This window comes from Saccopteryx leptura, chromosome 7 (assembly GCF_036850995.1).
Source record: "Saccopteryx leptura isolate mSacLep1 chromosome 7, mSacLep1_pri_phased_curated, whole genome shotgun sequence".
NCBI lineage: Eukaryota > Metazoa > Chordata > Mammalia > Chiroptera > Emballonuridae > Saccopteryx > Saccopteryx leptura.
In genome coordinates, this window is record NC_089509.1 from 94,165,090 (window position 1) to 94,284,794 (window position 119,705).

At 42.0% G+C, this 119,705-nt stretch overlaps 7 protein-coding genes, 1 long non-coding RNA gene, 2 other non-coding genes and 3 pseudogenes across 11 annotated transcripts; 2 read left to right on the plus strand and 11 right to left on the minus strand.

Moving 5' to 3' along the window:
* Positions 1-5,158: 5,158 nt before the first annotated feature.
* On the minus strand, positions 5,159-8,055 carry LOC136378374 (gamma-crystallin E). Its single transcript, XM_066345217.1, has 3 exons — positions 7,967-8,055; positions 7,639-7,881; positions 5,159-5,497 (listed from the first exon to the last, which is right to left on the minus strand). Exons 1-3 carry the CDS (start codon positions 7,973-7,975, stop codon positions 5,225-5,227), a joined length of 525 nt encoding a protein of 174 aa, XP_066201314.1. The 5' UTR covers positions 7,976-8,055; the 3' UTR covers positions 5,159-5,224.
* Positions 8,056-14,881: 6,826 nt separating this feature from the next.
* Positions 14,882-17,206, minus strand: LOC136378373 (gamma-crystallin D). The gene is made up of 3 exons (XM_066345216.1): positions 17,121-17,206; positions 16,793-17,035; positions 14,882-15,220 (listed from the first exon to the last, which is right to left on the minus strand). Exons 1-3 carry the CDS (start codon positions 17,127-17,129, stop codon positions 14,948-14,950), a joined length of 525 nt encoding a protein of 174 aa, XP_066201313.1. The 5' UTR covers positions 17,130-17,206; the 3' UTR covers positions 14,882-14,947.
* Positions 17,207-24,501: 7,295 nt separating this feature from the next.
* Positions 24,502-26,146, minus strand: LOC136378767 (gamma-crystallin C). Of its 2 annotated transcripts, none has more exons than XM_066345954.1 (3): positions 26,070-26,146; positions 25,728-25,970; positions 24,502-24,841 (listed from the first exon to the last, which is right to left on the minus strand). In XM_066345954.1, the coding sequence occupies exons 1-3, from the start codon at positions 26,076-26,078 to the stop codon at positions 24,569-24,571; spliced, it is 525 nt and encodes a 174-aa protein (XP_066202051.1). In that variant the 5' UTR covers positions 26,079-26,146; the 3' UTR covers positions 24,502-24,568. The 2 variants fall into 2 exon arrangements, with proteins under 2 accessions (XP_066202051.1, XP_066202050.1); XM_066345953.1 differs by having other exon boundaries at positions 24,502-24,844.
* Positions 26,147-26,993: 847 nt separating this feature from the next.
* Positions 26,994-30,297, minus strand: LOC136379032 (eukaryotic translation initiation factor 2 subunit 2 pseudogene; annotated as a pseudogene).
* A 3,216-nt stretch (positions 30,298-33,513) lies between these two features.
* LOC136378766 (gamma-crystallin B) lies at positions 33,514-35,510 on the minus strand. Its single transcript, XM_066345952.1, has 3 exons — positions 35,429-35,510; positions 35,093-35,335; positions 33,514-33,853 (listed from the first exon to the last, which is right to left on the minus strand). Exons 1-3 carry the CDS (start codon positions 35,435-35,437, stop codon positions 33,578-33,580), a joined length of 528 nt encoding a protein of 175 aa, XP_066202049.1. The 5' UTR covers positions 35,438-35,510; the 3' UTR covers positions 33,514-33,577.
* A 10,609-nt stretch (positions 35,511-46,119) lies between these two features.
* Positions 46,120-48,424, minus strand: LOC136378416 (gamma-crystallin A). Its single transcript, XM_066345343.1, has 3 exons — positions 48,376-48,424; positions 48,032-48,274; positions 46,120-46,456 (listed from the first exon to the last, which is right to left on the minus strand). The coding sequence occupies exons 1-3, from the start codon at positions 48,382-48,384 to the stop codon at positions 46,184-46,186; spliced, it is 525 nt and encodes a 174-aa protein (XP_066201440.1). The 5' UTR covers positions 48,385-48,424; the 3' UTR covers positions 46,120-46,183.
* Positions 48,425-50,501: 2,077 nt separating this feature from the next.
* Positions 50,502-73,779, minus strand: C7H2orf80 (chromosome 7 C2orf80 homolog). Its single transcript, XM_066345566.1, has 10 exons — positions 73,662-73,779; positions 73,343-73,493; positions 68,803-68,932; positions 66,490-66,589; positions 64,688-64,770; positions 63,039-63,126; positions 62,566-62,637; positions 54,191-54,278; positions 53,800-53,921; positions 50,502-50,880 (listed from the first exon to the last, which is right to left on the minus strand). The coding sequence occupies exons 3-10, from the start codon at positions 68,841-68,843 to the stop codon at positions 50,872-50,874; spliced, it is 603 nt and encodes a 200-aa protein (XP_066201663.1). The 5' UTR covers positions 68,844-68,932; positions 73,343-73,493; positions 73,662-73,779; the 3' UTR covers positions 50,502-50,871.
* Positions 56,703-57,685, plus strand: LOC136378245 (uncharacterized). The gene is made up of 3 exons (XR_010746591.1): positions 56,703-56,835; positions 56,976-57,138; positions 57,490-57,685. It is a non-coding gene; the product is annotated as an uncharacterized lncRNA (long non-coding RNA).
* Positions 61,872-61,947, plus strand: TRNAA-UGC (transfer RNA alanine (anticodon UGC)). The gene has a single exon. It is a non-coding gene; the product is annotated as a tRNA-Ala (tRNA).
* On the minus strand, positions 64,215-64,346 carry LOC136379284 (small nucleolar RNA SNORA76). The gene has a single exon (XR_010746759.1). It is a non-coding gene; the product is annotated as a small nucleolar RNA SNORA76 (small nucleolar RNA).
* LOC136379033 (COX assembly mitochondrial protein homolog pseudogene) lies at positions 73,666-84,208 on the minus strand (annotated as a pseudogene).
* On the minus strand, positions 81,604-81,673 carry LOC136379230 (U6 spliceosomal RNA; annotated as a pseudogene).
* A 12,368-nt stretch (positions 84,209-96,576) lies between the features above and the next one.
* On the minus strand, positions 96,577-118,335 carry IDH1 (isocitrate dehydrogenase (NADP(+)) 1). The gene is made up of 10 exons (XM_066345240.1): positions 118,179-118,335; positions 117,114-117,188; positions 112,655-112,792; positions 108,441-108,732; positions 105,577-105,682; positions 104,294-104,471; positions 102,829-102,980; positions 100,498-100,638; positions 99,224-99,386; positions 96,577-97,507 (listed from the first exon to the last, which is right to left on the minus strand). Exons 3-10 carry the CDS (start codon positions 112,774-112,776, stop codon positions 97,417-97,419), a joined length of 1,245 nt encoding a protein of 414 aa, XP_066201337.1. The 5' UTR covers positions 112,777-112,792; positions 117,114-117,188; positions 118,179-118,335; the 3' UTR covers positions 96,577-97,416.
* Between the last annotated feature and the right edge of the window lie 1,370 nt (positions 118,336-119,705).

The window sequence follows — 119,705 nt, forward strand, 5'->3', positions numbered from 1 at the left end:
TGTTCAGCTTTCATGGTGGGCCAATCGCAGCGCCGTTTTGTTGCTCCGCTATTGCCCACCATGAAAGCTGGAATGCCTACTAATATGTGGTAGAAACCAGGTTGACCAGCATTGCAAAAGTGGGCGGTTTTTATAAAAAGGTTCGCCATCACGGGTCTAGAGTATATGTCACTCTCAGGACTCCAGGAGGGGAGGAAGAGTTAAAATCAGTGTAGGATATGTAAACATTGTCTCCTAAAGGATCTTATTGAAGGGGAAGAGGAAGTTTTCAGATACTAACTTTTGCCCCTTTAATCTCTTTCTCTGTTTTTTTTTTTTTTCTTTTCAGAAAGGAGGGGTAAAGGGGCCTGACTTTTCCTTTTAAAATACTAATGTTAATTTTTGCAATTCTTCAGCACCTCATCATAATCCGCTGGGGGGAGAATCTGTTAAATGGGAATGGCCCAATGCTTTCTGGCTTTGCAGTTTCTGTACCATCTGCCCGAATCCAGTGTGGACTTGCCTGGCCTTGGCTACCGGCATTACAGGGGCATGCCCACAAATGAGTTCAAATTTAAGTACTTATTGATATTTTAAGCAAGTGTTTCTGTGGAGTGGTGTTCTTTGGATACAAAACTTTCCTATTTAAAAGGCATTTTTGAAAAATCTTGAAAAGCTATGTATTTTACTTAAGACACAGATATCCTATAGGGAGAGCGTGGCCGACTTCTAGGTCCTCTACGAATTAATTAAGCCTATGGAATTAACCCTCACATTTGTGGTTCATTTGTACCAGATTGAACCTAACTGGCTCCTCCTTTTATATAATTATTATTTCTATAAAGAAATCACATCTAGACCCGTGGTGGCACAGTGGATAAAGTGTCGACCTGGAATGCTGAGGTTGCCGGTTCGGAACCCTGGGCTTGCCTGGTCAAGGCACATATGGGAGTTGATGCTTCCTGCTCCTCCCCTTTTCTCTCTCTCTCCCTCCCTCTCTCACTCACTCTCTCTCTCCTCTCTAAAATAAATAAATAAATAAATAAATAAATAAATAAATAATAAAAAAGAAAATGATTAAAAAAAAAGAAATCACATCTAGATTACTTTGGTAATTATAGTCATCCATCCTCATAAACCTCTCATAGAAGGACTATGTGGACCTATGATGGAAAATATCTACAGAAGGGAAAGTAAGGTTTTGTCCATAATTTACGTCTGTAAATAATGAACAGTCGGAAGAGCTTTCTTGGGGTCATGCAGAGAATGTGGAAGCATAGTTGGTTTTACCTGCCTATTCGGGACCAGATCTGTTACTTTTTGTCAACTCAACATCTCTCTGAGAACTATTTCCCTACAGGTGGAGCTAGCTTTCCAAAGATCTCATCTCAGGTGCTGAGAGATGGACAAAGAAAATAAGAGGCTCTGTTAAAGGCACTGGCTGGGTGGCTCAGTGGATAAAGTGTTGACCTGGCATGCTAAGGTCAATCTCCAGTCAGGGCGTGTGAGAGAAGCAATGAATGAGTACACAATTAAAATATGGAATAACTAAGTGTAACAATGAGTTGATGCTTCTCTCTCTCTCTCATCCTTCCACCCTTATTCCCCCCTCCCTCTCCCTCTCAAGTCAATGGGGGGGGGGGGAAGGCACAGTGCAAATGCTGGATTGCTCACTCAAAAGAGCCACACCTGCCGGTGAACACAGATCAATTGTCCTGCCTTTCGTCAGCTTCTTTTATATAACACTCACAGTGTGTCACAAAGCTCTCAAACTAATATTTATACTTGCTTAATAAGTGCTTTGACTAAATTATAAGTATACTCTAGAGCACACTGCATAACAGTATATTTAAAAGGTGCAAAATAATCACTTAACTTTCATGATTTTGGAAAAGCCTTTAAAACCATACTTGCCTACCTTCCTTCTGGTAAGCCCTGGGTGGAGCTCTTATCTAGAGTAAGGAAAAGTGTAGTTTAAGAAGAAAAAGAACATGTAGTCTAAGAAGAAAAGGAAGCTACTTGAAAGAGTTTGCATTTATGGACTTTATCCATTTAGTCTCTGTCTGGCACAAAAGTCTTCCAAACTTTCATTAAAAAAAAAAAAAAAAGAATTACAGAATCCAAAATCAGTTTTAAGGAAAGATGTGAGAAGCAGAGTACAAAGAGCAAAAGTGAGGACGTGTGAATAACAAGCTGACTTGTTTGTAATCAGTTCAGCAGATGCATTAGCTGGGTTCTGAAGCCTCCTTCAGACAATCTTCTTCCTAAGCAAGGTAAGTGTCTCTTTGGCCCTCGTGTGGCACATCTGGCCTAATCCACAAGAAATCGGAATTGGAAAGGGCCCTTGTTACCAGGTCACAAGGTCTCTCCCTGCTGTGCTGGACTCTGCCACCAGGGCAGGCCTGTCCTGGGAAGGGCCCCTGAGGTCCCTAGCTGCCCTGCCTGTGCCTGGTGATTAGTTTGATTTCAAGAGAAGTTGGGAGTTCCATCTTGACTCTCGATTCAGTTTTCTCATCATTAGCATATTAGGGATATTCAAATATCTAGAACAAAAAGTAAGTTGATAAATTTTAAATTAGAAGACGGAAATTATTTTAAAATAATCTAATTAGTTCAGAAACTTCGGGAGTGTGGCCCAGGCATTAATATTTTTTATTTATTTATTTATTTTTGTATATGTGCCACATATTCTTTATCTAGTCTTCTATTTTTTTTTTTTTTTACAGTGATTAAAGCCTTTAAGCAAACTCTTGGCCAATACAACAAGAATCCATAGAAGAGTAGTGTCCTTAACATGTTCACCAAGTCCAAGTTGGCCCCAACACCATGCCAAATCCCTGAAAAATGCAACCCAACCCCAGTTCAGTCTGTTAGAAGCTGTCACAAGGAGCAGGAGTCCAGGAAAAGTCCACATCCAGGAAAAGTCCGCATGGCACTGGAATTGTTGTCACAATTCTATACTTTGCAGCTCACATCCAAGTCCCAATGACCACTGCTTCTAGCTGGTAATGATTCAGGTAGACTGGAAAAGCCATCTGCAGCATGTGTGGAGATGGAGCTTCTGTTCTCCTCTGCCTGGAAAGATGAGACCAGGTTGCTTTTCCCTGGAGCTCTGCAACTGTGGTGTGGTAAAGAGAACCTTGGGATACACTAAGCTGGGTGGCAAAGCTAAATTCATAATAGAAGTTGGCAAAAGGGGGAAAGAGAGTTCTAAATTAGGAGTAGGTCCCAGCCTGAAATATGTGTGGGGCATTGAGGTAGGAGGAATAGAGGAAACACTATATATTAAACAAAGCAGCAGAAAATAGCACTATCAATACCCACAACAGAGATCTTCAAGGGAAGAATAAAAAACCTGACTATTCAGGCAAGACATAGTTAAGTGGCCCTTATGAAAATGAGATCAGTTTACCAGCTTCTTGGAAGAAATACCCTAGGCTCATCCACAGTGTCGTAGATAGGGCCGATGGCCCTGGGCACCTTCAGGCTTCCGTGGCAAACCCCAGCATTCTGGGTAAGGTTAGATCATAGGTGGCTGGAGCAGGGCTGGAAGAGACTGAACCCTCCCTTAGAGGAGTGAGGTGGAAGCCTACCTTCCAGTGTCCCTGTTTCCTCACAGTAGAGGCATGTAAGTCTGGCAGGCTTTAGCTCAATGACCTTCCTTTCCGCTATTGAAGCAGGACCCAGATGGCATTCTATGAGACCCCTTTGGGGCGTTGGAGTCTTTAAGGGCGTATCCTAAAAGCTGGTAGTTCCTCTGATCTCTATTGGGCTTTTTCTGCTTGATCTCGATTCAGCTTTCTCATCATTAGTATATTAGGGATATTCAAATATCTAGAACAAAAAGTAAGTTGATAAATTTTAAATAATCTAATTAGTTCAGAAACTTCGGGAGTGTGGCCCAGGCATTGATATTTTTTAAAGCTGCATGTGTGTTTCTAAGATACATGGAGAAGTGAGAACCAGCGATGGATTTAGGGATGCTGGTGCTCTTTGGCCAGGCCTTCTAGAACACACATGTACATAAGAACCCTGTGGGTCTTCCCTGAATGACAGCAGCAGCCTCATGGCGGATGTCTCTCTATTTTCTTCCTCACCTCTTCCTCCTCCTTTTTATTTTAAAGTTTCTTTGAATAATCTTAGCAGTTATTAGTAACACAAACAACCCAAATACCAAAATAAAGTATTCAATATTCTAATTTAGTTTTTAAAGAAAATACTTGGTTTTTTAAAGAAAGCTAGGAGGACCTAGTAAAAGTAACTAAGTCAGCCCTGGCTGGTTTGCTCAGTGGTAGAGCATCGGCCTGGCATGCAGGAGTCCTGGGTTCGATTCCAGGCCAGGGCACACAGGAGAAGCGCCCGTCTGCTTCTCCACCCCTCCCCCTCTCCTTCCTCTCTGTCTCTCTCTTCCCCTCCCGCAGCCAAGGCTCCATTGGAGCAAAGTTTGCCCGGGCGCTGAGGATGGCTCCATGGCCTCTGCCTCAGGTGCTAGAATGGTTCTGGTTGCAACAGAGCAACGCCCCAGATGGGCAGAGCATTTCCTCCTGGTGGGCATGTCGGGTGAATCCCAGTCGGGCGCATGCGGGAGTCTGTCTGACTGCCTCCCCGTTTCCAACTTTGGAAAAATACAAAAAATAAAAAATAAAATAAAATAAATAAAAGTAACTAAGTCATTTCCATAAAACTCATCTGGGGGTGGTATGTCGAAATCTGCATTTTAACAGGTGTCCTAGGGGATTCTGATGCAAGTAACCCTCAACCCATTATTAATACTCTGACAAAACACTAATTTTTAAGGCCCAAAGACTCAATAATAACTAAGGAATATTTATGTTATAAATATTTATTATACAGCATTTACTTTGTGCCTTGTAAGATAAATAAAAATAAAAACTAGTAAAAATTAATAACAATCGCCATTACAAACTTACAAAATAAAAAGTGTTGTTACCCTAGATTTTACAAATTGGGAAACTGAGGCACAGAAATGCTAAGTAACTAACCCCACTGCCTGTAGTAGGAAATGGATTTGCACCGGGCACTCTGCCCCAGAAGCTGTGCTCTTAACTGCTCCCTCTCCACCCTTTCCGCTGGTGTGTGTAAGAAAGCGCACATTATTCCTAGCTGGATTTTGCTGAGCCCTCCCACAGAGCCTGAAAGGAAAACAGGACGACATGGCTGCATGAAACACACAGGAAATATTTTATTAGCTTCCAGATGGAGAAAAGGGTAGAGTAAAAATATCTCAGTAGAAATCCATGGCCCTCCTCAAAGAGCCCACCCTGGCATCCATGGCCCCCCAGTCGTGGTAGCGCCTGTAGTCCCCCGGCCTCAGCAGGTACTGCCGCCCCCGGTAGCTGGGCATCTCATAGAGGACCCAGTAGCCCTCCAGCACGTGGAGGGAGTGGATCTCACTGAAGTGGAAGCGCTCGTGAAGTGAGGAGCAGTCCTCAGCAAGCTCCATCACCTGGCCTCTGTAATCTTCCCTCTCGTAGAGTCTGATCCTGTGGGAGCTGGTCTGTGGAGTCAACCATTGGCATACGAGGAGAAGTCAGAAAACCTAGCCTTTAGCAACCAATCACACACAGCCCTGGGGGATGGACATTTCTTTGTCCTTTCTATATCAAAGGTGACCAATTTAAAGAAAAAGGCTGTCTACATCAGGACTGCTATGTTCATTTGGATAGACAATGTATTCTAAAGCTCAAAAAAAAAAAACCATTATTCATATAAAACATGATATGAATGGTGTTCCTTAGAGTTCTTTGGGTCACAACTTGTATCAACCATACACAATTGAGCACCATTCTTAAGTAACAATTTTATATATTTGTTTTGCTCTCTCCTTCATAGACTTATGGTGGTCTAGGGCTCTCCATATTGAATGATAGAAAATAATACTGGATAATATAAAATAGGTTATTAAAATAAAAGGACAAATATATCACTGCCAAAAGGCATTGTTTTGATTTGACTGCGCTAGAAGAGGCTAGGAAGAAAGTCAAACTGCTTTCCCCAAAATGAGGCACAGACTGGTGGCAATTAAGCATAGGTAATTCCTTATATTCTCCTTTCTGCTGCTTTAAGTCCTTTTACTCTACAATTCTGAAAAATGGGTGCCATCATAAAGATTAGATTCTAGTTCTCAGCTCTAATATATGGTTCACCCAAACAGTTTTACGTAATTAATAAAAATGGAAGCTTAAGATCAGGAAAGAGGCCTTAACAGATCAATAGAGTATAAACCTTTTAGAAAAATGGAAAGGTAAGCTGTCAGTTCTGGACAAATCCTGTCTGTCTTTCCTTGAGCACTTGTTCTATCTGCTTGTTTCTTCCCAGCAGGTACCATTCAATGTCTTCTGTCTTCTGCCCTTAAATCCCCTTTAGGGAAGGTTCTCATAAGCAATTCATGCTGCAGTATAGGAGACTGCTGATAACGTGTCTTCTACTGTTTGTAAAGGACTCATAGGTATGTTTTTTAATTTGACCTTCAGGACCCAACACATGTGGAACACCATTATTATTAGCCTTTTCCTTTTTTTATGAGAAACTAAGGACAGAGCTTGCGGTCTCTAATTAGAAGAGTGAGAACTGGAAAGCGGAAGCCCAGACTTTCAGGCTCCTAACACCAGTCTGGGTCCTATCAAGGCATTAAACCCTCTGAGGAGTTTCCAACCTTCATGAAAGTGGTACATTTTCCCCTAGACCAGGGGTCCCCAAACTTTTTACACAGGGGCCAGTTCACTGTCCCTCAGACTGTTGGAGGGCCGGACTATAAAAAAAACAAACAAACTATGAACAAATCTCTATGCACACTGCACATATCTTATTTTAAAGTAAAAAAACAAAACAGGAACAAATACAATATTTAAAATAAAGAACAAGTAAATTTAAATCAACAAACTGACCAGTATTTCAATGGGAACTATGCTCCTCTCACTGACCACCAATGAAAGAGGTGCCCCTTCCGGAAGTGCAGCGGGGGCGGATAAATGGCCTCAGGGGGCCGCATGCGGCCCGCGGGGGGGGGGCATAGTTTGGGGACCCCTGCCTAGACTCTGTCATAGTCAAACTAGAGAATCCCTAATGGGGGAGTCTCGGAGTGCTGGGGGGAGATTCCCATAAGAGCAGGCTTTACAGGAGCTATCGGAATCACATTGTTGGGTACTTACTTGTTTTGCCTAGTCAAAAGGCAGGACTTGAGAGACCCTGGATGTGCATAATAATAGTTTATATTTGGGGGAAGGGTAGCTTGTCATGTGCCAGATAATTTCCTTTCATCCTCATCACAGCTGTAGGAATTAGCTACTCCTATTAGCCCCATTTTACAGATGAGGAAAGAAACAGTTTCTAACTGCCTTAAGGCCACCCAATAGTAAAGGGTTGCTTTGTCATCGCCAGTGGCACTGACATTGGGAACAACAGTACCATGCACTACATTTTCCCAACAGAGGTGAGTATAATTTTAACAAAGTGAAATAAAACGTCCAATTAAAAGCATTCTATTACGTGCTTTTTCAGTAGAAGAAACCCTAAAGATAGTAACACAGGGAATCAGAACAATTAGAGCCAGAAAAAGGCCAGCATCCTATAGGGTGAGCGAGCCCCAGTGTCACTGGGGGGCGCAGGGGGACCCAGGGCCAGGGGGAGCGGACTCACGTGGGGGATGAGGCGGCAGGAGCGGACCGAGTCGCTGAGGCCCATCCACTGCTGGTAGTCGGGGTAGTCCCCGCGCCGCAGGAAGTACTGGCAGCCCGAGTAGTTGGGCTGCTCGTACAGCATCCAGCAGCCGCTGTCCACGCGCACCGAGTTGCAGCGGCTGAAGTAGGGCTGCAGGTTGGAGTGGTCGCTGCTGCACTCGTAGTGGCGGCCCTGGAAGCCGCGGTCCTCGTAGAAGGTGATCTGCAAGGGAGACAACGAGAGGCTCAGAGGCCTGGGCCCCGCCCGCGTCTGCCGGGGCCCCCGCGGGCCGGGGCGCTGGGCTCACCTTCCCCATGGCCGGTGACAGGACGGGCGGGCGAGTTCAGTGGCGGGCGGGCCGCGCGCGGGTCTATATAGCAGGCCGGCTGCTGCGTTGGCAGGAACCACACAAAAGGGGCCCGGGGTGAGGGGATTTTCTCTCTTTTCTATATGACGACCGGTGTGGGGGGGGTGCTTATTGTATGTTTCCTCTTAGACTCTCCAGAGCTTTCGAATTGATGACCCCGCTTTAAAGTCACTTTGGTGGCCCTGGGACCTTTCAATGGAGCCTATTCAGGAAGTTGGAAATAAGCAAAGGCGCTTAACCCAGTTAATCATTGTGATCAAATATTTTGTCTTCTCACATTTCAAAATGATCTCTTTCTGAGCTGACAGCGCGGGCTGGTGACAGGTCTGAGGTCAGAGGGCTGCACGTGTGAGATGTGGGACACGGATGGACTCGCCTCCCCGCCGGGCATCTGAAGTGGGATGGAGTCTTCTCGCAGGAAAGGTCCCTGCGCTCCCACCTGCCGCTAAGGGGGCGTGGCAGACAGACAAAGGCCTGAGGGAAGACGACAGGTCAGCCCCGTGGGGGGCGGGGGAGGGATCAGCCTTCGAGGGCCTGGCCTCAGCCCTGCTCCCTGGAGCCCGGGCGGGACCAGGGACGTCCCCAGAGAGCGCACACAGCCTCAGCTTGGAGTCTCCCACGCCGCAGGCAGGACACCCTCAGCCCCGGAATTCATGAGGTGACTCACTGGTGGGTATTATTCACACTGTAACTATCTATTTAACTAATAAATTTGCAAACTAAGGATTAAGCTGAGTTCTAGCTGCTAACAGCAGCAAGTTAACATGCAAATATAACAGATTTAAAATCCTACAATCCTGCCTTCTCTACCTTTCCTGGCCCTGGCTGCTCTCTGGTTAAGGCTCTGGCTCCAGGGACTGGAGTCTTCCTTCCTCTGCCCCTCCCCTAATACTGCCCCTTAACCCCCACCCCCAGTGGATCCTACTGCCCCACTCTCTTTAGAGCAGGATTTCTCAATCTCCAACTATTTTGACATTTTGGGTCAGAAAATTCTATGTTGTGAGTTGTCCATTTTAGAATGGTTAGCAGCTTCCTTGGACTCAACCCACCAGCTCCTAATAGCATTACTCTCAAGGTTGTGACAACTGAAATGTCTTCAGACATTGCCAAATGATCCCTGGGGGAGCTAAGTCAACTCTGGTTGAAAACCACTGTTTTAGAAGGGGCTAGTCCTTAACTAGATACACCCATCTCATTCCTTAGTTTGAATTCTTGCTACCAAATCAAATGCTAAAAAATAATTTCCCCTGAACAAATTTCATTTGATATACACAAATTTAATAAGCTTTATTCAACCTGATGAGGCAATGGTGCAGTGGCTAGAGCTTCAGCCTGGGACGCTGAGGACCCAGGTTCGAAACCCCAAGGTTGCTGGCTTGAGCATTGGCTCATCAGCTTCAGTGGGGAGTCGCTGGTTTTAGTGTGGGATCATAGACATGACCCCATGGTTTCTGGCTTGAAGCTCAATGTCGCTGGCTTGAACCCAAGGACTCTGGCTTGAGCAAACACTCGATGGCTCGGCTGGAGGACTGCCGACGCCCCCCCCCCCCATCAAGGCACATATGAGAAAACAATCAATGAACATCTAAGGTGCCGCAACTATGTATGAGGTGATACTTCTCATCTCTCTCTTCTGTCCCTGTCTGTCCTCTTGCTTAAAAAAAAAGCCTTAATTGCTTTCTTTTACAAATTTTAAATTTATAGAAAATTTGGAAACTATACAGAAGTATAAAAAAGAAAAAATTAAAATCATAGTACTTCATAAAAATAAGCACTGTTGATCTGTAAAAACTTTTGAGTTCTGCAGTATGAAAAGTTCTAGAGATCTGTTGCACAACAATGTACATATAGTTAACACCACTGTACTGTGTGGTTTAAAATGGTTAAGATGGTAAATTTAATGTTATGTATTTTCACCACATTTAAAAGACACCTATGGTCAAAAAATCCTCTTTCAACTTTCATTTTTTTGATCTAATACTATCATCTCTAGATATTTGTGTACAGGAAATAATTAGAGGTACATGCGAATATGATGCCCAATGGTATTTTAACAGAACATTGTTTATAACATAAAAAATTAGCTACAAATTAAATATACTAAATAGGCATTAATTAGACAAATCATAAAATATTTCTTTTATAAGATGCTATGTAGCTACTATATACAATATAAAAATATTCTCAAATAATTTATTTAAGGATATGGTAAATGCTCACCATAAGCTTTTTAAAAAACAAGTATGTTATATGCTGAATACGACAAAATATTGCTTAAAGAAAGAAGCTATAGGCCCTGGCCGGTTGGCTCAGTGGTAGAGCATCAGCCTGGCGTGCAGGAGTCCTGAGTTCGATTCCCGGCAAGGGCACACAGGAGAAGCGCCCATCTGCTTCTCCACCCCTCCCCCTCTCTGTCTCTCTCTTCCCCTCCTGCAGCTGAGGCTCCATTGGAGCAAAGTTTGCCCAGGTGCTGAGGATGGCTCTGTGGCCTCTGCCTCAGGTGCTAGAATGGCTCTGATTGTGGCAGAGCATCGCCCCCTGGTGGGCATGCCGGGTGGATCCCAGTCCCGCACCTGCGGGAGTCTGTCTGACTGCCTCCCCATTTCCAACTTGGGAAAGATACAAAAAAAATAAAATAAAAAAAAATAAAGCTATATATAAATGGAAATACATCTTATGTTCATGGATTAAAAGGTTTAATATTACTCAGATAACAGTATTACCCAAGGTGCATCTATAAATTTAATACAATCCCTATCAAAATCAAATGATTTATGCAAGAATAGAAAAATACCATCCTAAAATTCATATAGAATCTCAAGGGATACTAAATATCTGAAACAATCTTGTTTCAAAACATACTTCAAAGTCACAGTAATCAAAATGGTGTTGTACTGGCATAAAGATAGACATATAGATCAATGGAATAAAATAAAAAACCTAGAAACAAATCCTCACATATATGGTCAAATGATTTTGACAGTTGTTAAAACCATTCAATGGAGAAAAAACAGTCTTTTCAACAAATGGTACTCAGAAAATTGATAATCCATGTGCAAAAGAATAAAATGTTGGATGCTTACCTTGTACCATGTACAAAATTAACTCAAAAGGCATTAAATACCTAAATTTAAGAGTGAAAACTATAACACCCTTGGAAGAAAACATAAGGGAAAACATTCATGACATTAGATTTGGCAATGGTTTCTTGAAAGTAAAAAAAAATAGGTATAAGCAACAGATAAATTAGACTTCATCAAAATATGTAAAACCTTTTGTGCATCAAAGGATACTATCAACAGAGTAAAAATGCAAACTGTGGAATGGGGTAAAATATTTGCAAATCATATATGTGATAAGAGGTTGATATCCAAATATATAAAGAAATACAGCTCAGCAACAACAAAAAAAAAACAACAAATTTAAAACCCAATTAAAAAAAAAACTTGAATAGACAATTTCTCAAATGGCCAATGAGCACATGAAAAAATGCTCAATATCACTAGAAATACAATCAAAACTGTAATGAGATGCTACTTCACACCACTAGGATGGCTATTATTTTTTTTAAAGAACAGAAAATAACAACTGTTAGTGAGGATGTGGAGGAATTGGAAAACTTGCACGTCACTGGTGGAAATGTAAAATGGTACAGTCACTGTGTAAGACTGTATAGTAGTCTTTCAAAAAATTAAAGAAGAACTTAGCATATGAGCCAGCAATTCCACTTCTAGGCATATACCCAAGAGAATTGGAAGCAAGGACTTGAACAGATTTGTACACCAGTGTTTATGGCAGCATCATTTACAATAGCCAAAAGGTGGAAACAACCCAAATACCAACTGAAGGAGGAATGTGATATATGCATGGAATAGATTATTCAGTCTTATAAAGAAAGGAAATTCTGATAAATGTCACAACATGAACAAACCTTGAAAACATTATGCTAAGTGAAATAAGTCAGACACAGAGGGATAAATTTTGCATGATCCTATTTATTGGAGTTGTTTAGAGTAGTCAGATTCATGATCACAGAAAGTAGAATGGTGGCTACCAGGGAATGGAGGGAGTGAGATCAGGGAGTTATTATTTAATGGATACAGAGTCTGGGACAATGAAAAAGTTCTGAAGATGGACAGTGATGATGGTTGTACAACAAGGTGAATATTCTTTATGCTACTGAATTGTACACTTAATCATTGTTATATACCATAAAACAATGGTATATTTTGTTGTGTATTTTTCCACACTTTAAAATATTTTTCATAAGTAACAAGAAAAACATTGATACTAATTTTATCAATATTACTACTTGATTATGATATGTATACTAAGGTTGTAAAAAAACATTGAAATGAGATGAATCTGGCCCTGGCTGGCTAGCTCAGCGGTAGAGTGTCGGCCTGGCATGTGGAAGTCCAGGTTCAACTCCTGGCCAGGGCACACAGGAGAAGTGCCCATTTGCTTCTCCACCCTTCCCCCTCTCCTTTCTCTCTGTCTCTCTCTTCCCCTCCTGCCGCCAAGGATCCACTGGAGCAAAGTTGACCCTGGTGCTGAAGATGGCTCCATGGCCTCTGCCTCAGGCACTAGAATGGTTCCTGTTGCAATGGAGCAACACCCCAGATGGGCAGAGCATCGCCCCCTGGTGGGCATGCTGGGTGGATTCCAGTCAAGCGCATGCGGAGTCTGTCTCTCTGCCTCCCCACTTCTCACTTCAAAAAAAAAACTAAAATAAAAAATAAAAATAAAGATAAATGAGATGAATTCTAGGGAATAAAAAAGAATTAAAAAGCATTTAAAACTGTTTAATTTAAACTTTTTCTAGTCCTCTTTATAATGAGAGTTAAAAATAATATAACATTAAAGTTTTTTTTTTCTCTTTGTACCTCTTCCTTCTTGGGCATCTTCACTCTTTCTCCCTTTATTTATTTCCTTCTAGCTTCAAAGCTTACACTCAAGAGCCTGATAATATTTCAAGGTCCTCTTTAATCCTGAGTACTTGGGATCTGGGCACAATTGTACATTCTTCTAGTTGCAGCGAGTAGCTCTCCTATGGTTACCAGGAATACCAGCTTCTGGACAATGCAGATGCTAAATATGGTGGGAGACAGACAAAACCTGGGGCCCTAATGATGTTGAGCTGCTCAGTCAACCATCCCTAAATCCTGTGCCATCCTAGGACTTCCTGTTGATGAGCTAACAGGTTTCCATACTGTTTGTCTATTTGATAAGGGTTTTCTGAACCGTTCAGTCTAATGTCCGCTAATTGATTCAGACCCATTTTAGTGAAGGGTTGGGTGAATTTTGATCAAGCTTTGGAAGATGAGCAGCTCACCAGGGAGAAAGTGGGGAAGAGTAGCCCAGGTGAGGAAAAGGTGTGAGCAAAGGCACACATATGTAATGTGTGCATGGTGTGAGACTAAAAACAATTGGGGTTAGGTAACTGGTGATGATGTGAACAGGCTAGGACCTGGTTCCTGAAGGAAGTAGAATTTCTCTGTAAGTAGTGAAGAAAGGTGTAATCAGGGACGTGACATGACTGGATCAGTCTCTGAGCACATACATAGTCATCAACCTTTCTTTGTAGAACTCTAGCAATGGGAGCATAAGTAAGACAGGGCAAAAATACAGTGCCCTACTTTCCTTTAACCTTACACAGACAGGTATACTAACATACATGTAGACACACACCATCTAGAAAGTGTGTGTTGAACTACACATATCAGTGGCATAAACACATGTGGGTGGATTTTACTCCTCTTACAAGAAGTTTAAAGATAAAAGATTGCTGCCATTGTGTGTTGGTAAATTCTATGTGTCAAGCTGACTGAGCGCCCAGATAGCTTGGTCAAATAGTATTTTGGGGTGTGTCTGTGTGGATGAAAAGAAGATTGCCCTTACCAATGCACCATTCAATCTGTATCTGTTGAGGGCCTGAATAGGACAAAAAGGTGGAAGGAGGAGGAATTCGTTCTCCACTTGAGCTGAAACATCCTGCCTTCAGACATGGAGTTCTTGGTTTTCAGACCTTTGGACTCAGCCTAAATAATACTACCAGCTTTCCTAGTTGTAGGTCATGAGACATCATAATCACATGAGCCAATTCCTATAATAAATATCCTTAGATATGTCTACCTATAGCCCATTGGTTCTGTTTCTCTGAAAAGCTCGATATTGATTGGTTCAGGAGCTTAACTACATCACAGCCAGCATTCCTGTGGCATTGCCGTCATCCTTGTCACCTCTTAGGTATAAAATGTCTGATAAAAGAGGGAATTTTGGCACCAGGGGCAGCTACTTTCTTTCATCAGAAAGGCAAAAGTTTTTCCAAAGCCAGCTCTTCTTCCTCCACGCCAACATTCCTCCACTTACATTCCAGTGTCCACAGTTTCACGTGACCACCTCAGCATCAAGGGAGTCTGCCAGAGATTGTGAACTTGACTTTGCATACAGTTTAGAGGAGTCAAACATCTTTTAAAACCTATTATGGTGCTTCAAAATCTGTGATTTAAAAAGTGGTTCACACTATCTCTGAACCTCAGCTTTCTGATTCTCACTCCTCAAAGAAAAACTGAAATCTGAACATTCTGCTAATAATCTGGTTTGAAGCCACAACTTGTTGAAAGGCCAGAGAATCAAATGAGATAATGTATTATGAAAATATTTTGCAAACTAAAGTTTTGCTTCATAGGAAGGCATATTTCTAGTGTGAAGATTTTCTTTGTGACCTATGCATGGATTATGAATCTTGGTTTCCACTTGCATCTTGTGTGTGTGTGTGTGTGTGTGTGTATGTATGTGTGTGTAAATAAAAAATAAAATAAAAGTAACACAAAGGGAAAAACACAAGTAAACTCATGCCAGAAACACACAGAAAATATTTTATTAGTTTCCATATTGAGAAATAATGATGAACTTATTTCAGTAGAAATCCATGACTCTCCTCAAAGAGCCCACCCTGGCATTCATGGCCCCCCAGTCGTGGTAGCGCCTGTAGTCCCCCGGCCTCAGCAGGTACTGCCGCCCCCGGTAGTTGGGCATCTCATAGAGGACCCAGGAGCCCTCCAGCACGTTGAGGGAGTAAATTTCATTGGAGTGGAAGCGGTCCTGGAGAGAGGGGCAGTCCTCAGTGAACTCCATCATCTGGCCTCTGTAATCTTCCCTCTCGTAGAGTCTGATCCTGTGGGAGCCAGCCTGGCTCATCCGGAAATGGAAAGAGAAGAAAAGCAAACCATGAAATGATTCCAACACATTTGTGCAGTCCAATTTGAACTATATGGTGAAAGTTAATTCAAATTTTCAAATTTTGTATACTTCCCATTTTGGGGGTTGTTCATTTGTTTATTCTCTACTTGAAAAATTTTTAATTGGGGTTACATTGGTTAATAAAATTACATAGGTTTCAGATGCATCATTTTATAATACGTCATCTGTACACGACACCGTGCATTCACCACCTCAAGTCAACTCCCCATTTTCAAAGGTGGAGAGTCAGCACTGTTTCAATATCATAAAATGTGACTTAAGGAATTGAAAGAAATCTCACCCTGTAACATATTCAAATATTTCCCAGGTCACCACATCAGAGAAACCCAAATCTTTTAAGAGCTTATGGCTATTTTTACTGCTTTCAAGCACAAGTGTTTGAACAGTAAAGTCAGTTTATGAAATGAATGACCTCACATTTAGTTTAAAATACAAAAATCTTGGAAAGGTCACCAAGGGCTTAGATAATGTTGAAAGCAGCATTAAATTGTCTACGGCCATACCACCCTGAACATGCCCGATCTCGTCTGAAAGCAGCATTAAATACCTTAGCTCCCTTAGACAGTAATTGATCCTCATTTAAGAATTTATGAATAGAATGAAGAAAAATGGGAAAGAAAAATCAGTTTTCCCAAAGACTAATTTTCAAACAGTTTACTATTTTTAAAAAGTAATAAAACACATGGAGCACATGTATAAAATCTCTGTGTTGCTTACCATTGTGAGAAACTCCTTGCATTTCTTTTGGGTGGGGAAAACAAAAATGCAAGTGGGAGCAAAAAACGGAAAGTCTTTTGAAAATGACCCTTGTAGAAGTTTCATTTTCCACTCCTGTATGCTCAGTAATTCCTATATATTCTAGCACTTACTCTTCTATTAGATATAAGTGGTTTTTCTACAACTCCATATTAATGGTGCCAGGACAGGACCTTTATCTTATACATGCCCAGGGCAACCAACACATTCTCTTTTTTTCTTTTTCTTTTTTTTCAGAGACAGAGAGAGAGTCAGAGAGAGGGATAGACAGGGACGGAGAGATGAGAAGCATCAATCATTAGTTTTTCCTTGCGACACCTTAATTGTTCATTGATTGCTTTCTCATATGTGCCTTGACCGCGGGCCTTCAGCAGACCGAGTAACCCCTTGCTCGAGCCAGCGACCTTGGGCCCAAGCTGGTGAGCTTTTGCTCAAACCAGATGAGCCTGCGCTCAAGCTGGCAACCCCAGGGTCTCGAACCTGGGTCTTCCGCATCCCAGTCCAACGCTCTATCCACTGCGCCACCGCCTGGTCGGGCAGCCAACACATTCTTGCTCAATAAATATTTGCTGATTAATTGGTACCTGGGTAACAGGCAAATCGATATTGCACGAATCTATCATAGATTATTTTTTGTCCAAACTCTCAGTTATTCTGAATGATCACTACTCCAAACGTTTAACCTTTGCCTTGAAACTATCCCTGTGCGCATACGGCCCATTCCAGATACGGTGCGGGACTCACGTGGGGGATGAGGCGGCAGGAGCGGACCGAGTCGCTGAGGCCCATCCACTGCTGGTAGTCGGGGTAGTCCCCGCGCCGCAGGAAGTACTGGCAGCCCGAGTAGTTGGGCTGCTCGTACAGCATCCAGCAGCCGCTGTCCACGCGCACCGAGTTGCAGCGGCTGAAGTAGGGCTGCAGGTTGGAGTGGTCGCTGCTGCACTCGTAGTGGCGGCCCTGGAAGCCGCGGTCCTCGTAGAAGGTGATCTGCAAGGGAGACAACGAGAGGCTCAGAGGCCTGGGCCCCGCCCGCGTCTGCCGGGGCCCCCGCGGGCCGGGGCGCTGGGCTCACCTTCCCCATGGCCGGTGACAGGACGGGCGGGCGAGTTCAGTGGCGGGCGGGCCGCGCGCGGGTCTATATAGCAGGCCGGCTGCTGCGTTGGCAGGAACCACACAAAAGGGGCCCTGGGATGAGGAGGGGATTTTCGTGTTCTCTTTTTTCTCTTTGCTGTCATAGAACACGAGGCTTTGGTCCCATTCTCTCTGGAGTATTCGGGTTGCTATCTCTGGTTGATGCTATTGAGACTGTTTTAAAAAAAAGTCGTTTGGGACATTGTGTGTTTAATAATAGAAGCAGAGCTTCAGCCATTTCATACATAGTGTACACTGTTATTTGTATAGGTTGAGGGGAAAACAAAAAAGTATAAATGGGGGAGCAAAATAGGCAGGATCTCAATATGGTAAACATAAAAAAATCTGTGAGAGTGATCGTATTGCTTATGTGCCATAACATTGAATACTCACTGTTACAAGGAAGAAAATGACCTTACTTGAATGTTGAAATGTTCAAATTAGCTCTTTAAGAGAACTTCCCCATTAAAAGGGTGTAAGAAAATGGAATGTTTACCAGGGAAGTTCACAGAATTTCAAACGTTCAGTATGGTAAATCAAACAAGCAAACACAAAGCCACAAGAACACAGCAAGCACCAATCTTCAGTATTTAGTCTGGTTCTGATTTTGTTGCTTAGAAGTAGATTGAGGCTTACACGTTTGATTTTGGCTAGCTATGATTCAAAGTGGAGACTAAATGGCTCTAAAATGCTTAATCTCAGCCCTGGCTGGGTTGTTCAGTGGATAGAGCATCAACTTTCTACCCCTCATCAGGGCACATATGAGAAGCAATCAATGAGCGCACAACTAAATGGAACAACTAAATGAAACTATGAGTTGATGATTCTTTTTCTCTCTCTTTCCCTCCCTCTCTCTTTCATCAATGGAAGACTTTTATTTAAAAAAAAAAAAGCTTAATCTCAGAAAAACTGAAAGAGAAATTTTAAGTTTTAGAAATAAGAAAAAATAATATATTTAAAACAAACAAAAACATAACTTCTTAGGTTATCATAAAACAAAACCAAATTATTAAGAAATGCTTTTTGGGAGGATGTAGATACACCTTTGTTCTTTGGAGAACAAGAGGACACAAAGCTTTTGACTCAGGCAATTAACTACGTAAAGACAAAGAGGAGCTCTGGCTGGAAGGGTGCAGGAGAGGGAGGAGTGAGCATCTGGAAGCTGGGGCTCCAGGAAGACTTAGAGTATTTACTGGCCTGGAAGTGAATGGTCTGATGGACTGGAAAGAGCGCTGGAGTGGAGGAGGGACTAGGCCTTTAGCCTCTTTCATGCTCAAAGAATTATTCATAATCCGATGTTATCTCTTGGAAATACTTTGTCTTGACCTTGGAAATACTTTGTCATAAATCTTTGGAAGTCAAGATTCATGAATTAAACACTAAACATGGGCAGTATGATGTGTTCAGTTCTTGTTATTTACTATGTAAAGGCGTGTGTTTCCAAAATTACTTATGTTTACATAGTGAAAAAAAAATAAGCAACCAGAATCTAAACAATAAAAACCATCATTTTAATTAAAAAATTTTAATAGAATAATTTTAAAAAATCATTATTTTGTTCAGAGCTGTTGTTTCTGTAGGAAGAGTGCTGATGAATGAAAACAGTAAAATATGAGAGTGAACCAAATGCAGAGTCCCCGAGAGTTGAGAGAAGAACATGGTGGGAGAGTCCGTGCGGACTGCCAGCTCCACTGACAGGTGGTGACAACTGAGATTTAGAATACGTCTGGGGGACTGAAACAAGGGCCTTTGACTTGGTTTTTACATTACTAGGAAGAGAGAAAGCTTTATTTCAGCCTGGGGGAAGAAACAGAGAAAAATGCTTACACTTCTCCTAGAACTAAAAAATGAATGGCTTGGGCAAGATATGACTTGATTTCAATGCTCTATAGAAAATTCTGGGAGTGACAGTGTGAGTTTAGACCTAAGTCTCAAGTTGTACTGAGGGTGCTAAGTGAACATAAGTTAAGACCTGAGAATCCTTACACCTGTAGCACAGAAGCAGAACTCTGTAAAAGTTGCCAAGAATGGTAGATGGAGACTGTTTGGAGGGAAAACAAGAAAAAAGGAACAGGAACGCATTGTCCTGGAAATAACCCAGATGGTTTCAAACAAAAGGGAAGGAAAAAGAGACTAGTTCAGGTTAGGGTTTTGCTATATGCAGAGTCAGTGGTTTGTATGGCTGGAATAAATGTCCGTCTGTAATATGAAGTCTATAAGAAATAACGCTTTCTTATGCATCCCCGTCCGACGCTCTATCCACTGCACCACCGCCTGGTCACGCTTTCTTATTTCCTGTAACTCAAAATATTCTGTGACTATTCCACTGGGAATCTCATTCCCCTGGGATGGAGGGAAAATGTAACATTAGTCCTTGTTGGGTTTCCTCTCCTCACTCCCCCAGGCTTCATGGTTGGGCTCTGTGGGCTTAATGTGAAACCAGGGAATTTTATGGACTTAGACTGTTAGAGGATCCGTTGAGGACTATGGTGAGTTTCATTGTTGGTGGCTCTCTCCAGTTTTCACACTAGCATAGTAGTGAGAACTGGCAACCTTGAGGATCTGGATCTGTGTTATTTGGTTGGCACAGTGTTCAGATTTTTTTTAAATAATATTTTAGAGTAGTGGTGAACTCTCCACGGTTCACCACACTCCCCATCGCTCCATGTCTTATAGGGGGTTGTGTCACTTATTTACATCATCTCCCTGACCCTGAAGGCATTGAGTGGTAACCTCAAACACAAATTTTCTAACTCTACTCAGTTTCTATCAGTTTTTACCAAACGAAAAAAAAAAAACAAAAAAAAAACTATACATCAAAATTCTCAAGCATTCTTTCTTGGTCTGAACCATACTTGTGTATGTTGGGATTAAAATGTTTTTCTTTATATAAAATGATATATAAATAAATGGTGCTTAGTTTTACATTTTTGTTGTTTTGTTTTTAATTTTAAGTGTTCTTGGCATAATTAAAAGTGATGATCTTCTGTTGGTCCCTATTTAAAGAAAATTGGTCTGGAAAATCTAGAATATTGGGAATCATTTGATTTAAAAAAATAGGATAAATATAGTGACTATTTTAATAGGGGATTTGTTTATTATAATGCCTCAAAATCCTATCCTAGGGTTATTTCAGAAATGATTCCTCCATCAAACTCCCCACATCAGGGCCAGCATAGCAGTTAAGAACATTAAAAAAAAAAACAACCTGAGCTACAATCTCATCCTTGCCTTTTCTGTGGGACCCTGGGTATGTTATTATTTATTTATTTATTTATTTATTTTAGAGAAAGAAGAGAGAGGGAAAGAGAGAAACATCAATTTGTTGTTCTACTTATCTATGTGTTCATTGGTTGATCCTAGTAGGTGTGCTGATGGAAGATCAAACCCACAACCTTGGTGTACTGGAATGATGCTCTAGCCAACTGAACTAGCCAGCTAGGGCTGGGCATATTATTTAATTTAACTTAATCTCAGCTTTTTCTTCACAGGTATTGTAAATAATAAGCTTAATTTGTCTAGTATTAAGCTACTTGGATCAAGCTAATTTTCTTCACCTACGTGGTAATTCTTCTTATATATAAGCCAAGTCATTATGCTGTACATTTAAAACTTTTACAGTGCTATAGGTCAGTTGTATCTCGATAAAACTGTAAAACATATAATGTTCTTCATTAAATACACTTTTTTTTAAAATTTTTTTTTTTTTTTTTTTGCATTTTTCTGAAGCTGGAAACAGGGAGAGACAGTCAGACAGACTCCCGCATGCGCCCGACTGGGATCCACCCGGCACGCCCACCATGGGGCGACGCTCTGCCCGCCGTGTTGTGACCAGAGCCACTCTAGTGCCTGAGGCAGAGGCCACAAGAGCCATCCCCAGCGCCTGGGCCATCTTTGCTCCAATGGAGCCTTGGCTGTGGGAGGGGAAGAGAGAGACAGAGAGGAAGGCGCGGCGGAGGGGTGGAGAAGCAAATGGGCGCTTCTCCTGTGTGCCCTGGCGGGAATCGAACCCGGGTCCTCCGCACGCTAGGCCGATGCTCTACCGCTGAGCCAACCGGCGCTCTACCGCTGAGCCAACTGGCCAGGGCTAAATACACTTTTACTATAAAACTGACATCTCTTCTTTGTCACATGACGTTTCATTTTCACTGAAGTAGTATTGCTCAAGCGTCTTCATCCTTGTCTACCTCCACTACCATCAACTCTCCTCCATCTTTGTTAGTCTCAGAATCCTTTACTAAAGCCACAAGCTGACTGTAAAAAGGCATCTGGAAGCTGGTTTCTCACATTTCTATTTTGGAATTCTAAAGGTGAAAAAGGCCATTTCATGTTGGGTTGCAAGCTCATTGTAATTTTGCATGAGAGAAAGAGAGAAAATAAGTGATTTACAAAATGTTCAGATTATTAGAATTTCTCTTCCTTAGAAAATTTATATGTGAGTCCCAAGCACTTTTCAAACAAGAACCAGGGAGCTTTTGTAGCTCTGGGTCATTGTTAAACTGTCTCCCAAAGCATGAGAAGGACATTGGAGAATTCATTTTTCTTGTACCCTCAGACCAGGGGACTAACTAGACAAAGGAGTAAAGAGGCAGAAAGGTAGGAGACGGAGAGGGGTGATGGAAGGAGGGATGAGAATAAAGGAAGACAGCTACAGGAAGAAGTGTAGAGAATTGGTGGCCAGCTTCTTTCTGGCCTCCAGTTCCCCAGTTCCTCAGCCAAAGAGACAAAGGCAGACGTGGCTGCTTCTGTGCAACCCTTTGCTTGTTGTGATAAGGGCAGGTTTTTTTCTATTCACAGGAAACTATTCTCATTGGAGATATTTTCCCAAAGCAAGAAAAAAAACTGTCACAAAAAAGTCAAGTGTGTAAGGAAATGTTAAGTGTGTATGTCCTACCAAGAAAACACTTGTCCCTCCCCAAATGTTAAGGAATAAAAAGAAACACACCTCATGAGAAAGAAGTAAATAACTATTACTCTATTTATATCCCTTAGTGGTTTGTTACAGGATGACTTTAAAGTACTAAGTAAAAGTACTTGATAAACAAAAGTGATTGCATATGTATTATTTAGTACTTGACTCTAAAAAGTGATTACTTATTATTTAGTGTTAACATTTTAGTATTATTTTTGTATAGGACTCTGTGACGGTAGTCTTAATGCCTTTTATTTGTTTGTTTTGGTTGTTTATTCTTCCCCGGTGCTACATTTGGCAGATCTCTGGCAGGTGCTCAATAAATGGTGCACATATTAACTCAGAGAAGTTATGATCTCTAATGGCTAATAACTGGGCAGAATCTGTTAAAAATAAAACAATATCTTGTGCTATGACCAGGCAATCTCACTTCTAGGTGTCTGTCCTCCAATAATTATGACATGTGTAGATAAAGCTATATGTACAGTATTCTTTGCAGCCTTGTTTGTAAAAGCAACATTTGAAAAGCCCCATCACCAACAGATAAATGGGAAATAATCTAGGGGCCCTCTGAATGATGGGATACAATGTCACTGTTTAAGAGGAAAAGGTACTACTAGATCTGTATTCATATTATATCACATGTTAACCTGACCAAGCGGTGGCACAATGGATAGAGCATTGGCCTGGGATGCTGAGGACCCAGGTTCAAAACCCCGAGATCGCCAGCTTGAACGTGGGCTCATCTGGCTTGAGCATGAGCTAACCAATTTGAGCATGGGGTCATCAGCTTGAATGTGGGATCATAAACATGACCCCATGGTCATTGGCTTGAGCCCAGGGTTACTGGCTTGAGCAAGGGGTCACTGGTCTAGCTGGAGCCCCCTGGTCAAGGCACATATGAGAAAACAATGAACTAAAGGGCCATGGCTATGAGTTGATGCTTCTCATCTCTCCTTTCTGGTCTGTCTGTCCCTGTCTGTATGTCCCTCTCTCTCACACACACAAGAAGAGAAAACAAGTTGCAGACTAATATATACAACATAATTTCATTTGTGTGTATGCGGAGGGGAAAGCATGTGTTTTATGAGATATCTACAATATAAGGGAAAACTTTGAGAAGAGTGTCCAAGTGTAAAAAAGGTTAACAATGAAGAAGAGGTCGGAAGGACTCCACTTCTTGACATATAGAATTTGTAAAGTACTAAGATTATGAAAGGTTTTTACCTTGGAGGAAAAATGTCAAATTAAAAATAAATTAATTCTCCAAGGATTAAAATATTTTTAAAATTTTTTATTAATAAGCAAGACTTTGCTGGTGGGCAAGCAGATTTTACTTCAATCAAAAGGTTCCAGAAATTATGGCCTTTTCCAATGTGCTTTAAATTTGAGACTGCTTTATTGTAGTAAAATAATTTTTACGTTTATGGCTACACTATATCATGCAAATCTATTTGAAATATTAATATGTATCTCATTAATTCATTTGTATCAGCTGCCTGGCATGTGGAGCGGGCAGTCTTTGCCTTTTGCGCAGGGCTTGGCCCAGCGGTGGTACTGGCCAGGAGGTGCACCCCCTCAGCAGCTGTTTTAGAATAGGAAGTGGGTACAAAAGTTTGACAATGGCCAACGACAACCCTGGCATTAGTTACAGAATACTGCGCTTACAAGTGAACAAAACTGCAATTCCTCATCTAGTATAATCGGGCTTCTTGCCAAGCGGGCTTTTCTTCACCATTCATTTGTGTCCCTCTGTGGCAGGGGTCTCAAACTCGCGGCCTGCAGACTAATCCACGAAGTTCAAAATATTTTGGATAAAATTAAGTAAGCCTAGGGGCCTACTTGTATTTTTCATTTCTCTAGCATCCTAGCTAGATATTAGCTTAGTTAACAGCAGTTGTGATGCAAACTACAGTTTCTGGTCGTTTTGTGACACTGAGTAAACTGCATGTACGATTGTGCTTGTTGTACTGATTTTTTTTTTGTTTTCAACTGCAGTGAGAAAAGTGTTGCGTAACAGTTGCCTTTTGTAGACCTAGTGCGGCCCGCCGAACGGCTGTGATCTTGCTCTGCGGCCCACATGCTGAGTTGAGTTTGAGACCCCTGTTCTATGGCCTCCAGTCACCTCCTCTTGGGTCCAAAGGAGTGTTGTTCCTCAAAGCTCAGTCTGAATGCCTCCATTCTGACTACTCACCCTCCTCCATTCCTTACATTCTCAGACAGGCTACTACTGTCTTGCTCCACCCCACTGCCGCATCTGTTCAAGACTTATCCTACCTTGAAACCCTTCTGGGACAGCCCTCTTCCTACTTATTCACTCCTCAGAGGATTCTAGGACTTCTTCCTTCACCAGGGAGCATCTACCAGTGAATGAATTGGCACACAATGAAAGAAAAACAGAAGCCAGCAATTGCCAACAATACAGACTAAATATTTTATTAGGTCCCAAACTGAGAAAATGGTAGTGTGAACCTATTTTAGTATAAATCCACCACCCTTCGCAGAGAGCCGGCCTTTGCATCCAAGGCCCCCCAGTCGTGGTAGCGCCTGTACTCTTGGGGCCTCAGCAGGTACTGCCGCCCCCGGTAGTTGGGCATCTCATAGAGGACCCAGCAGCCCTCCAGCACGTGGAGGGAGCGGACCTCACTCAGGTGGAAGCGGTCCTGGACGCAGGAGCAGTCCTCACTCAGCTCCATCATGAGGCCTTTGTGGTCCTCCCGCTCATACAGCCGCAGCTTGTGGGAGCCGGTCTGCTCGGTGCACCGGCAGGAGGAGCAAAGGAAGCAACCAAACAACAGATGAGCTGGATGGGTTGGGGCCTGGCATTGTCTGTGAATGCTGGGTATGCAACTGTGTCCTACTTACATTTAACACATTTGCATGTTTGTTTTCTATTTTCTTATCTAGAAGACGTAATTTTTAAGTGATTCAAAATCTGGGTTAGAATCCATTGAGAGCTCAAATATCTTGTTTTCCTAACTCTCCATTACCTAAATCCTTGAATCCTAGGTGTTAGAACAATATTTGGGGAAACAAAGTATTTGGACTAGTATTCTTTTAATATCAGTATTATTTCCCAAATTTATATACATATAAATTTACCACTAAAGTAGGATTTAAAAAATCACATACATGTTTCTGTGAAAATTGGTTTAGTCACTTGAAATCATAATTCAACTGATTTTCCAAATTTAAGAGCAATTACTTTTTTTGTGGTTAGACATTATCTTTGAATAGCTTACTTTTTCCTTTTCACTAGTCTACAGTGGAATCTATTTCATTCATTACCTTTACTATAAGTAGAAATTAGTTTGTTAAATCTACTTGCCTTCTTCTCTCCAACCAATTTCCCATCTGCAAGTTTTCTTTTATATCCCACTCTATGTTATTACATTCTTTACAGACAACTTTTGATTGACCTATTGGTAGCAAAAGTTAAAAACCAAGTGGCCTCTTTCCCTAAGTGAATTCTTCCCTATATTCTGAGCTGTTTTTCTGTAGGTATCTTATCTGAGCATAGGCAAGTATCTAAAGCCCATTTAATCCTTGGGCGCTTTTAAAGGACAATCTCCTTTATCCTAACCCTCTCGCTAATACTGTGACCAGCCAGCGTGATCACCATCAAGCCGAACTCACTTGGGGAATGAGACAGCAGGAGCGGACGGAGTCGCTGAAGCCCATCCACTGCTGGTAGTCGGGGTAGTCCCCGCGCCGCAGGAAGTACTGGTGGCCCTGGTAGTTGGGGCGCTCATACAGCATCCAGCAGCCGCTGTCCACGCGGATGGAGTTGCAGCGGCTGAAGTAGGGCTGCAGGTTGGGGCAGTCGCTGCTGCACTCGTAGCAGCGGCCCTGGAAGCCGCGGTCCTCGTAGAAGGTGATCTGCAAAGAAAGAATAATTCTAAATTAAATCATTTGCTCCCAGTAGATCTTGTATAGAAGCTTTTAAAAAAATGTTTATCTATCTGGTGTTCGGCTCACCTTCCCCATGGCTGGTTGACTCGGATGAAGCCAGATCAGTGGGCCGGCCGCTTGCGCGTGGGTCTATATAGCAGCCCGGCTGCTGCGTTGGCAGGAACCACACAAAAGAGGCCCGGGGTGAGGGGGTGGATTTCATGGATCCCTTTTACGCTGCATCCAGTGGAAATGCCTGTGGAGTCTGCCCTCATTCTCTGGTACATTCTAACGCTGTCCTGTGCGCAGCCTGAATGAGTCCCCACAGTTGCCTGTCTTTGGATTCTTATCGTTTTCTACATCAGCCTGAACTTTTGACCTGAAATTCATGTGTCTGCACATATGATTCAGTTAGGCCGCATGTATTTTCTGGGGGAAATCTATGCCTTTAGAGAACGAAGTGCCTCACAATCCGAGAGGCCCTGTCCTGAAGCGGACTCGTCCCGATGCTGATTTTCCTTGATGACAGACTGCTCCCACTTAAAATTCCTTTACCTCCGCACTTTGCCCGTCTGGTATAGGATACAAATCTGGGTTCTGATCTTTGCTAGTTTTGACAGACCCGACGCTAAAGCGGAGCTACTATGTTCCCCTTTGATGTACTTTATGTAACTAGAAATCAGCGACTTTCAGTCATTTTTTTTTTAAGAATCACTGTTATAATAACTTTAATTTATCTTGCATTTTACTGAAGTCTATGAACGATTTCAAAAAAAGCACCACCTTACCCCAACATGTTTCCCTGACAATTGTTAAAGTAGATGATGGATATGTATGTCAACACCTTGAGCACTGGCATCTTGCAAAGATTTCAGACCAAACAGCCAGATGCCAAAGAGCTTGGCAACTTTTCTGTCTTGCTTTTAATACAATGGTGTATCTACTCTGATGGTGGACCTGTACAGCCAAATTACCACAATGCACTTTGCAAAATCAGTGGTGATTAGCAAATTAGTTAGCTTTGGCACGGCTCTGTGCTTGCTTGTCCATGGCGACCTGGAAGCAAGTTCTGATGCTGGCCACAGAGCATTGGGAAGGAGAGGTCTCACACTCTGAGAAATAGAGTCAGGTGTCCTTTTGCAGAATTGTGTCAGCCGATCAGCACATGTGACAGGTGACATATTCCTTGATATGTCTTCTCAAAACATTTTCTATTTCTATTGGAACCTTCCTTTGTTTATAAGTTAGTTATTACCATCTGTGGAACCAGTTGTACTCGATTCAGCTAACAAGAATGCCAGATGTTTGGGCTGATGATGTAATAGTTGACAAATATCTTGTGAAGTTGACAAAAGAAGTTTTCTTGGTTCTTACTTGGATGACCAGTAGAGGTTTCTTGGCAAATTTCCTCTTCTCTCCAGCAACCATGCCTGGATTCTTTTCCTTCACGATGCTGAACACTTGATTCAATAGCTCCTCATACGTGTGTTCTCCTTCTGAGGCTGCCCCAGCGGGGCCTGTCTGGTTATTGAATGAGCTACCATCATTTTTTATGCTCTCTTCATCTTCTAAAGCTTTGTCATTTTCTAGAATTTCATCTTCATCTGAGAACTTGACAGTCTTCTTTTTTATTGTCAAGCATAATGTCTAGGTCATCTTCTAGTTCAAATGGTTCTTGACCATCACTTTCATTCTTATGATCCTTTATATCTTCCTCAGCCTCATCATTATCAAATATCATTTTTGGTATTTTTCTTCTTTTTCTTTTGATTAGAGAAATTCAAGTCATCTACATCGTCAGAAGCATTGGCTTGCTTATCTATCTCCCTACTAGATACGAAGAGGCTATGCCTTGTAATCAACTTGAGATAGGAACCAAGGGAAAGGCTTTTATAGCCATTGGGTGCAAGACTGAGAAGTTTATTGCTTTATGGATTGCTTCTCCTTTCCAGGGTAGGAGAGACAGCAAAGCTTTATGGACTGAGGCTGTCTATTTAGTAACCTTGTAACCTCTCAAAGCATGAGTTATTTCATAGTACTTATCTCATGGTATATGGTACATTGGATGAGAAAGAAATAAAGGGAAAAAAAGAGAAAGAAAGAAAGAAAGAAAGACCTCTGACATTCAGAAGCCAGTCTGGCACTCACTGCTAGGCTATGTTATTCCTCTATTAGACGTAAACAATCTCACAGAATATCAACTGCAGGCAAGATTGCTCCGAGATCATGATGAAATGAGGCAAAATAAGACCACGTCACAATTTTGTCTAAGCACAGTCAAAAACAAAGTCAGTATGCCCCCTACAAAATACCAAACACACTATCTGTCAGCGAACCTAACTAACTGCTACTACTCTATCAATTGCAGCTTTATTCTTGTTCTATGCCATGAGTAAATTGATTGAGATATCATAAAATTAGCCCTGCTTTTTGACAACAGCCAATCTAGAATGAACCCCTGATTTTCTAGACCCTTCCCCAAATTACCCAACCAAAATAGAAATCCTATAATATGCTCCTTCCAACACCCTCTTATGGAGACAGTTCATGTTTCCCCACAGTGTGTGTTTGCCCTCGAACTAAAAGGCAATAAACCCGCTTATTTCCTGACAAGGGTTCCTGGTGGTCTTTGGTGAAAGGATATTGACATGAATAAATGAGATTATGTGTGTGTATCATATGTTTGGCACCTACTTGGCCCAAATGAGCACTGAATAAATATTTTATATATGTGGCATTGTTAAGAATGACTTCAACCTATTTATATCTCTCAGAGATGTTCAATCCTCTCAAAGATGGTTGAAAAAATCTCTCTGTTATGAAGCCATTTTGTGGTTAAAAAACAGTAGATTTGGAAAGGACTTTAGAAATCACCTATTGGTTTTCTAATGTTCATAAGAATCACCTGTGTTCATTAAAGTACAAATTACCAGGCCCTATGCTTCTGGAGGTTTCTGCACTACTAGATCTACAAAAAGACTCCAAAATCTGTATTTTTTTTAACCAGCACCAGATTGTTCTTGGACCAAATGTTAAAAAACATTACTTTGGTTTTAAGTTCATTTTTCTTAAATGAGGAAAACATATGTTTTAGATGGCTAAAACACATCCCCATGTAAGATATTATTAGCAATTATACAAAAATCCCTCTTAATCATATAGGCAGAAACACTGTCTGTTTGTTCTGTAGTTTCATATGCACATAGAAGAAGAACCAAAGCATTTTAAATAACAGAGCTAATAGACAGGAAAAGAGATAATGGAGAAAATGCATATTGCTAAACTTTAGTCTTGTCTCAGAATGGCATAGTCTTGACATTTCTCTCATCTCTTTTCAAATCTTTGTCCTTCTCTTCCCCAGCCCCTACCTCCCTCTCTTCCACACTCTCCCAGGCTTCCTTCAACTGCAGCTGCCTTTATTCCAGTTTAATCATATCTCAGTTGGACGTTCAGTAGCCTCTTGACTCTGTCCAGTCTTGCCTTTCTGCAGACTGAACTCCGCTAAGGTACCAGGGTGACCAGAATCAAAATGCATCAAGTCATACTGCAGCTACGTACTGAATATTTGTACCCCCCCCCCGATTCATATGTTGAAACCTTAATCCTCAATGTAATCTTGAAACCCTAATTCTCAATGTAATGTTGAATCTCTAGCCCTCAAAAGAGATAAGGCCTTTGTGAGGTAACTAGGTCACTAGGGTGGAGTTCTCAAGAGGGATCAGTGTCCTTATAAAAAGTGACATGAGAGAGCTTCCTTCCTCTCTCTCTGTTTGCCAGATGAGGATACAAAAAAGGAGACATCAGCAAACCAGGAAGTGGGCTGTTGGGCAAATGAATTTGTAAAATTTGTATTTTTTAAGTTTGCTCACTTTTAGTGTTAAAAATGGCACTGGGAAGCTCCAGGTATATGATCTGTGAAATTGCAAATTACCTTCCTGCTTGGGAAGGGCCATTGTCTCGCTAATGTTTGCTGGAGGAGAAGTTTTTGTGCCAGAAAGTATTGAAAAGAGAAGGGAAAAAGCCATGTTTTTGCAAAGTTTGTGCAGAGAGAAGGGGGAAAATATGCAGATGGGGAACAGAGGAGAGGGGTTTTTGTGAGTTCCACTGAGACTGGTGAGGCCTTTGATTCTAGGAAAACTGGAGAAGATTCTCCTGGTTGTAGAACCAGAGAATGTGTCAGTAGTTTTGGGAGCCCTGTGTGTTTGCTCATTGGCCGGTGTGAGTCTTGAATAAAGGAATGGCCCACCATTTTTTGGCTCCACTGTTTCTTTACCATATGCCTGAATCCAATGGGAACCTGCATGTGCATGACCATGAAGGCGGCAAGTACTGGCCATACATGGGCTCTCACTGGGCACTGGGTCTGCTGATGCCCTGACCTTGGGCTTCCCAACCTTCAGAACTGTGAGAAATAAACGCTTGCTATTTAAGCCATCCAGTCTATGGTATTTTTGTGATAGCAGACAGAAATAAGCCAGCTTCTCATCTGCTTGAAATACTTCACTGATTCCCTTGCCTCCAGAACCAACTACTAGCGCCTTAGCATGGCACACCAGCCCTGACATTCTCTGTCTGTCCCTGACTTTCTGTCTGATCACACTGAACCACTTGTAGTTCCCAAATGCACAAAGTTATTTTCCACTTCTCTTGTTTTTGAATGTATTAATCCTTTGCCTTGAGACACCAGTTTCATATTTTTACCCAGAGAAATTTAACCCTTTTCTCAAAGCTCAGCTCAAGTGCCAATTCTTCTGTACAGATTTTCTTGAACCTTTCTTTCTCTTGCAGGCTGAATTTAATATGCCTATTTGGTTCTCAAGTACCTTGTTCCATACCACTTTCATGATAATTATTATTTATCTAATTTTTTTTTTATATCAGTGCCTTGAAATGAATGAGGAGAGCCCCATAAGGGCAGCAACTACTCTATCTTTAGTTTTATGTTCTCACTAGGTAGCAAAATGGACTGGTATATTCAAGTTATTCAATATGTGTTTGGGGGATATAAATGTTACTCCCTTGTCTGAAGTTTGTTGTAATAATCCACGGGACCTATTTCAGATACTCAGCCCACACTGGCGTATACTCTCATATCAAAGTTCAGCTTTGGCAACTTTCAATGTGTAGGATGACAGAAGTACATTGTATTTGATTTTTTTTTTTGTTTGTATTTTTCTGAAGCTGGAAACGGGGAGGCAGTCAGACAGACTCCCGCATGCGCCCAACCGGGATCCACCGGGCACGCCCACCAGGGGGCGATGCTCTGCCGGTTTGGGGCATCACTCTGTTGTGACCAGAGCCAGTCTAGCGCCTGAGGCAGAGGCCATGGAGCCATCCCCAGCGCCTGGGCCAACTTTGCTCCAATGGAGCCTTGGCTGCGGGAGGGGAAGAGAGGGCAGAGAGGAAGGAGAGGGGGAGGGGTGGAGAAGCAGATGGGCACTTCTCCTGTGTGCCCTGGCCGGGAATTGAACCCGGGACTCCTGCACGCCAGGCCAACACTCTACCACTGAGCCAACCAGCCAGGGCCTGTATTTGACTATTAATGGACCTTTATAACTGGGGAGATAACTAAACAAAAGAGCAAAAACAGGAATGATGTGTTGTCCCCCAGACCCTTTGTTCCTCATTAGTTCTAACTGTTATGTTTTCTGAGACATCAAATGAATGTTGCAACAGCAGCAGTCAATTCCAGAGTTTTGCCCATGTTGGAAGTTCAGCCAGCAGTTGACCTGACCACCCATATTCCCGCTTCCTAGTAACTCATAGAACATTTACATCATATATGTACTTGGTTAAACGAGAACAGATATTTGAGTGACAGCCATGTAGACCAAACTATGCCAAAGAGCCTGAGTAAAGGACTGAAGGCCACCATCATAGAAGTAGCCTTGGGTTCCTTTTCTCTGTTTGTCTTAGTTCAAAGTGAATTTTGTGTTAAAAACATTACATTTCTTTTTGTTTAAGCAACAGGTGATTATGATCGTCACTTTTGCTTTGACAAACCCACAAAGAAGAAAACTGGAACTCCTGAAGTGTTGAGGAGAACAATCAGACACGAACCGACGTCAGGACCTAACCCCATGGCAGCCGATGGAGAGGAACCCATAAGGAGGAGGACCATTTGAGGGTGAAACTCAACTCAACAGTTCTTGGCACTTGTTTATGGAATAGCCACTTCTTTGGTTTCTTTGCTTGGCGGGCCTTTTATAAAGATAGTCCAAAACCATTGTAGATTCAAGGGGGGGAAAGAGGAAAGAAAGGGGAAAAAATATTTAAATCTGAACTTTGTGCTACAAATTAGGATGTGCAGGAAACACGGCTGTGAGTTGGGTATGTAGTTTGACAGTAGAGTTATCTCAAATTGTTGGTTCATCTTAGTGGGGAAAAGGTTAGTGGGATCCTGTGGGCTGTCCTTTCTTCCATTCCACTCTTTTTGACTGCCTTCTCCTCAGACCCTTTCACTTCTTTGAGATCCCAATGTTTACTAAAGTTTTCTAAAGAGAGAACAGGGAGAGAAGGAGAAAGGGTAGAATTAGGAGTTAGTTTGGGCATAATGTCTTCCCCTGGTCACTCCCTACAGTTAAATTTTCTTTATGTTGGATTAGAAGGACTATACCTTTCTCTGCTGGTGCCCTGGTGATGGAAACAACTGATTTTCAAGAAAAAAAAACTTGATCAATAAGATCCAAGGACTCTAATATTATGAGATTCCAATACAGGTGTTTCAGGATAATTTCCATATCTGAAACCTATGCTATAACTATTTGATAAATAATGTAAAATTCAGCACTCCAAGAAACTTTGGGTTTCTAATCCATGTTTGATATATTATTATTGGCAAACAGAAGACTGCCCAGGAAGCAGGCATTAGTGTTGGAAGTTTCTGTTTGTTTGTTTGTTTGTTTGTTTTAGGGTTGAGAGTTTAACATTTGAAGAACTGAGATTTAGGAACAATGAATGCCAAATAATTCAAGAATCTGACTATTTTCCAAGGAAGAAAACTTTATAAGTAGCCAAACTGTGTGTTCCAGTGTCTCTGGAACAGTCTTGATTCATGCCTCTTGTCCCAATATGATCCTTAATAGTACACTTTGAGGGCATAGAATGGATAAAAACTCTATAACAGCCATGCAGATAGAGCTAAGAACAGAGAAAAGAAGAGCAAGGAAGAGAAAGAAGATCAGATCACCCAATAGCAGTTTGAAGCTTGCAGACTGGCTAGAGCCAGTCTGTACTGTAATGACCTAAACTTGCATCTCTCCCCTAGGACCTCTATAATAAAGCTGCACACATTCATGCTTTATGCGAGAGATGGTTCATGACTTAAAGGAACTATGTTTTCCATCTGGGTCAGTGTGACATGTGGAAGGCGTGAGGGAGACACATGAGGGAGACACATGAGGGAAGGCAAGATGATCCGCCCAATGACAAGGTAGGAGTTCAGAAGGGATGGTGCCTGGGAAAAGCACAGACCATTCATTCTCTCTCTAGCATTACAAGAGACATTGAAAGAAAGGCAGGACTCGATTAGTGCCAGAAACAAGCTAAAATACTTTATTAGATTCTAAAGAAGAAAAGTAGAGAAAGTGAATTCTTCAGTAAAAATCCATGACACGTCTAAAAGAGCCAACTTTGGCGTTCATAGCACCCCAGTCAAGATATCGCCTGTACTCCCCCGGCCTCAGCAGGTACTGCCGTCCCCGGTAGCTGGGCATCTCATAAAGAACCCAGCAGCCCTCCAGCACATTGAGGGAGTGGATTTCATTGAGGTGGAAGCGGTCCTGAAGGGAGAGGCAGTCGTCTGTGATCTCTGACATTTGTCCTCTGAAGTCATCTCTCTCGTAGATCCTCATTCTATAAGTGCCAGAGTGCTGGGGCGGCAGACAGAAGAGGAAAAGGAAATGAACACAAAGAAAGGGAAATGAAAGTTTTCCCTGGCCACACCCTCCCAGAAGTCCTGAGTTCAAGTTTGCTTTCACAACAGCCACACTGCAGAGTTCGAGAGTCTTCCTGGCACCCTACCTCCCATCACCCACTGGAAGGGAGTCTAATAATTTATGAGTAAAGCAAGAAACAGAACTCAGCAACCCTTCAAATGCTTCCCACCAGCCTCTGGTCTTGGGAATTAAGATTTGGTTACAATAAAATGGATTTAGTTCTTGCTATTAGAGAAATTTCTTCTCAACGGTAAAAAATGACAGTCGCTAAAAAGCACAGTCTCATTTGATAAATTACTCTTGTTAAAAAAAGAGTCAACATTTAGCTATTTTCTGTAAAACTGATGTTTTAGTGATCATGTACACAGTGAAACATAGGATTATGAAGCTCTTGTAAAGAATTAGGAAGACACATTTTCATAATTTCAGTTTCAGTTCAGATTTTCACCTATTTGACTCTTTGGCTTCCTTTTTGGCCTCCTACCCTCAATTTAGCCATTTCCCTTGGCTCCAAGAATCATTTTCATTCAACTCTGTTTGGAGGACACTCTATTCCCTGCCTTCCGCACTCCATTCTTCGAAGAACTCTGCAGTCACTCTTTAGGAAATTCTGAATCTCAAACTAAAGTTTTGGATTTGGCTTTTCCATTAATTTATAACCCGTAAGTGAAGTGTAAGATTCTGACCATGAAATTAGTACAGAAACTACAAGACAGGGGCCTCTTTTCTCCAGAAAAAATAATCAAATAGAAAAGCCAGCCAAAGCAAGCAAAAGACATTTTTATCAATTATAAAGAGCCAGAGTGTACTTCTAAATTTTGCTATATTGAATTTCTGCCTTGATAATGCTTGGAATCACCACTTTAAGAAATTGTATCTTGAACAGATATGGTAACTTCAGTCTCCTCTACGTTCTGCTTTTTCTTAGTCTTCAGTCTTTTAATTTTAGATTGCATTTAAAAGTTAAAATCTGAGAGCATGTGGTTTAAAAAGAGAAACAGATTTCCTGAAGAATGACTTCTCATCTGAGATCCCCTTCCAGAATGAACTGCAGGCTCTAGGCTCCCTTCTTGCTTTCTGCTCCTAAATTGGAACAATTCGATTGAAGAGGGTTCTTTTTCAGTGTTTTTTTATTTCCAAAGAAACGGAAGACAAAGACAGAGCCATACGCACTTGGGGGATGAGGCGGCAGGAGCGGACCGAGTCGCTGAGGCCCATCCACTGCTGGTAGTCGGGGTAGTCCCCGCGCCGCAGGAAGTACTGGTGGCCCTGGTAGTTGGGCCGCTCATACAGCATCCAGCAGCCGCTGTCCACGCGGATGGAGTTGCAGCGGCTGAAGTAAGGCTGCAGATTGGGGCAGTCGCTGCTGCACTCGTAGCAGTGTCCCTGGAAGCCCCGGTCCTCGTAGAAGGTGATCTGGAAAATGGAAGACGTGGGAACATGAAGCTGTTTGCCCCGCTGAGGATGCTGAGCTAGAGCCAAGGTGAAGCTCAGGTAGCCAGCACTTACCTTTCCCATTTTGGGGAGAGTGAGCAGGCGGTGTTCGCTCAGAGTCGTGTGGGACCAGGGGGACCTCCGCTCTCTCTATATAGCAGCCCTGACTGCTGCGTCCGCAGGAAATCACACAAAAGGGGCCCATTTCGGTGAGTAGGGGATTTGCAAGCTCCCCGCTCCCCCCTCCTCCCCCCTGGCCGTTGGGGCGCTGAATGGTTTACTCTCATTCTTTCTGGTAGGTTCGCGTTGCTCTAATTCACTAAAACTGTTGTTGCCACCAAAATGAAAAGAGCAAAAAGGATGAAATGAGCAAAAAGGATGAGCGAAATTCTATCCTTGTGCTTTTATTTTAGAGCCTTCTCTGCTTAATTGACCCCTCAAAAGTAACTAAACTAAGCAATGCATTCTGCTCAGGGACTGGGGGGTTTTTTGGGGGGAGAGAGTTTAAAAAACAGAATTAAAAATTTAAGGAATCTAAGGAAGAGGGAATCAAGTGAAGTAATCCTTGAAAGTGCTTTGAAAAGCATCAAGCTTAGTTCAAAGTCAAGCCTGTACCATTATCATTGTTATTTGAGGCTTATCTTGAGTAAAACTGACACTTGACCGGAAATTCATAGGCTCCTGAAGGCCAGGAATTCTTTCTTGTTCCTTCCTGCCACTGGGCCCAACAGCAGAGGCCTGGCACACAGCGGGCACTCGGTACATAGCTCTGACCTACAAGAAAGCAGAGAGCTGTGGGCTTTCTCCCCTCACACGTCATCCTGGGAGCATGGATTTTTTTCTTCTGCTGGTGGCTGCTCAGAGCCTTGCCTGCTGGTTGGTGTCCCTGTCCTTTTTCAAACATCCTATGATCATTTTTCCTCTTCACCATTATAAATTCTTACTCACTTGATAAAGATGATTTGAACTAGTGGAAAGAGTAACGTAGACACCCTCAAAGTACCATACTGCCTACTTTCTCAGAATTTTGAGATGCTGGACAGCACCCTGGCCAGCTGATGGAGCCACTTGAGAGGATGGATGTCACAATGTGGTATGGAGACCCCCTTAAGTCCTCAAGACACCTTCAAGGGGCTTGTAAGGTAGAAAGAATTTTCAAAACAATATCAAGATATGAGTTGCCTTTTTCACTCTTACCCTTTTACAAGTGTATTGTAAAGTCATTCCCAGAAGCTATATGATATATAAGAAATTTGTAAAAATCTAAAACAATGTCAGTCTTTTCATTAATTGTTTTTGCTTTAGAAAATATAGTTATTATCCATATATCTTATTTATGTTAGCATGTAATAGGTTTACTGTCCAAGACCCTTCCTATAAAGAAGGAAGTCGCCTGACCTGTGGTGGCGCAGAGGATAAAGCGTTGACCTGGAATGCTGAGGTTGCCGGTTCAAAACCCTGGGCTTGCCTAGTCAAGGCACATATGGGAATTGAAGCTTCCTGCTCCTCCTCCCTTCTCTCTCTCTCTCTCTCTCTCTTTCTCAATCTCTCTCTCTCTCCTCTAAAATGAATAAATAAATAAAAATAATAAAAAAATAAAGAAGGAAACCAAGAGTGAGTAGAGTCCAATAAAGGTCCCTCTATTGGAGTAGAAGCAACACAGTATCCAGCAGATACTTAGGCCCCGGTATGATTCTCCACATGGACTGATAGAGAATAAGGGGTGGTTACAGGCTGGCTCTGGTCTACTTCTTAGTCCATGCCATGTGACATGGCAGAATTCATCACAACCTCTTTCAAAACTATTGACAACACTAAAGGAGCCCTGAGGCAATCTATTATATTAAGACATATCCAGGATCAAGTAAAATAACCTAGAAATAAAAGAGGTTGGTTAGAGAGTTAGCCTGGATTTTAAAGTCATGGGGAAGTCTGGGCCTTGAATTAGAGGCCTACAATCAAGCCCATTCAATTGTATAGTTAGCTGCTAATGTTAGGGCATCAGGGATCTGGGCTGGGTCAGGCGGGGAAGTGAGTGGTATCTTTGGGGTCTGCACCATCACTTGGGGGAGGAACAAATGCTTGCAAATGACACTACCCATGACCACCTACCCTACCTGTCCATGACGTTGTTTTCACAGTGTTTCCTCTAAAGTATTTTTCTTCACAAAACTAACAAACACCATGAAATTGTCAAATAGGCACTACCTATGGAGAACATATTCAGGGGCAATAGCTACACATATACACACACTTCTGTAGTTTCTCTTACTGCTTTTGTAATCTTTGGAAAGTCACTGAACTTCCTCAAGCCTCAGTTTTCCCATTTATAAAATAAGAATGGCAATGAAAATCAGATGAAATAATGAGCTTGAAAGCACATGATAAATTGTAAAGTTATAGCAGTAGTAAAAAATCATACTACTTATATGTTAATAAATGTTAAAGGTGGTAACATTGGTAGAATTCATTGCTACATCGATAGAGACTAAATATGTATGTGTTTTTAGGCTTTAGTATTATAATGTCTACACTTTTGCTGATGGTCTGAAGAATAAATACTAAATGGGATCAATGGATAACTGCATGTATTGGGACTATTTGATCTAATTTAGTAAAGATTTTTTTGTTCGGTATTTTTGATTTCACAATCAAATGATGATCACCATTTGTGTGTAGTCTAGAGTAAAATACCAAGAAGAGAAATAACATGTGAAGACTGTGCAATCACAAAGAATGGAGTCATTGCAGTTCGCCCATTGCTAGTGGTGGATCTACCTGCTCCAGCCAAGGGCAACCAGCTCTTGCTATCCACCTGCGTGTACCAAGTTGCCCAGGCTGAGGAAGGACTGAACGTTGGAGTGGTCGCTGCTACATCTCAGCAGGTAATCTGCAATGGAACGTGCCAACAATGAGGATTGCCTCCCAAGACCATGATACCATGAGTTCATTGACAAGACCCTGTTCTCAATCCACCTCACTGTGGTTAGTGGACCGTGGATGCAGAAACCAGGGCATCATCAGCTGTAACAGAGGTTCGGGGTGTGCAATACTGTGTATGAATATGTGTGCCCATACCAGCTCTGTTAGATGAATTAGGACTGGTTTGGCTAGCAGCAGAATTTCTCCCTTGTTTTCATTTCCGTTATCACTTTTTTTTTTTTTTTTTGTATTTCTCTGAAGCTGGAAATGAGGAGGCAGTCAGACAGACTCCCGCATGCGCCCGACCGGGATCCACCTGGCACACCCACCAGGGAGCGATGCTCTGCCCATCTGGGGTATCGTTCTGTTGCGACCAGAGCCACTCTAGTGCCTGAGGCAGAGGCCATGGAGCCATCCCCAGCGCCCTGGCCATCTTTTGCTCCAATGGAGCCTCAGCTGCAGGAGGGGAAGAGAGAGACAGAGAGGAAGGAGAGGGGGAGGGGTGGAGAAGCAGATGGGCGCCTCTCCTGTGTGCCCTGGCCGGGAATCGAACCAGGGACTTCCGCACGCCAGGCGACGTTCTACCACTGAGCCAACCGGCCAAGGCCCCATTATCACTTTTATTCTTCATTATGTTATAACTGTGTATCTTGCCCTTGCCCTATTTTATCAAATCTTTTTATGGTTAAGTAAAGATATAGTAAGAGTAGACACAATTCACACTGAAAATAAATGGTACCTTTGTTTTTAATCTTGGCAGCCTAGAGGACTAACTAGGGAGATTTTTTTTTCTTATTTTGCCTTCTAAATTCCAGATGTCTGTGGTATTCTGGGCCTGTGGCAGGAGCTGTTCCCTAATACTGGAACACTATTCCAGCCCTTCCTGGAAGCTTATGAAATCCCAGCCATTACATGGGGGAACAATTCTTTTTTCATTTTCTGTTGCATGAGGTTTTAGAACTGTTTTTATCTATTTCTGTATCGCTGATTCCAAATCTGAAATCTGTTTTTTGGTGCATGCTCAAGTTTTTATGCAATTTTAATTTCTTTTTGTTACAGTTAATGACATGCATTGGTTTTTAAATTGGAGTTAAAGGGCAATGACTCTTGGATTGAACATAACCACAAGGTAATTAATGTTTTACAAACATTACTTTTACATAATTGTAGTTGTTTTTAAATGTAAAAAATTATTATCTGATAAAAACCTGCTCTTATTTTGTTTTAAGATTAAATCATGGCTTCTTCGAGTAGGGGTAAATGTAAGAATAGTCCTGACACCTTCTGTTATATATGTGGCTGTTACACACTTCAACATCAAAGGTGCAATATTTCATCATTTGTGACATGTGCATATGTTGCCTATTTTCAACTTCCCCTTGGCAATCAAGACAAGAATCTGGCTCCTCATACTGTGTTTCATAATTGTGAGGAAATGCTTCATGACTGGACAAAAGGAAAACGCAAAGGAATGCCTTTTCATATTCCCATGGTTTGGCGTGAATCTAAGGACCACAGCAGTGACTGTTATTTCTGTCTGATCCATACAAAGGATATCGGCAAGAAAAAAACGGCATAGGATCGCATATCCGAATATTCCTTCAGCAATACGACCTATCCCACACTCTGAGACACTCCCGGTTCCAGTTTTCAATGGTTTTATTTCTTCTAAGGATGAAGAAAGTGAACATAGTGATCAAGTGTATTTTGATAAGATGCATGAGGAATTGGTTGTAGAATCTGAAGGGTCTTCTTCTGATGCCAAGCAGTCATTAACCCCTCAGCAGTTTAGCTAACCTGAATTGAATGACTTAGTAAGAATGACATAAAAATTGTCCTCAACTTTCTGAAATATGAGGAGCATAACTGGATCATTTGTGTGGATCTTAAAATGGTAAATTTCCTGCTAGGACAACAGAGAGATTTCATGAAGTGTCCTTGCTTTCTGTGTTTGTGGGACAGCCGAGCTCGGGAGAAACACTGGACACAGAAGGAGTGACAGAAACATGAGGTAGGGATGCAAAATATTGTGAATGAACCTGTAGTTAATTGAGACAATCATTTTTCCCCCACTTTACATCAAACTTGGCTTAATGAAGCAGTTTGTTCAGGCTTTGAATAGAGAAAGTGAATGCTTTCAACATATTATTTCTGCTTTTCCTGCCTTGTCTTTCGAGAAGATAAAAGCAGGTGTATTCGATGGACCTCAAATTCGAACCCTCATACGTGATGAAGAATTTTCCAGGAAGATGGATAAGAAGGAAAAAGCAGCATGATAGTCTTTTGTGGTGGTTACAAAGAACTTCCTTGGCAACAAAAAAGCAGAAAACCATGAACTTTTGGTTCAAAGGATGCTGTTGACTTTCCGTGACATTGGATGTAACATGAGCGTTAAGATTCACTTCCTGAACAGTCACCTTGATAAGATTCCTGAAAATCTTGGAGCTGTTAGTGATGAGCAGACTACTGCTGGAGCATCAAACGAGATTGTCCTCAACAAGTACACAAACACAAGAGCTACAAACGCAAATTTTTGCCTGAATAGAATTTAAATAAGTTTTGCACAAATTTCATGATTAAAATAAGTGTTTCAATATGTTCTATTTCAAAATTGTAGACAAATTCTGATGCAATCATATCTTTTAGTGTATTAGTGTATTTACTGCATTATATAAATTATTATATTTTCACAAAGATGATGCCCAAGAAGACATTCTACTTCATTATGTTAAACTAAATGTTGAAAATTTTACAATAAGATGATCTAAAATCTTGAATTGCAAAAAGTGTAGCTTACAGAGAAAAACTAATGTAAGAGTTGAGATCAGCACACTCAAATTAGGTAAGAACAAGTGTTTTTGTGGATGCAACAAAAATTTTGTTCCCCAATGTTATTCATGGCAGTCTAGCCCCTCTTCTATGGATGTCTCTCAGAACCAGCGTTTATTTGTTTTTCCCTTCTCTGAGTGTCTACATCTACTTCAGTAGCACCCAGTTTAGCACTTAAGCATTGCCTTTCTCACAGTTTCTTCTTTTCCTGGTTTACCACAAGGTTATAAGTTCAAGGATAAAGACCAAGTTATACTCTTCTACCCTCTGTAATTATTTATTAATTATTTTGGTGGATAAATAGAACCCTGGAAACAAAAAAAAATCAGTTAAACCATTAATGATTCCAATTCTATTTATAACTCTCTCACATGAGGTCACCCACACAGATGATCAGGGACACAGATGCCACTTTCTCCCACTCACTCCTTGACCACATTCCCTGGATCTGACACCTCCAGTTTTCTTCTTTGCCTGGTGACCCCAGCAGACTTGAAGGGAGGTAAAAATGGCCCAGAAACATGGCAGGCTGGTACAGGTTCACAGCATGGAAGCCTTGCTGAAGGGGGTGCTAGAGCACCACCAGGGCTATGCTGTTAAGGTCTCAGAACTTATCTCTAACAGCTAAAGAAGACCCTGGAAAAGAGAAAAAATGAAAGAAAAGGTGATCACTTTTTTGTGGAGGAAAATCATGAAAGAGATTCCCAACAGCGTTCTTGCATTCAAGCAGATGCAGCCATCAATGGGATGAGAGATTATCTTGGTCGTGGATGTTGCAAGACATGCTTTGTTATGTCCTACTGTAATATCAGCAAACACCTCAGTCTAGAATATGAGAAAGACTAAGGATGATTCTTGTCCGGGGCTGGACGAAGCAAGACAGAGTTAGATTTTATCATGGTACTTAGAATGGCACACACTTGAAAACTTGTGAATTGTTTTTTGTTTGTTTGTTTGTTTGTTTGTATTCAGTGAGAGGAGGGGAGGCAGAGACAGACTCCTGCATGCGCCTCGATCTGGATCCACCTGGCAAGTCCCCTAGGGGGTGATGCTATGCCCATCTGGGGTGTTGCTCTGTTGCTCAGCAACCGAGCTCTTCTTAGCACCTGAAATGGAGACCATGGAAACATCTTCAGTGCCCTGGGCCAACTGGTTCCAATGGAGCCATGGCTCAGGAGGGGAAGAGAGAGAAAGAGAGAGAGAAGCAAGAGGGAAAGGGGTAGAGAAACAGATGGGTTCTTCTCTTGTGTGCCCTGACTGGGAATCGAACCTGGGACATGTACATGCTGGGCTGATGCTCTACCACTGAGCCAACCAACCAGGACCAAACTTGTGAATTGTTTATTCCTGGAATATTCCATTTAATATTTTTGGACCACTGTTGACCACTGGTAATTGAAACCTCAAAGTGGAACCACAGATAAAGGGGCACTACTGTATATGTGTCTTCATATTTATAATTTATGCCATCTGTTCCTTCACCAAAAAGGAGTCTTAATTTAAAGACCCTCATTATTGAAAGTTCTGTGCAGGGCATTACTTTTTTAGAATAGCTTTATTGAGATATAATTCACATATCACACAGTTTATAAATTTCAAGTGTATAATTCTATAGTTTTAGTATATCCATAGATATATGCAGTTATCACCACAGTTCGTTTCAGAGCATGTTCACCCTGAACTGTTGAGCTATCATTTTCTTATCCACCCATCCTTCCAGTATTAAACAACCACTAACTTGCTTACTGCCTCTTCAGATTTGCCTAGCCTGGTATTTCCTATAAATGAAATCATACAATATGAGGTCTTATGTGACTGTCTTCTTGCACTTAGCATAATGTTTTCAAGGTTTATCCATTTTGCAACATGTATTAGTAGTTATTTCCTTTTTTATGGCAAATAACATTCCATTGAATGGATAGATCATGTTTCATTTATCCAATCATCTATTGATGAACATTTGGATTGTTTCCACCATTTAGCTATTGTGAATAGTGTTGTTATGAACATTCACATATAAGTTTTTGTTTGAACACTCTGTTTCAATTCTTTTCAGTATATGCCAAAGAGTAGAATTGCTCAGTCATGTGATAACTCTATGTTTAGCTATTTGAGGGACTACCAAACTTTTTTTTTTTTTGTATTTTTCTGAAGCTGGAAACAGGGAGAGACAGTCAGACAGACTCCCGCATGCGCCCGACCGGGATCCACCCGGCTCTGCCCACCAGGGGGCGATGCTCTGCCCCTCCAGGGGGTCACTCTGTTGCGACCAGAGCCACTCTAGCGCCTGGGGCAGAGGCCAAGGAGCTATCCCCAGCGCCCGGGCCATCTTTGCTCCAATGGAGCCTCGCTGCAGGAGGGGAAGAGAGAGACAGAGAGGAAGGAGGGGGAGGGATGGAGAAGCAGATGGGAGCCTCTTCTGTGTGCCCTGGCCGGGAATTGAACCTGGGACTTCTGCACACCAGGCCAACGCTCTACCACTGAGCCAACCAGCCAGGGCCTAAACTTTTTCACAGTGGCTGCACCATTTTACACTCCCATCAATAATTTATGAGATCCAATTTCTCCACATCCTGACCAAGTCCTGTTATATTCTTGTTGTTTTGGGGGGGTTTTGCCCTAGAATTACTATAACCATTGCATTGTAGTGAGAATCAAGTGGTATTCCATTGTGGTTTTGATTTGAATTTTCCTAATGACTAAGGATGTTGAGCATCTTTTGATTTGGAAAATGTATATTTAAGTACTTTGCCTATTTTTTAATTGCATTGTTTGTGTTGTTTAATTGTAAGAGCTCTTTATGTATTCTGGATTCTATACCTTTATCAGATATATGATGTACAAATATTTTCTTCCATTCTGTGGGCTGTCTTTTTATTTTATGGATAGTGTGCTTTGATGCATAGAAGGTTTTGATTTTGATGAAGCCCAACTTAATTTTTTGTTGCTTATGCTTTTGGTGTCATATTTAAGAAATATTTCTTTTTTTTCTTTTTTTTTTTTCTTTCTTTCTTTCTGAAGCTGGAAATGGGGAGAGACAGACAGACTCCCGCATGCACCTGACCTGGATCCACCCGGCATGCCCACCAGGGGCGATGCTCTACCCACCAGGGGGTGATGCTCTATCCCTCCAGGGCGTCGCTCTGCCGTGACCAGAGCCACTCTAGTGCCTGGGGCAGAGGCCAAGGAGCCATCCCCAGCGCCTGGGCCATCTTTGCTCCAATGGAGCCTTGGCTGCGGGAGGGGAAGAGAGAGACAGAGAGGAAGGAGGGGGGGTGGGGATGGAGAAGCAAATGGGCGCTTCTCTTATGTGCCCTGGCCGGGAATCGAACCTGGGTCCCCCGCACACCAGGCCGACGCTCTACCGCTGAGCCAACCGGCCAGGGCAAGAAATATTTCTTAATAAAAGGTCACAAAGATGAATGTCTATATTTTCTTCTAAACTTTTAATAGTTTGGGTTTTTATATTTAGATGTTTGATTTATTTTGAGTTAGTTTTTAAAATTTATTTATTTATGCATTCATTTTTAGAGAGAAAGGAGAGAGAGAGAGAGAGAGAAGGGGTGAGGAGCAGGAAGAATCAACTCCTATATATGCCTTGACCAGGCAAGCCTGGGGTTTTGAACCAGCAACCTCAGCATTCCAGGTTGATGCTTTATCCATTGTGCCACCATAGGTCAGGCTTGAGTTAGTTTTTATATATGTATGAGATAGGGATCCAACTTCATTGTTCTGCATGTAGATATTCAGTAGTCCTAGTACCATTGTTGAAAAGTTATTCTTTCCCCCACTGAATAGTCTTAGCACCCTTATCAAAAATAAGTTGAACATAGACACATGGGTTTATTTATGGACTCTCAACTCCATTACGTTTACCTATTTGTTTATCCTATGCCAGTTCCTCACTGTCTTGACTGCTGTTGCTTTGTGGTAAGTTTTAAAATTGTGAAGTGTGCATACTATACTACTATTACTTCAACTTTCTCAAGATGGTTTTGGTTATTTTGTGGCCCTTGCAATTCCAGGAATTTTTAAATCAGATTATCAATTTCTACAAATAAGTTAACTGGAACAGAACAATATTTTTGCTTAAATCAATTTGGAAAGAAATCCTACAGGTATGTAGGATAGCAAACATTAGTACTTCAGTTTGCATAATTGAGTCTCGATAAAAATTTATATTAGAGTTCAAAATAAAGTTGACTATTTTATACTATTGATTTTGAGGGGACACTGAAGATACATTCATTTTTTATATTTATCCAATAATTTAAAAATAACAATCTTTCTTCATCTTTCCATCATAATTATTCTGGGATTTATTTAGTGAAGCAGGAATTTATTATCACTTGTAGTTTTCAATAAGTTAATTTAGGCACAGAGACTATAAGAAATGACTTGTTCAAAGAGGTAAGATAGAAAGTAGAGTAACCAACCATTTCTGCTTACTTGTGACTGAGGGCCTTTCGGGGAGATAGGACTCTTAGTGATAAATTGGGGAAGTCCCTGGAAAACTAGCCTGAGTTGGTCACTCTACTAGTCAGTTGCAGAGGCAGGATGACCACTAAGGCCCTTTACCTCTTGCTTTAACCTTTTTTCTACCAGATGACCTCACCAAGAAGGCTTGACCTTCTCTGCTTTGGGAATTCTGCTTAAAATCCCTCTCTTTATTTAGCTTTTCTTAACTAATATCAGAGACTTCAGCTGTCTTCACCTCTCTAGCAATTTCTTGTCTTTGGTGTTCCAGCCACAACTGGTTCTATATTTTCTCCTGTATAAGAGTTCTAATCATTTTCATTATGTTTGTCTTTCCTCTCTCTCTCAGACAGGACCTCTAGGGCACAAGCAAGTCTTCTCTCTCCTTCCCATGACAGGAATGGGGGCTCCATAAATACTGCTGCCTAGCCAACAGAAAGTAAGCAGACGTTCAAAACACCTGAGCTTCAGGTAAGTGCTGGGGAGTCACCATTTATTAGAATTCGGTTAGTATTTAAAGACAAGCGAGAGCCACATAATGCCAGGAACAAAACTAGTCTATTTATTGCATTTTTATGTGAATCATAACAAGAAAAACATAGCCTAGTGCAAATCAATGACCCGTCTCAGGGAGCCCACCCTGGCATCCATGGCCCCCCAGTCGTGGTAGCGCCTGTAGTCCCCTGGCCTCAGCAGGTACTGCCGCCCCCGGTAGTTGGGCATCTCATAGAGGACCCAGCAGCCCTCCAGCACGTGGAGGGAGTACAGCTCATGGAGCCGGAAGCGATCGTGGATGCAGGAGCAGTCCTCAGTGAGCTCAGACACAAGGCCCCGGTAGTCATCTCTCTCGTACAGTCTTATCTTGTGAGAGCTGGTCTGTTGTGATAACAAACAAAAGAAGAAACACATAAATTGTGAGCATCCTTAATATCCATGAAAATGACTCAGCTTGCATCTTCATGAAGCATGGTTTTTAAACCAACCTGACATATATTTCCTCCCTAGCCCCGCCCCTTACATTGTTGGTCTAACAAATTAGGAAGAGTCATAGCATAAAACTCATCTCTGCCCAGTCGATTAGTTTGTGGAAGAAACTTTGAAATAAACAGAATGAAAGGGGTTCCTCTGTAAGAAACTAGCTGTCACAACCGTATTTGATGAGTCTGCGCACAGAATTTTAACTCCCTTTTCCGTAAGGACTGTATTGAACTGAGTCCCGGCAAGCTTGTTTTGAAGTTGCTTTTGCACTCAGAATGGGCAACCATTCCTACTCTGAGTCCACGTCTGTGTGACACTGTGCCAAGTCACTTGTAACATTTGAGTTTCCTGCCTCAAAAATATTCCCATTTTATTTATTAGTTCTCCTTTGCCTTCTGCAAATTTCTCCAGTCTAATTTTGATTTCAATTCTTAAATCTGCTTGTCACACCATGTCATTGAATATCACCGGAAAGCAGAAATGCTTACTCCATATGATTAAAAAACATTAAGGAACACTTTGGTGAGGACCATGTCGCATGAAATCCTAACTAGAGTTGTCTCTGACATTATAAGAAACTAGTTGATAATGACTCCTGGAAAACAAAGATCCACCTACAAGATATAACAAATTGTTAGTTTCTAGAACAGTATAATAACATACTGATGAGTATAGAATATATTGAAAAACAATCACCAATCCAGTCAGAAAATTTTATACCTACATTGTTTTCCTATCATCCATTCATGTTTTTATCATTAAAAAAAGAATTAGCTAGACAGATTTTTTTTCTTTTTGTATTTTTCTGAAGCTAGAAACAGGGAGAGACAGTCAGACAGACTCCCGCATGCGCCCCACCGGGATCCACCCGGCATGCCCACCAGGGGGTTGACGCTCTGCCCCTCCAGGGCGTTGTTCTGCCGCGACCAGAGCCACTCTAGCACCTGGGGCAGTGGCCAAGGAGCCATCCCCAGTGCCCGGGCCATCTTTGCTCCAATGGAGCCTCAGCTGCGAGAGGGGAAGAGAGAGACAGAGAGGAAGGAGAGGGGGAGGGGTGGAGAAGCAGATGGGCGCTTCTCCTGTGTGCCCTGGCCGGGAATCAAACCCGGGACTTCTGCACGCCAGGCCGACGCTCTACCACTGAACCAACCGGCCAGGGCCTTTTTTTTCTTTTTGAACAAGGTGATTCTTACTTAGAAATTAATCAACCAGAAGATACCAAATTTAATTTTAGAGGCTACGTTGTTATGATTTCTTGTGCCCTAAAAACAATTTGTTATTCTTAAGTAGGAAAAAAGTAGAGATTAAGGTTATTCATAATCCTGCTCACATTTTTTTTTAAGTGCTTGAGAGTCGGGCATTGCTACCCTTACTGTGAGGACTAGGCCTGAGTTGGAACAAACTGTTACAAACAGGAGTTCATGGCCACAGATCAATGATGATTTCACATCGCTAGATTGAAGCAAGACTCACATAAGGAATTACACGGCAGGAGCGGATGGAGTCGCTGAGGCCCATCCACTGCTGGTAGTCGGGGTAGTCCCCGCGCCGCAGGAAGTACTGGTGGCCCTGGTAGTTGGGGCGCTCATACAGCATCCAGCAGCCGCTGTCCACGCGGATGGAGTTGCAGCGGCTGAAATAGGTCTGCAGGTTGGGGCAGTCGCTGCTGCACTCGTAGCAGCGGCCCTGGAAGCCGCGGTCCTCGTAGAAGGTGATCTGTAATGGCAAACAAGATGACAGCAGGCCGTCAGCTGGGACGACATCCTCAGACACAGAACACACTAAATAGACATGGAATGGCACCTGGGTTGGCTCACCTTTCCCATGGTCGTTGACAGCAGATGACGAGCGTCCAGTGTGATGGGGACCAGAGTGGTAGCTAGTATATATAACAGGACGGCTGCTGTGTTGGCAAGAACAACACAAAAGGGGCCTGGGGGTAGTGTGTGAGGGGATTTCTATGTTCTCTCTGCTTTTTTCATTTGGGATCATGGGTCAGGGGGCTCTCATTCTCTCTGGCATTTTCGCCTTGTCCTGACTAGCTCCAGTGAAAGGAATTGAAGTCAGCAGAGCCATTATGACCTTGGAGACAAAGGGCGCCCTTCTCATCCTATGCAGTTCTCTAGAAATACATTACACGCCCAGCATTTTGTAATGTTTGCCTATGGAAACTGCTGAGGTGGGGCTGGTGGTTCCTCGTGACATCTGGGGTGACTCGTGACAGTCCTATGAATTCCAGAAGGACTTGAAGTGCTAAGGGCAAGAAAAAAAACCTCTAATTGAAAAACAATTACATTTCTTAAATTATTAGGATAATATAACTTTGATTAAAAATATTTTGAATGTGTTTATATAGGAATAAAAAAGATTAGAATAGTATATGTCAGGGGTCCCCAAACTTTTTACACAGGGGCTCAGTTCACTGTCCCTCAGACTGTTGGAGGGCCGGACTATAAAAAAAACTATGAACAAATCCCTATGCACACTGCACATATCTTATTTTAAAGTAAAAAAACAAAACGGGAACAAATACAATATTTAAAATAAAAAACAAGTAAATTTAAATCAAGAAACTGACCAGTATTTCAATGGGAACTATGGGCCTGCTTTTGGCTAATGAGATGGTCAATGTGCTCCTTTCATTGACCACCAATGAAAGAGGTGCCTCTTCTGGAAGTGCAGCGGGGGCCAGATAAATGGCCTCAGGGGGCCGCATGTGGCCCACGGGCCGTAGTTTGGGGACCCCTGGTATATGTTATACCAAACTGTCAGTCATGGTTATTATGAATCAATGGCAAGAGCATAGGTTCTAGTTTTGTGTTTATTTCTCCTTTTTGTTGTATTCTGTTGCCTTAACATTCTATTATAAATATTTATCATTTTCATGCATTGAAAAATAAAATCAACTTTTAAAAAATATAACTTTGAGTTAATGGTAAAAAAGCAGAAACTTTTGAAAATAGGCATATTTTGTCATGTGCTTAAACACTTCTCTTTGGGCTCATGTAAAGAGATCTCCTGAAATTAGCATCATGATTTGCCTGAGTTTCCTGTCCCTGAAGTGTCCCTGTTTCACAGAACCCGGGTGACTGCCTGCAGAGCCTTCTCCATAGCAGCCAACCTGTTGATTTCGAAGCACCCTCAGCTATGCAGGGGAAGAGGGTGCCTCTAACCCTCAGCTCATTTGTGTCACCCCGTGTGTATGTAGAAAGCGGATATGAAACACCACTGTGCTTCACGACCAGCGAAGGAGCTCTAAAAGGAAAGCCAAACACAGCTAGCGATGTCCGCATTGCTATTTGCGGAAGTCTTCCAGCAGCATGGAAAGCAAACGTGCTGATGTTAAAGGGAGAGACGGCGATAGCCACGGAATTACAATGTACCCTCACAACTACCAGAACTAGCCAAAAAAAAATAATAATAATAAAATCGACAAAGTCCTATGAAGACTCCTAGCAGCGAACCCAGAGACCATAGGTAACTGATATACTTCTCTGTCTCCCACCTAATGCTGCAGGTCTACTGGTAAACCTTAGTTACAGTTTCAATAGCTGTAACCTCAGCTACAGATAGCAAAACCAGGCTGCACTGGTCTTCCCAGACACAAACGCACATCAGAGTACATCACTATGTTCAGCAGAAGTCAACAAACCATACCTGTTTTTGCACACGTTAAAAAATTTTTTTTTTTTTGCAAGCGCATAAACCTTAAGAAAAGTGTCATCTGTACTCACATTTATTTGGTCAAATTGTTACTACAGATATTTACAAACTAAGCCATATGCCTAATCAGCATTTTGAAAACGCACTGAAAGAGCAGAATATTTTCTTTTCCTCTTAGACATGATGTTGTAGTAAATGAAAGCCTACACCCATTTTTCTTATAATGCTTTATTGAAATGATTTTAAATGTTTCCATATGACAATGTAATAAAGGCAATGACAGATTAATTTAGTTTGGATTGAAACTTTGGAAAACCGTCTCCTACTTCACCACTCTGCAATATTCAGTGCTACACACTTGTAAAATGTGCTCCAAAGCCAGCCTGCTCTGACATAGAAATTCTATATGTTCTTAGAACTCTCCAGCCAACAGTCTTCCACTCACAATGAAGTAGCATAAGAGAGAAACATTTTTTAAATCCAAATGTAGTCATACAATAAGATTTTCAGAGAAGAAAGCTCAACATCCAAAGATAACACTCAGTGTCGTTTGTATCAGTGATAACTGGCAAGAGTGTAGTTGTAAGTTGATATTTCTTTTCCTCTCCCAGAGACTTCATCATGAAGTCCCATGATGCAATTCTAAGTTTCTAAGTGACCTGCAGAATAAAAAGATGATTTCTGTATTAAGCATATCAATTCAACGTGGACACAGACATTAGGTTTCAATCTACAGGGAGTTAAGGTCAAATATGAGATACTAAATTTTTGACACAAAATGGGTTAAAATGAGTTTAGGCACAAAAGAATTTCCATGGCATTTGGAAATTGAGTTATATTTTTCAATTAAATACAAGATATGTTTCCACACACGATCCTGAGCAGAAGCAAAAAAATGTTTAAAAAACATTATTGGGTCAATTGACAAAATTTGTATAAAGACAGTAGATTGGATCAAAGTATTGATGTTAGATTTTCTGAAGTTGATAACTATACAGTACTCTGGTTATTTAAGAGAATGAAATGATTTTGTTCTTTGGAAGTACACACTGAAGAATATATGATAGATGATATGATAATATAACTTTAAATGGATCAGAAAAAATTATATGTCTATATCTATGTACAGAGAGAAAAAGAGAGGGACAGAAGAAGAGAGAGAAGCAGAGAGAAAAGGTGATATGGCTAATGGAGCAAAACATGAACAATTGGTGAATCTGAGTAAAATGTATATGAAGGTTCTTTGTATCAATAGTAGTCCTGCAACTTTTCTCTAAACTCAAAATTATTTCCAAAGAAAAGAAAATAATAAAAGTAATACTTTATTTGCCTATCTGTACCCAAAGTAAATCTTTGCCCTTTAGTGGTTATGTATTATTCTTGCGACATATTATTTTGAACTTCTTGTATATTGCTTCGAATTTAAACTTAGACTGTGCTCTCACCATTTCTGTAGAGGGGTGCTGAAGTCTCCAACTAGAATAGTGAAGTCATTTGTTTCTCCTCATGGGTCTGAGTTCTTACCTCACGTAGTTTGATGCTCGTGTTCAGTGCATACATGCTAAGTGATGTTATGTCTCCTTATAAACCTTAATCATCATGCAATTCTTTTTTTTTTTTTTATTCATTTTTTTATTTTTATTTTTTTAGAGAGGAGAGGGAGAGACAGAGAGAGGGAGAGAGAGAGAGAGAGAGAGAGAGAGAGAGAGAGAGAGAGAGAGAGAGGAGAGACAGAGAGAGAGAAGGGGGAGGAGCAGGAAGCATCCACTCCCATATGTGCCTTGACCAGGCAAGCCCAGGGTTTTGAACCGGCGACCTCAGCATTTCCAGGTCGACGCTTTATCCACTGCGCCACCATAGGTCAGGCTTCTTTTTTTTATCCTTGATAACTTTCTTTGTTTTGAAGTCAGCTTTGGCTGAAATTAATATAGCTACTTTTGCTTTCTTTTGATTAGTGTTAGCATGGCATATACATACTTTTCAACTATGGGTGTCTTTATATTTCAAGTGGGTGTCTTGTCTTTTGATCCACTCTGACAATCTGTCTTTTTTGTTCCTATTCATAATCTCAGTATGAAATTTTTCATACCAAAAGTTGAAAAAGTTCTGCAATGAGGTACACAGGGCTATCACCTGCCAATTCTGTAGCTCACAGTTTGCTGTGTTTGCTTTAACATACATCAGTGCGTCTCTGTATCCTTCCACCCATCCTTCAGTCTATCTTGTTCTTGGGGGTAGCAGTTTACCAGGTGTCCTTGCCTTTCTTACACTTCAAGAAGAGTTGTGTGTTTTTCAGTCTGTTCAGCCTCTTACTTGTTAAGGTGGGGTATTGATACCCAATCTCCTTCTGTGTGGAAATGTTCAAACAGATCCTCAAACGGCCCTCTCACCACGTCTTCCTCCTTCCGTGATATTGTCACTTTCTCAGGAGCAGTAGGTAGTCTGGGCACTATTCTAAGCCCCTCCACATACATTAACACACAGAGTCCTTGTAACAGCCTTATGAGGTAGGTTTTATCATGCTCTTTTTATAGATGAAACACAGCGAGATTTCACTTAATAATTCACTCAAGTTATTAAATGGAGAAACCAGTTTTTAAATCTCCAGAGTCCACAGCTTAATCATTCTAGCTTGCCATTTTCTGGCCCTTTGGTATGATCCTGTCCATTCCAACTTCATTTCCTAGTACTCTGCCCAATATTGACACTTTCTTACGATATCGTGTTACACTCATTTTGATTAATAAATGAGCTACTAATACCAATACAGTATAAAAATATTTAAAACTGTTTGCTAGAATACCTACTTTCCTATATGAAAAAATTCAGTGGCTGGAAATGCATAGAAAAGTTTGAATAAGGCATTGTTTCATCATGAGGCTAAAAAGTTGTTTATCAGCTAAAAAAAAATGATATAATATCCATAAGCTATAAAGGAAAAGACTAAGAAGCTCAAATATATAAAATGAAAAACTTCTTCAAACAAACTGTAAAAGCATATTTTTATACATCTATAAACTAATTATTTCCTTAATAAAATATTTGTCTCTTAATTTATTTCTTGGTTATTTATAACAAATCAGTAGCAATATTCAAATATCCAAAAATATGAACAGTGGTTATTTCTAAGAGGCAGGAAGAGGGGTTCTTTTACTTTTACTTATGATTTTTGTATTATTTGAAATTTTTACTATGAGCATGTAAACTCTTATTTGAACTCACAGAATAACAGCTGATTAACTTGTGAGTAACACTGCTCCAAAGCTAAAAGATAATAATGGTTAATGTTTATTTAGGGTTTACTCTGAGCAAGCACTGCTCTAACCTCTTAACATTCATAGTGTCAGGTAATCATCCCAACAACCTTAAGAGGGATGTTTCATTATTCTTCTCATTTTGCAGAAGAGAAGACTAAGGAACAAAGAGGTTAAGTCACTTGCCTGAAGTCACACAGATGTCAATTGGCTTTAGATTCAAACCCAGAGCATTAATTCTAAAGGCTAGACTATAAACTACAATATAAGTACTCCCCAAACATCTGGTATCATTTTGGTCCAATTTGTGTTTTATAGACCTACTTTGTTCTTTGGCCGTGTGTCCAAAGATAAATTTTTTGATGATTTCAGTCCCGTGGCATTTGTTTCCTTTGTAGAGCTGCTGGTGGCATTTTTATTCGTTGTGCCCTTTCTTAACTTGACACCTAGAGACACAGGTAATAACCATATCTGTACAAAAAAAAAAGCTATTAAAATATGAGTCCACCCACAGTTTCAGATCTTTCCCTTCATGAGTGCTTTGCTCCCATTACCAAAGGGTGTAAGAAATAAGACTTCCCTGATTTCGATAACAGAGAGAAATCAAGCCATACATGCTCCTGGTTCTTTTTAATTCAACAGAGAGATGTTATTACCATAACAACTTTAACCTTACTTTGTGAGTCCTCTAAGCAGATGGACGTAAATGACTTACTCTGTTTGCGGGCATATTCTGCTGCTTTGGGTGCTGTCAACATGGCAAAAGGGTGCAAGGAGCGGCGGAAAGGTGGAGCTCGGGGAACCTGAAAGGAAAACAGCTAATTTGGAAAGCTGCACCCACTTCGTGCTGTGAACACCTGCTCTTTACAGCCCAGCCTGTTTGCATAGTCCTTAGACCAGGAGTCCCCAAACTACGCATGCGGCCCCCTGAGGCCATTTATCCGGCCCCCGCCGCACTTCTGGAAGAAGCACCTCTTTCATTGGTGGTCATTGAGAGGAGCACATTGACCATCTCATTAGCCAAAAGCAAACCCATAGTTCCCATTGAAATACTGGTCAGTTTGTTGATTTAAATTTACTTGTTCTTTATTTTAAATATTGTATTTGTTCCCGTTTTGTTTTTTTACTTTAAAATAAGATATGTGCAGTGTGCATAGGGATTTGTTCATAGTTTTTTTTATAGTCCGGCCCTCCAACGGTCTGAGGGACAGTGAACTGGCCCCCTGTGTAAAAAGTTTGGGGACCCCTGCCATAGACCTTACTAACAGCCCACCGATGAGGTCATGTTTCACGGTCACTCACGTCCACACACTGTCTCCCATTCCTATGCTTGCTTCCTTTCTCCTAGAATGTCTTTTCACACACTTGATGCTCTTCAAATAGTTCCCTTTACCTAGAACAGCTATTTTCTTCTCTTCTGCCTAGAACTTTTTCCTTCTTTTCCTAAAGGCTCCCACTTTTCCTTTGAGAGGTAGCTCAAGTATCCCCTTTTCTGAGAAACTTGCCCAATATCCCATCTTCATGCTCCCGTACTGGCCTCCTGCCCCCACTCCACCTCAAGGCAGAATTATTGACTTTCATCTGGGAACTCAAAGCATGCTGTCGCAGAGCAAACTCAGTATGTTATAGTTATAATCCGCTGACTGCTGCACTACTCCGCAAACTTTTTCAAGGCTAGAACTGTCCATGCATTCATTTATTCCACAGATTTTCAGTGAGCACCTACTATGGGCTAGGCTCTGTTTTAGGAGCTGTGGTTAGTAAGACAGACATGGTTCCTGCCTTTCTAGGGCTGAGGGATGAGAGACAAATGATAATTAGACAACCAGGGATGATTATACATCATGACAAGTTTAATAAACTAGTCAAGATAACGTCCTAAGGAGTGACTAGAACCACTTCAGAGAGACTGGACAGAGAAAGCCTCTAGAAAGAAGCGGTGTGTCAGCTGAGACTCACAGGATGAGTCTCAGGAAAGGGCTGGAGAGTAGTGTTCCAGGCAAAGGGAAACGAGGTCTTCTTGGAATAAGCTTGTGCTTTCCACACGCAAAGGAAGCCAGTGTGTGGCTAGAGCAGAGTGAGAATGGGGAGACTCGTAGATGAGGCTGCAGAGGGAGGCAGGACCCAGATCGTGTAGGTCCTTATTGGTCATGGTACGGAAGTATTCTCTGAAATGGATTCCAGGGTGCAGTAGAAGCTATTAAAATATCTTTAAGATGTAGTGTTATAAGGTCTGATTCAGGATTTTAAAAAGATCGCTCTGTCTGCTAAGTGGAGAATGAGAATGAGGTGGAATGTGGAAAGAGAGAGGCTGGTTAACTAATCTAATCATTCACCTCTAGTGCCTTACAGAGTGCCTAGCACATAGTAAGCATCACGTGTTATTGGTTCTAGTCAAAGCCACAGTAGTTAAAAGCGTGGACTTTGATATCAAACTGGCTGATTCGGAATGAAGGCTGCATCATCTACAAGACGTGTGATCTTGAGTGTGTCATTTAACTTTTCTGTGCCTGTTTCTTCACGTGAGAATAGTAATACTAGTGTCTACCTTATAGAATTGTGGTAAGGATTAAAGAGTTAACATATCTAAAGTATTTAAAATAGTATTTGGCACATAATACAATACAGAAGCTTTAAAATTAAAAATAATATGTTTTTAAAGATTTTATTTATTGATTTTACAGAGAGAGAAGGGAATAAGAAGTATCAATTCATAGTTGTTTCATTTTAATTGTTCATTGGTCGCTTATCTTATGTGCCTTGACTGGGCAAGCCTAGGGTTTTGAACCAGCGACTTCAGCATTCCAGGTAGACGCTTTATCCACTGCACCACAAGCCGGGCAATAATAATTATTTTTATATCATCATCATCATTTCTCTTCCTAACTCAGTTTTCTCTCTTGTATGGAATTACTCATGGCAACAACGTGGCCACTAATTCCTTTAGGGAATCCTGCTTGGTCTACCAGAAAAAGGCTGAGTAATTGCTGACAAATAACTAATCAGAGCCAGTAAGCCTGAAATAATTAACATCCCACTGCAAGATCAACAATGACCTGCTTTCTCACTGATAGAGATTCAGGTTTTACATTTACAGAACTCTTCTTTCTGAGGAGTAAAAGTTTGATTACACGGTCCTTTTTATGTAGGCGTTTCCACAAATATGCCATTTCATCAATAGGGACACCCTTACGTGATGTATAACTGCGGTCAACACCAAAAGACAAGGGCAACAAAACAAATGCTTACTTTTAGATTTCCAGATCAGTAGAAAATTATCTGCTCTGTCTCTATCATCCAAAACTCTTAATGATCACACTCCTAATGATCAACTTCCTACATAACTGGTATCCCTTCAAAGTAGGCTGGTATTTCCACAGTCATTTGAGCTCATAAATAATTGTGTGGTTCATATGTAGATGGGGTATTACTGTGGGGGGGGGTGTCTTTTTTTTTTTCAAAGAGAATACATTTATATATTATTTTGTCATTTCCAACAGGAAGGACTGAGCAGAGCCCTGGAAGAAGCCTGCCTTCCTGACAACTTTGCGGAACTGCAGTACCAGCCCTGGCCTGCCCACCGCCAGACTCCTTTGATCTGAGGAGCAAACTTCCGTTTTTCACTACTAACATGGGGCATTGGCTGTATCAGACAGAAAACAGGTATTAGACCATAAATGAGGGTGTGTTCTCTCTTTATTGACAGGGTAGTTTAGGGCCACCTCAGCAGGAACACTTCTATTTTTTACCTCAGTCTTTTATTCAAATGGCAAAAATACTTATTGGGAGTTCACTTCCTATTCAGCATTGTAGGGGATTTAACGTAAAAATAAATGGTGACATCTAACCTCAGGGAGCACACAATCTATTCAGAAAGATGACCCTAAAACACAAAAAGTAATTGAAAGGAGGTTTTATATAAGTGTGGGGCAATTGTGGTTCTAATAATATAATAATAGCCCCTCAGGTACAAATTAAAAAAAAAAATTGACTCTTATGCTTTTTTTTTTTTAGGGGTTAGGCATTTGTATAACTTACAAAGTGATCCCCTTGATAAGTCCAGTCACTCATTGTCCCTGACGCACTTAGAAGATACAAGACCGAAGCTTTCCACACTCAAGTTGCCCTATTTACTGGAGAAGATAGAACCCAGTGATTTGGAAGGTCACGTCCAGCTCAAATATTCTGTGAATTCTGATCATCTGATGACTCATGCAAGCAGTTAATGTCAACTGTATGGTTTATATGAAAAATTATTTTAAAAGTAGAATGAAATTAAAATCCTAAACCTAGAGTTAACCATATTCTTTTTTTTCTTTTTTTTTTTTTTTTGGTATTTTTCTGAAGCTGGAAACGGGGAGAGACAGTCAGACAGACTCCCACATGCGCCCGACCGGGATCCACCCGGCACGCCCACCAGGGGCGACCCGCTCTGCCCACCAGGGGGCGATGCTCTGCCCCTCCGGGGCATCGCTCTGCCGCGACCAGAGCCACTCTAGCGCCTGGGGCAGAGGCCAAGGAGCCATCCCCAGCGCCCAGGCCATCTTTGCTCCAATGGAGCCTTGGCTGTGGGAGGGGAAGAGAGAGACAGAGAGGAAGGAGAGGGGGTGGGGGTGGAGAAGCAGATGGGCGCTTCTCCTGTGTGCCCTGGTCGGGAATCGAACCCGGGTCCCCCGCACGCCAGGCCGACGCTCTACCGCTGAGCCAACCGGCCAGGGCGAGTTAACCATATTCTATTTTCTCCTTTAATGCTGCTTATTCATATCTTCATTGTGTCGATGTGAAAGTATAATTATGCTTGTTATTTCTCAAGTCAAGTACTGACTGAGCGCCCAATTATGTCCAAAGCACATTCGACAAGAATTTCTTTCTAGGCCTTGGCCAGTTGGCTCAGTGGTAGAGTGTCGGCCAGGTGTGTGGATGTCCTAGGTTTGATTCCCAGCCAGGGCACACAGGAGAAGCACCCATCTGCTTCTCCACCTTCCCCCCTCTCCTTTGTCTCTATGTCTGTATTCCCCTCCTGCAGCCAAGGGTCCACTGGAGCAAAGTTGGCCAGAGTGTTGAGGACAGCTCCATGGCCTCCGTCTCAGACGCTAGAATGGCTCCGGTTGCAATGGAACAACGCCATAGATGGGCCGAGCATCGCCCCCTGGTGGGCAAGTTGGGTGGATCCCCATCTGGTGAATGCGGGAGTCTGTCTGACTGCCTCCCAGCTTCTTGCTTCAGAAGAATACAAAAAAAAAAAAAAAAATTTTTTTTCAACTGGAAGGGGGAAGGGGACAGAGGGAAAGAAGATGGGGTGCACAAAGGTTTTCCTTTCCTTTTTTCCTGTTTCTCCATCAAATTTATTTGTTAAAAGGAGATCTATGCTCTTTTTCCTCAGTTTAAAATTAAGTAGGAAAGTTTATATTTTAGCTAGTTGTTTAACCCTCATGTTTGTGAGGCCCTTTATCGACTTCTGTGGGTCAAAGGTACTCAGCAGAAAAATCGCTCCTTGTCAGCAAAAACAGCTCCCTATCATAAGTAAAAACTGAAGCTAATAACATTGGTGAGCAATACTGAGCCCATAATACCTTCCTGTCACCAGGTGGCAGCAAATAGTCCTGAAGCAAGCCATCAGGCCCCTGCACAGTACCCATATTGTGTCATGTGGGCGATCCTAGTGGCTGGAAATTCTACATAATCTGATCAGTATTCACCAGGACTTTAAGCTCTTGATTGGGAAGAATTTTAGCTGATGCACAGAAGACATTTTATCTGAAGGGATCAAAGGTCATTCAGATGTATACAACAATTAGAGAAGTACTTTTGGCTGATACATACACACACACACACACACACAGTGCTCACAGAAATTAGGGGAATTTTTATTGCTTCATATTCACTTTGAACTATCCCCTAATTCTGCTCACAAAAATTAAGGGATATTCTATTGCTTCATATTCATTTTGAAATCCCCCCTAATTTTTGTGAGCAGTACACACATACACACACACACACACACTATCAAGCCATCTCCTAGTTAAATTTTCTGAAATTGTTAGACTCCAAGGACTGTTTTGAAATTGCCCCTACAGTTTACAGTATTTGAAGTGCTGTATTTCCATTAAGAAGTCCTGGTCTTTCCTTATTTAGGCTGCAGAAGACGTTCCTCATTGGAGCCGACGTGCCCACAGGAGAACGTCCTGAGAAGGGAGGAAGTTAGGAGGCCCACAGTGGGTAGGTGAACCTCAGAATCTTATATTTGTAGCTAACATCACATAAAACCTTTTTGTGATATTTCATTGTTTAAAATAATACACATGGATGTTGATGAGCTATTTAATTTTTTAATTTTTAGGACAGTGGTTCTCAACCAGCTGTGATGTTGCCTCTTAGGGGACGTTTAGCAAAGTCAGAAGATATTTTTAGCTGTCACAACTGGAGGGGAAGCTGCTAGTATCTAATGGGTAGAGGATTACCCAGAGGTGCTGCTAAACATCCCAGAAGGCACAGGCCAGCCCTGCCTCCACCTACACACACAACAGAATTATCTGGTTGAAAATGTTGGCAAACCTTGATTTAGTGGAACACAGAGGAATCAAACACCCAACCCTGAAATACCAGAACCTTAACTTTAGCTACTATTTTGAGGTTTCCAAGTGCCAAGCACTAAGGACTTTACACGTACATATTCACTCATGTCTCACTACAAACCCATCTTCTTGTCGTTCTTTTTACAAATAAAATCCAGACTAACAGAGTTAAGACTTACCCAGGACTTTTCTCCTTGAAGCTGCTAGAACGGGCAGTCCAGCTTAAACTTGGCAGTTCGGCTTTAGAATCCCTGTGCTTAGCCATTATACAAACTGTCTTTCACCCACATATCAATAAATGAGCCAACACTCATCTCCTGTGTCAATGAACAAACGCAGGCCTTTGAAGGAAAGTTCGCTCTAGGAGAAGATTATCTGTTTCCTTTCAGAGCTGGTCATTGTGTAGTCCATGTGCGTATCTGGGCTTTTTATTGTTAGTCAATGATTGTGAGGACAGAGACTGTATCACTATAGAGAAGGTGCTGAATAAAGACCCTTTGATGAATAAGCTAATGACTGGATGGATAGGTAGAGACTGGCTGGCCTATCGTTAAGCATCGTAGCTTCCCAATGGATACTGATGGTTTATTAAGAAACAAAAGACTAAGAAAAAATACTTTGGTTCTCCCTCACTTTCTTGCCCAAGAGATTCAGACAGGGGAGCCTGTTACAGGAAAAAAGAACTTAGGGTGCAACCTTAGCCTAATCTGAATTAAGTATGGCCACCAAGAAAGCTTCCAGAGATGCCTGTTGACTGGATACCCTCTGCGTCCCATTGTTTTGGTTCTCCCCACCCACCCCTTTCTCCTTTGTCCAAAAATGTCTTATATATCCAATGCTGCCTCGTTGTCTTTGGAATTTTCATGGCATGATCATGCCTATGTGAATTCCCCGTGCACATGTTTTAAACTTTAATTTTCTCCTGTTAATATGTCTCTGTTAATTTGGTTATTAATCCAGCCAGGAGAATTTAGAAGGTGGAAAGAAAAGTATTAATATATCTTTAGCCCCCACATCTGACTTGCACCACATTAAATTCCTTGCACCTATAACTACATTGAATGAATGAATGAATGAATGAATGGAGTTGAAACTAGAGTGATCAAGGGAACTGGAGTCTTGGGACTATGGCCAAATTACATATGGATTCAGATGATAGGACAGTTTCAAAGTTACAACACTTTGTAAATATTTGACTCTTAAGCTGGACCTGGTGGGCTCTTGAGTTTTTATACAGACTCCCTATTTGCAGTATGGTCTTCAGGTAAAAGAACAGTGGAGGTGTTCTTGTAACCATAGCCTTGCCCTGCCCTGGCCTCCCTTCCTAACCCAGTGGAGGTTTCAAAAGCACCAGAAGGCCTGGGTGTGAACGGTGGGTTCTTCCTGCTGTCTTCTAACTTCCTCCCACCCACCCAATTTTCCCTTTCCTCTTCCCTCTTCTAGAGGTATTTAAAGGTAAAGGGATGAGTAGTTCACCTCTAAACAGCACCCTATATTTAAATGTTTACTAAATGTTTATACATTTATAATAGCGAAAACTGCATTGGCCGTACAGATCACTCAGAGTACTCCATGTTTTAAAGATAAGTATGGAAGCCCAAAGAGGGAAAAAGACCCAGGGCTCGATAGTAGCAGAGTCAGAACTCAGACCCAGGTGTCTGAACTGTCAGATTATTGCTCCTTGTTCTGCAGTGATTTCAAAGAAGTCTGATGGGAAGGAGAAATGTGGCAGCAATAAACTCACTTATCATAAGAACAAATCTTATAGATCTTGTCCTAGTTCTAGATGTTACACCATATTATCCAAGAAGAGCACTTGAGGCCCTGGCCGGTTGGCTCAGTGGTAGAGCGTCGGCCTTGCGTGCGGGGGACCCAGGTTCAATTCCCGGCCAGGGCACATAAGAGAGGCGCCCATTTGCTTCTCCACCCCACCCCCTCCTTCCTCTCTGTCTCTCTCTTCCCCTCCCGCAGCCGAGGCTCCATTGGAGCAAAGATGGCCTGGGCGCTGGGGATGGCTCCTTGGCCTCTGCCCCAGGCGCTAGAGTGGCTCTGGTCGCAACAGAGCGACGCCCCGGAGGGGCAGAGCATCGCCCCTGGTGGGCGTGCCGGGTGGATCCCGGTCGGTTGCATGAGGGAGTCTGTCTGCCTGTCTCTCCTCGTTTCCAGCTTCAGAAAAATACAAAAAAAAAAAAAGAGCACTTGAACTTACCAGGTCTACATTACAAAAAGTGTAAGATATTCTACTCATCAAAAACTTAGGCAGAACCTAGACTCTAAGCCTGGTGTTCTATGATCTGCTCTACTCAGCCTTACACCAAATACATCTGTTATTACAAACACAGTTCTTCAGGTAAGAAAAGCATCTTACAATCATTTATTACCCAAGGAAGATATGGTTTAGTACATTTTGATATAAAACTTATTTCATGCTTTAAAAATACAAAATTACAAATGTAATAAATAAATAAATTCTCTCTAAAAATCTCTTATGATGATAGTCTCAGGTCACCCCTACCTTAATAGCACTGGAACTGGCAGAAGAATCCACCCCATAAATTTTAAAGACTTCCTCAACTGGAAGGCTGTTCTGTTAAACAGTAACAACAACAAAAAATGTATTATCATGTCATGGCTTTTCTTTTACTACAAAACAAAGTTGTTGTGGCTCCAATATGTGAGGTACTGTGCCTGCGTGGCATGGGCACTAAATAAGTAACTTCTGAATAAATTGATAAATCTGAGTATCCAGAATCCAATTGTTTATGCATTGTATTCTGGGGAGGGGTTTTGTCCCTTAACTAAATGTTTTCACAATATAATATAAGAATCAAAGTCCTTCTTTATGTTTTAAATAATGAAACACTTAATATTAGTAAATCTTAAACATTTACAAGCATTGGTTGAAAAAGAAAATAAACATACATTAACATCAAAATGTGCATAGAAAATATAACATCTTCATATATGCAAACAGTGTTTTTTACTTACCATTAAGATTCCAGCATAAGATGATAAAATCATTGCTTCTCTTTCTCTATGGTTTGGATATATGGGTCTGTCATGAAACGGCTTTTTCCTAAGGGAACATTAGTAAGTAAGAATGAAGAGTTTCTTCCTACTGTTTCTGACACCTGTTAAGGTTGGGATAATAATCCATGAGTAATCTCCAATGCACGTGCTACGTACTTGTTTACAAAAGTGATATGATCAATCCACCATTACTAAGGTACACACATTGAAATTTGAATCTTCCAATAGTGGTGATGAACATGCCCTCCTCTATCCGTGTCCACACAGCTATCAAACATTGGCCGACTGGTCACTATGATGGACAATCATAAATATGCCAACTGAGATCCTTTCCCTTCTGTGGCAAATTGCTCGGGGTGGGGGTGGGGGGCGCTGCGCCTCTCTACTGTACGCCTGTGTGCTTCAAGGGAAGCTGACGATACCCCAGGATTCCAAAGATCGGGAAACACACTGTGGACTACACTAGTCAGGGTATTCCATCCCCCACTCCACCCCCAGAAAACGCAGGGTAACAGAGCTGTTGGGACACATTCACCTCTGCCTACTCAGAGAAAAGAGTCAAGAGGCAGGTCTTGATGATGTGGTTTGAATTTTAAATTAAGCCCTGTTTTGGAAAGACCTACCCACAGATTTTCAAACACAAAGAAAATAAATCTCCTACCCTTCCTTATTTATTTTTTGTTTTCTTAAGTTTGTTCAAACTGGATTTTCTGCTTGTTATAACCACACCCACCCTGATACAGCCATCCAGGATCTGTGAGTTCTAAGGCCGTGGAACAGAAAATAATAACTGGCCTTTGGGCTATTCAGTTTTGGTCTCATTAATTTCATGTTCTTACCAACTGAGTATGTCTGCTGGCAAATAGGGCGAAAATACCAATAATCCTGGACAGGAAATTATGATTCAAAGAGCTCAACTCAGGTACATATCTGGTTAAATGCTTAAGAAGTGGTGTTTGATCATCCTTAGAAAAAGATTGCAGCTTTTACCCACAGAATTGACCATCTTAAAAATCATGGCATGTACACGACAAAGCACAGTCATATTTCTAAGGGACAACGTTCTATGTAAGAAAATTTTTATCTGACAGAAACTAATTAGCAGAGATTTGTCCCCCCCCTCCCCCCGCCCCGCAGTGTTGCTCGCTGGTAAAAGGGCCGCAGGCAGAGGGCAGTCGGCCCCAGTTATGCGCGAGTACATGCTCTTGCGCTGCAGCCTGACCCCCGGCGCCACACGCAGGCGCAACGGGGGCTCAAAGGCAGCGCGTTAATTAGAGGAGATTTAACAAATATAAACATTATGTGACTTCACCAGCTTAACAACTGTGGCATTTCTTCAGGTTTCTAGTTGGAGAGGGTTACTCCCCCTCGGTGTTTTCAAATCAGAGTGCTCAAAGTGGAAGACACCAGATGGAACTTCCTCTTTGGTTTCTCATAGTCACACATTAAAAAAACAACATGCCCTGGCCAGGTAGAGCATCGTCCAGATACGCAAAGGTTGCCGGTTTGGTCCCTGGTCAGGAAACATACAGAAACAGATCCCTCTCCCTCCTCTCTCTTTAAAAATCAATAAAGTTATATATAAAAAAAGAACTATTTCAACTTACACTTTCTCCCACTCCAGCCAAGTTAAGTCTTCTGAGTGATCCAGCCATTGCAGAGCTACGTTGATGGCCAAGTCATAGTGTGCCTGGAGGCAGGAAGAACAGAGAACCAGCTTACTGGTTCCACTCCCTGGACAAAGTGGCAATGGCAGTGCTAAACCTGCTCTACTGTTCTGTCCCCCAAGGGTGAGGATCAGCAGCTCTGCCCGTAACCTGATGCTCAGACAGAACTCATTAGAGGTCTTCAGGCAGTACATTTACCTCCCACTGGAGCAGGGTTATGTATGAATGTATGTGTGTATGTATGTATGTATGTATCAATATGTATTTGGTTTGTGTGGACCAAAAAAGAAAAGACAGATTCTTGGAAAGAATACTAAAATGGGAATCAGGGAATCTGGGCTCACATCTAGGTCTGGCCAACAACTCATGGTATATCCTTAGGTGAGCAATTGATATTTTCTGGGCCTCAGTTTTTTAAAATTTTTAAATAGAAAGAGGTAAAGGTAGAGGAAGAGGGACCCAGAGAACAATTTCTAATTCTGTGAGTAGAATGACAGAAAGGTGCTCCCAGGGGCACCGGGGAAGTGGTGTGTCCAGCTGGTGAATCCTGGGAGGCTTCAGAGAGGAGGCTTTGGAGGAACTGGGGCTTGAAGGATGAGAAGAATTTCTGGAGGTAGAGAAGGACCTCCCAGATGGCAGGCCAGCATTAGCAAAGGACTGAAGTAGACCTGATTAAGTGACCTGCGAAGAGTCTCATATAGAAAGCTGAAGACCAATTCCAATGTGCTTTGCTATTCTCATCCCCAGAAAAGGGAAGTCAGTTTGGCTTTTGCATTTTTAGTTGGGTTTTAAAAGTCTATCTCACTAAAACATTATCTAAACAATGTAATTACTTCTATTTCTTCCAGGGACTGAACCAAACTGGAAAGTGAATTTAAAAAAAAGAAAAGAAAGGGAAAAAAAAAGGACCATGATCAGTTGTTGAAACTGAATCTAAGACTGATGCATGGACTGGTAGCGTTGGCATCATTCATGACAAATGCAAATTCGCAGCCCTACCCCCAGACCTTCTGAATCACAACACTATTGTAATTTGACCCCATTAAAGTTTAAGAAGCAATTATCTAATTGACTTGATATCTCCATCTAATCCTTGCACGGAGAAGCACATCAGAACACTCAGGCTAAACTGCTCATTCAGCTCCAGGGAAGTCAGACAGGGAGAAAGGAGAAGGAGAGAGAGATCTTTTCTTCTTTACTCACGCAAGAATAATATATAGGTAGAATAAAAAAGCTGTGGGTTTACTAATTTCTTTTGAATTAGATCTTTACATGGTTTCTTTCTTAATTTACGCAAAATGAACTTCCATTACATAACATGAACCTGAGTTTCAACACAAATAATAACAGAAAGAATTTTTGGATTACTCAATTCTTTGACTTTTCTCCAATAAAGCACACGGTAGAAAACAAAACAAACAAAACAAAACCAGCCTTATATTTGAGAACTCCATGAGAGCTAATTTTGTCCAAAAGAATTTAACATCACATGTAATAAGCTCCTTTGCTTCCATTTTGCTTTTTAATCTTTTCTAATAGCAAATGGCAAAAAGTCCCATGACTTTTATTTTCTCACTCTTTTTACTTTCAGTTTAATGAGTTGAAAAGACTGGATGGAGAATGCTAGGATGAGAAGATGAGAACGAGGACATTCTCGAGGCTCAGGGATAGCCGTGTTTATTACATACGTTAGATCCTTGTATGCCCCCTTCACACACATACAACACAAACGTGACTCGCACCCGCATGCCTTGCTTTACCATCTCATCTAGAAAGGTGAGTTGCCTTCTTCCTTTTGGGTCGAATTCATTTTCCCGAAGTCTGATGCCAATATAATCTCCCCTTAAAAGCAAGAGAGCAGGATTGAACCATTGGGTACGACAATGGAGTTCAGTCTGCCGAAGAGGGTCCCTGCCCATCCCGCCTCCTCTACCAAACACAAGAGCAGTCACAGACGGCTCGGAGACCTGAGTTCGTATTTCATTTATTTTAAAAAATAGAGGATCATTTGGCTACTTTATTACCAAAATAACACTATTTTTTTTAAAAAAAAAAGGAGATTCTGCAATGCTGCAGGCTTAAAATGTCGAACCATAATTAACTTGAACCGCATTGATCTAGACATTAAACTCACAGAGTAGGCACAGAATTTATAGGAAAGCAGGCAGCATGATAACTCCCCACACGCAGAAATAGTTTTACAAAAGTGGAAGAAGGATTGAGACCCACTGTTTAAAATTAGGATTCCTTTGCTGCCTATAATATATATGTTTAACTCGGGCAGAATGTCCTGGGTTGATAAATTCTAGCTCTGTGATACTCTGTACAGGTGTATTCTTTTGCCCAAAGAGTTTTTCCTGTTAGAATGCAAATACTATTGGGGGAGTTATGCATGAAAATATACATATTAAGCCCTGGCCGGTTGGCTCAGCGGTAGAGCGTCGGCCTGGCGTGCGGGGGACCCGGGTTCGATTCCCGGCCAGGGCACACAGGAGAAGCGCCCATTTACTTCTCCACCACCCCCTCCTTCCTCTCTGTCTCTCTCTTCCCCTCCCGAAGCCAAGGCTCCATTGGAACAAAGATGGCCCGGGCGCTGGGGATGGCTCCTTGGCCTCTGCCCCAGGCGCTAGAGTGGCTCTGGTCGCGGCAGAGCGACGCACCGGAGGGGCAGAGCATCGCCCCCTGGTGGGCAGAGCGTTGCCCCTGGTGGGCGTGCCGGGTGGATCCCGGTCGGGTGCATGCGGGAATCTGTCTGACTGTCTCTCCCTGTTTCCAGCTTCAGAAAAAATACAAAAAAAAAAAAAATACATATTAGTGATTCCAGTTTAGTGTATCCTTATCAGATCCTTCCAGAACAGTGATTTTTAATAAGGAGAGGATAGAATGAGAATCCTGGAAAGAGAACACAAGGGGGCGCCATTCTGGGAAAGTCAGGAAGAGGACCTGGATGCAGGATGTAGGACCTGGGGTCTCTGAGGTTCAGCTCCAATCTCTCCCCTTGTCATGAGGCCACACTCTGGCTGTCAAGGGCTTTACCACACGCTTTGGGCAGGTTACCTTGTGAGGGATGTTCCTGCCTCCTAAAACTCTTCTGATTCATTAAGCTTAGATTGACAAAAATGCTCAAATTTTTGTCTTTGTAATTCCAATGTACTTTATTTAAAGTACCTTAAGTGTATTCTTTAGCTATAAGTTATATTTATATCACTTTTGAAATTCCAGTTCTATGTGGAGAAGTTGGTATTCCTAATTATGGGTTGTTCTTTATTATGTGGCCTCCAAACACGGACATGTAAGCATGGGTGAACTCATACGTAGTTTATTCCAGCATTTCTTAAGGACTTGTGAAAAGATAATAATCTGAGTAGGCTGAGAGAGGACATCTGATAGGGACTGTGATAAGGTCTTTGATGAAAAGGATATTATTGTTGTGCTTATAATACACATGAAATAAGACATAGCTATTTTTTTCCTCCTTTTTAGATGGTCTTTTATTTTCACCAACGTCTTAACCAAGTACCAAGTCAAAAAAACGCTAACACAGGAGAAAAATATTTTTTCCATGGGAAAACTTAATACGTTCTTTGTTTAAAAATACAAGTTCAGATGGCAAGAAAAAGGAGATGATTTACTAAATTGATCAGAATAATAATAAAAGAGGCAGAGGCTGCTATTTAAATGATGAGCCCTCGGGTACATTTTTTCAGAAATCTCCCGGCTGGCTTTTTCCAGCAGAGCCCTTGCAAAGGCACGCCCTGCCCCATGGACTGGGCTGTCCCGGATCTTAGGCTCTGGACAGGGATGCTTCGGTAAGCCTGCTGCTGGCAGAACGCTGCTCCCGAGAGTCGGCATGGGCTCTGCACCACAAGTGAGGCCTTTGGGCCAGAGGCAGAGGCCAGATCGTCTGGCTTTTTTTTTTTTTTTTTTCTGCAATAGTGCAAGAATAAAATCTTCCTTAGATTTTTCCCCTCCTGCCAGTATCAGACCATCTACGACATGAAACAGCCACCAAATGCTGAGTATAATAAATGAAAGTTGTTCTCAATCATACTTACAGGAGCTTTTTCATTTCCTTCTTTAGGAGCCTTCTTTCCATGACTGAAGGCTTATCCAGCTGAGCAGGTATCTGCAGCTTGCACTGCACCTGACAGCATGGGGAAGGCGCAGCCTCTCTGAGCCTACAAGCTACAGCAGCAAATCAGAGGGAATCTGAGTTAGGGATGCTATCATTCCAAATACCAGTCATGGAGTCCTGGGCTCTGGAAGGGAGCCGGGAATGTGCAGAACTTGGGCTTTGCCCCAGCAGGTTCCAGGTCAGAAAGCTGGTGGCCAGCGTACTGTACCTTAAGTTTCTCTGACACTTATTTCTTCCAAGTTTTTTCAGCATTCATTTACTTATCCTTGCAATAAACTAGAAGGTAAGACAGACATGGCTTGTATAATAGTGGATGAGACTATCTGGGGAGAATCATCTATAATAAATAGGAATGGTCTGTGATCCGAATATGTTTGAACTCTGTAGACATTCCTCCTAGCAGCTCCCAGGGAGTTCACCTTGGTGCAATGGCTCATAATACAGTTTTCTACAGAACCTATGTACAACTCCTATGCCCAGGAGCTCTTTGAAAGGACACGTGGTTATGGCAAATGTGTGTCTATGTTTTCAGTTTCTACCTCAACATTGAACCAGAAATTGGGAGTTCAGGTGATGGAGTCAAAAGTGTTCTGAAGTAAAAAAAAAAATTTACAAAAGAAAAATTATCACTATCTGCCTGACCAGTGGTGGCGCAGTGGATAGAGCATTGACCCAGGATACTGAGGACCCAGGTTGGAAACCCCAAAGTCACTGGCTTTAGTGTGGGCTCACCAGGTTGAGCGCAAGGTCACCAGCTTGAGCTTGGGATCATTGACATGATCCAGTGGTCGCTGGCTTGAAGCCCAAGGTCACTGGTTTGAGTCCAAGGTCTCTGGATTGAGCAAGAGGTCACTGGCTTGGCTGGAGCCCTAGGTCGCTGGCTTGAGTCCAAGGTCTCTGGGTTGAGCAAGGGGTCACTGGCTTGGCTGGAGCCCTCAGGTCAAAGAACATATGGGAAAGCAATCAATGAATAAACTAAGGTGCCGCAATTACGAGTTGATGCTTCTCATCTCTCTCCCTTCCTGTTTGTTGGCCTTTCTCTCTAAAAAGCAGTTATCACTATCAAAGGAAGTGTACAGAGGGTAGTAAAAATGATATATCAACTGTATCTGTAATGTTTTATTTCTTTAAAAAGATTTAAAGCAAATTGTGTTAAGTTAATATGTCCACTTGAGTGGCCATTGTGCTCAGGTATTTAGTCAAACATTATTCTGGGTGTTTCTATGAAGGTGTTTTATGGATATTAATATTTAAATCAGTGGGCTTGAGTAAAGCATATTATTCTTTATTATGTGGATGGGCCTCATTCTATCAGTTGAAGGCCTTAAAAATACAAAGGCTGACCTCTCCCAAGCAAGCAAGAAATCTGCTAGCAGACTGCCTTTGGACTTGAATAGCAGCTCTTCCCTAAACCTCCAGCCTGCCAGTTTATCCCATCAGATTTTGGACTTGCCAGCCTGCCACACTCATGTAAGTCAATTCCTTAAACTAAATCTTTTATTTATTTATCTATATATACACACAAGTACTGTTGGATCTGTATCTCTAGAGAACCCTGACTAGTACAAAAATACAAGAAAAATGTTGCTATCTCTTAAGTCTGGGATTATAGGTTTATGAATGTTTACTCAAGCCCACTGATTTAAATATTAATATCCATAAAACACCTTCATAGAAACACCCAGAATAATGTTTGACTAAATACCTGAGCACAATGGCCACTCAAGTGGACATGTTAACTTAACACAATTTGCTTTAAATCTTTTTAAAGAAATAAAACATTACAGATACAGTTGATATATCGTTTATACTACTCTCTGTACACTTCCTTTGATAATGATAACTGTTTTTTAGAGAGAAAGGCCAACAAACAGGAAGGGAGAGAGATGAGAAGCATCAACTCGTAATTGCGGCACCTTAGTTTATTCATTGATTGCTTTCCCATATGTTCTTTGACCTGAGGGCTCCAGCCAAGCCAGTGACCCCTTGCTCAACCCAGAGACCTTGGACTCAAGCCGGTGACCTTGGGCTTCAAGCCAATGAGATTTGGACCCAAGCCAGCGACCATTGGATCATGTCGATAATCCCAAGCTCAAGCTGGTGACCCTGCTCTCTAACTGGTGAGCCCACACTAAAGCCAGTGACTTTGGGGTTTCCAACCTGAGTCCTCAATATCCTGGGTCAATGCTCTATCCACTGCGCCACCACTGGTAAACATATATTACATTCCGTATTTCTGAAATTATATGTATGTTTTTAAATCACTACTCTAAAAATGGTTGGAAAAAAACTAAAAACTTTTTTCTTTTTTTTTTTAAATGTAACATATAAACGTGGTAGGCAGTTAGACAGACATGAGCAGAGCAAGGGTGATGGGCCAGGTACAGAGGGTCACCAAGGCAAAAAGCCCTGGGTGCTTGGCAATGGGCAAAACTGGGAAAGCGAGGACCTCCTCCCCGGGGTGACCTTTCCTCTCCTAGCGTGTTGCTGGTCATGCAGTTTAGACCCCTGTTCTTTCATATAATTGGTCATGCGGTTCAGCTCCTCTGACCTCTCCTCCTCTGGCATGTTGTTAGTCATGCAGACTAGAACCCCTTAAAGGGGGAACATACAAGGGGACAAGAGACTAGCCCGTAAGCATTAAGCCCTCAAGACAATAAGGTTCTGACTCACATCAAATACATCTAGGCCTCAGTTGTGTTTCAACTCCAGGCCTAGAAAAGCAGCAAACCAGACAAGCGGCTCCATGACTGACATCAGAACCATTTGCACTGATTAACGACCCCCTGTCCTGGTGCTGACCTCTCAGTAGGGACCATGACCCTGAAAAGACACTCCTGGAAAGCTAATTCTATTGAGATTCTCACCTGGGACCTGCAGATGAACACACTCACGGAGGAGGACCCAGTGCGGCTCTCTCTATGGGGCACATCCTCGCCTTTCCCTACCCCCTCCGCCAGGCATGTTTTCAGTGTCTCTCTCTTAAGCTCCAAGGACCTTTCTTTTCCCTTTGTAACTGATTTCTTGAGCCCATTTCTTCTACAGTTCACTTATTTTTACCTCTGTGGCTTTCTAAAAAGACTTTCTCTTATCATTTGAGTCTTGACTTTGAATTCTTTCTTAGCCAGAATTGAAGTACTGAGGTTGCTAAACCAAGATCCAGTAGCTGGTAACATTGTGGGGTCATTCGGCTGCTAACATACAGATATTAAACTCCATTTGATTCAGCTCTCAGGCAATAAGCAGAAAGGAAACAAGATGCCACTGATTTAAATGAATTCTTCACCGGACCAATTTCATGATTTTGAACCATTCTTGTTGCTGCTACATTTGCCATGGATGGGCTGCAGAAAAGGTGAAAGGGAGGAAGAAAGGAGAAGCATTCCATTGGCAATGAATATGCTCTCTGCAGGGGAGGAAATCCGGAGAAGATAATGCAAGCCAGGGGGAGGTGACCACATGGCCTGGGATGGCTAGATGCTGGGATGTAGGGTCTACTGCACCCCTGACTGGTTTGGCCATGGTTTTTCATTCACCCCAGTCTCAGGTGTTGTCTAAAAAAACGATGAGCCTGGTTAACATCATCAAGAGCACGTTTTGCCCTAACATTGTACAAGTGCACAGAAGTTACCTGTATTATTGCTCTTCTAATTCAATAAGTTGAAAAAACATCTGTTGGTGGAACATTTGTCCTTCCTCAATACCTTGACTGCTGGTGGTGGAGTATGTGTGTGCGAGAGGAGGAGGGGGCTCAATTAGCCTCTATGCCTCTTTAAAGAGCAAAAGAGTTAGTGTTTGTTTTCAGCAATTTTGTTTTGTCATTCTGAGCCAGGCCTTTGAATTTCAGACTTACACGTGATCAGATTTGCATCTCTTGGTTGCTATGACAGGCTCCACTTAGACCCTACCTTCCCTCTCCCTATCATTGAATGTGGTTTAAATCTTTAGGATATGATCATTAGGCTGGAGATCTGGAGGCCCAGAGGGGCTACTAACTAGCTGTGCTGCCTTGAATAAGGGAACTCTCCTCTCTGTTTTTGTGTTTCCTCCTCTGTGAAAGAGCATTGAATGATTGGAAAGGATCTTTCCAGCTGTAGAGTTCAGAGGCTGGTTGCATTGAGTAGCTACGCCTGGCTGAAAAGGGGCCATTTGTAGAGATTCTATTCAGTTTAGATTTGAATTCACCCTTTTTCTCTGTCTATAGAGCTTTAACAAAAACAAGACTCTGGCTGGAAATACACACAAAAGAGCTACTAGAAAGCTTTCTGGGCGTCTCAGGCATCAGCTATTGTAATAAAACCAACCCCCCAGAAAGCACAACCCCCATATTCTGTAGGAATATCATGCCCTGAAGCAGTGGTCGGCAAACCGCAGCTAGTGATCCACGTGCTCACTCAACTACTGCATGAATCTCCTGCGCGTCTACCTATCCTGCCGCAGGACCGACACCCCGCGCCTACCTGCGCGCCTGCACGTGGTATTTTGTGATAGAGCCTCCGGAGCCCCGGTTTGCTGACCACTGCCCAGGGAAAGAAGCAGAAGGTATTTTGTGGTTCCCACTAGTCTTGAGACTGGCCGGTTCCCAACCTCTCTGGGCCTTGTTTTCCCCGTCTGAAAAATGAAAAATGTGAAAGCTGAGGCCATGATTACCTTGGAAAGGGGAGGGGAGGAGGTAAGGGAAAGAGGAGGGGGGAGGAGGAGGGGGTTGGAAGGAAGGGGGGAAGGGGAAGGGGAGACAGGAAGAGAGGAAGAGAAAGGGGAGGGGGAGAGGGGACCCACGTGCTCACTCAATTTGTGTATGAATCCCCACACTCAAGGGGCCCAAGAGCCGCGTGTGGCTCGCCAGCAGCTGTTTGCCGACCACTGCCCTGAAGAACACCTGCACACTGCCTTCGGCCTCCTCTGCACCCCTACGTCTTCCATACGGGTCTCTCAGACTGTCTTCTATTACATGCCGACTCTTAACAAATCCCGCTTTCCGAATCTCACCAGCCAAGACCGAGTCCAGTGCTTTTGCTCTCCCCCCGGCTTCTGGAGACTTGCTTGAGCATTTGTTGAGGCTGCTGCTCACACACATCAGGAAAACAGGTGCTTTTTTGTGGTTGCTAGGAAACGGTTACTGAATTAAAATTATGTTTTTTAAATACACCCCTCATGCCCCCATCTGAGGGGTGGGTATCATAATATATTAATATTTGAGACAGAATTGTGATCCTGACCTGGAGTTCACATATTTTTTTTTTAACCTGGGTAGGCTTCAGTTTCCCATTTAAATGATTAATCAGAAAGCCGAGAGGATGCAAGAAATCCACCTCCTGCAGGGTTTTTTATAGCACTTGGCTGCCTGCGAGGAGTCAATTGGCTGAGCAAGGATTTCTGAGGAAGGCAGTGAACCTCTGGCTCCTTCCACACTTGCAGTGCACCCAAGTACTTGGGCGATTCCACTTGACAAATATAGACAGAGTGCAGATCCGGAAGAACCACCCCACTGGTGCCCGCAACCCCCCCCCACCACCCGCTCAGACACTTGCCTTCTCATCATAAACACTTCCTCTCATGCTGAAAGGCTTGCTGATGGTTTCCAGTTGCACTCAGAATGAGATCTAGACTCCTAACTATAGCCTGCAAGTGACTCTCCTCCATGCCCCTGGACAGAGGCAGTTTGTTATTCTGGCCCGCCTGGACCTGGGTGCTTGTTATCAATTCCACTTCAACCTCATTTCCTTTCCTCTGCACCCACCAAATCTCTTGGTTACCTGATAGCTCAGGTGTTCTATGATTGACAGCAAAGCTCTAGATTTGGATTTTTATAGATGAGTTGTTCACTCCACATTGAATTTATATTGTACCCAGAAGGTTTCAGGTTTGGTTGAGCCTGAAGTTTATACAATTTGAATTTCATATAAGTTATTAAAAAGAATGGAACAGTGTGAACACAAAATTGAATGTTTACTTAGAACCATTAATCACCACAAGTTAAAAATTTTAAAGAGCTAACAAATACAACGAACATTAAATAGGTTTTAAAATCACAGCATTGTCTTTATTATTAACAGACTTGATTACCTGTTAATGTGACAAAGATTTTGAAACATTATTATCTATGGAGAGATTGGAAAGACAATCCAGTCCTTTCTCTAGTGTGGCTGTTTACACTTTAAATTATAAATAAAATATTAGAACAAACTAAGTTGTTTTTTATTTTACTGACTCCATGTAGGTGATGCCTGCTCTATAATACTTTCCAGCACTTCCTGCTCAAGCGAAGTTCCTTGCCCAAAAGCAACCCCTGGAAAACTTTAACCTTGACCTTGCTAGGCTTGTACACCCCTCCTGCCATCCCTGCCTCCTCTCCCCCACCACCCAGCTGAGGCTGTTGCAGCTGGTCTAACTCAGCCAAGTACTCACCCCCTGACTCCAGTCCCCAGCTTTGGTCCTTGGAGACAAAGTAGGTCCAGGTGCTCAATGGATCATCAGGGGCTGCTTGTTGTCAAGACCCAACATTGATGGAGGTAATGCTAACAGTGCACCTGCCCTGTTGCAGTACGAGGACTACCACCAGGTTGTGGAGGGCCATGCTGCCCCTCCCAACATCCTCCATGGAGGACACATGCAGCCTTGGGAGAAGCCAGGAAAATGTAAGCTCTCCATCTCGGCTACTTTAGCTTTGGGAGAAAACCTACTTCTTTTTATGTTTCTTTTTTTTTTTTTTTGTATTTTTCTGAAGCTGGAAACGGGGAGAGACAGTCAGACAGACTCCCGCATGTGCCCGACCGGGATCCACCTGGCACGCCCACCAGGGGGCGACGCTCTGCCCACCAGGGGGCGATGCTCTGCCCCTCCAGGGCGTGGCTCTGCCACGACCAGAGCCACTCTAGCGCCTGGGGCAGAGGCCAAGGAGCCATCCCCAGCGCCCGGGCCATCTTTGCTCCAATGGAGCCTTGGCTGCGGGAGGGGAAGAGAGAGACAGAGAGGAAGGAGGGGGGGGGGAGAAGCAGATGGGCGCTTCTCCTATGTGCCCTGGCCGGGAATCGAACCCCGGTCCCCTGCACGCCAGGCCGACGCTCTACCGCTGAGCCAACCGGCCAGGGCTTATGTTTCTTATTTTGAAGACATTAAATCAAAACAAAATAATAGCCAAACCATTTTATAACAAGTGAGAAAATTCTCTATTCTTATAGCATGTACTTGAGGCAGATGTAAGAATAATATCTATATTTTTAATTAATTATGTTCGATCATTTTGTTTTCAAAGAAATGCTAGCAATCCCAAATTTTGCCCATATGGATGGAATGGTTTGAAAGAAAGGAGTCTACTGAAATGCTCGTCCACACAGAGTTTGCTTCTACAGGGACAATGTGGAGATTTATTTGGAGCTAAAGCTGTGGCTATTAAAGGTTTCTCAATTCTGAGATAAACATGAAGCCAGATGTTTATGGAAAACAAAACAAAAAAAAAAGTACTACCAAAAGCACTGAAAGAACAGAAGTGTACAAGTGTCAAATTACAGAAAATTATCTCTGTCAGAGTATGAAGCCACCAACTTTTTATTTTTGTGTGTCTTAAGATAAGAAAATAATCCCCTTGACTTTGGGTGGCAAACACAAATAGTATATAATACAGATGATGTATTCACTGGGGAAAAATTTTTTTTCATTTTCTGTTGCATGAGGTTTTAGAACTTTTTCTCTATATTTCTGCATTACTGATTCCAAATCTGAAATCCGTTTTCTGGTGCATGCTCTAGTTTTTATGCAATTTTAATTTATTTTTGTTACAGTTAATGGTATGCGTTGGTTTTTAAATTGGAGTTAAAGCGCAATGACTCTTAGATTGAACATAACCACAAGGCAATTAATGTTTTACAAACATCAATTTACATAATTGTAGTTGTTTTTAAATGTAAAAAAATATTATCTGATAAAAACACCCTCTTATTTTGTTTTCAGATTTAATTATGGCTTCTTTGAGTAGGGGTAAATGTAAGAATAGTACTGACACCTTCTGTTATATATGTGGCTATTACACACTTCAACATCAAAGGTGCAATATTTCATCATTTGTGACATGTGCATATGTTGCCTATTTTCAAGTTCCCCTTGGCGATCCAGACAAGAATTGGGCTCCTCATATTGTGTGTCATAATTGTGAGGAAATGTTTGTGACTGGACAAAAGGAAAACGCAAAAGAATGCCTTTTGGTATTCCCATGGTTTGGCGTGAACCTAAGGACCACAGCAGTGACTGTTGTTTCTGTCTGATCCATACAAAGGACATCGGCAAGAAAAAACAGCATAGGATCGCATATCCGAATATTCCTTCAGCAATACAATCTATCCCACACTCTGAGACACTCCTGGTTCCAGTTTTCAATGGTTTTATTTCTTCTAAGGACGAAGAAAGTGAACATAGTGATCAAGTGTATTTTGATAAGATGCATAAGGAAATGGTTGTAGAATCTGAAGGGTCTTCTTCTGATGCCAAGCAGTCATTAACCCCTCAGCAGTTTAGCCAACTCGAATGGAATGACTTAGTAAGAATGATATAAAATTGTTCTCGACTTTCTGAAGTATGAGAAACATAACTGGATCATTTGTGTGGATCTTAAAATGGTAAATTTCCTGCTAGGACAACAGAGAGGTTTTACAAAGTATCCTTGCTTTCTGTGTTTGTGGGACAGTTGAGCTCGGGAGAAACACTGGACACAGAAGAAGTGGCTGAAATGCGAAGCTCTGAAAGTAGGGATGCAAAATATTGTGAATGAACCTGTAGTTAATCGAGACAGGATCATTTTCCCCCCACTTCACATCAAACTTGGCTTAATGAAGCAGTTTGTTCAGGCTTTGAATAGAGAAAGTGAATGCTTTCAACATATTCTTTCTGCTTTTCCTGCTTTGTCTTTCGAGAAGATAAAAGCAGGTGTATTCGATGGACCTCAAATTCGAACCCTCATATGTGATGAAGAATTTTCCAGGAAGATGAATAAGGAGGAGAAAGCAGCATGGCAGTCTTTTGTGGCAGTTGCAAAAAACTTCCTTGGCAACAAAAAAGCAGAAAACTATGAACTTCTGGTTCAAAGGATACTGTTGGCTTTCTGCGACATTGGGTATAATGTGAGTGTTAAGATTCACTTCCTGAACAGTCACCTTGATAAGTTTCCTGAAAATCTTGGAGCTGTTAGTTATGAGCAGACTACTGCTGGAGCATCAAATGAGATTGTCCTCAACAAGTACACAAACACAAGAGCTAGAAATGCAAATTTTTGCCTGAATAGAATTTAAATAAGTTTTGCACAAATTTTATGATTAAAATAAGTGTTTTGATATGTTCTGTTTCGAAATTGTAGACAAATTCTGATGCAATCATATCTTTTAGTGTATTAGTGTATTTACTGCATTATATAGATTATTATATTTTCACAAAGATGATGCCCAAGAAGACATTCTACTTCATTATGTTAAATTAAATGTTGAAAATTTTACAATAAGATGAAAACCTAAAATCTTGAATTGCAAAAAACCTGTAGCTTACAGAGAAAAACTAATGTCAGATTTGAGATCAGCACACTTGAATTAGGTAAGAACAAGTGTTTTTGTGGATGCAACAAAAATTTTGTTCCACAGTGTTATAGAAGTGTGCACTTGAAACACATAATTTTATTAGCTAATATGTCACTCTAATAAATCTAGTTTTTTAAAATTAAATTTAATGCAGTAACATTGATAAATCAGGGTGCATATGTTGAGAGAAAACATCTCTAGATTATTTTGACATTTGATTGTGCTGTATACCCCTCCCCCAAAGCTAAATTGTCTTCTGTCACCTTCTATCTGGTTTTCTTTGTGCCCCTCCCCTCCCCCAACCCCTCTCTCCTTCTTCACCCCATCCCCCCTGCCCCCACCCCCCACCCCTGTTGCCATCACATTCTTGTTCATGTCTCTGAGTCTCATTTTTATGTCCCTTCTATGTATGGATTCATATAGTTCTTAGTTTTTTTCTGATTTACTTATTTCACTCCGTATAATGTTATCAAGGTCCATCCATGTTATTGTAAATGATCCGATGTCATCATTTCTTATGGCTGAGTAGTATTCCATAGTATATATGTACCAAAGCTTTTTAATCCACTCGTCCTCTGATGGACACTTAATAAATCTAGTTTTTAAAAATTGTATCCTTGGAACTTAGTTTAGTTATTTTCACACTGCAATCTCCAAGTATGTTATTTAGAAAATGTTACACTTTGGTATTTCCTCAAAGATTTCACCTTAAAGACAGCCCAACTAAAATCATCACCTTTGTTGAACAAATTCAAAGAGTCTAGAGCAGCGGTTCTCAACCTGTGGGTTGCAACCCCACCAGGGTCGCGACCCACAGGTTGAGAACCGCTGGGCTAGAGGCTTTGCTAGAAATAAATGATAGAGATTTATTCAAGGATCTTAGGGTTTGTTTGCAAACTAGGAAGGCAAATAGGTAATACCCAGTGTTCTGAAGAAGAAAGAGGCTAAGATTTTTCATAGTAAAAAGTACATTCTTGAAAAGAATCAGACCTGCATTCCTAGTCCTAGGATTGATGTGGAATGTTTATCAGTCAGATGTCTATTGATCTGGATAATGGCTATTAAGTTGTATGTATATATGAACATTTTTTTCCTTAGTCCTTTGAGGGTTTAACAGAGGATTAGCTGGAGATCAGATGTATTTCCAGGCATTGCTGCAGAACTGGAAAATTCAGAAGATTAATTTCTGAAGCTGGTTAAAACAAAAACAGCCCTGGCCATGTGGCTTACTTGATTAGAGTGCTGTCTCAACACACTGAGGATGCAGGTTCCATCCCCCGTCTGGTCACATATAAGACTCAATCAATGAATGCATGGATGGGTGGAACAACAGATCAATGTTTCTCTCTCTAAAATCAATCAATCATAATAATAATAATAATAATAAACCTTAAGAAAAAAACAAGAATAGAGTTGTTTCCTCATGCCCCAACCTACTTGATTTTATTTTATTTACTTTTATTTATTTTTTAAGTGAAAAGCAGGGAGGCAGAGAAACAGATTCCTGCATGCACCCCAATCAGGATCCACCTGGCAAGCCCCCCATAAGGCAATGTTCTGCCCTTTTGGACCACTGCTCTGTTGGTTGGCAACTGAGCTATTTTAGCTCCTGAAGCTAGGCCATAGAGTCATTGTCAGCACCCAGGGTCAACTTGCTCTAACGGAACCATGGCTGTGGGAGTTGCAAAAAGAGATAAAGATAGAGAGGGAGAAGGGAGAGGGGGAGGGGTTGGGAAGCAGATGGTCATATTTCCTGTGTGCCCTGACTGGGAATTGAACCCAGGACATCCACACGCCAGGCCCACACTCTACTACTGAGCCAACCAGCCAGGGGTACTTGATTTTAGTAATTTAGCAACTTGACTATAGTGACTACATTTTATTTCTTAACTCTATTCCTCACCCTTTAAAATTATTTTTCCTTTTGTGTTCTGTGTGTGGAAGTACAATTTGCTTAGTTACTCAAGCAAGGAAAGTTTGGAATCTTCCTTGATTCCCAACACTGTCTTACCCCTCCTATCCATTCCAAATCCTGTGAGCTTTTTCTTGTTTTTCATAGCTATTGCTTTACTTTTTACCCTCTCTGCCAATAACACAGCTTAGATTTTCTTCCCTTGGTCATTGTAACAGCTTCCTCACTGGTTTCACTGTCCCTGATGTTAAGGTGACCTCCTTTAGGGAGGACAGTCTTTCTTTTGTAAGTTCCATCTTCCATCGAAAAGTGTCCTCCTCATCTCTCTCCCTTCCTGTCTGTCTGTCCCTATCTGTCCCTCTCTCTGACTCTCTCTCTCTCTGTCAAAAAAAAAAAGAAAGTGTCCTCCTACATGTCCTCTTTTTTGATATTGGAAGACTAATCTGTAAATGTCCGTATTCGATCAATGAAGAGTCGATCCATTGCATGTGATGTGAGGTATTTGTATTTGACATGACAATTCGTCAAGGATCAGTATAGTGCGGTGAGACGTGACTATGAGACGCATGTGCTTCACACAGGAGACCTTGAAAGAGCATGTAATATACTGATCGCACAAATGACTTTGTGTACTTCTTTCTGAAACACGACACGGCACATACGACATTGTAGACTCACGATTATTTCTTTTTCGGTGAATATTCAATCATAGACAGGTAAGCACAATTCACTTAAAATTCAATATGAAGGATTTTTCTTGTTCAGATATTTCCGATATATTGTTACAAGATGATAGATTGACAAAAAATATTCATTCAATGGAAATATTATCTAAAGGAGTACTTTTTTCTTACAATTATTAAAAATTAATAAGCATGTAAGCATAATTACAATATAAAATATTACAAATGTTTTTATTATGCATTTATCATATTATAGTGTACTATTGTTGTAATGAATAAAATGTTTCTTTTATTTACTATATTGTTTTCTTCAATTTATTTTTGTCCTCCTTTTCATTGTAAAAAAGTTGGTCACCTTACTGATGTGGCCCACCTACCTCTTATCTGCCTACTCTTACCCTTGTCTTTGATTTGTTCTCTACTGCTAGAGTAAGTTTTCCAAAAATGGTCAACCAGATCAGGTCACTTTAGAGCCTATACTTCCCCAGTGGTTGGATTTGCTGTAGAATAGACTCAGGTGCCTTACTTAGCAGGGCCAGGCCTGCTGCAAGGCTTGTATGGCTGTGCCTTGCGCAGGGGCCATGCTAATCTTCTCTGTATCATTCCAATTTTAGTATATGTGCTGCCGAAGTGAGCTTGTATGGCTGTGCCTTGCTCTCGGTCCCACTTGATTTGTCCAGAGGACTCAAGTGGGTCAAATTGTTGTCCCCCAAAATATACGTCCAAGTGCTAACTTCTGGAACTTGTGAATGTGATCTTGTTTGGAGAAGATCTTTGCAGATAGAATTAATCCAAGAATATTGAGATGAGATTATCCTGGATTATCTGGTTGAGCCCCAAATCCAAGGACAAATGTGTTTGTTAGAAGAGAGAGAGAGAGACAGATGGGAGAAGAGAATCATAGTGAAGAACCTTTTCGTGTAAAGATGGAGGCAGAGATTGGAGGGATGTGTCTATAAATCATGGAAACCCAGTAATTGCTGAAAACCACGAGAAGATAGGAAGGAGGCATGGAGGGGATTTTCTCTCAGACGCTCCAGAAGGAATTGATCTGGCTGCAAGGTGATCAGACTCCTGTCTTCCACAACTGTTGAGAGGATACACTTCAGTGCCTGGAGCCACCAAGTTTGTGGAAATTTGTTACAGCAGCGCTAGAAAACTAACAACACAAGTGCATTTTTGAAGGCACTTCGGTGGATTGGGAGGCCTTTTCCTAAATCTCACAAAAGTTTCTTTACAGCTAGCATGGCCCCGAGTCCTCCGTTATGTGATCACTGCTTGTCTACTCTCTCTTTTCACCCCCTATTCCCTTGGCCAAGTCCTGTTTGCCAAGGACTTACTGGAAATTCAACCCAGGAAACTCGGGCCAACAGTTGACTATGAATACATAAAATCCAGAAGAGCCAGATGGAGGGATGTGCAGGGCACCGTGTGTTGGAAAGGGTGCGGTTTCCGTACTTCTGCTCTCTGAGCACGTCAACACCTCCACATGTTCTCCAACCCAGAAGCTGCCTGAACCCCACACTTTGGAGATTTTTATGGAGCCTTGATCATATAGGTGTGATGGATCATTAACTCAATTTCTACCTCCTCTGTGGGAGTGGAGCTGAAAGTTCAAGCTTCGAATCACAGTTTGGTCTTTCTGCTGACCAGACCCCAGCCAGGAGCCCACAGCAGTCACTTCATTGGAAGAAAAGACATTCCTATCTTTCAGGAGATCTCAAGGGATTCAGGTAATCTCTGTCTGGATCCAGAGTTGAAGACCAAAGGATAGAAAAAAAGATACTCTTATCACTTAGGAAATTACAAGGAATTTCCTGTGCCAGGAAAGATGTATCTCTTTTCTATTATCTGATAATAACAAATGTCAAGTCATGACATCTGGTGCCAGGCTGTATTTGTCCAGAGAAACAGGTATCTTTTGCTAATTCACAAAAGGTGTCAAAGGGCAGAGGATAGCAATGCTGTGGTTCCAGGATTTGTTCCCTCTAAGTAAATTATCCTGGATACTCCACCTTGCAAAGATGGGACTTCATAATTTAAAAGTGTGATTCCAACTTTGGCGCCTGTGGAGACCTTCCTGAGAAGTAAACAGTCGTGGAGTATTTTCAGTAAACAGAAAGCTAGGCAATCAGAAGTTCTATAGAATGATCTCTGGCTGCTGGCACAGTGGATAGATTGTCCTGACGGAGTACTAGGCTCACAGGTTTGATCCTGGAGGATCAGGGCACATAGAAGAAGCGATCAGTGGCTGCCCAACTAAGAGGAACAATGAATTTATGTTTTCTCTTGCTCTCTTTAGCCCTTCCTAAAAAAAAAAAAAAGAAGTTCTGTAGAATGAAAAAAGAATCATAATATCAGTCTTTTTAGTTTTATTTCTTACTAGACCATGCAGGATTTTCATTTTGTCAAGCCTTTTCTATTTGTCTCCGAATTCTTAAAAAAAAAGTAATGCTGCATATATAAAGTATGTTTGTAGACTTATTCCTCAATTAAGTTTCTAATGATTTTATTCCCATTGTGTTGGCCAGACACATGAGATGTCACTCTAAAAAATACGGGCTCTAGAGTCACACTGCCTGGGTTTGAATTTTATTGATACCTTGGCCACACCATCTGTAGCAGCAGGTTATGTTTCTCCCCAATGGCCACAACTATTCTCCTGTCCCTCATGTGTTTTCTTTTTCTATTTTTTATTTTATTTTATTTTATTTTACCTGAATCTTTATTTCAGGTAAAATTAATATTATCTATAATTTAAGATAAAGCAAGCACGCTTTCTTAAGTCCATTATTTTAGGTAATTGGGATTTCCATGAGCAGAGTTACTGAGAATCATTTGAATATTTGCCTACATGTTTTCTGGAAGCCTCTGTACCTTTTCTTGGTAGGACTTCCAGTTTTTCTGACTTCTGCCCTCTCTTCCAAGGAGTCCCCCTGGCGTTTTTCACGAAAGGTGGGATTATCACAGGAAGCCTTAGATGCTCTTTCAATGCAGTTTCCTTTCTGACATTTTACTGCCCTAAGGATTCCAGACTCCTTGCAACATTTGATAAAATCTTGAACTTGTTCTGAACATTTCTCTCGGGCCTTTCCTCTCATTATTTTAGGGATCGAGACATCTTTTTCAACATGTCTGAGATGCTTGCTGTTCTGCTGGGTCAAGCGCCATTTCAGCGACAGAGACCTCATGCTCTTCTTAGAAGGGATTACTGACGCTGCTCTCACCGAGGGGGCGAGGCGGCTGTTTCTCCACTTGCATCTGGATAGTTTTATCATTATCGTAGAAATGAAACTGTGACTTCCAAGACTAGGTCTTAAAAAGCATACATGGACCATTACTCAGCAATAAAAGGAACAAATTATTAATATTTGCATAGCCGGAAGTATCTAAAGGGCATTTTGCGTAATGAAAAAAGCCAATCTGTAAAGGTTACAAACCATATGATTCCATTTATATAACATTCTTGAAATGCTAACACTATAGAGATGGAGAACAGGTGAGTGGTTGTCAGGGGACAGGTATGGGGTAGGAGGGTGGGTGTGACTATAAAGGGATAGCACAGGATGTCCCTTTGTGGGACAGTTTTGTATGATGATTGTGGTGGTGATTATATGCATCTTAACATGGAATCAAATTGCACAGAATAAACACACACACACGCAGAGACACACACATAAATGAGTGCATGTAAAAACCAGTTAAACAGAGTAAGTTCATAGTCTGGTTAACAGTACTGTACAAATGTCAATTTCTGGTTATGATATTGGTCCACAGTTATATTGCTTTCACCATCGGGGGAAGCTGAGTGAAGGGTTCAGAGTGATCTATTACCATAATAATAACTTCCTGTTAGTCTATAACTCACTCAAGATAAAATTTGTTTTGTTTTTTAAAAGGCAATACAACTTTTACCTGTTCTTCGGAGGCTTGCATTTGGAGTCCCGCTGTGACGCAGTGAAAAAGTCCAGGCCACATGGAGAGGTCATGTGTGGGGTTCTGAGTGACAGTGCCATCTGGAGTCCCAGCCAGCAGGGATATAAGTGAGGAAACATTCAAGATGACTCCAGCTATGGCCATTACCTGACTGCAGCCCCAAGTGAGAATCACTAAGTGGAACTGCCTGGCTGAGCCCAACGTCTAGAACCATGAGAGGTAACAATGAATTGTTATTAGAAGCCCTTAGTTTTGAAACAAATCATTAGGCAACAACAGTAGACCAGAGCCCCATCAGTGTGCTCTGGGTACCTCTGTGTTCCACTTCACGTATGAAATGAAAAAAAAAAATAGTACTGGCACCACAAGGTTATAGCAAGCAGGAAGCAAGTCAACAAGTAAAGAATCTAGGGCATTGTTTATATGAGGTTAACAAATGTTAGCTACAAGTTATTATTCTGCATCTAAACTATAATCAAAGGACAGACAAAATATGGAATAGCCCATTTACCTTTGGGTCAATTCTAAAATGACACTAACTGACTCATCCCTTCTTATCCCAGGAGACTGAGAGCGAGAACTAGAACTTGGCAACAGAGTGACTTCTATATTGAGCACATCCTTGGATGACCTCTGCTCTCTGGTTGGCCTGTGGGGTAAATGTACATTCTAAATATAAATGATGGTTCTATTAAGTTATTCCCTTCCCTTCAGTCTCAGAGGGAGTAACTTTTCTCTTTGTTGTGGATAAAGCCTTCAGAGCTAAAAGTATTTGTGGGCACTACTCTGTTCTTTGCAATCAAAATATGTACTTTATTTATTTATTTATTTTTAAATACTTTATTCATTTTAGAGAGGAGAGAGAAGGGGGAGGAGCAGGAAGCATCAACTCCTATATGTGCCTTGACCAGGCAAGCCCAGGGTTTTGAACAGGCAACCTCAGCGTTCCAGGTCGATGCTTTATTCACTGCGCCACCACAGGTCAGGCTCAAAATATGTACTTTTATGGAAAATGTCCTTTGTTCAAATAGCACCTGAGCTATTTTGGAAGTTTATTGTATAATACATAGCTTTGTAAAAAAAAAAAATACCTTCTGTCTTTTTTCAGTTTTAGCACAGTGTACTAAATCAAATTATCTTAAAGGACTCCTTTTCATTACATTGTTTATTATATTTTTAAATTATTCTTTACCACTCTACTCTTACCTCTGGACCACATAGTTATTGTCGGCATCCCTATGGGTTGAGCCACAGACCACTTTTAGAAGGAAGACTAGGCAGAAGGGAAAGAAGAACTGATCAGGGGGAGCCTGGGGTCTGGAGGCCACCCCCAGGGAATCTGAATTCCCCAAGGACTCGTGCCTGGTCAGAGACAGGGGAGATGCTGACTGCAGCTCCTCAGTGGAGCAAGGATGTGCTACTCCAACAGGTGCCTTGAGCAATGCTGGAAAAATACTTCGAATTCAGACTTTGGAAAATGCCAAATCATTAACCCTTAGGTTCTGGTCCTTGATCCTGATCTCTAGGGGGTTTTTTTGGAGGTTGCCTTGGTATCTGGACTCAGTGTGACCGACTCAGCCCAGTCAACCTCGTCTGTAATACTTAATCCCTAGGCAAAAAGGAACGAGAGAGAAAATGGATGTGTGGGATCAGTGGGGGTGGGGGTGAGATGTTGAGGGGAAAAGCCGAGTTCCAGGTACACACACACACTATGGGACAGTTTCTGCACCATCAATTTGAACTCTGAGTTATCACAAAACAACATTAAAACATAACTTGGGCTCACTACGTCTTCTTGCTGCAGCTGTGACAGTATTATGATGGCAGATTTCCTGATCTATGACCTTTATCATTAAGGCCTTCACATCCAAATTGGCTTTGAGTGCAAATATGCATTTTATCCAGTAGAATCTGGGAAACATATTATGGAGTTACCTGAAAATTAGGACAAATATCTCAGCAGCTAGAGAATTAAGAATTTCTGCCTTACAGATGACCATGCTTGACCAAGGGCCAGCACTTGAGCTGACCCTGCCACTCTCCTGACCACTTTATAGGAGTGCTTAAAGGAATGACAATGACTACAAGCTCAATTTAGCTATTTGAGAGTCTATGGATTCAGAATTGGAAAGAAAGAAGTTGAAAAAAACCCCCCACAGATGTAATTAGTGGACCTCAGAGAATGTCTTCTGCAAAAAGAATTGCCAGTGCCTGCAGGGGGCATAAGATAAAGAATACACCTTAAATTGTACCAATGAGGGATTACTTGTAATTAATCACCATCATCTTTTTCTTTTTACGGTGGTTATTAACCAGTCTAAACTGTGTGTACATTTACTACATCAGGTGGCTTTTTTGTAGCCCTTCCATGGTTCTCAAACATTAGCATTCATGAAAATTATGGCCCTGGCCAGGCCAGATAGCTCAGTTGCTTAGAGCATCGTCCTGATACACCAAGCTTGTGGGTTCGGTCCCCGGTCAGGGCATAAGCAGAAACAGGTCAATGTTTCTGTTTCTCTCCCTTTCTCTTTTTTCCCCCTCTCTCTGAAATCAAAAATAAAAATATTTTTTAAAAATTACCTGGAGAGCCTGACCTGTGGTGGCGCAGTGGATAAAGCGTCAACCTGGAAACACTGAGGTTGCCGGTTCAAAACCCTGGCTTGCCTGGTCAAGGCACATACGGGAGTTGATGCTTCCTGCTCCTCCCCCTTCTCTCTCTCTCTCTCTCTCTCTCCTCTCTATAATGAATAAATAAAATCTTAAAAAAAATTACCTGGAGATTCCTGGATGGCTGCCTTCAGAATCTGAGTCAGTAGGCAGAGCCCAGGAATTGTCATCTGCTCCACCTGGGGGTTTCCAGTTGAATTCTCCAACTGGGAAATCTGCCCAGCCCTAATGAGTCTCAAGTAGGTGGCCCTCGCTGGATTTGTGCTTTGTCTTGATGACTGAGAAAAATGATAGTTTGTCTTCTAGTCTGCTACTTACTTGCTGACGCTGGGCAAGTCATTTCTATTCTCTTGACCTCAGTTTCCCCCTGTTAAAAATGCAGCGATAGATTGTAGTGGGAATTTAATGAAAATGCACTTAAAGGACCACAGGCACAAATGTGAATTCCCTCAACCTTTACCCAGCTTAGAAATTGAACACATACTTCTCCAAGAAAGTGTGTTCTAGAGCCAAACAACTGAACTAGTCAAACTTTTGAAACATGGTCCATTTGCAAGCTTGCAACTTGAATCTGGTAGAAGTTTAATCTTATATACAGAAAACCAGATTCTGGTGTCAGCGTAAGTGCTAAGGTCGTAAATTTTGCATAGGACTCAGCTTGTACTCTGCTTTTCCATAATTCTAGTTTACATGGGATAATTCCGTGTAGATATCTCAACCACTTCAGCATGTCTAGACTTTGTCACCCCCTTACCATCTCAGGACTCTGGAGATTCATTCTTCTCTTTGTCTTTCTTTTCTAATCCACGTTATGCCCAAAGAATGTTATTAACTAATTTCTTTTCTATAAGATCAACACAGATCAGAATGAGAAAGCTCTGTTTAAGACATACAGAATGGAGCAAAAGTAGGTTTCCAGTTGTTCACATGGAAAATAGTACAATAATTCATAAATAATAACACAAGAATGAACTCTGTACTTTGCATACTGATAACTGTAAACTTACTTTTGCCCCATCCTGTTTTTGAGATTAAAACTTCAAAAGTGCCCATTCACCTGGGATTTGAATAAACAAAGATGAACCTTCTATGAGAAATTGACATAATTATTAAAATAAAACATAGATTTATATTTGTTTTATGAAAGTAGCCTATATAATTTATATATTTGGGTCCTAAATACGAGTCTAGAGTTATATGTAATCTGGCCAGTCCCCCTCTATGGGTAATATGTAGGTGGTGTAATATTAAGCTTCAAGAGGGCAGGAGTCACGTGTAACTCACCACAGTGTGCCCACTGCCTAGGGCAATGCCTGGCACAGTGGACCCTCCAAAAATATTTGTTGGATGAATGCATAGGTTTGGAGTTTCAACAGTTGAATTTCTACTAGAATTTTATTCAGTTGTTTATGTGATACTCCTTGTTTCCTTACTCATAATGATTTTATTGCCTTTGTTCAAGATGATATCCAATCATAGATGGCAAAGGGGATCAGTTTAGAGCAGGGGTAGTCAACCTTTTTACACCTACCGCCCACTTTTGTATCTCTGTTAGTAGTAAAATTTTCTAACCGCCCACCGGTTCCACAGTAATGGTGATTTATAAAATAGGGAAGTAACTTTACTTTATAAAATTTATAAAGCAGAGTTACAGCAAGTTAAAGCATATAATAATAATTACTTACCAAGTACTTTATGTCGGATTTTCGCTGTTTGGCAGAATAAATCTTTATAAAACAACTTACTATAGTTAAATCTATCTTTTTATTTATACTTTGGTTGCTCCACTACCGCCCACCATGAAAGCTGGAACGCCCACTAGTGGGCAGTAGGGACCAGATTGACTACCACTGGTTTAGAACATGGAAATGTGATTAGCTTCATACTAGAGCCAAGCATTTATTTAAAAATATTGGGATGCCTTTTAGAAGGTGATTGTCAAGAATTACAATGATAGTTTTTCATTTGCTTTGATTTCTTTCTCTAACAGCTACTTGAACGTCTACTTCCATGTGAATTACTTTTGCCCTGACTTCCTTTGACACTAATCTCCCGTCTTTCAGATTGTTTCTTCTTTGCCCTTGACTGTTCTTCCTGTTGCTTCCTAAATGTGGCCAACTGTTGACTACTGACTCTTCTCATGTCGCTATTCTTTCTTAGAGCTTATCTATTTCCAGCACTTCAAGTACTGTTTACATCTCTGGCTTGATTTCGATCCTTTATCTTCAAATGCTGCTTGTAATTCTCCAGTTAGGTGTTCTGCCTATTTCAAATTCATTGTCTATAACTGAACTCATCTTTGATGGTGGTCCCTTAAGTGTTTCATTCATGCAGACTCAAAAAGACTAATCTTGAAAATATCTATAATTTTTCTTCTTTTTATTTAGAAGATTACCAGTGAAATCTCTGACTGATGAGTGGATAATGTGGAATCTAAATACTCATTCCAAAGCGTCTACTGATATAGAAGGTTTACTGAATATTGTATGTTAACCCTAAAATCCAAATTGAAAAAGAGATTAAACAAAAGAGCTCCAGGCTATATCATACTTACTTGTATTTCTTCCTAAAAGTTACCATAGACATAAAATAAGTATGATAGATATAAATATCTATATAATATCTACATTAGTAAGGCTTTTTAGAGGTTGTTAGAAATTTAAACTTTTTATACAGTAGATTAGGAAAAAATGTTTGGGCGATACCAATAAGGTGCTGGATATTTCCTTGGGACACATCCATTGACATGTTTTTAGGTTGAACAGATCCTGGTAGTAAGAAGAGGAGATTAAATGTGATTTAACTCTCCTCAAAAATCATTCCAATCACTGACCATTCTTACATAAGATCCAACTATTCTCACGTGTCTCTGGGCTGTTTTCCCCCCGGAACTTTGAGTATATCATCTCACTGCTTCATGGACAGACTCCATGGTTTCTGATGAGAAATCTGCAGTTAATTTTATTGAGGCTCTTTTATACTCGATAAGTAGCTTTTCTCTGCTGCTTTCAAGATTTTTTTTCTCATCACTGGCTTTTGACAAATTGTCCTTAGTGGGCTATGATAACATCTATTACAAGATCAGAGTACCTCGTGATTACAGCAGTGGTTCTGTAGCTTTAATCTGTAGCTTTGAACCCAATGAAGTTTATATCAAAGAAAACACACATGGTATTAACTACATAAACGATAAACCCATTGACTTGATTCCTACTATACTATTGACAGGCAAAATATTGGCCTTCTATACCTCAAAGGTTATTGACACTTTATATAATTAAAATAACCACTTGCAAACTATTTCAAGTGAAAAGGCTAATTAATAATGTCTTCTTGACTCTGAGAAGGTATCACATGCATGTCTTTGTTTCCTATGGGAAGCTTTGGAAACATTCCAAATCCTGTTCAGACTCCAAATGGGTTACATGTATAATGCAAATGATAAAATTTGAATACACAATCACTGGTGAGTCCATTGTTGGAGAAAAAGAAAGATGTGAGCTCAAACTACTTCCCAAAATGGAGAATTGGACTAAGAATAAATGTGTGAGTAGGAAAATTCCATCCTTTGATGTATTTTAAATTTCCTCCTGTATTCAGCTGGGAGTTTATAAAGCTGTCACATCAGACCTGATACTTTTCCAGTAATTGTCTGAGGAAATGAAACACGTATCACTGAACCAGGTGAGTCAGTGACTCTGTGCAAACAGGCAAGGACTAAAGCGCTCACTGTACAGATTAAGGTGTTTATGTGGCCATAACTATAGGACATTTGAAGAATATGTTCGTGGAAAATGAGGCCAGGCTAACTCCAAAGAAATTCTGAAAGGCATTTCCATTATAATAGTAAAGATTCTTATAGAACATTGTAACAAACCTCATGACTCAAAACCCAACCTGTCTGGCTCTTAGCACTGGTACAATTTGAGTACCTGGTGTAGCTGACTTGTAAGAGAAGTACCCACATCTAGAGGTAGTGGGTCTTACAGAACACTGATATCCCAAGAGAGCATCAGGATTAAAGGACATGCTCAAATCTATTTATTGAATAAAGTGTATTCAAAGATATAAGAAAAGGAAAAAAAATCTCCTCAGATAATAAAAATTTGATCCAGATGGAAAAAACAGATTTTTTTAAAGCATTTTAATTAATTAATTTATTTATTTTGTGACAGAGACAGAGAGAGGGACAGACAGTAAGGGAGAAAGATGAGAAGCATCAATTCTTTGTTGGGGCATCTTAGTTGTTCGTTGATTGCTTTCTTTTCTGTGCCTTGACCGGAGGCGGAGGGGGGGCTACAGCAGACCGAGTAACCCCTCGCTCAAACCAGCGATCTTGGGCTCAAGCTGGTGAGCCTTGCTCAAACCAGATGAGCCCACGCTCAAGCTGGTGACCTCAGGGTCTTGAACCTGGGTCCTCCGCATCCCAGTCCGACGCTCTATCCACTGCGCCACCGCTCAGTCAGGAGGAAAAAAACAGATTAAAAACTTTGACTAAGATGCAAGTTGTAGGTCTTCATGGAATAGTACAAGGTGTGGTAATTAATTTGCAGGAAAAGACAAGTTACCAACACACAGGCTATCTCAAACAATAAAAATAAAAATGTGGTTTAAAAAAACCCCACCTCATTGAGTAATTTCAGTAAATGGAGCAACTGTAACCAGAAAATACAGGAAACTTTAAGTAGGTGAGAGTAGCTCTAGAATATTAGAATAAAAATCCAGTGTCAAAGTTTTCCGTGGCTATCATTTGGTTTAAACATTTTACTTGGAAATTTTTCAGTATCAAAACCTTGTAGGAAAGGCCTGTACAGCTCCTGAAGTAGAAAAACTGTGTGATTTGAAAAACAGGAAAATATGATTCAGTTAGAAAATATCTTGAAGCTTAGTCTCTGGACATATAAATAATGCTCAAGGCAAAACAAAACAAGGCTAACTAGGAAGAGGATAATTCCACACAGAAATCAAATAAAAGCGTTAAACCCAAATTTATATAAGAATAAAGTGTCATGGATTCATCAAGAGAGAGAAGGAAGGCCCCAAAAGCCAACTACAGAGCCTCAAGCATCTCTACTTGCACATAATTCTTGGTGTACAATCCAAGTAAGATTACAGGGGCCTTTTAGAGAGACACTGTCTCGCTTATATTGGAGAAGGTTAAAGACAATGGGATTGGAGTGGGGTCACTCCATCAAAGGCAAACCAAGAAGCTTTGGCGGGAGGGTCAGCCAACACTGGAGCGAAAGTCCTCCTTGAACTGGACCCAAGAGGATGTGGATTTCTGCAGTTAGCCCAAGGAATTAAAAACAGATGTCCTAATATAGTTTTTTAACCTTTTTATTGTAAAACAAAATGGATAGAGTAAAGCATAAAAAAACTAAAAGTAGATATAGTCATCTCTCCAAAGGATCAATAACCAGTAATCTTAGCACTTGAGTACCTACATTGGCCTCTAACTCAGACCTGTCCTTGAATGCCAGCATTAAATTGTCTGCAGTCTGTAATGGCACTTTCTGCTGGGCCACTGGGGAGGTCTCGTGGGGGTGGGGAAGGAAGGCAAGGAGTTCATTCTATCGGCATAAAAGGAACAGTGTGTGTAAAGGCCCTTCTCAGAGGAAATCCCACTTAAGAAAAGTAAGTCTTGATACTGGGTGGCCTAATATACAAGATAGTATCTTTCTTTGCCTAATTAACTGCTTGCAAAATACTCATGTTATAATGCTGACAGGACCCAGCTTGATGGTTTCTCACTGGCTAAATTTGAGGCAATTTGAGCATCAAAATACATGTTAGTATCACCTATTGAATAAAGCAAGAATCCTTGAATTCATATACTATTGTGAATGAATAAATGCAGAGATGGGAAAGTTGAACTATAGAAGGCATGACTGAGTTAGAAAATCACCGATGGATGCTAAAACTATGGGTGAATTTTGAGAACAAACAGCATTCTTATACAGCATCTCCTTTATGTTACTTATGTTTACAACGGGGAAAAAGTCACAGTGGGGAAGCAAAGCAGCTACCACCTTAATCAAATGAGCAAAGCCAAGTTCCAGTATTGAGACAGATTATCGGTCTGTGTCCTTTCCTCTCCCCACTGCTATACACTGAGGACATACCAGACAAACCCAAGTTGACGGACTTTCTACAAATTGCTAACCTGCAGTCTTCAAATATGTCAAGGTCTAGAAAGACAAAGAAAGGCTTAGGAATTGTTTCAGGCAAAAGGAGTCTTAAGAGATATGACAACTAAATGCAACGTATGGTTCTGGACTGGCTCTTGGAGAAGCTGTAAAGATGTTTGGAGCAATTGCTGTGATTTGAATAGGGATTGTGTTGTAGTATAAACTTCTTCATTTTGATAATTATATTATGGTTATATATGAGAATGTCCTGTTCTTCTTAGGACATACACACTGGATTATTTAGGGGTAAAAATTCATGACTTAGGGGTAAAGCGGATAATGTCTTCAAATTACTCTGAAATGGTTAAAAAAAAGGTGTAGGCAAAGAGAGGAAAACAGAAAAGTTAAAAATTGTGCAAGTTAAAAATGGAAGGGGCCCTCGCCGGTTGGCTCAGTGGTAGAGCATCGACCTGGCGTGCAGAAGTCCCGGGTTCGATTCCCGGCCAGGGCACACAGGAGAGGCGCCCATCTGCTTCTCCATCCCTCCCCCTCTCCTTCCTCTCTGTCTCTCTCTTCCCCTCCCGCAGCCGAAGCTCCATTGGAGCAAAAGATGGCCCGGGTGCTGGGGGTGGCTCCTTGGCCTCTACCCTAGGTGCTAGAGTGGCTCTGGTCAAGACAGAGTGGGGACGCTCCAGATGGGCAGAGCATCGCCCCCTGGTGGGCGTGCTGGGTGGATCCCGGTGGGGCGCATGCGGGAGTCTGTCTGACTGCCTCCCCGTTTCCAGCTTCAGAAAAGTACAAAAAAAAAAAAAAAATGGAAGGGTTTCTTCATACTATTCTTATAATTTTTCTGCAGATTTTAATATCAAAATTAAAAGTTTCAGGCAATGATAAAGTGTTTGCAAATTTCACCTCTTTCAGAGCCTGAGATTCCATCCAAGTTCAGTTGTTCAGTTTCTTGTTCCAGAGGAAGTAGTGATTTGGATACTACATTCTCCCTAATAACAATAAGGGACTATGACATAAAACCTCTAATAGGTGATAAAAGTACACATTTTTAATCAGTATTTATGGAAATACTGTCTTCCTTAATAGTTTTACATAAGTTTCTAATCTGTTCTCCTTCTTAACAGGAAAAGGCAAGACCTTTAACATGGGGAAAATTTTTACTATAGAAATATTCAAGTGGAGGATGGGAAGTCACTTGTCAGGAACATCTTAGAAAGACTGTATGCATCAGCAAGCATACAGCATAGCTAATTCTAATTGCTAGAATTACCTTGTAAATATTTTATTAAAAATTCCACGTGGCCTGAACTGTGGTGGCGCAGTGGATAAAGTGTCAACCTGGAAATGCTGAGGTTGCCGGTTCAAAACCCTGGGCTTGCCTGGTCAAGGCACATATGGGAGTTGATGCTTCCTGCTCCTCCCCCTTCTCTCTCTCTCTCTCCTCTCTATAATGAATAAATAAAATCTTTTAAAAAAAAATTCCACGTAAGGAATAGTTCTTGCAAGTTAGAGAATTCCAAAGTCTAGAACTCTCATTTTCTCTGTCCCTGGATCCTCCTGTCTTCAGTGTTATGCTAAGCAGCAGTCATTTTCCGGGTCAACAATTCTGATCCTGACACTGTTACAAAATAAACCATTAGTCTCTGGATGCACTGGTCAGCATCTGTTCACTTGCTGATTATTTGAGAACATTGGTTCTTGGACAAAGGCTGAACTTGATATTGGAGCAGGGCTTTGTGACCACAGAAACTTATCCGATCAACTCCCAGGATACTTGTGAGTGCTAAACGGCCTATTTAAGATCCTCCAACCCAATGCCACCGTTTTGTTCCATGCGATGCTTTCTTCTTCCATTTAAACCTAAAATCGTGCAGGTAAGAGTAGAAAGAGGATCCCTGGGTTCTAGGCCAAAACAGCCACTGATGCATTGTGTAAGTTTGATCAGTGCTCCTCTCAACGTCTCCATTTTCTTCCCTATAACACAGTTTCCGCTGGGCCGTGGACCAGCCCTTCTCCAGGTGTGCCCCTGGGCACCTGGGCAACCTGACTTGTTCCCTTCCCTCCATCCCCCACATCTCCTGGGACCCACCAATCCCCATTAATTCACTTCTTCTCAGGCTGTACCCCTCTCTCCGTTCTCAGGGCCACTGTGAGGGCAGTTCAGAGCTTCATCGCTTCCTGCCTAACAGACAACAGCCTCGTAACTGGCCTGCCTTCCTCAGCTGCACCCAGCACTCCTTTCCCTCCCTCCACTACTATTCTTTCATTAAAAAACTTTAAAAAATGTGTTGATGTTTAGAGAAACAGAGAGCAAGGGGGAGAGGAAAAGAGGGGAAGATGAGGGGGAGAGGAAAAAGGGGGCAGGATGAAGGGGAGTGAGAGAGAGAGAGAGAGAGAGAGGCATTCATTTGTTGTTCCACTTAGTTGTGCATCTACTAGTTGTGACGACACTGAGCTAACCGGCCAGGGCTCTATTCATTCTTCCTATTGGCTGCCCAGAGTGCTCATTTTTAAAAAGAAATATGATTACGTCCCTCCCTTAAGTCTTCACTGGCTCCCTATTAACTTACATAATAAAACCTACCTAAACTCCGTAGCATGTGCATAGACTTTATTCTGTAATATTCCACGGTTAGCTCCTTTGTTCTACCTTTAGTCTTCTTTCCTTTTGTCTGTTCCTTTATCCATTTTCCCCACAGTAAACTCCTTGACGGCAGAGGTTTCTCAACCAAGTGCCCGTGGCTAGGAACTGGCGTGGTGCCCGGCAACTAATGTACACTCAATCAATAAATACACAGATGAGTCATTAGCACTTAATTTTAATTAACGAATAGTTTAGATCAAGAACAGACTAGAATAGTATTTCAAATCAACTTCTGAAAAACCACATTTATATAAAGGAAATAAAACAGGCCAGAAGTCCAAAAAAAGGTGCAGCTTGTGTTATTGCACGTGAATAAAACACGCTGTTCAGGGAAGCAAGATGCTTAGGCCACACAGGGCCAGGAGGAGAAGATTCACACAGGACAAACCTCCAGGTGCTGTTTATTCTGGGTTCCTAACTCTCCGGTGGCTGCAAAAATACTTAACATTTTGAAACAGGTAGTCTGAGCTCTTTACACAAATGACTGCTGTGTCTTCAACACGTTTTAGCCGCGCTGAGCCATCCACTCGGATTCTTGCGCAAGTTTCGGGTACGGCTCCACCTCACACGATGGGCGCCTCTTGCACCAAGAGGGCCCAGCGTGCCAGCGTGGGAAGGGGGAGGGGAGGGAGTTTCTACTTTACACAATTTTAGGAAGCAAAACCGTGGCTATGGTTTACCTTTCAAGCAATCTTCATTTTGGTCATTTATCTCAGGACATGAGAAAAAGTGACAGTGAGTACGAATCAGCACTAAGGTAATTCCTAAGCTACTAGTAGAAAATAAAATTTAAAAGTCCCCAGCCACATCCTTGAAGTGGCATAACTGTATATGTATATGAAAAATGGCTGTAAACTTATAGAAAAGATCATCTCTGATTTCTAAACAAATTACAAAACTGATTTTGCCCCTCCCTTGAGTGTTATACAGAAAAATGTAAACCAGTGGACCTAGTTACCAAAAAAACACTTGTCCTCCTCAGCTGAGGAATGACCTTAAAGTTTGGCCTGAGCTAGTTTTATCTTCAAGTTTTCTCCGAGTTTGTCCATGAACTCAAACGTATTCAAGTAGTCAGAACGTTGCACGCTGATAGAGGAAGAAAAAGAAGACACTTTAGTTTGTGACTGATCTATAGCAGGCGAAGGAAAAGTAGCATTCTCTTTCTTTCTAGAAGAAAATTGATTCATGTTGGCCCTGGCCAGTTGGCTCAGTGGTAGAGCGTCGGCCTGGCGTGCAGGAGTCCCAGGTTTGATTCCCGGCCAGAGCACACAGGAGAAGCGCCCATCTGCTTCTCCACCCCTCCCCCTCTCCTTCCTCTCTGTCTCTCTCTTCCCCTCCCACAGCCAAGGCTCCATTGGAGCAAAGTTGGCCCGGGCGCTGAGGATGGCTCTGTGGCCTCTGCCTCAGGTGCTAGAATGGCTCTGGTTGCAACAGAGCGAGGCCCCAGATGGGCAGAGCATCGCCCCCCTGGTGGGCGTGCCGGGTGGATCCTGGTCGGGCGCATACGGGAGTCTGTCTGACTGCCTCCCCGTTTCCAACTTCAGAAAAATACAAAAAGAAAAAAAAAAAGAAAATTGATTCATGTTAACAAGCTACAAGTTTGGGGCTGATGACAGCACTCAGGTTCAAGGGGCTGGTCCAGGCTACAGGCAGCTTGAGTTGGGGCCACACACACATACACAGTAAGTTCCCTGCCGTGGAGCTTTGAAGGGGAAACTATCCTGGAGCTTCAGTTCAGACTAATGTCTGGGAGACTGAAACCATCCACTTCTTACTCATCCTTCTTACAAAAAACAAAACCTACTCAGGGTATGCCCACAAGTTGTTATATGTCCTTAAACACGTTTTAATGATCGTATTTCTCTAAGTGTCTTACTCGAAAGCAAAAAAAGACAATGGACTAACATAATCCTGCTGACAGGTGCTTATTTAAATGGACTACAAAGGTATCATACCGACAAGGGCATTTCAAACGCTATTTTTTTGCTGGAAATTTAAGATAAGATGAAGTGATTGAGCATCTCCTGGGGTACAGAGACACTGAGATCTCTGGTGACACATATTTGGGACATGGGATTGGTGTTAAACGTTAGCGGTGTTTCTGAAGGTGAATCAGAGCAAACAACTCTGACTTTGAGGGCGGAGTCTCGGACTAGCAGCTAATCCAGCTGGGATATGGGTTACCATGCTCTCAGGGAAATCCCGGGCAATACATGGGCCTTCCACTATCTTAACTGCTTATTACAGATACTTAAGGGGAGGGACTATGACCAGCTCAGACTCTAATACTTGTGTTGCTTACTTTTCTTATCTGTAAGTTGAAAAAAAAACAAAGGGGGTGGAATAAAATAGCCTCGGGGTCCGTTTATTTCTGTATATAATTTTCTTGCTCAATTAAGTGGAACCTTGTCACCCAATGATTGTCAACTAGATCAAGGGTCAGTAGACTACAGCTTGGCTCATGGATCCAATCCAGGCTACAGCCTAGTTTTGTATATAGTTTGACTGAAACGCCAACCACACCCATCAGCTAGAAGCTAATCATCTACAACTGCTTTCGTGCTGCACAAAGTTCAATGGTTGCTTAGTTTTGAAAAGGCTGTATATGCTAGAAAGCCTGACATTTTCTGACAATTTATATATTGTGTCCACTGACCTTTGAACTAGATCAATAACAGTTTTTTGTTTTTTTTTTTTAAATTATGAATAACAGTTCTTCTACTTCCAAAAAGCACTGATGTTTTAAGCCCAGTGAGGAGAAGTGGAAATTTGACCACGGAACTCATGGCATCTAGTACTTACTTGGGTAAACCTTTAATACAAGCAGCCAAGTCCTTGGTCATGAAGCCAGCCTCGATGGTTTCAACACAGACTTCTTCCAAAGCCTTTGCAAAGAAGCCAAGCTCTTTATTATTATCAAGCTTAGCTCTATGAGCTAACCCTCTGGTCCAGGCAAAAATGGAAGCTAGGGGAGAGAGAGAACAAACACACATACTTCAATCATACTAGGTAGACACATTCCCAGATGTTTCACTACCAAAAAGTAGAACGGTTTTCTTATTTAGGTGACTGACTTCATTCGATTCTATCCATATACACCCTAACTTTTAGAAGTTATAAATATTTTACTAAATAGAAACTTCTAAAAGTCTGCCTTTTTGTAGAAGGAATGTTTTGGGTTTTGTTAGAACTTTAAGGAAGCACATTTTCACAGTGTGGCCGTGCACTTGAAGCTTCATGTGTTTACTAATTTGCAAAGGTCACAATCTCTTCTATGTCTTGTCTATGTTGGTCTCCCCTCCTCTTCCCAGGCTGTAATCTCTTTTTAATGTGCTGTCCTTGAAGCCAGGTTAGAAGAATCTATTCATGCGGCTTTTCGATTCTTAGCCACATGTGACATTTCTTTTTTTTTTTTTTTTTTGTATTTTTCCGAAGCTGGAAACAGGGAGAGACAGTCAGACAGACTCCCGCATGCGCCCGACTGGGATCCACCCGGCACGCCCACCAGGGGCGATGCTCTGCCCACCAGGGGGAGATGCTCTGCCCCTCCGGGGCGTCGCTCTGTCGCGACCAGAGCCACTCTAGTGCCTGGGGCAGAGGCCAAGGAGCCATCCCCAGCGCCCGGGCCAAACTTGCTCCAATGGAGCCTCACTGCGGGAGGGGAAGAGAGAGACAGAGAGGAAGGAGAGGGGGAGTGGTGGAGAAGCAGGTGAGCGCTTCTCCTATGTGCCCGGGCCGGGAATCGAACCCGGGACTTCTGCACGCCAGGCTGACGCTCTACCACTGAGCCAACCAGCCAGGGCCCATATGTGACATTTCACTCCACTAGAGGAAAAGGAAAAGCCTGTTGATAACCTTCTCCTCTGTAATGTGCATTTTCCCACCAAATGGCAAAGCATATATTGTGTACACTTTAAGAAGCATATTAAAACAGCTCTTATTAGTGCAGCAAATCAGCTGTTTGGTGGTAATTTTACACACAAAGAATCTGGTAGCCAAAGGAACATTCCAAGTCCCTTTTCTGAGATCTCTACTCTCTGGCTGAAAATCAGTGTAGCAGTTAAACGTCATCTTACCAATGGGATTGGTAGATGTCTCCTGTCCCTTCTGGTACATGCGGTAGTGACGTGTTACAGTCCCATGGGCAGCCTCTGCTTCCACCGTCTTGCCATCTGGACAAATCAGCACGCTGGTCATCATGCCAAGAGAGCCATAACCTGTAAGTGGCAGAGTATGAAGTTCTGGTTTCAGCTGCATGGAGAGCACTGGGTCTCTCAGGGAAGAGAACAAATGGTTTAATCTTCACAGGTTGCCGTAAACAAAACAAGCGTCAATAATCCCTCCGCCTCTGGAAAGCTGGACCCCTGCTCCAGGTCTCAGAGTCGGAGCTGGGAAAGGCTGGACTTTCCTCCCACTTCCTGAGGCTGTTTAGAAATGAAGGAATGATCGGGTCCCTACCAAGAACTTTGATTACAAGGAAGTTTCCCTTACCCCTCATGGAGTCATCACAAAGCAACAATCCTTTCTCTGAGGCAGGCGTCCCCAAACTATGGCCCGCGGGCAGCATGCGGCCCCCTGAGGCCATTTATCCGGCCCCCGCCGCACTTCCGGAAGGGGCACCTCTTTCATTGGTGGTCAGTGAGAGGAGCACTGTATGTGGCGGACCTCCAACAGTCTGAGGGACAGTGAACTGGCCCCCTGTGTAAAAAGTTTGGGGACCCCTGCAAGGTATCGTAAAGACTTAGAGCAGTGGTTTTCAACCTGTGGGTCGTGACCCCGGCGGGGTCGCCTAAAGCCATCAGAAAATACATAATGCATATCAGGTATTTACATTCCAAATCATAACTGTAGCAAAATTACAGTTATGAAGTAGCCACCAAAATTATTTTTTGGTTTGGGGTCACCGCAACATGAGGAACTGTATTGCGGGGTCACGGCATTAGAAAGGTTGAGAACCACTGACTTAGAGCAAGAGGAGAGCAAAGGGTCGTGTAGCTCATTTCTCTAACATAACAGTGATCTTTCACTGGGTTGACCTACTGATTTTAAAAGTGATAAGATAAGAGGTACCTAACTTTTTCATAAGAGAAAGAACAAGTAACCCTTCCTGGGAAAAGCAAACATAATCAAACTTGACATAAACATTCATCAGCAGAGTTTCAAGCTGACGCAGCTGCCATGGTGACCGGAACTGAAGGGCAGTGTGGAGTGGAGGAAATCAAAGCGAGGCATTTCCGTCGATTACACTGGACATGCAGCCGCTGGTTTCTGAATTTCTGTGAACAGTCCCTGGCTTCTTTGCTCAATTCTCTGTGTTGAAAGCTAAGCAGTGAACACATCTGCTTTACATAGGACCAGAACAGCCTCCAGGCTGGCTGAAAGGGCAGGAATAGGGCCTGGTGCCAGAGGAGTGAGCCCTTGGGTTTCTTTTCAACCTTCTGTTTGGCTTCTGCGCTAGCTAACGCCAATCAACTGTCGAAAACCGAGGAATCGTGTCTAGTGTTTGCTTTCCATCCAGTGGTCTGTTTATTTATGCCTCATGAATACCTTCCTTTAGAGCTGTGACTCTATCAGGATAATGAGTGTTCAGCTCAGGAAAGTGCAGAGAACAGGGAAGGTTCTAGATAAGAAGTGTGAAGACCTAGACCTCACACCCAGCTCTGCTTGTCGCTGGATGGGTACTTCTGCAGTGACTGCACCCCTGGCCTCAGTTTCTTCAACTGTGAAAGGAGGAGGAGAAAGGGAGGAATAAAGAAGAGGAAGAATAAAAAGAAAGGGAGGAAGGGAAATAAAAAGGAAGAAAAAAAGAAAGAGAAAGCAGTTGGACTATGCAAATGTTTTCAAAATTCCATTCCTGATCCCAGCTTCATGTATATTTCAAGGCTCCGTGATTAGAGAAATAAACATTTAGAATTGTTAAAAACAAAGAAACAAACAAAACAAAAAAGAGTGAGCTCTTGCAGAGAGCCCCTGGGTTATTTATTGACAGCCCAAGTCCCTCACTTGATGCCTTCCTTGCTGGCGGACCTAGTTTTTCACATTCTCAGAGGGGAAGTGAAGGCAGGTGACTTTCAGATCCGGCCGCTGGGCAGCCTGCTGACGGCAGTGAAACTTCAGGTGGGGAAAAGTGAGCGATCAACTGTGTTAACACATCCCAGGCAGCAGCCGAGAGTCTCAATGCAGAGTACTTCCTGTGCGACCCTGAGTCGCAGCTGCCCCAGTGGGAGCCCCATTTCCTCATCTGTCAGCTGATGAGACGGACCAGACTCGGATGCCTTGCGGCAGTCACTTGTCATGATTTTTACAAAGGGCCACAGAATCCGTCTTCCTAAACCAGAAAACTACCGTGGTGTCCCCGACCTGCCGCAGGACAAGCTCCACCCCCACCCGGCCCTCCGGCTCCTTACCTTGGGCCACGGAGTCTGACTGGACGTCGCCATCATAGTTCTTACAGGCCCAGATGAAGCCTCCCTCTGACTTCATGGCCTGGGCCACCATGTCATCGATGAGCCTATGCTCATACCAGATCTTCTGGGCTTCAAATTGGGACTTGTACTGCCTAAGAAAGAAGAAGAGAAAAAGAACAAAAGAATTGGTTTTGTTAAGGACATCATCACATGCAGAAGAGGGGCGGGGTGGGAAGCAGCCTTTTCAGCAGAAGCAGCATGAACTCGGGGGTCTGACACATGGGCTAAATCCCTGCCCAGTCACCTTCTAGCTGTGAACCCCCATCCCACCGTCTGTCAGGGTGATTTCACCCACTCCAGCGAGATGTGGGAATTAGGCAGGACAGCAGTTTCCTACGTACTACTTTTACAGTTTTCAGTACTATGCTACTAATCAGATTTTCAAAATTCTGCCTCCTTTAAGAATGCAGTAAGGGGGAAAAGCTCTTCTACTGCTTGACATCTTTCAGGAAACTAAGACAGCTTCCAGGCTTAGATGAGCAGCGGAAGAGAAATTAACACGCCTCATGAGATCTAAAATCTGCGCCCCGGCCTGAACGCTTGCCCCTGAAAGGGGTTAGGCTGTTTTCAATTTTACACACGCTCACATGCTCTTGAATCTAAAGTTGTTATAAATGCAGACTTTGGTTCAAGGGACTATACTACAGTCAAGTTTTAAATCACAACTATGGGATTCAGACAGAATAGAAATGGCCCAACTCAGAAACTTGTATCTTTGAAAAACTAGAACTTTTTTTTTTGTATTTTTCTGAAGCTGGAAATGGGGAGAGACAGTCAGACAGACTCCCGCATGCACCCGACCGGGATCCACCCAGCACGCCCACCAGGGGCGATGCTCTGCCCACCAGGGGGCGATGCTCTGCCCCTCCGGGGCGTTGCTCTGTTGCGACCAGAGCCACTCCAGCACCTGGGGCAGAGGCCAAGGAGCCATCCCCAGCGCCCGGGCCATCTTTGCTCCAATGGAGCCTCAGCTGCGGGAGGGGAAGAGAGAGACAGAGAGGAAGGAGGGGGGGAGGGGGGGAGAAGCAGATGGGCGCCTCTCCTGTGTGCCCTGGCCGGGAATTGAACCCGGGACTTCTGCACGCCAGGCCGATGCTCTACCACTGAGCCAAATGGCCAGGGAAAAACTAGAACTTTTGATTACTAACAGGATACCCTTCTCCAAAAAAACAAATAATTCTGGCTCTGAAAAAAATGCGGAACTCTTATTTGAGAATACATTTACTTGGAAAAGCAACTTAGAGCAATTTTCTTTCATTCCTATTAAATCTATTTTGCTCGTCTTTAAGGGATAATGATGGTTTTCACTCAATTTATCCCAGAAACAAAGGGCTAAGGATGCACATTCTATACAATAGCTGCCAGCTTGAGAAAAAAAATAAAAGGAAAAAAGAACTATAGTTACTTGTCATAGATCTCCTGAAAGATGTCTTTAAAACGCCCGTCGTATTTCTTCAGAATAGTGTTTTTGGTGCTCAGATACAAAGGCCAGCGCTTGGACAGAGCCATCTGGAAAGAGCTGTGCGCAAAATCTCTGATGGACTTATCTAGATTATACATCCCCATGGCGACACCACCACCCTCTGTGAGCGGACACCGAAGAGAGAAAAAAAGAGAAAGGTAAATGGGGAATAGTGGTAACAAGTTTAAATCCATCCACCACCAAACCACCCAACCCCCAGTTCCCCTGTCTGAGCCCAGGCTTCAGAGTCCCAGCCAGCCTCCCACTTGAATAGTCCATGAGTCCCTGAGGCACATAACGGAGAAAGTCAGTTCTAGATAAGCTGTCTTTCCCTGTTTTTAAGTTTTCAAATACATATTTTCAACTCAATCCTCAGCCAAAGAATGAAAATTCTCGGCATTCCCTGGAGGATACTGAAAGTTCACACTGTCACTGGTAGGAAAAGTTATGCTACATGCAATCACTGGTGTTTCGCAACTCTTGTTCGCTGAACTCTGTTATTACTGAAAGACAGAACTTGAACCCATGCCACTGTCCAGGGCCAACTCGGGCTCAGAATGTGAAAGGTGCTAAAACCAGCAGGATTAGGATCCATTAAAATGATACTATTTAGAAGAGGCAAGGAAAACAAAAGTGAGAGGACTTCTGAGTTTTTGTGTGAGTGCTTTTAATAACTTCAATAGTGGAGAAAGAGGGTCCTCTGTTCTGAGTGGAATCAGCCATGACAGACCTTTTAAAGCAGCAGGATGGTGGGCAAGAAATGGCACAAAAACAAATGTCCTACTTCCACAGAGGAACCACTCAGACGGGCAAGAGCATTTCAGCAAATATACAACACAACCATTTTTTAATACAAACCTTACCAGAGCAAAGGGTAGGATTAAATGACAGGTGATTTGGAGCTATTAACATGTAATTCATGTAATTTGTGCACAACAGATTCCCGCCAACCCATCCTGTGTTGTAACAGAAACACCTAATTATTAACTTGTCTTTGCCTATATGCATTTCCAGTTAAACAGCTAATAATCCTTCTGTGCCTTTGTCCACACCACAGGAAGGCGCGGAAGCCAATTACTTTATTTATTCAGATATTAGGTCCCGTAGTGATGTTGAAGGTGCAGGCTGTAGTTCTAGGCAGCTACCCAGCTAACTTTAAACAACCAGGAATAATATTGTCTAAGTGATCTGTAATAAAATGATCATGATGAACTTGAATTACACACCTTCAAAGTTATGTACCAGGTACGTCTTTTGTGGGGATCCGTCACTTGGTGTGTAGGTTATCTCTACTTTTCCAGGCCCGGGAACAACAAAATCAGTAGCTCTGTACTGTGCAAGGAGGGTGGGGGAAACGGTATTAAAAAAACAATTATTTCAACAGGTATAACAAAGAATGGGGAAAAGGATCATAGATAGAGCTGATAGACACCTAGACAAACAGGGCAGTACAACTCAACCTTCTTTTATTTTAGAAATGGGGACGAAGAGGTCCAGAGTCCCCGAAGCTAATTAGTAGCAGTACACATTAAAAAATCAGTATTTGTTGGGAGCCTACCATGCACAGGGCAGTTTTCTGAGCACTGATACGGAGAGGGGAGAGAATTAACATAGTATTTTCCCTTAGGAAGCTTATGACCCAACAAAGACAAAGTGAAAAGCAACAAAATGGGCATAGATGAACAATGCTATAGGACCACAGAGGAAGAGAAACAACATGATCTGGAGGTCAGGGAAGTCTTCTCGTAAGGCAGTGATACGGAAGGGTGTAGCACTCACGATGATTAAGAATCTTGTCCTCACTATAGGACAGATGCTTTAAGCCAGTGGTTTTCAACCACCAGTCTGTGGGCCAGTGTTGGTCCACGAAGAGTCAACAACACTGATAATTATGAAGGTTACAGAGTCTATAATCATTGGGTCTATCTATTACCATCATAACACATCAGGGTGGTTAACTTTCTTGCAGCCTGGCACAAAATTTCTGGCAGATCAGCACTGGTCCATGGACTGGCGGTTGAAAAAAAACTAATGTCATTTATTATTTCATTTGATTCTTACATCAATTTTACAAGGAACTGTGATGTTGCGAAAATAATGCACCTGGGGTCAAAAGACTTAGGATCTGGTCCTTAGACCTTTCGAGCTTAGTGTCTTCATGATTATCATCACTACTGATGCCCGGCCCAGGACTTATCCATAAGAAGCAATCACTTTGGAAGCAGTTGTGAAGCTACTCCAGTGAAAAAATGCACCCTGCCTACACTAGGAATCTGTTAAATCTTTACTGTACTGTACCTTCTTCATTGACTTAGAGAAGAATACTTTCAGAGCCACATACCAGCAGATGCTAGTCATACCTTTGGTTGTCTGTGTAGAGCAATACTAATGACAGCTGGTACAAGAGCTGTCTGCTAAAGATAAAGGTTTAATATCTATTTAGGCAGAAGACATCAGACATAGAAAATCCTTTACTATGGAGATGTTGCCTCTCAAAGCACGGTTGACTGGGGCAAACTAACCCGGATTCTAAACCAAGCTTAGTCCCTAAATTATGTAAAGATTTTGGCAAATATATCATCTATTAGAGAGAGTTGAATCAGATTTTGTTCACAGTCTTCCAACTTAAAACTTCTAAAATTTGACTGATGGGTTTCAAGAAATACTTATTAAATTGGGTAAGAGGACTTTGAAAAGAATGTTAGACCCTGGGTGTTGAAATATCAGAAGTAGCTGAGTGTGCAGTTCTGAAGCACAAGGCATCCCTCTGTGCTTTTCTGTGAACTTGGGTCTTCTGGATGATGATGAATAAAAATAGTTTCGTTCCTTTGGAAAAAAATCCTTTACTATGGCAATTTATTCCCAGTTCTTAAAGGGAAGAAACGGAGGCACCGAAGCACCGTACACACTTTGTAGACCAGTTATGCACAAACGACCAGGGAATCAACCATAGGTTTGGAATTTTCAATCTGGACTTATATAGAATGGTCATTCTTCCAAGTGATTGATGGCAAAATAATAATTTTTTAAAAAGGACAAAAATACTATCACTAAACTCATAAGAACTTAAAACAGTGCTCCCAGAGTTCTGAAGTCCGTAGCACACTCCCTCTCCTGGGCCTTTGGGAGGTAGCTGTGAAGGGACTGGCCAGGACGAAGGGACACTTGGAGCCACAGGATAAAACAAGGGAACTACCCTCAAGGGCTGACCTGAGGACCTTGTCCCCAGGAACAGAGGGTGAGACTGCCCTGGCTAGACTGTTTTTAAGGACAACTACACCAAAGCATCCAGATGTCAGAATTAAGGACTCTTGTTTTTCAGGGTCTTTTAAGACATAAGCTGCTTTCTATGAAAGTCTGAATATCTACATTTCAGCATGAAATTTTGACTTTGTTTAGTTAGCTATTTTTCTGTTTAATTTGGCAACCAGCCAACTTGTACAGAAGCACAGGAACCAAACTTTCTTTTTCAAGTAGAAAAGAACTTTTAAAGCCATTGCTTTCCAACTACTGAGCTGGTTTTTCCTTTTCTATATGAAATGACCATGTTTCATCTCATCTTTGGTGGTTCCCAACCCTGACTGCCCATTAGAATCACATGGGGAGCTTTCAAATGCCTGAGTCTCATGGAATTCAGATTCAGCTGCTAAAGGGTGGGTCTCAAGCATTGGCATTAAATCAAAGAAACGTATTATTATTTTTTTTAAAGCAAAATAAAACAAATGCCAAGAAAACCTATAAAAAGGGATCCTTCAGAGCCAGGGTTGAGAACTACTGACTTGGTTGAAGCACAGGAAATTATCCATACAAAAATGTCAATATTATGTAGTTTAACTTAATAAAAAGATAAAGGAAGAAAAAAAAAAGACTAAAAGTCATTTGCATTGAGACGGTGCCCATCTGTTCGTTTTTCTGTATTTACTTCTATCTAAATATGTAAATATACAGATATACATATATGCATTTCTCAGTTGTGTGGTTTAATGGGAGTAGTCACCAAAAGAGAATAAAATACACACAAATCAGAACTGCAGGGCAGCGAATGGCCATGAAAAGAGAAAGGGAAATCAACTATGCCCACATGACTTACTTGATCCCCATAAGCATGACGACCTATGATGATGGGCTTCTCCCACCCAGTCACAAGCCGGGGGATATTTTTGCAGATAATAGCTTCCCTGAAGACAGTGCCACCCAGAATATTTCGGATGGTGCCATTTGGTGACTTCCACATTTGTTTCAACTTGAACTCCTCAACCCTCTTCTCATCGGGGGTGATGGTGGCACACTTGATGCCAACGTTGTACTTCTTTATAGCTTCTGCAGCATCTTTGGTGACCTGGTCATTGGTGGCATCACGATTCTCTATACCTAAATCATAGCTGGGAGGGAAAAGTCGTAAGTGGAACTTTCCAGACGAGTCTATAGGTGGTTGAGGGTGCTGCCATTCTCTCTCTCTCTCTTTCTTTCTCTCTCTATCTCTCTGCATGGTGACGGCACGCAGAGCTTGCCCTGCAGAAAGGGAAGGCTTTCTAAATGTGCCAAGTTTCAGCATTAATTCACCTTTAACACAGAAGATGGCTGCCAGCTGGAAAAAAAAAAATCACAGAGAGGCTGGACTGCTGGGCAGGGCTCCCTGTGCTGCAGTGGGAAGCTGTCTAGGAAACTGAATGGAAACCATCATGCTTTGCGCCTTTGCCTGCTTTCACCAGATAGAGGCAATAGCAGCACCGGAGTAACACTTCTGCAGACTTCCTTTCACATACTTAACTAATTATCCTAAAAATGCAAGCCTGAGCACCACCTTTTTTATTTCCCCTTAGTATATAATATGCTCTAAAAATAAAGGGAACAGAGAGTTTTTTTTCTTGTATTTTGACATTAAAGGAGTGGGAGTTACAGATGTGACATTCAGTGCCAAACATGCCAATGAATCCTTCCTTAATGCCAATTAGTTATATGATGAACTTCTCCCTAATTCTTGGGCAAGTCTCTTTTTTCTGGACACAAGCCTGTGGTTTACTGGATAAGTAATAGAATCAAGCAACAGTTTTATACCCCCCAGAGAGCTAGTTTAATATACACCAACACCCACACTGCAAGTTACTCAGAGCCGAAAAGTGTTGGTTGTTCGCAGAGCATAGACAATGATTGTAAAGCTTCTTCTAAAGTATGAAACCGTTTGTCGAAAATAGGATAAACAAAACAGTAATGTGACTATTTTGTTCACCAAGTTTTTAAAAATGTTTTTCAGCTTTTATAACTTGCTGAACCACAAAGTCTCTGGATTTCTCTTTTTAGTCCCTGTATTCCTTTGCTTAGATATTCCAACTCATAACATAAATGCACAGGTAGCAAATCTTTTATTTCCAAATAAAAAGAATTCCAGACTGCTTTGACCTTAGACAATTCACTTAAGTGTAACAAAGCACTGACTCTTGTCTTCCAACATAGGAAATGCTAAATATCTACAAATGTCTCCTCCCAATTCAAACAAGAAGTACAGGCAGCGTTTTTCATGTTCATTGGAACCATTTTTCATCAAGAAAGACTAGCAGCAAATTCTTGGATTTTTTTTCATCTCACCTTAACATTTCAAAGAGAAAAGAAAAAATACATGTCCTGGACCACTGTCCAGTCTGCAGAAGACAAAACAAATGAATTGCTCCACTCCTCTCAAAAAGAACCAGTCATGTAAAAAATAGCAATTTTAGAACAACTTAAAACTTGTTTGAGCCTCTGTTGGTCAAATAAGTTTGTAAAATATGATTTTTATGTTCGCTGGTTTATTGTTTGCGTTGGGGACTGGGCAGTGCCAGGTATCTGTGATCTGTGAAATTGCAAATTACCTTCCTGCTTGGGAAGGGCCATTGTCTTGCTAATGTTTGCTGGAGGAGAGGTTTCCCCACCAGAAAGTTTTGAAAAGAAGAGAAGAAGGAGTAGAAGGGAGAGAGAGAAGCCATGTTTTGCAGGGAGAGAAGAGGGAATGCAGAGTGCTGAAGAAGAAGCCATGTTGGCAGAGGTGAGGGGCTTTTGCGAGCTTCAGAGATTGGTGGGGCCTTTGATTCTAGGAGGAACCAGAGAAGATTCTCCTGGTTGCGGAACCGGATAATGTGTCAGGGCTTTGTGAGCTCCGAATGAATGAAGAGGGAAGTGTTTTTCCTGTGTGTTTGCTTGTCGGCAGGTGCGAGACTTTAATAAAGGAATGGCCCACCATTTTTTGGCTCCACTGTTTCTTTACCATCTGTCCCAATTCAATGGGAACCTGCATGTGCGTGGCCATGACAGCCGCAGCTGCTGGCCATATAGCCTCCAAAAATTCTTTGGTCTGTAGCCAGTGATGCTTTTTTCTAGGTCTAGAAAATTACATGAAGAGTCCTATGTCTCTGGGCTAATGATGCTCAGAGCAGTTTTTCTACTGGCAAGAAAGCTGCAGACTCACCTACTGCCTTGGAAAGTTCTGAAACAAGACAGTGCTTGTCAAAATGTTTTCGAACCTACTTGGATGATGCTTTTTATGCTTTATTTCCTGTATGTTTTGTTGATCTCTGCAGGTATTTACTCCTTCATGTGATTGCAACAGAGATATTATCAACAGTGTAAGCTTAGAATAGTTTAAGAGGGTGTTTAATGATTCCATGTAAATCAAATGTCTACACCCAAATGAATATAACAGGTCCTCAGGACACAGTCTCTTGAATAATTCTGAGACAAGGCAAGTATATTTCCAGTTGGCAATAGTTTGGCTAAAATGTGACCATCTTTACCCACTTCAGCCTAAAAAAATGCTCTCTACCTAGTTCAAATGTTCAAAAAGCATGAGGAAGTTCATGAAAAACAAAGGGGGAAAAAAGGAGAGAATTCCATAGAGACTCTCACGTCTGTCTCTAAACACTTTAAACACAGGGCAAAGGGTCAAGTCTTCGGGACACAAATGGTTTAAGGAACTTCTGGAAGCTCAATGTTTCATTAAAATAATTTCAAGGGCTCTTTCTGTACCACAATTGTATGAAAAGGGCAAAAGGCAAGACATAAAAAAGGGAAAAGGTCCATTCACCTGTTATGAAGAGGGATAGAAAATAGAGCTTGAAAGGACAAAATTGTGGCAACTACATTTACAGTTCACAGGATGTACTCATATTACTTTCCCATCTACAAATAACACTTAACGCTACTCTAGGCCACTGGCTTACTACAAATAAAACTTTACAGGAAACAGAGGCTTGGAAAGACCTGAGACTCATGTTTCCATCATACTTCTTGTCTTCTGAACAGTAAGTCCAGTTTATTTAGTAATACTAAACTTAAAACAGAAGATTCATTTGCATATATTCAGGCACTCTCCCCCAAGAGTTTTATTCACAAGATACCACTGTACCTATGTGAAAAAGCTAGTTATACCCTGAAATCACTTACACTTTCTGAGTTTGTTAAGTGTAGACATAGCCATGAGCCGCATATACAACAGTGGTCCCATAAAATTATAATGCAGCTGAAAAATTCTTATCACCTAATGATGTTGGAACAGTCATAATGTTGTAGTGCAACACAATCCTTTCCATTGTTACAACTGCCTACAGTAGTCAGTACACCTGTGTAGCTGAGGAGCCACAGGGGAACAGAATTTGTTACCCCAAAATAGGTCTCTTTGGCATAAGGATTACATTAGGCTGGTTAATTTTGAGAAGCAACAGACAAGAGAGAAGCTCTAAAGGCTGAGTAGAAGTTACCCCTTGTAAAATATATTTGCATTTGTAAGGGAAGTCTCCACTCGTTAAGGGATTCTTCTTTGCTGTGCCAGGAAGAGGGGATAACTTCAACCTCATCTCCAGACTCTTATGAATGCAGAAGAGGATGACTTAAATATGCCTAACACCTTATCCTTGTTTCCAGTGCTTTTCCTGGTAACCTCCTATAACTGACCCTCTCATCCCGATCTTTTGTCTTTAGCCAAAGACAGTATTTAAGGTGGTGGTTTCAGCCATTCTGGAGAGTTACTCTGTTTCCCCAAGTCGCTCCCATGTATACAGAAGGAATACATGATATTAGACATTTTTCCCCTTTAATCTTTATTATTATTATTACAGGGATGCCTCAGTCAAAAACCTAGAAAGGTACAAGTAAAATTATGTTTCCTCCCCTACAGAGAAATAGGTTATATCACAGAGCCTAGGTGTGTAGTAGATACCATCTAGGTTTGCATAAGTGCATTCCTTGATGTTTGCACAATGACAAGACGGCCTAACCATACATTCCTCGAGTGTATCCCTGTCCTAAAGTTGCACGTAACTGTAATTCATTTACCTGTGCAGGTCTAATTCCACATAGGGAAAAATGAGTTTTTCTTTAATCAACTCCCAAATGATTCGTGTCATTTCATCTCCTTGCATCTCTACCACAGAACCACCACGGATTTTTTGAGACATTTTGACTTCAATAAACCTAAAAAAAAGAGAGAAAGAGATAAGACACATATTTTGTCATTTATTTCATTACAGTGTTACCTGTGCACATCAAAGCCCAATAAGAAATGAACAGGAGTTTGCAGCCAAGAAAGGAAGGGCTTATTACTTGAGGAAGTGGCCCAAACCTGGAGTCACAGGTGAGCTAATGTTCAAAGACCTGGTTCCCAGATGGCTTTCAGGGGATGAGTTACACAAAGGAAAAATCATTAATCATGGTGACTAAGGGAGTTAGGGATGCGGTCTGTATTGACTGCCGGGTGCTAGGCTAGGGGGGTAGTTGATCAGTGGGTCTGGTCCTCATGTCAGCCATGGCATTGCTTCATCTGGTGTCGCTGCTTCTGGGTCTGGAGCTAAAACAAAACTGAGGCCCAGATGTTATCTTTAGTTTAATTAAAACTCTATCTCTGTGGTCAAAAGACCCAAGGCTTTATCCCTAAGACTGTTTAATGCTGACCAGAACTTCATTGTCCTGAGAACTTAATAACTAAGGGACTGGTCGTGCAAGGAAGAAGGTAGCAGGTGCACCAGGGTGTTGGATGGGGCCAGTCTGAATAAAAAGAGAAGAAAGGAGAAAAGGTCATATTAAAGATGAAGTGTTGGCATGGTTATAATAGTATAAAAACAAAATATACTGCTCACAAAAACTAGGCGGTATTTCAAAACGAATATGATGCAATAAAAAAAGCACTTGATTTTTTTTATTAAACAAGAACATCAGAAAAGCAAAAGACAAGTCAAAGAAAGTTGTTTGGTTATGCAAATGAGATGCAAAACCGACTTTTATTTCATTGGTGAAAATGTATACAAAAGGCTGAAAGTACTAGAGTATCTGCATGTTCCCTGATCCCCTAATTTTTGTGAGCAGTCTGCAAACATTTGGTGACTACCAAAAGAACAATTTGTAATAGCACAACTGCCTAAAACGTTAATAATTATTATATTTACCATCAGAATTGAGAAACTCTGCACAAAGCATTATGTTACATGCTTCATGTGTGGTTTGAGTCAATCCTCACAACAACCTTGAAAGATGGAAATGATTTCCCTATTTTACTTTGATAAAAGAAAAGTAGCTTTCCCAAGGTCACCCAGCTAGAGCAACAAGGAGCCTGGCCCTGTCACATGTCCTCAGTAATGTAATCACTGTTCATGACTATGGGTTTGTCTTATAAAATGAGATTATTACCATATCGTGCTCATTTGAACACTTCTATTCAAATTTTCTTTTTACTTTTATACAACTTTTCTTTCATCTTGGGCCCTCAACCTGAGCAGACCTGTTAGCGTAGGTAGCTAGATATTAATATGGGAAAGTAGCAGAAGGAATCAGACATTGAGCACAATAAACTAGGGAAGAGGGAATCAGATATTAAGCACAATAAAACTGGGAGGCTGCTTTAGCAGAAAGTTACTGCACTTAGTTACAGCATTTACAGGCTCAATTATTACGCACTCCCAAGAGACCACTGTGCCCTCTGCCCTTGGGGACTTAATCCGTAAGCCAGTTAGTAGGAATCTTCCCAGTGTACCACAGGTCCCTCCCCAGACTATGGGGGAAGCTGCTTCTATGCATCCCCTCTAAGCATGTACAGTAGAAGCCAGGATGGTGGCCATAGAGGCCTGTCAGTCTAGCCTAGAAGAAGAATCTGATAGGTTAGTGGGAGGAACCAATGCAAGCCCACAAAAGATTAAGAAATGAATTTAAAGAATATAATGCAGGCTAACAAAGAAGTTTTCTTCTCTTTTCTCGCTTGGAAACACGTGCTCCCCGTCTGTTTGCACACCTGCCAAGTGGCCATGCAGCCCTAATGGCCGCCGGGGTCTGGCAGTGGCATGGGCTCCAAGGCACCACTGAAGACTATGTTGGCCAGAGGAGGACAGGGACAAACTGGATTGAACCATGACACAAAATTTCTGGACTCTGATCTTCATACTGGGCTTAATGAAGATAAGTTGGACTTTCTCCATAGCGAGACAGAGAAAAAGACACTGGGAATCTGAGGGTAGCCTTCCATTTCAACCCTGAATAAATCTTGCCATGAAAGCCTGACTCCATACACGAGTCCTGTGCAATGCTTTTCCCTGTGAACACCCTTTTCACCAGCAACAGAATGATGAGTGCTAATATTTCCCCTCTTTTATGTGGCTGTTTTGGTTAAAATAACTACTGTATTTCCCCATGTATAAGATGCACCTTAAGTTTGGGGCCCAAAATTTGAAAAACAAAAAGTATTACATAAAGTTATTGAATTCAAGTTTTATTCATCATAAAATTCATACAACTCCTCATCACTGTCAAAACTCCCATCCATTAGCTTTGTCCTCATCTATGTCTGATGACGAATCACTGTCTTGATATTGCCTTGTCCTCAGTTCCATCTATGGCATTTGAAATGCCACAACCATTGTATAAGACACACCCAGTTTTTAGACCCCAATTTTTTTCAGGAAACGGTGTGTCTTATACATGGGGAAATACGGTACTTTTGAGGAGATGTGACAAGTTATTGTGACTTATATTTAAAGAACTTTAAGTCAAAAGTGAAAGATGAAGAATTCTTGGTGGAACTATGTTTTCCCAGAGACAATACTGGATACTGAGGTGTAGAGCTAAATACAAAAGTGATTTCTCAGTGAAAGAAATCTGTATATACAAGGTCACTGCTCAGGACTCAAGCATGTCCCTGTTCTCTTCCTCGATAACCCTAACCCAACTCCTCCCCCGTTCTGGCTGTTCACCGGCAAAAGTAAGCTGCCAGTGAGTGTCACAGAGAAGCACAATTGTTACAGGAAGAGATATGTCTGTTTGAGGAACAGGGGGTGGGGGTAGCAAAAACAAGCCCATCTGATTGCCAGAAAGCACAGGGTACACACACCCTTTGGAAGAAGCAAGGCTGCGGCGTAAAGGAAGGCCCTGCCCTGTGCTTGTTCCCTGAGAGGCAGAGGAAGTCCTGAGCCCTTTCATGATGCTCTAATGGAAACTTCCCTGTAGCCACACAACTGCAAATTGCTTTAATTCCCCGAACTTATAACTGAGGACTGCAAAAAGTTAGGAGAACTGACTTTAAAAATTAGGTAAGAGGCTTGTAAAGAGTTTTTCTTGAAAAGTTGAGCTCAAGTAATTTGGCCTTCCAAGTTAAGAAAGTCATGATCAGTAAGTAGTAAACAGTAAGCCTCAGTTTCTTGTGACAAGCCAGAATGTATTTCCACTTCCAGGCCCATTTTCACTTCTCAAATGTGCAATTCTAGAATCCTGTTTATTTGTGTTTATAAAGTTCCCTAGATCAATACTAGGAAACCATCTGGTACTGAACTAGAGTAAAAGAAATTAACAAACTGGTGTGAGTGAGTTAATCACATCTCATTTGTAATTTCAAGTGCAATTTACAGTACAGCTTAAAGTACATGATTCAGTCACACTCATCCCACTGTCACAGTTTCTCTTATATTTAACACAAAACAAAAGAGAGGCACAGCAAACATATCTTGGTCTTAATACTAATTTCCATGGCCAGATTCCTTTATAGTATTATGCAAGAGTTATGACTTGGCTATTTTTCGTTGATGGCAAATACACTTAATAGAAGGTCACACACCATACTAGAAATTACAATACTGAGTGACAGTATTTTTCAGTTAACTATTTCCTTCTCAGTTGAAGTAAATGTTATGTGTAGTAATCTTTCTATATTCAGAATGCAAAATTCAAACATTTCAGGTTTTCTTCACATTACTCAACTGAAAACTTACCACCTTTTAACCAAACAACAGAAGCTCTTACTACAATGTGGGATATTGTATATTTTATTTCTTTGAATTTGAATTCTGTGGGGTGGGCTTTAGGCTCCACTGGATTCACTTGTCTCCCCTTGCCCCTCACATTTTCTGTCTCCACCCAAACCCCAACTTCAGAAGCAAGGACTTTTTCAGAGTCCAGTTCATCCTGTCTGAAAGCAGCTGAATTCCGATGTCCTGACACACGTGTGCAATTCCAGAAAATAAACCTGGGCTAATGCAGCATAGTTTAAGAAAAAGGAGCTGCTCACCCTATTTAATATTATTTTCATCAACCCCAAATTTTTTATGCTGTTTTTCATGAACTACAATAACGTCTGGGCAAAAAAGTCTTTCAGAGAAGACACTGGACTGAAAGAAATAAGGAAGCAGATGCAATTGACGTTTAGAAATATTCCTGACTCACTCTCTTACAGTGTCTGCCTCTAAGATTGCCAAGGCCAATTAAAAACAGTATTGCCACACCAAAGAAAATACGGAGGGGAGAAATCCCTAATGCTTACCTTTATGGAGAAATCAACTTCTGATCACTTCAACTCCTCTCAATGTTGCAAACTCAACTGAATGCAGTTTATCTCCTAAAAAACCCCAAACCAAACAACGTATAAAAAGACAACATACAAATCCGTCTAGTCAGGAGGATTTAGACAGCCTGGTTTATCTGGTTTAAAGTACAGAGCCGAATGAACCCAGAGGGCAAAGGGCAGTTTCAGGTGTACATGCACCTTCCAAAGAAAGGTTAGGAGGGCACCAATATCTCTGCCTGCACACACTGGAGGGTGCGTCTGGGGGCGCGTCCTGGGTTCATCGTCGGTTAGCGGGTCTTGGGGTTTGAACGTTCTTGGGTAACGCTGCCACCAAGCAGGCTCTTGGCCTGCATACGTCCTTGTGCAAGAGGGTTGCAACGGGTGTTAGCTTGGTTCCTCTTTCCCGGTCTCCACGCCCGCTCCTTCCCTCCCCGATGCAGGACCTTTAAAGGGGCGCCGGGAGGCGGCCAGGGAACGCCTTCCCCAGAACTGCAGATCCCGGGGAGGCGGCGGTGTCTCCTCCACCCCTACTCCACTCCCACCGCAGTTGGGTGCTGGAGCTCCTCCCTCTCTACGCCCCCTAAGCGGATTCATCCACCCTGCCTGCCGAGTTCGCTGTACACACCCAAGTCCTCGGCTTTGCATTCAGCTCCCAGTGCCGCACGTTTTCTTCCCCCTAAACCGAGGATTTAGTCAGCTACGTGTCCTCGCAACTTACTACCGCTCGATTTTAATGTCTGCATGCAGACCTGGGCTTCCATTTGTCACTGCATACAACTTTCCACTGTCCAATTTCACCCTCCTGTGCCCAAGAACCGGCCTTCTACACATCCAGGCACCTAGCACCCTCTCCCTCCCCATTTCCCTTTCCCACGTGCAACACCTGGGCCACTTCCACCCCAATCCTTGCGATCAGAACTCGCCTCTAAATTCCTCCCTCCATACCCAGGACCTGAGCTTTCTTTCTTTTCCTTCCATTGGCGGACACAGAGCCTCCCCCAAAGCCAGGAGCCGGGGCCGCCCCTCGCAGCCCGCGTTTACCTGCAGGGGAAGGTACGCAGGTGATGCACTGGGGGGCGCCACCTGTTTCGGCACCTGACAGCCTCGGAGAAACCCACGGACTCGCAGACGCGGAGGGCTTTTCCACTTCCCGGCTTTTGTCCCTTCCCGGCCCTGCCCCCTCAGCCCACCTCCCGGGGCCCCGCCCCCGCCACGCCACCAATCGCCGCGCTCCGACCCTCCGAGGTGGGCGGGGGAAGGGGGTCAGGGCCGTTCCCCGAGAGAAAGCGAGCAATCCGCGGAGTGTCCAGCTCTGCGCCCGGGATGGGGAGAGAGGCTGCAGCGCCCCCTTAAACTCTGCTAAGGCTTTTATTGGAGGAAGGACGCGATGCCACCTGCAGGCCGGGGAGCAGAGCGCGCTGGGGCTGGTATTCTAAGACCCCTGGCGCCAAAGGGCAACCTGGGCTTTGTAACACCCTCGGGCCACGAGGAGTGAGTTTCCTGGGCAAACCCGGAGTGAGAGCGCCTGGACCAGCACCCTCCCGGGCGCTCCTCGGCGTGTGGTAGTCTGGTATAGCCTTTTGCCCAAGAAAGAGGGATCCTGACGACGCGCGGATTGCTTTGAGGACTACTCCACCCGCAGCCAGATTGAACAGTTACACAGGCAAGCATGCCACAGTAAATAATTTCTGCCTTCACCAATGACTAGGTCTTTAGAGCGTCTGTACCTGTACAGTAACCGTCCCGTGTCCCGCCCCCCCCCCCCCCCAGGCGCGGTTTCACCTTTGGTGGTTTCAATTACCTGCGGTCAACTATAGTTCTGAAAGCATTAGATGGAAAATTTCAGAAAAACACGATCATAAATTTTAATTGCGCACTGTTCTAAATAGCATGTTGAAACCGCCAGTCGTCCTGCTCTGTCCCTCCTGAGAAGTGAATCATTCCTTTGTCCAGTATATACATGCTGTATATTACATAGCCACCCACCCCTTCGTCCCTTAGTAGCTTGTTGCTCAGTTGTCATATCCACTGGGATATTACAGCATCCCAGTGCCTGCACTCAAGTAATCCTTATTTTACTTAATAATTGTCCCATATCCATTCATGTAACTTTTATTACACTATATTGTTATTCTATTTTATTGTTAATCTCTTACTGTGCCTAATTTATAAATTAAACTTGATCATACACATGTATATTTAGGAAAGAAGTTTGGTACTCTTTATGGTTTCAGACATCCAGTGGGGGTCTTGGAATTTATCCCCCCATAAGGGGGAACTACTGTAATTCCAGTTACCACTGCATACTATAAACAAACCCAATCGTCATTAGAAGATAAAGATAATGGGACTATTATCTGGGTTCCAGAGAAGTTAGACTAAAGATGTGAAGACTGAGAAACCAGTGGATTTAAAAAATAATAAATAAGTAAATAAGTAAGTAAGTAAATAAATAAATAAATCTGCCTGACCAGGTGTTGGTGCAGTGGAGACAGCATCAGCTTTGGGACGTTGATGACCCAAATTCAAAACCCCAAGGTCACAGGCTTGAGACCTGGCTCATGCAGC

What these genes read in the sequence shown, in the direction of transcription:
- C7H2orf80 (XM_066345566.1), bottom strand. Translation starts at nt 68,843, where the DNA reads ATGGAAAGAAGGCTCCTAAAGAAGGAAATGAAAAAGCTCCT. An exon ending in TGGTAAAGCAAGGCATGCGG is followed by an intron (nt 64,771 to 66,489) that starts GTGCGAGTCACG and finishes TCCTGCCTCCAG; the next exon opens with GCACACTATGACTTGGCCAT. An exon ending in TGGCTGGAGTGGGAGAAAGT is followed by an intron (nt 63,127 to 64,687) that starts GTAAGTTGAAAT and finishes ATGTTCCCTTAG; the next exon opens with GAAAAAGCCGTTTCATGACA.
- LOC136378374 (XM_066345217.1), bottom strand. An exon ending in CCTGCCGCCTCATCCCCCAC is followed by an intron (nt 5,498 to 7,638) that starts GTGAGTCCGCTC and finishes TTGACTCCACAG; the next exon opens with ACCAGCTCCCACAGGATCAG.
- LOC136378416 (XM_066345343.1), bottom strand. An exon ending in CCTGCCGTGTAATTCCTTAT is followed by an intron (nt 46,457 to 48,031) that starts GTGAGTCTTGCT and finishes TTATCACAACAG; the next exon opens with ACCAGCTCTCACAAGATAAG.
- LOC136378767 (XM_066345953.1), bottom strand. An exon ending in CCTGCTGTCTCATTCCCCAA is followed by an intron (nt 24,845 to 25,727) that starts GTGAGTTCGGCT and finishes CGGTGCACCGAG; the next exon opens with CAGACCGGCTCCCACAAGCT.
- IDH1 (XM_066345240.1), bottom strand. Translation starts at nt 112,776, where the DNA reads ATGTCTCAAAAAATCCGTGGTGGTTCTGTGGTAGAGATGCAAGGAGAT. An exon ending in GTCATGCTTATGGGGATCAA is followed by an intron (nt 105,683 to 108,440) that starts GTAAGTCATGTG and finishes CTCCTTGCACAG; the next exon opens with TACAGAGCTACTGATTTTGT. An exon ending in TTTCAGGAGATCTATGACAA is followed by an intron (nt 102,981 to 104,293) that starts GTAACTATAGTT and finishes CTTCTTTCTTAG; the next exon opens with GCAGTACAAGTCCCAATTTG.
- LOC136378373 (XM_066345216.1), bottom strand. An exon ending in CCTGCCGCCTCATCCCCCAC is followed by an intron (nt 15,221 to 16,792) that starts GTGAGTCCCGCA and finishes CGGATGAGCCAG; the next exon opens with GCTGGCTCCCACAGGATCAG.
- LOC136378766 (XM_066345952.1), bottom strand. An exon ending in CCTGCCGCCTCATCCCCCAA is followed by an intron (nt 33,854 to 35,092) that starts GTGCGTATGGCT and finishes CTGCCGCCCCAG; the next exon opens with CACTCTGGCACTTATAGAAT.